A 144,179-nucleotide genomic window follows, 5' to 3' on the forward strand; every position below is an offset into this window, starting at 1 on the left:
ATGTTGTAAAGTACTTGTATGATATTAGCCAAATTTTTTGAAAATCACAATCATTTAGTAATACAGCTTGTGGTATTGGGATAAGTAAGGAGACTCCACAATCTCTAAGATGTGTGAAGGCACACACTTTTGCACTAGTAATTGTACTCTCAGCTCAACTTCAAAACTTCCTATCATATATTTAATTTGAAATAGAAGCTAGGAGTTAGATTCTCCATTAACATTTTGATTTTTTGATGCATTATGTTCAAGGGCAAATCATTCTTCATCTATAACCCTCGAGGCTCAGGACCTTCAAAAATGACAATAGCATCCATAGCAAAACTATCGCATGTATGTTGGTCAAGATACAACCGTTGGCCCTTGAACATCCTCTATTTGTGATACTTGAATACTAGCATAAAGCTTGTCACAAGACAAAGTACTTGTATTTGGAAAGAAAACTTAGCTAAGCAAAAGAAAGTAGAATTTTATGTGAAATCCATGTCCCTCTATTGTGAGTAAGAATGTCACTCTGTTGTTCTTGCTTGGAACTCTTAATGAGTCTTGGGATGTATTCTGCACTGCCTTATGTGCTTCTGCCACTACTCTGAAGCTATCTAATGTTGAGAGTTCTCTTATGCAAGAAGAGATAAACCGTAAGAATTTGGATCCCTCTCGTGTGTCTCATGCTTTGACAGCTAGAGGTTAACATGATGGAAATGCAAAGAATGACCGTGGTAATGGCCGTGGATGGGATTCATAGAAATCTCAGTCCAAGTCGCACAATAAGTTTCGTGGGAGAAATGCAAATCTGATTTGTCATCATTGTGGGAAGAAAGGCCACGTAAAGCCACAATATTATGAATTGCGCAATGAAAGGTGCAAAGACAAGGGGAAAGAGAAAGTGCAGGAAAATTCTTCTGATCGTAGCATAGTACCTACTAAGTCAAATGTTAAAATTGACGAGATCAATGTCATGCAGCCCGAGGGTAGTTATGGGGATTATATCATTGCAGCAGCTTCATCTAGTGCTTCGCAGATGACAAAGATACACTCTTATGTATGCACAGTGTTGGCCCTTGGACTCAGGTGCGTCCTTTCAAGTGACACCTTGTCGAGAGTGGTTCCATTCATACCATTTTGTTTCGGGTTCTGTGCGCTTGGGTGATGACAGGTCTCTTCAGATTGTAAGCTTTGGTGATGTTAGGCTACAATTTTCTTTTGGCAACAATTTTGTTACGCATGATGTACGTCATGTACATGGATTGACATGCAGTCTCATGTCCCCTGACAACTTGATGACGCAGGATATCATGTATCTTTTGGAGACTCTGCATGGAAAATTACTCGTGGTAAGCTTGTGCTTGCGAGAGGTGGCAAGGCTAGCAGCCTCTACCCCTTAGTTGTTTCTTGATCTACAATTGATCATGCTTTGTCTATGGGGTCTTTACCTCATGTATCTCTTTGACATGCCCGTTTGAGGCACATGTGAGTTAAGGAAATGAAAATGCTTTCTAGTTTGCAATACTTACCGCCCCTTGACTATTCTCATTTTGATTCTTGTGATCATTGTCTTTATGGCTAGTAGACTAGGTCTATGCATAAGAAGTCTGGTATGTCACGCATGAGTGAACCCTTGGTCTTGGTCCATTCTGATGTCTGTTGGCCCATGCCTTGTCAGTCTGTGGGTGATGCGAAGTATTTTGTTACTTTTATAGATGATTTTTCACATAAATTATGGGATTATCCCATAAAGTAGAAGCCCGATATATTGTCAGTTTTTCAGAGATGGCTTGCTTTAGTAGAAAACCAGTCTGGCCATAGGCTGAAATGCCTAAGGACAGATAATGGGGGTGAGTATGTCTCATGTGCTTTTGAGTAGTTATATGATGAGAGGGATATCAAGCGTTAATTAACCGCCCCCTACACCCCTTCCTAGAATGGTAGGGCGGTTGAGTGGATGAATAGGACCATCCAAGAGAGGGTTCGTAGTATGCTTAGTTATGCAGGCCTACCCCAGCAATTCTGGAGTGAGGCAGTTACAACTTCCATGCATATCATTAATAGATGGCCTTGTAGTGGTGCCATTGATTTCCATGTTGCAAAGGAGGTATGGATAGGAAAACCTCCCTCTTATGCACATTTACATGTCTTTCGATGTGAGGCATTTTGCCATGTTCCCAAGGAAAAGAGTAACAAGTTGGATCCTAAGAGTGTTAAATGCATATTCCTTGGCTATGGAGATGCAGGAGAGATGGATTACTGTCTATGGGATTCACAAGTGTAGAAAGTCATCCATAGTCATGATGTAGTCTTCCATGAAGATAAGATGCATAGGCAGCCTAAGAAGATAGTGGAGATACGTAGGGTTATATTTCAGAAGGAGCTACAAGCTCCCATGTAGTTAGCTGGACATCCTGCAGTAGCAATATATGCTTATGGCCAAGGTGTTAGTGAAAGGTGAGAAGGATCGAAGCTTGCACTCGAGAGCTATGGCGGGACAGCAAGACCAAGAAAGAGAGAGACAAGAAATGGGAACTCCAATAGTCTCAATGTGCGACCGTGCCTTCCTTTATTCAAACTGTCACTAAAAGAATAAAGATTAAAGCGACGCTGACGGGCACCCGCCACCTGTAGTGTGCAGTGGCAGTGACTGTCAGTGTAGTAATACGCGGGCGGCTAGGCGGAGGCGCCTTTACCCCCAACAACCTCCCACTTAAAGGTGAATCTTTCCGTGTGAGGAGTGAAAAGAAAAAGAAAAAGACAGTACAACATGTACACATGTACAACATGATGAGGAAAGACATCATCTCATCCCACTCCCATCAACCTCCTGAGGAAGGCAAAGCGCTCTATAAAGAGGCTTTTCTTGAGCAGATTTGTAGGATTCTGGTCGGTCGAGATCTTGACAAGGTCAACAGACTTGTCCTCAACGACCCCACGTATAAAGTGATACCTCACCTCAATGTGTTTCATCTTCGCATGGAAGACTAGATTCTTGGCTAACTGAATAGCACTCATAGAATCCGAATGCAGTGTAGGGATAGCATCAATACCAAGGTCAGTAACCAAACGACCCAACCAAATGGCGTCCTTGCAAGCCTCAATGGCTGTAACATACTCGGCCTCTGTAGTAGAAAGGACCGTGCATTTCTGCACCCTGGACATCCAAGAAACAACACCTCCAGCATAGATGAATATATAGCCGGAAGTGGACTTCCTACTATCTACATGTCCTGCATAATCAGAGTCACTGTACCCCACGACTCCTGTATCTTGGCTCCCTTAGCATATGCACATATCTACAGTGCCCTTCAAGTACATCATGATACCCTTCACGGCATCCCAATGCTTCTTGCCAGATGTAGCCATACAGCATGCCACAATGCTAACTACAAAGGCAATATCTGGACGAGTGGCAATCATGGCATACATAAGACTGCCCACTACGGATGCATAGGGAATCTTAGCCATCTTGGCCCTCTGCTCATCTGTCTACGGACAATCAGCCTGTGATACCTTCACATAAGAAGGCAATGGATAGCCAATAGGCTTTACGTCATCCTGCATGCGGAAGCGCTCAAGGACTTTATGAATGTACTCCCTCTGTGACAAGTAGAGGAGTCCTTGATGCCTGTCGCATCTAATACGCATACCAAGTATGTGAGAGGCCTGTGCCAGATCTTTCATCTCAAAGCTCTTCTTGAGCTGAGCCTTTAGAGCATCTAGCTCATCATGAGTTTTCCCTGCTATCAGCATATCATCCACATAGAGTACCAAAATCAATAAAGAACCATCATGGGCTTTCTTCGTGTAAAGACACGGATCCATAGCACTCCTGCTGTAGCCCTCTGACTGCATAAAGACATCAAACTTATGATACCACTCCCTAGGTGCCTGCTTCAAGCCATAAAGACTTTTCTTCAATTTGCACACTAGGTGCTCCCTGCCAGGTTCTGCAAAGCCCTTAGGCTACTCCATATAAATCTCATCATGCAAGTCCCCATGTAAGAAAGCCATCTTGACATCCATCTCGTATAAATCCAAGTCAAGCTGAGCAACCAAAGCCAAGACTAAGCGTAGGGTGGTCATCTTAACCACAGGAGAAAAGTCCTCATCAAAGTCCACACCATGCTCCTACTTAAAATCCTTTGCTACTAGTCTAGCCTTGTATGCCAGCTTGGGGTGTCTAGGGGTACTTTTCAGCTTGTACACCCACTTGCATGGCAAAGCCTTCCTGCCCGTAAACAAGGAAACCAAATCCCAAGTGTCATTCTTATGCAAGAAGTCTATCTTAGACTACATAGCCCTATCCCAAGAGTGACTGTCACCCCTGTGCATAGTCTCATCATAAGTGAAAGGCTCTCCTGCATCTATAACCAAGACATAATGCATCAAGGGCTGAAATCTATCAGGTGGATGTCTGTATCTAGTAGACTGTCTCACAGCAGGCTCTGCTGCCTGCCCAGCTGCCTATCCAACACCCTGACCATGAGCATCGGTTGGCTGTAGGCTGTCCAACTGGCTATGCGGGAGCTCTCGGCTCCTCCTGAAATATGACCCTGCGGATCTCAACAACTCTATCAGGCTGCCGATGCATCTTATCTTCATGGAAGACTACATCATGACTGCGGATGACTTTCCGCGCATGCGGATCCCAGAGACAGTAACCCATCTCGCCTGCATCCCCATAACCAAGGAAAATGCATTTGACACTCTTGGGATCTTCATAACAATCACTATTGGTGATACCCAATCCGTGTGCTCCATTTCGTAAATGAATCTTGCTCTCATGAGTTATCAATCTCCTCTTTTACTGCATGGGCATGCTTTGGATTCATGGGGTAAGGGCGTTGTTTTACAAGAACAACGTCAGGGACCATAAGGATGTTGTGGGTCACAACCCTGGGGTCAACCCCCTTAAGTTCACCCAGAGATCAAGCAAAAACGTCCACATACTCTCATAGGAGAGTAACAAGGTTAGCCTCCTCATCCTTGGTCAAGTCGTTTGCTATGAATACAGGTTGAGGCTTCTCACCTTCCCCTGCCAAGTTGACTTCCTTGACTTTGGCGGGTCCTTCGATAGGCTCACTGGTCTGGCCCTGCCTCTTTGCTCCTAGTAGGACCACCACTCTGTCTCCCTTCTTGAACTTAGTGAAGCGCTTGGGTAGGTCCTACGGTTTCTTCTGTTGTTCTACGTCTAGCTCTTTTGTTCATTTCTTTCTTTTCTCCTTTAGCTGGTTGCATCTTAGGTGGACCGGCAAGTCCCCCTTGGTGGGTTTGGTTTTGGATGGCATGGGTATTTCAGGGTCACTCTCCGTACTGACTTCAGACTCTGAGTTGAACTCACAGCCCTCATTGGAGGAAGGAGATCTCCTTGGGTGGTCATAGTTCAATAGGTGCATCTGTCCTAAACACAGGTACCACTGATGGTTGGGCAGTTCCAGCCTGCTCATAATCCACTGCCCCTATGTGTTCCAACCAAGTTCTAACCAAGAGCAATCGCAATCCAATCTCATAACTCCTCTCTTGATCTCATATGCATTCCTTTCTTGGGGCCTAGAGTCTGCTCTTATCTGCTTTATCACCCTTCCATCAGTATCATACTCCACGGTACCCATTTCCTCCTCACTCTCCTCACTCATGGAGGAACAATCCTCATATTCATTGTCAGAACCATCACTTCTTGACTGCTCGTCGTCTCCTAGGTTCTCCTTTCTAGCCTCTTTCTCATCAGTGAGACCAGAGCCCAATTGTATAGCAAGTTTAGGTTGTGAACTTTGGTCCACTTCCAATTGTGCTTACCCAGGAGGTCTCCAAGGAACAAGAGATTAGTGGAAGGATTGCCGTCCAATCTTCCTATCAAATACTCTCCTCAAGTTCTAGCTTATTATTTGGGACATGGAAAGTGACAGGTCTAGGCCGACCACACGCATTCCTTGCCATCATGCAGAGTGGTACAGAGTGTTTCTCATTTGGCGTGCACATGGCCTGTGCAGCTTGCTTATACTCCTCCTCATCATTTGAGAATGGGAGATCAATGGTTGCAAGGACATGCATCCAATCTCGCTCATCCTCATGGCAAGGGATATACTTGGTTAGCGGCCCATATGACGTGGTTGGTTGCATGTCACCCCTCAATGTGGCTGAGATGGCATCTAGATCAACAGGTGTTGTCTTCTAGGTGTCCATCTCCACCCTTATTTCTTCCTTCCGATTCCCTAAGAAGATTAGACCGTTGCCCCAGTCCTCGATGACTTGTGCATTCCTCATCCAGGGTAGGCCTAACAGGATGTCGTAGTCCACTCCCTTCATAACAATGAAGTGTACAGAGAACTGGACACCTGCAATCTTCACTAGCCAATTCTTTAAAGCTCCGAACGACCTTACCTTCATTCCATTTGCTAGTGTGACATTGAATCCAATCGCCTCGACGGGAGGGTTTCCCTAGGCCTGCAATACGGTGTGGCTCAAGACACTAACCCCTGCGCCTCTATCTATGATTCCTTTCCGTGTCATGTCTTCTAGGGCCAAGATAGGTAGCATCGCATGCATCTCGGTGCCCTCCCAAAAAGCATTTACATGCAGAGATTTAGGCACTGAGTGCAGCGTCAAGCTCGATATCTATGTGAATACATCGTGCTCATGTAGGTTAGCAGCAATTTGCTTAGTTGGTTCCTCCACCCAGTGCTTCAGTTCCAGCCAAAGCGTTGGATGCTGCCTAAGCAAGTCTCCTAGGCTCAGGGTTACTAGAATGGTTACTAATGTCGTGAGGAGGTTACTCGTCATTTGTCTCTCCTCCATTCCCGCACCTCTAGGCCATTGGCTTTGGGTGTTTTGCAAGCCCGTGGCTCCTAAGCTTCTCTTGGGTGGTGCTACTCGTGGCATAGAAGCATCTCTTGACCTTGGTCAAGAGGGTGAGACTGGGGTGCTCACACTAGAGAAATCCTTAGTTCCATCTTCTATGATGGCCTCAATATCCTTCAGGTTCTCTTGGGCTTCCTTAATCCACTCCTTGACCTTTTCAATCGCTTCTAATTAACGCTTTGGGTGGGGGTACTCCCCTACCTTAGCACTCCCTTTCTTTGCTATTTTTGAAGCAGTGGTCTTAGCCTCAACATCAGTTACCTTCCTACCACTCACTAGCGTCGTCTCTCCGTCAGTTTTGAGAGTGATCTTAGCGTTGGTTTTCTTCTTTCTTCGCCTACAACTCTTTTTCCCTATTGAGGCAACATCTAGGTTGCTAGGCCCAGGTAGTCATATGTTGGCCTGCCACGTTTGTGCACATGTCATGACATGTAGCGGGATGGGTGTATCCTCACCGTCGAATGTCTCAATACCAAACATCCCCAAAGGTACAGATGGTGCATTGCCTAAGCTCGAGGGATGGCTTTTGTCTAGGGCATTTCCTTGAAGAGATGGGTGATGCCACACTCGGCACACCTGAGATCAGCTCTCTCCCTATTAGCCCACTCTTTTTTTGGACATCGTGTTGATATGTGACCAGGGTGACCACAAGTCCAACACGTGATTGGGTCTTGGGTTGGCCCTGAAAAACCTCTATCCCTTCCCCTTCCTAATGCCATCACTGGTACTAATCGATAGTCCATGAGGACCGGATTACCCTCTTCATCATACGAGATGTAAGGGTTCACATATGACTCCTCGTCATTGCCCTCTTCCACGTAGTGGATGGGAGCGTCACTCGGTGGATGTGTCACGAAGGGTCCAGATAGTCTGGGTATGCCAATGGGATTGATCTCTAATCTAGGAATGGTCGGTTTTGCATCATTAGGTGCTGGAAGGGCCAATGGGGCTCCTCTTTCGAAGAAGTTAGGCAACCTATTCTCGTAGTATGGTGAGTTGTACTGCTGTGCGTAGGGAAACCTTCTTGGCAATCACTTGACTTCGCACGACATCACTTTTGCAGAGGATGTCACTCCTCTTTTCTTGCTTGGTACTCTTAATGAGTCATGGGATGTATTCCACATTGCATTATGTGCCTCTACTGCTACCTTGAAATTGTCTAATGTTGAGAGTGCTCTTTTGCAGGAAGAGGTTAACCGTAAGAATTTGGATGTCTCTCATGTGTCGCATGCTATGACAGTTAAAGGCAGCAATAATGGATATGGAAAGCATGGTAGTGGCAGTGGCCGTGGATGGGATTCTTAGAAATCTCGGTCCAAGTCTCGTGGGAAGTCACGTAGCAAATCCCGTGGCAGGAATGCAGATGTTACTTGTCACCATTGTGGGAAAAAGTGCCATATTAGGCCACAATGCCATGAATTGCACAATGAAAGGTGCAAAGATAAGGGAAAAGACAAAGTGCAGGATAAGTCTTTTGATCGCAGCATAGTGCGTGCAAAGTCCAGTGTTAAAATTGAAGAAATCAATGTTATGCAGCCTAAGGATGTTGATGATGATGATTATATCCTTGCTGCTTCTTCTAGTGCTTCGCAGATGATAGAGATACACTCTATGTATGCACAGTGTTGGCTCTTGGACTCAGGTGCATCCTTTCATGTGACACCTTGCTGAGAGTGGTTTCATTCATATCGTACTGTTTCGGGTTCTGTGTGCTTGGGTGATGACATCTCTCTTGATATTGTGGGCATTGGTGATGTTAGGCTGCAATTTCCTTCTAGCAGCAGTTTTGTTATGCAGGATGTACGTCATGTACCTTCTTTGACAGCGAGAGGTGCCAAGGCTTGCAACCTCTATCCCTTGATTGTATCCACTTCTTCCCTTGATCATGTTTTGTCTGTGGGTTCTATCCCACGTGTATCTCTTTGGCATGCCCCTTTGGGCCATATGTCTTTGAAGGGAATGAAAATGCTTTCTGGTTTGCAGTACTTACCACCCCTTGATTATGCATATTTTGATTCATGTGAGCATTGTCTTTATGGCAAGCAGACTAGGTCTACACATAAGAAGTCTGGTAGGCCACGCATGAGTGAGCCCTTGGCATTGGTACATTCGGATGTCTGTGGGCCCATGCCTTGTTAGTCTATGGGTGGTGCAAAGTATTTTATTACTTTCATAGATGATTTTTCACAGAAAGTTTGGGCTTATCCCACTAAGCTGAAATCCGATGTCTTGGCTGTGTTTTAGAGATAGCTTGCATTGGTTGAGAACCAGTCTGGATATCGGCTAAAATGCCTAAGGATAGATAATGGGGATGAGTATGTCTCACCTGCTTTTGAGCAGTTATATGATGAGAGGGGTATTAAGCGTCAGTTGACTGCCCCCTACACGCCCCCCAAGAATGGTTTGGCTGAGCAGATGAATTGAACTATCCAGGAGGGTGTACGCAGTATGCTTAGCCATGCAAGCCTACCACAAGGCTTTTGGGCTGAGGTAGTTAGTACAGTTCTGCATGTCATAAACAGATCACCTTCTAGTTGTTTGGATTTCCAGGTTGTAGAGGAGGTATGGACTGGAAAACCTCCCTCTTATGCGCATCTCCGTGTCTTTGGATGTGAGGCATTTTGCCATGTGCCTAGGGACAAGAGAAGTAAATGGAAAGATTCGAGTGTGCATATACTACAAGAAATTCAATGCCGCTACGAAAAAAGATAGCTACCCATTGCCATACACCAAGCACATGCTTGAGAGGGTGGCAAGTAAATAAGCCTACAGTTTCCTAGATGGCTTCTCGGGTTACAATCAAGTGCAAGTACACCCCGACGACAAGCACAAGACTGCCTTCACTACAGAGTGGGGGGTATTCGACTACATCATTATACCCTTTGGGCTAATAAATGCACCCGCAACCTTCCAATGCCTGATGTGCACGATCTTCAAAGACATGCTCAGACCCGAGCTAGAGGTGTTTGTGGATGATCTATGCATACACTCTAGCTGGGTGGAACACTTAGAGAAACTACAGGCAGTCTTTGAGCGGTGTTGACTTTATAATCTCTTGTTGAACCCCTTGAAATGCCAATTTTGGGTGAAACACTGATGCATCCTAGGGCACGTGGTGTCCAAGAATGGCATCACCACACTGATTTCTCAAAGATCAGGCCTATTGTCGACTTGCCACCACCCAGCAATTATAAGGGTGTTCAGTGCTTCTTAGGTCACACAGGGTACTATCGGCACTTTGTACTGAATTGTGCACTAATTGCAAGACCATTGTACAAGCTACTAATTGTGTTCGAGTGGACCAAGGAATGACAACGTGCTTATGAAGAATTGAAAAATGCTCTTACCACCACACCCATCTTACGAGCCCCAGATTGGACCAGAACATTCCATGTGCATATAGATGCATCTAAGTTTACCATTGGAGCTGTTCTGTGCCAACCTGGCGAACAGAACCTAGATTACCTAGTGAGCTTTGCTAGCAGGCAACTCACTAACACGGAGATGAACTATTCTACTATGGAAAGGGAGGGGCTAGCCATGGTGTTTTCCATTAAGAAATTTAGACATTATCTTTTGGCCACACCCTCCACCTTTCTTGTTGACCATTAAGCATTGCTCTATCTAGTGAACAAACCTTGCATTACAGGATGCATTGCATGATGGTTATTACTTCTTCTAGAGTTTGACTTCCATGTGGTCGTATGCAAAGGGAAACAGCATTACATGGCAGATCACATGTCCCGTATACCCATAGGTGAAGCCGCTGGAACAAGGCATAATGAACGACCTTCCAAATGCGCATCTCTTTGGCCTGGTCCAGTGACAAGGAATTATTCAAGGCTGATTTAACGCCATACTAGGCTGACAATGTCATCCACGTGCTCGAACACGGTCTACCCGAGAGACCTATCGAGAAGTCCAAGATTAGGAAGCTTATTGTGAAGATCCAATCCTATTAGCTAATTGCCGATCAACTCTATAGGTTGGGGCAAGATGGGTTGCTACGCAGGTGTGTGTGCGAACATGAGATGCACGACACGTTGAGAGAGGCAAGCACCGGAATCGTTGGGGGGACATTTCAGTGGAGACACGACAGCCTGCAAGGTGCTGCAGTCTCAACTGTGGTGGCCCACACTATTCCATGACATAGCTAGATTTGTCAAGCACTGTGATGAGTGACAAAGGACCAAGGTCCCCATGCGGAAGGACAAAATGGAATTGACCCCTATAATAGCACGATAAGCTTTCGAGAAATGGGGCATTGACTTCATCGAACCCATTAGTCTTGAGGTTCAATATTGAAGGAAGAATGACGCAAGAACCACAACGAAGTTCTTATGGGAGCATGTCATCTCGAGATTTGGTTGCGCTATTGAAATAGTGAGTGACCAGGGCACCCACTTCATTAATGAGATGATTGCCCACCTGCTCTCAACCTCCTTGATCATCCATAGGAAGTCTTCACCATACTATCCCCAAGCCAATGGCCAAGCAGAATCAATGAATAAGATCCTGGTCAACGTGCTCACAAAGGTGGTTTCCACTTCTCAGAGCGACTGGGATAACAAGCTCATGGCAGCTTTATGGGCCTATCGAACAGCCTATAAAACGGCTATGGGACAAATGCCCTTTAGGCTGACATACGGAACTGAGGCTATCCTGCCTTTAGAATTTTTTATCCCTAGCTTAAGAATAGCACTGCAGGAGCATTGGGAAGGGAAAGAGGCTTGGGCTAACCATCTTATCGAGTTGGAACGCCTCACTGAAACTAGACTCATCGCCACCCATGCTCTAATCTGTGAAAAGGCGTGAAGAAAGATATGGTTTGACAAGCATGTCAAACAATGTGATTTTGACCAGGGTGACCTTGTGTTGTTGTACTTTGTGAAGGGCCATAAGCAAAAAATGAAGTTTCGAGGGTTAGGACCTTTTAGAGTGTGTGCCATCAGTAGGACGGGCAATGTCGAACTTGAAACACTGGAAGGCGAGGGCATAGGCTTTTTCAATGGTAGTTGCATGAAGAAGTACTACCCTCCCACACATCCTTTACATGAGCCCCCTATGAAAGAGGCCCATGTCCATGTCTACGTCGCAACCATCACCGAGATAGAGGATGATGAAGATGCTATTGCTCTAGCTTATTCACGAATCATGGCCACAGCCCAAAAGACACATTCTTTTGATGCTTTGATCGATGAGGGAACTGACTTCAATATCCTAACCCATGCTCATTGGACCCTCCTTGGTCAACCACAGTTGCATCCAACTGACTCCAAACTTAGCCCATTTGGGGGCGAATCCTATGCACTCCTTGGGAAGTGCCAAGTCGTTGTCTCTATTGAGTCTGAAAGTTTGCCAATCATCTTCTATGTGTTGCCCAACATGAAGGGGGCAGGCAAGGCATCGCTGCTAGGGCACACTTTCAAAAAACAAACCCATTATTACATCGATTATGGCCTGCAGTGTATCCACCTCGCCATAGGAAATGTGCACATCGTGACAACTTTCAACAAGGGTAGTGTAAGTCCCTCCAAGACCACCACTCCACCAATAGAGATGACCATGCCAAAGGCTAAGGAGGGGGGTCGTGATGTGTCACACCCCACTCAGCTCACCAAACACCACCCCACCAAACCCACCCCTAAGGTTAAGCAACCTACAATTCAATGGGTACTTAAACATCAAGGCAAGCCTTCCCACAATAAGCAAACGTGACCCCGCAGACCTTGGAACTCCCATGCAAAGCCTAGAAACCAACTTAGACGCCGAAGCCGTAAACGCACCTTTAAGCCGCAATGGGTCCCCATAACCCTATTACATGCTCAAGGATACTATGAGGGCAATAGCTGGATCTGGGTGCCCAAGACATCAGTCCTTAAGAACAAACCCCTTAGATAGCTTGTGGCCACACCTGCTTCAAGCAGCGCATTCACTACACAACTAGCCATACCTAAGACCCAAGCCGTCAAATCTATGACAACCACAAAGGCCGAAGCCCCAAAGCCTAAGCCCATCTATCGGCAACAACCGCAACCCGCTAGCTCTAAACCAGCCACTACTGATGCCAGAGCAAAGGCTCTAGAGACTATCTCTAGAGACTCAACAAATCAGTCACGTGCAGCCGGAATCCACTATGTCTCTTGAGATCTCACAAACCCATCAACTTATGCAGCAGCTAGATGTCCCACAATCATCTAACACAACCGACTCTTGCATGCTCAAAGCAGCTCATGATGAAGGTTGCACGTCTTCTGAGCTGCAGGACACACAACTAACCTTCCAGGCGAATGCTTCTCCCAAGGAGCAATCTAGCGGAACACCATCGCTAATGCATCCATCTAGTTCTATTCCATCGCAGCCACCAACAACTCTTAGGCCTTCATATGAGCGATGCTCATTTCTTGCTATGGCCAAGGACCTTGCTGCCAATTCAGGTAATGACTTGGTTACTTGCATTAAAATGCTAGACATCACATTCAGACCTTCGCCTGAAGTTATGAGCGGCTAGACCTTGGCCTTCTTGATGAGCCACTTGCTTCACAAGTTTGTACCTTACCGTGCACATGGGAAGAGTACGAGCTCGTGACATCAAATTCCCTCAGGTTGTAGCTCAGCTTATTGCTAGCGGTGAAGTCTCAAAGGAGCAAGCAATCATCGGCAGGTTGCTGACCTCATACCGAAAGCTTGCCAGTTCTATGTCAATCCAAGAGCTTGAAGAGCTCTCGAGTCTTGCAAACTCTACCTCTTCATTCTTACAGCAATGGTATGCCTTACGCCTGCAATGGGAATGAAAAGGTTGCCAAATCATGATGAATGCTGAGCAAAGACATGCAATCAAGGCTGCGGAATATGACCCCACATATGTAGCTCCTACTTCTTTTAGGGTTATGACCATCCTGCGTAACAAACTGCTTGACGACCATTTATTGGCCCATCCTTACATTGACCAAGTCCTTATAGAAGAAGAGCTACATGTTGCTAGCCGCCTCAAATCTCACGATGCGCTACACGATGTCCTAACATATATCATGCAAGCATCTATTAGAATGCATGAACTTGACCGTCAAATTAAACACACCACGCTGTGCTTTAACGCCCTTGCCTCATCCTATTCAATCCTAGGAAGGATTTTAATCTTCTCACGAGGAGGAGGGGTAAGGTGATCAGGAAAACATAACACAAAGGAAAAACATAATGAAGAGTTGAACTATGCACAGAAACTTAAGAACAAAGCGCACTTGGAAAATTCATGTATTTTCTTTCAATCTGTTATTTCTCAAAATTCACGTTCTCGTGCAACTTTTCTAATTGTTCAATTCTTTCATAATGCCATAATTCAGTCTTGTCTACCCCATCAATACTAATTATGGGTATTGTTGCATGGCAGGTACCCACAATGGCAGGACACGAAAAAGGCAGTAAGTTTCCATTCACGGAAGAAGAACAAGCCAAGTATGGGATAGGTGTGGAGACACGAGAATTTAATCAGTTCACCTACCTGGACGAAGCCATCCTAGAGGAGCCAATGGTAAAGCAGCTAGTGGACAAGTGTGCTTTTCGGAAGTATGTGGAGAAAGTGGGACAAGCAGTGGATTACAATGCTTGCACAGAGTTCCTAAGGAGTTTTGATGCTCCTAGGAACTGTGGCACGGTGACAGTAAGGGGAGGGGATGTTGCCCACTAGGTGGAGGTACCGCTTAACACTGAAGTGGTGGAAAAGGCCCTTAGCTTGGCCCCCAAGGCTGCAAAGCATCATAGAAGAGACGTGTATGCCATGTTGGGGATGAACAGGAGTGAGATGTGCACAGTGGATGGAGTAATTTTGGCAGACATCCCAAACCCGGAAGTAAAGATGCAAGCAAAGATGGTCCACGCCCTCTTCTCAGGACAGAAATACAATGCTTTGATGAACAGAATCAGTGTCCCAGTGTTGGCAAGCATAACGGCAAGGTCCCCTAAAGAAGTGGATTGGAACGGGTTCGTCATAAAGACCATCAAGACAATAGCAAAGGCCCTTGCTACGGGTGCAGCAGCAACTGAGGAGAGTCCCCAGCCTCTACAGTGAGATCAGCCCGCAAGAAGTTCTCTATCAAGGCTTCTACCATCAGATACTGTGGTGTGCTAATGGCCATTATTCACGAGGCCACCAAGGAAGCAGGGGGAATTGAAGAGATAGTAGCATCCTCCGAGCCACTACACCATGAGGAAGATAGATCCAGTGAATGCACCATGAGTGACAGAGAAGTGCCTGAAGCACCATCCACTCAAGCTGAAGCTAGGGCACAAGGAGAGGCGAAGACTGCCAAGATCCAAAAATAGAGGAAGGAAAAGATAAGAAAGGAAGAGAAAGCTGAGTTGAAAAGAGCACGAGAAGAGTCCTAGAGAATGGAGGAGAAACGAAGGAGAAAGGAAGAGGAAGAATTTGAAACAATCAGAGAAGAGTCAAGAAGAGCTGAGGAGGAGAGGAAGAGGAGAACTGAAGATGAAGCTGAAGAAATGAGGAGGAAGGAAGCTGCGAACTTGGCAAAGGCAACTCATAGGTCTGTAAGAGACCCATGGAGGGGGAGAGATGAGCCCACTGAGCCTGCACCATGAGGCTAGAGTTAGTGGCAATGTAGAAATAGCCCCAATGGTTGCAGGAAAGGGCAAGGCCCCACTGCACCCCCTCCCCACTTCCCTTGTGCCACTCCCAGCTGAAACCACACCCACCACGACACAGGAGTCGGTGCCAGCTCTGGATACGGCTCAATTAATGGCAATGATACAACTCCTGGCTAACAAAGTGGTAGAGATTTCCCCTGAAGCAGGAATGAAGAGGCCAGCCGTAGCAAATGCAAAATCATTGCGAGACCCTAAGCGGCAAAAGCTAGAAGCATCAACCACTATGGCCCCTTTTATAGTGCCACCAGCAGAGCAGACTATGACATATACATGGCTAAACTCCTCACTCAATTGAGCAAGGCCAAAGAGGAGAATAAAGCGGCCTTGATAGAGCTAGACGTTGAAAATGAAACCTCGGCAGCTTTGAGACTCAACATGTCCAAGCAAGCTGCAGATCACCAAAAAGAGCTTAAGTCCCTAAAAGAGCAGCTGGATGGCAAGATCAAGGAGGCTCAAGAGAGTGAGGATCATTTGAGGCAAAGATTGGAGGAAGAATAGGATGCACTAGCTCTTCTGAATAGTCAAAAAATGTTAATTCAATAGTATAATGAGCTAATGGAAAGGATCACTCGCTTGGAGAAGCACTGGCAGGAAGAAAGCCAGGAGCCGAAAGGGCAACGTCAAGAGCAAGAGGATGCCCTAGCGTTCCAGCTGTCGTATGAAATAAAGGAGCAAGGAAGACTGGAAAGAGAGATCCAAGTCCTAGAGCAAGAAAGGCAAGATGCCACAGGAAGCACACAGGAGCTGAAAGATGACTTGGAAAACACAAAAAGTGATGTGGAAGCCCTCATGGCTATGGCAATAACAGAAAGAAGACTGCATTTTGCAATGTTAGAAAGCCGTGAGCAGATTCGGCATAAGTTGTTAGAGAGATTTGCAAAGGCAAAACTGCAGTTTAGCATTGCAGAACAAGGAAGGAAAATAGCAAAAGAGCAACTGAACCGTCGCAATAAGGAGAAGATGCAGATGCTAGACTTAGTGAATGAGCAACAACATGTGGTGATGATGTTATCTTGCGAACTGGAGGGGAGGAAAAAGATGGAAGAAAAGGCACAGCAATGGGAGGAGCACAACTTCGAAAGAGTATGTGGACTAATAGAACACCTAGCGGCGAGTGAATGCAAAAGAATGTTCAAGGAATCAAGAGCAGAGGCTACCGAAGTGTGCTCAGACACTCAGAGACAAGCCTTCTTGAGCACGGTGTTGAATGTCACTCAAGTTGAAGGCGAGGACTCAATGGAAAGGATGAAGAGGAAGTTAGAATTGACATCTCATGCCTTGAGATATGGCCTTCAAGAGCACATCCTTCCAATCGGCACATGTATTATTGCAGCACAACAACATAGTTACCTGCGACAAGCCGACCATTCTATTGACGAGCTCAGCGAACTAGGGTTTGAAGGACAAATGCAACAGCCACCACCTGAAGACCAACCGATGGTGGAGCAAGCCACGGAAGAGGGACCGGACTTTGAGCAAGAATTTGAGGAAGAACAGCACAAAGAGCCCAGTCCGCCCCTTCCTGAATTGCCACCAGAAGAGCTAGAAGGGGCAAAAATTCTTGAACACGTAATAGCAGCCCGAAGAAGAAGGCAAGAGCTTGCGAAGAAAGCCCAGAGGAGAGAAAGAGTATGGCCACAGCAACTCCCTGAAGAGCCTATGCTGATATGCGAGGATCCCCATCCCGTCAACTAGTCTTTGGAGTTGGTTATATGGCGACAGCTGGAGTTTTGAGACACAACCCTTTGAGCTATCCTTTTCCTATCCATGAGCTTTGGATTGTGTCCTATCCTAGAGATGGTGGCAAGAATCAACAGAATGGCCAATGACCTCGCTAACAGATGGATAGAGGAGAGAAACATTGTGGTTACTAGATGGAGGCAGGAACCAACAAATTATTGGCAGGACAAAGTGAATCGGGTTCCCAAGACCGTCCAAGGCTACGAGGCGCAACCGAAGTGGAGGAGGAGGATTTGGGATACCAACTCTGATGCCTAGACTGCTTTCTGTAGCTCATTGCCTGAAGAGTAGAACGACCCCATCTACATGCCTTATCCCCGCAGACATGGAGTCACAAAACATCAAGATAGGAACCCTCACAAAATCAATTGATTCAAGCTTCGTATAACAAAGTTTGTTAGATACAATCACTCCCTGTACTCAAGTACGAGGACATAACCCAAGCTCTAAGATATTGACTCAAAGAGAAGCATGTTCACTGACATAACCTTGCATTACATAGGCTTACTCAAATGACTATGCCTCCAAAAGTATGCATAAACCATCAAATAATGTCATATATGGAAGCTCCTATGAATTAGGCATACTGTTAAGCTTTAGCATACATTAGACCTCATTAAAACCATATATGAGGACCAAATTAGTGTTCAAAACTGTTATGACAGTTTTATTACAACAAAGAAAAAAAATCCCTATGCTTTCCCAAATCTTCATAAAACCATGTATTTTTATTCTAATAGTGTTATGTCATCCCCAAAGTATCATATGCATGAAGGAGATGCCTCTAAAGGCCCTAGAACACCCTAAGAAACTTTTGTTATAGTAGATACCCTATTGGCTGTTGTTATTACAACAATGAAAATGCAAGCCTTTGCTCCTCCAATCCTTCATAAAACCATGGATTCTTATTCTATCAATGATCTCACTGTAGTAGAGCATCATATACAGCAAGGAGATGCCCTGGAAGACTTAGAATCACCTTGTGAATGCTTATGGCAGTAGATACCCTACTGATTACTATTATTATAGTAGAATACACTGTCCAAGTTCTAATTTCTAAGCATGTCATTGGGTCCACTCCCATTGAGTTTCTCTCTTGTTTCAAATTTTTCATGAGCTATGGAGGCCTCTCCAAGAGCTCCAAAACTCAATCACCTTTTTTTCTATTACTACCCTTGTTTTCTTTTCCTCGCTTTTTTCTCTTTGTCTAGCCTCATGTTCCCCTCCCTAAAGTTCTGGCATGAGAAGCCTGAAAACAAGTTACTCACTTCATAACCTTAGGCCATACGCATACAAACTTCCTCTTCCCAACTTGTCTAACTTGACTCGAAGATTACACCTAATCTTGACCTTGGCATGCTCACTACTTGTCTTTTCATGCATTGGCAAGTAATTACAATGAGGAAATAATTGGCAAATCCTACCTTTTACTATCCCGCATGTAAACCATGGAAGAATTTAATATATGACTTGTCATATGCTTTCACAATATAGACAAAAAATCCTAAGACAATGTTAATACAATACATCTATATACTATATATATAATGCATGTGTGTGTGTATATAATGTATTACATAAAATCTCTCTCTCTCTCTCTCTCTCTCTCTCTCTCTCTCTCTCTCTCTCTCTCTCTCTCTCTCTCTCTCTCTCTCTCTCTCTCTCTCTCTCTCTCTCTCTCTCTCTCTCTCTCTCTCTCTCTCTCTCTCTCGGGGTGAAAGTGTACGAACACCTAAGGGCATCTCACATACAGTCAATAGCACCATTGGGGTGAAACAAGGCTGTCCACTTTCATCGACACTTTTTGGGCTGTATATAGATGAAATTTCAGAATATGTGGATAGGACTAGTGGGGTCGGAGCCAGCCTAGCTGGAGTGCTGATACCATTATTGCTTTATGCCGATGATATTGTACTTATATCTGACTCACCTGAGGGACTAAATAGACACTTGGATGCATTATCAGCTTTTTGCAGAGATAGAGATCTTAAGGTGAACCTTGGGAAAACTAAAGTTATGGTATTTAACACTTCAGCTGCTTGGGTGACAAGAGCTGAGCACCAGTTTACTTTTGAAGGAGAGCCAGTGGAGATGGTTAGGCAGTATGTTTATTTGGGGGTCACATTGAAGGGACCACAGTTCCCTTGGAGAAAGACATCAGAGGCTCGTTTGGCAAAAGCATATGCAGCCTTAGGTGCATTGGAGAGGCAATGTGCTCACATACAATTTCATGAGCCACGCACCAAACTGTGGCTTTTTGACACCCTGGTTACACCCACACTCCTACATGGGGTAGCTATTTGGGGTCTAAGTCTCTTTCACACGAGGAGACATCCTTTGGGAGACCAGGATAGACCAGAGAAGGAATACTATGACGGATGGGAGCATATGGAAAAACCACTGGTCATGAGGATCTCACGCATGATACGAGCAAAGAGCTGGACCCCACATGAGATTATCAAAGCTGAGTTGGGAGCATCACCCATGGTGGCTGAGGCCTTGGTCCAGGTAGTGACTTTCATACATAAACTATGGGAGCTCCCCCAAGATAGATACCCACGGCTAGCCCTGGCCTCTTCTAGACAACTAACAGCAGATGGTGACAGACACTGTTGGTATGCTCAGATGAGTACATGGATGAGTCTACATGGGCTGCAGATTGACAGACTACCCCCCTTTGACTATAGCCTGGATTGCCCTACACTTAACCTAAGCCGATCAGAGCTAAACCATGTGATCAGAGCAGACATACTGAAGTTAGATACGGAGAAGACCTGGATCTGACCCCCCTCCCCCCATGGCACGAGGATGGCACACTACTAGACCCACTTCCTTCAGGTATCTGAGGATGGTTTCATCACTCGACCCAATTACATGGACACACAGCTGCTTCATAGACTACGCACAGTTATTGGTCAGATCCGCACCTCATCCCACCACCTGAGGATTGAGACAAGCAGATGGGAGGGTATACAGATAGAAGAACACATATGCCCACTATGCGACAGAGAGCCAGAGATAGAGGAACACTACATCTGCCAATGCACTGTATATTATGACATACGAGGTAGATACCACTGTCTGTTTCGAGAGGGTTTTGGACCCCTGAGACGGATCATGCAATTTGAGGATCAGAGATGCTTGGGATTTTTCCTCTTGGAGCTCCACAGGCACAGAGCAACAATTCTATGGAGTAGGAGGCCCCCACAGCTCGGCTCACATAGACAGAGAGCAGTCACTGACTTTCTCACTGATACACGACAGAGTATGGCAGATACCACTACTACTGCCACACAGCCTACAGGAGTACATCATCATTGGACCTCATCTTCTGTAGGTGTCCCTTTGGATAGAGCAGTGGCACTTAGCCGGTCTAGGCGCCCACGTCCACCAGGACGAAGGCCTAGATATCCACACCATAGACAAATTAAAGCCATCATTGAGCGCCACAGGAGATAGATGCTGAGATGCCTCAGCCATGCAGAGATACACCTCCCTAAAGAACAGACATATCATTGATGGAGAGTTTTCCTTTCTCTACTCTCACTTTCAGACCACTGACATGTTTCCCTTTTATAGGACACTATTTCATTTCTTTTTTAGTCTTATAGGCATGTTTTTCATCTTTTTTCTCGTTTCAGATGAGAAACACACCATCATTGTATGTACTGCTTTGGTCTCATAGGCCACATTGGCCTTTTAGAGACGTTAATACACACACACACACACACACACACTCTCTCTCTCTCTCTCTCTCTCTCTCTCTCTCTCTCTCTCTCTCTCTCTCTCTCTCTCTCTCTCTCTCTCTCTCTACATGTGGCGAATAATGGGCGGCGAGGTGGTGTTGGGTGCTAAACTCTCCGAGGGTATCTTCGCATTTGATGGGGTAAATCTACACATACGAAGTGGTGCCTCCCGACTCTTTGCTTAATATATGTAATAGATATATGTAAATTTTAATTTATACAAACACACTGTTTGAATTGTCTATGAAAGTGAACCAAACTTTTTTATAATGCAAGTGATCCATATTATCATTTAGTAAAACCAAGATTAGTGATCCTTTAAACTAGCTTCATAAGAAGTACAAACTATTGGGGGTAAAAGTGGATGTACCTACACCACTCTATATTCACTTCACAAATCATGACTACACAACAATATACTACATGTGGCAAGTGCCCATCACTGTCGTTTTATTCTTTATTCTTTTAGTGACTATTGAAGGGTAAGTTGGTCACACATTGTGATTGTTGGAATTCCCACATACATGTCTCTTTCTCTTACTCTCATGCTTCCACTCAGGCTCTACCTTACAACTAACATCAAAGTAGCCGTTTGAGGAGCTTCTTCATCCTTCGCTTCAACTCAGATTCAAAGCTTTTGGTTAAGGTTTCATGGAAGCCATGTTTTCTTCCTCCCAAGGTATGCATTGAATCTTCCCTTCTCTCGGCTTATTCCGACGTATTTCAAAGCTTCCCAAGGCTTAACTGAGCTTTGTTGAGTTCTTATTAAGCCAAGAAGCAAACATTCTATCCATTTTGAGTGGATATAGAGCATGTTGCAAAAGTTTTGTGGACAACTATGGTAGCTTAACAACACTTTTGTATTTTGGCTATAACATTTGCACATGATATCGAATTCAATTGTTTTATAGCTAGAAACAAAGAGCTTGACAAGAGATACAGATTTGAGCACTCATAAAGTTGATTCTATGTAGTTTTTAGTTCTTTATTTTACATAGAATAGAATTATTCTAGTTTTGGACAACAATCAGTAAATTTCATAATGCGTGTTTGATGCTATTTTGGTGCCCTAATTGTATGGTTATACTTTGGGATGCTATTTGTATTCTTTAGAGCTTGACTAGCTTAGTTTTGCAAAGGTTATTGTTGTCGTAATAGTTTGGACAACAAGCATACAACAATGGGCTTCATACTTTGAATGTCTATTGTGCCTACATGGTATTTCAATATACTACTTATGTACGATGATGTCTAGCATTGATGTATGAGCCCAGATATAGTTATGTCATACTTTGTCACCTTAGGTTTAAGCTACATTTGATGTACTTGGGCTTTGGTCGATTGTTTTGAGCTTTCGTGCTTACTCACATATGGATATTGAAGCTTCACTAGACATGTACTCCCATATATATTTGTAATGTGCTTGGGCTTCCTAGATGTTGTGATGTATATGTCTTAAGATTTACTTGCTCATTTTGCATTTTGGATTTGCTTCTAGTGGGAGACACTTGTACCTACTTGGCAGAGCTTGGTCCTTTGAGATAGGGACTCTTGGTTCATGTATATGCTCTCTTGTATATTATTGAATGCAGACTCCTACTTGTGGGTTGATTTGATTTTGTATGCTTTGGATATCGACACTTACCGCGATGAGTAGTTTTTCACTAATGTATATACTTATGGGATGTATGGTTTAACACTTTGAGTTTGTGATAGTCTTTGGTATCGGTGGTCTATGCTTAGTCACTACTAGTTGCATTCTTTGTATTTGGGTTGCTATTCCGATATTCCTAGTAGTGGGAGCCTTCTTTCTTGGCTATTTGTCCATAGTTGGATTGACATATACTACTACCTTTATTTCAGCATTGATATAATTACAGTTTCTAACATTGTCTTAGAGAGTAGACATTGTACTTTGGCAACTTATTTTGCTGATAGTTGGTGGACAACTCTATACTTTGGTATTCCCTCTTATTTTGTCTTTGTTTTGAGGACTAATTTGTAGTAAGTTACAACATCCCATTTGGATTTTTCATTAGTATACTATCATTATGGTTGATTCTTCTAATGATATTGCTATTTTCAATATCAAAAAGCTTGATGACATAAATTTTACCTATTGGAAGATGTAGATACTAGTTCAAAAGAAGCATGTTAGGCTTTTGAAAACCAAGACTATAAAGACCAAAGGCATTAATCTAGATGCTTGGCATGAATTGGATGAGCTATCTAAATCCACTCTTATATTGTCATTGTCAAAATAGGTTTATTTCAATGTCTTGGCACTTGAGGATAATGCTTGGTAGTTATAGGAAAAGATATGCAATCTTTATGACAAGCAAAGTCATGCTTCATAATAGCCATTGGCATCGGCACACTTTCCGCCATCACATAAATTATTCCAACTCTAGGTCTTACTTCAACATGCAAGACTATGGACACAGGTCTTCCCAATACTCAAAAAATACACACCAATACCAAAAAGGAAAATCTTATCACACGTTCGATCAGAATAGAGAATATGACAAAAAATCTAAAAAGAAGGATTTGAAATGTTTTATTTGTGGCAGCTCATCATATCTGGCTAACAAATCTCCCAAAAAGGGCAAAGATCAAGCCAATTCTGCCAAAGTGAATATGCATCACTATGGTTCCGACTCATCTGAAGACTATTCCGATTACTCTTCTGACACTGACAATTGTTATTCATATGATAGTTATGACAATGAAAATGCTTTTGATAGCGCAAAAGAAACTACATGATCTACTTCATCTACAGCTAGCAAAACTTCTTGGCATACTGCAGATGAATCTACGGATGAAGATACAACTCCAGATATTACTAAAGATTCAAATGATGATACCATTCATCCTGCCCATTTCCAACTGGTAAATGCTCATGAGGCACACTTCCCAGGAAAAAGAGATAAATTTATGGCTTCTGCTTCCACTTCTTATTTCAACTCTAAAAATGATTTTTCAAGAAAATCAAAAGGGAAACAGATAAGGGAGAGTTCATCAGAATCATCTGATTCTGATACTTCAACAACTTCTTCATTTTTTAAAAAAGCATAAAAACAAAACCAGGCAAGAATTCTTCTCCAACCCCTATGATTTACCAAAGCCTGGTACACTTACATCAGAGACGAAGGGTCAAGCAAATATGTTTGTGCCCCACAAACTAGAAAAGCTTCATCAGCTATACGGACTACATCCCAACTATTACAGTCACTCTCTTCAATAACTACAGGAACACAACAAGCATGTAATGACATGACAAATGATTTTCTTATGATGCAGCAAGAACTACATTCTCTATGTAAAATAAATAGGAGAATTTTGATAAGTCAAAAAGAGTTAGCTCAAGGTACTATAGCTATTCTTCAAGAGCTAAATTTTCTTCCACAAATATCCTAGCAACTCCTGTTAACCAAGTGAGACTTGCACAATCAAGAGTTCAAAGAGTCAATGCTCTCAACACTAGTGGATCAATCCCCATTGTTTGTGTGCAATTGAAAAATATGACTCAATTCTCACTTTTTGTTGATGCTTTACTGTGGATACAAGATCCAGTTTGGCAATAGCTCCATTCAAACTCTTTCCCAAGAGTTGTATAAAGGCTACTACTCCAATTATAGTGGAGTTATCCAATAATAAGAAGATTACACTCATTCATGTTACTTAGGCATATCTTCAACTCGGTGCAGTGAAAGTTCCTATAGAGATTCAGTTGATGCGACAAATGAGGTACAACCTCCTAATTGGAACTGACATCCTCCAGCACCTAGTGCCTGACACATTTTGGTCCGATTACTTCTCTATTTTCTACAAACGAACGAAGGCGGACATGCCCCTTTTGCCTAAGATTGAAAGGACTATCTATTCCAACTCTAAAGCAACCCCTCCATCAAAGGAAGTTGCTAGAACTCAATGGATTAAACAAGAGATGGAGAAATACGACAAGGAAATCCAAAAGGTTCAAGATCATCTCAAGTCATTCATGCATGATGATCCTTTGGTATATAGAGAAAAGCAGGATAGGTATGCTATTTCTCTTCCAATCCAGCCAAATGCAATCCTGACCAAAGTAGTATACTCGGGAATGAAAGATGAAGATTTGGTACTGTGCAAAGAAGAGATAAAAACTCTTCTGGAAAAAGGACTGACTGAGCCAACAAACTCTCCATGGGCTTGTCAGGCATTTTACATCAACAAACACTCAGAGCAGAAGAGAGGTAAAAAGAGAATGGTTATTAATTATAAACGATTAAACAAGTTTCTGATTGGGCATGGTCACCCAATCCCTCTCAAGGACTTGCTTTTGAAGAGATTGAAGAAGGCAAATGTTTTTAGTAAATTTGATTTGAAGTCTGGTTTTTGGCAACTTCCCATTAAAGCCGAAGACCGATACAAAACAACATGATCGGTTTGAGCCCTCCATAAACTATGTTATGGTGATAGATTCTAGAGAGCCCCTTACTTATGAGGATGCCATGCACAAAGGTGATCGTAATTCTGAGGAGAGGGCCATGTAGTTTGAGTTTGATTCACTACAGAAAAACCATACATGGGATTTGATTCCTTTGACGAGTGGAAAACATGCATTATTATACAAGTCGGTGTACAAGTTGAAGAGTATCGCTAGAGGCTCCAAGCTAGAATATAAGAGTATCGCTAGAGGCTCCAAGCTAGAATATAAGGCTAGATTGATTGCTAAGGAATTTAAGTAGAAGCATGGTGTTGACTTTGATGAAGTCTTTTCTCCTATAGTCAAGGTGTCTACCCTACGATTGGTTTTGGCCTTGGTTGCACAATTAGATCTGCATCTTTATCAAATGGATACGAAAATTGTTTTTTTACATGGGGACTTGCATGAGGATATCTATATGCAAAAAGTTAAGGGCTTTATGGAAAAGGGCTGGGAACACCTAGTGTGCAAGTTCAGAAAGGGCCTTTATCGTCTTAACTAGATACATAGGAAATGATATTATAAGTTTGATGCATTTATGTGGTCTCGCAGTCTCTCTCCCTTAGTGATATGGGTCCATGTTTGTACACGAAGAAGGCTTGTTATGGCAACCTTATTATCTTGGTACTTTAATATGGATGATATGTTGATTGCTAGGAGAGCTCGTGAGATGAGTTGGATGCTTTGAAAACTTATCTCAAGAAGAGCTTTGAGATGAAAAACATGGGGCAAGTCTCACATATTCTTGGGATGTGCATCACGCGTACTTATCACAAGAGGAGTGCATACAAAAGGTCTTTGAGCACTTCCATATGTAGGATGTTAAGCCTATTGACTATCCTTTACCTTCCCATGTCAAGGTCAATCACAAAGATTGTCCCCATAGTTAGATTAAAAAAACCAGTCTATTAAGCTTGTTAAGATCTTATATATTTGCTCACTAAAAGTTTCGCAGCAGAATGTTTTGCCTTCTTTAGGAAGATGATGGGCATAGGATGAGATAATGTCTATTCCTCATCTTATTGTGCTTTATGTGCATTTGTACTTTGTCACTTTTTTTCTATTTTCTCTTCACTAGATGCAGATTCACCTTTAAGTGGAAGGTTGCAAGGGTAAAGGCACCTGTGCCTATGCCACCCTATATTTACTTCACAAACTGTGATCTCACACCTTTTACATTGCAGGTGGCGAGCACCCATCATTGTCACTTTATTCTTTATTCTTTACTCTTTCAATGACTATTGAATAAGGGAAGGTTGATCACACATTGTGACGGTTAGAGTTTTCACATACAGTGTCTCTCTTGCTCTCTTGCTCCATCTACCATAGCTCACATCTCTCTTACTTCCACTTACTCATGCTTCCACTACTTAGGCTCTACCTTTCACAAACTACATTTAAAGCCTCACCTTTAGTAAAAAAAAATTTAAAGCAAAGCTTGAGCTAACACAAAAACCTCCCTTTAATGGGCATTTAAACTGTAGAGCTCTTCCATGAATAGCTTCAATTTTGAAGCACCAAATTGTCACAATCAACTTGGCACTATATTGTGAACTCGACATAGAGGTGTCATTTTGGTTGTGACATCCTCCATTTCTCCCTTGGCATGGATGGGCACTTGGTCAGGAATTTGGCAAGATAGTGTCCTAACAAGCTATGCATGAATAGATAAGTGATGAGCATTTGGTCGTGAATTTAGGTAGACAAATATTTTGATATGCTAATTGTTTTTTATTGTCCAATAAGATGGGTATTTCGGAAATATATTCAACCAAAAAGTGTCCTCACTTATGTGTAGTTTTTTCAAAAAGTTGCAACAATTTATTTTCAAACTTTGTGACCAACAACTTAATTCAATTTATGTACATTTTTCAATTACTCTCATGCCATGCAATTGTGTTTTTTATTAAAGATTATATAAGACAACAATCTAACTTAAAATTGATATCATGCAATTGTGTTTTAATTGAGATTATATTCAACACCAACTTAGCTTAATATTAATATTATGCAATTAATTTTTTATGAAAATTATGAGCAACACCAATTTAATTAAAGATAGATTTAGGACTCTCTCTCTCTCTCTCTCTCTCTCTCTCTCTCTCTCTCTCTCTCTCTCTCTCTCTCTCTCTCTCTCTCTCTCTCTCTCTCTCTAACTTAATGAACATTGAGTTAATGCGACTTAAGTTATACTTTCAATGTCTTTTATATCATGCAAATCTATATCTTAATTGGACATTATGTGCAACCAATATAGGGTAAACTCTATATCATATAATTGTATTTTCTAGTTGAAGATTATATGTACCATGAATATAACTTAAAATTGATATCATTCAATTGCAATTTTAATTGAAAACTCTATCTGACACTCATGTTTTTGTTGATTGTAATATTATGAGTTTTGACAAATTGGTTTTGTAAGGTATAGTCTAATGCTTCGATACTACAAGTTTATATCCAAGTGACTAACCTAACTTATTAGGTTAAACCTATCATGCTTATACACTTGTTTTTCTTTCTTAAAGAGAGTTTACAATTCACAAAGATGGCCCTCAACCCTTCCAGAGTGCTCTACATAGGCTTGATAAAAACCATTTTGTCTAGCATAGATGAGAGAATATCACACATCAATGACACCAAGGTCTCCCTTTTCCAACTTCTATAATTGGGTGTATGAAGTTATGTGTACCATGCTAAAACAACAAGCATATCTAAACTAGTCATCATTGATAGGACCCTTTAAAAAATTTGCATATTTGTTGCTATTGCTTAGAACTACCCTTAAGATGCTTAAAGACCTTAGAGGCCTACTAGTAGTGATTGCATCAAAAAAAAAGTTGGCCCTATGGAACACAAAGTGGAGAGAGGAGATAGCACACTCAAAGAGAGCAAAGCACTTTTCAGGCACAACCTTTGTACCAAAGTGTTTGAAGATGGCTGTAGATGCAAGCCCTAGTCCTTGTGCCACTAGGCAACAAGATGATGTTGGGCGCAAGAATCATGTTGCACACAAATTGCCAATGCGCACCAACAATTGGGATTCCCTTTGGTGCAATAAAGCCAAGTGATGTCATTGGTCAAGGTGTCTTCAAAGTAAGCATATATAAAATTAGTTATTCTCCCTCAAACTTGAGATACTATGCAAAGATGTATAGGTTCTTCAACAATACCAAGTTGCAGTAATTCTAGGTGGAGCATGGAATGCAAAAAGTCAATCTCACGTCAATGCATCAATTTTACAATGCATCACCTTCACTTATGAGCCCCTCTGGGTAACTATCTTTCCCCTCTTCAATGATATCATTCTTAATAATATCTTAATGTGGAGTCTATTTTATGCAGTAAATGTGGGCATAATGAATACTTCTTTCACTATACAAGTGATATCTAACATTGCAAATTAATTTAGTACAAGTCAATCCTTTGTAATGGTTAAAGTTTTTTGCATCCTTGCTAGTATAGAGGTGAATCTTGAAAGCTAATCCATTGTTGCGTTATACTATTGCAACTTGATGAATATTGATTGGGACCAAATCATCCTACTAGTAAGATGCTCCTCACTCTCTACATTTGCTACCTTGAGATTCATCTAAATCTCAATATTTGTTGTAATGATATGGCTTGCACCCTCAAAATGGTCAACCTCATCATAGATTGACACCTCTTATCTTGACATAATCACAATTCTATGTCTACAAGGGCATACACTCCTGATAGTCATTGCTCTTGGGAATTTGCAAGATCTTGTCATTGTAATAGCTAGAGTTTCTATTGCATTGCACTAGCACACAAGCTGCAAGGGTTTCTAAATGTGAACAAGTATCCCCTATATTCATGGCCCACTAGTTCCACATTGGTTGCTCCTTGGCCAACTCTAGAGAATGAAACTTCTCATAGTCTGAATCTAGATATCTCCTCAACACATTATTTGTGTATTGCCTCATCTTCTGCAAAGAACTTATTGATCATAGTGTAGAAATCAACAACCATCTTAGTGTTGCTTCACAAATCTAGGCCCTAGTACTCAAGATTCAATAGCTATACAACATTATGCAATGTTGTGTGGGTGGCATCCCACCTTTTCTCTAAACATATTTTAGCAATATCTTCATGTAAGATGCCTTGAAAGGCTTTTGCCATGGCTTTGCAATGGAGTCTTTAATCTCCTTAAGAAACTCTAAACTATGTTGCACAATCTACCATGTCATCTATACTTTTCCCATGTTTTACACCCTTGCATCGATGCTACGTATGGCGTATATGACTAGCATCATTGCATGGTATGCATCAACCAGATTGCCACTATCTATCTTTGTTTAAATAATTAGAACACAACTAAGAAGCCTTATCCCCAACTCACATACTTTGCTCTTCAGCCTCCCAATCACATACATGTCCATGCATGAGAGCATCTTTATCACAACACCCTTGTTTTGAAGCAATGACTCCAAATTGTAAAAATCAATGCAAAATCATATATATGTAGAAAGTTTTAGCATGCATATCATAGCCCACTATTTGACCTCTCTCTAAAGAGGAAACTTGACAATATTCTTAAAATTGTTGATAATATTAGTAAACCAAGCTATATTCTCCTTTCCACACCAATCTTTCAACCCTTGAATGAGTGGGTGTTGCAACTGTTGTTGTAGGTAATTTGTGGATAATGATTGTATATAAGTGTGAAGGCATTTTTGCAATTATTTGGAGTATCCATAACCACTTGGACCACATGGAGATGCCCTAACTTTTCAATGGTTTTGCATAAAATCTTTGCAATGTACTCCCTTGGAATCCATTTATGAAACATGAGTCAGTCTCATACAGCAATGTGCCATTGCTTGTGTGGGGAGTGATAATACACATGCATTGATATATAAGTCTAAAGGCATTTTTGCAATTCTTTGGAGTATCCATAACCATTTGGACCACGTGGAGATGCCCTAACTCTTCAATGTTTTTGCATAGAATCTTTGCAATGTACTCCCTTGGAATCCATTTATGAAACATGAGACAGTCTCATACAACAATGTTCCATTGGCTATGTGGGTAGTGATAATACCCATGCATAAACTCACTCATGAAATAACTAATCTCCCAACACCTTCTTGCCATGATGATAGCATTGTGCCTTTGCCTTCATCTTCCTATCACCCCTATTTGAAGTAGAACAAGCCTTTTGAGGGCCATCATATTGAGATGGAAGCTTGTAAACACAAATAAGCCTCAAGCTCAAGTAGCGTGGAGAGCATATGCTCAAAACTAATGGGTGCTCCCAATGTCAGAGCTCTTATAGCATTTGCCACACCATCATATTTCAGATGAAGCTTATAGAAGACAGTCCCCACAAGATGAGCTTCTAGAAGGTGGGCTATATGTATCAAAGTTGAGCCTATATCTAAGTCACCTAAAGAAGAAAGGACTAAATTGTATCAGTTGCCTCAAATTTAATAGTGTATAGGTGACCATAGAGGGTAATAACTCACATGGTTGTTGAAGCCTCATACATAAGCTAAAGCTTCTCCCATGCTTATTATGAAGCAAGAGGTAACCACTAGAAGGACCTCTTTAGAGATGCATTTGAGAAGAGTGCAGTAGGCACGAGCATAATCTATCCCCTAGGTAAGAATTGCCTCTTTGTTTGGTCCCAGTGGGTTGGAATAGGATTTGACATTTGATGACGCAAGAGTATGCTGTACTTTTGGGGGAGGGACATCATTCCAAGGGGCAATGAGAGTGCAGCTATTGATTGAATGACTGAGAGTATAAAGCTAAATTTGAAACTCTCTAACTCACATTTGAAGAGTGTCCCATGACCAAGGGATTGAGAAGAGAAACCGATAAGGTGACAATTTTAGCATCAACAAACCTTAAGTCCCAAGTATTACATAATGTGTTGGTACTATGTTACACATCCACACATACACTCTCTCCCCTCCTCTTCATAGGTTGCAAATTCAAAAGGGGGGGAGCTAGCAAGCGAGCGAAGCAGGAGGAAGTGTGTGTGTGTAGATAAGTCTACCCATATGCATGCACACATACACACACACATATACTATATGTACACATAAATATAGACTTATGTATGCATATATTATACATCTACGTACACACACACACACACACACGCTCTCTCTCTCTCTCATGGATGTATCTATGTTTATATGCATGCATGCATATGTGTTTGTATATAGATGTATATGGGTGTGTATGAATGGTACATCGATGCATTGCATTGACATGGTCTAATTCCCAACCCATTATTGAAGAGCTTGTCAATTATGTAGGAGCCCTTGATGACAATGGTGTTCCAATATATTGAAGAGGTGCATGAAGGAGACCTCATATCTATGATGTTCTCATATAAGGAGGATTGAGGCAAGAGGAAGAGGGAGACCTAGATGGATAGTGCTAGAGGTTTGCATAGCTACAAACCTTACATGTTGCACCTCTTAAACCCTAAGCACTAGTTTATCATTTGTCTATTTGAAATATGGATTGTTTGATTCTGCTTGCTTTTCTTGATTCAACCAAATTGTGATGTATCATGGCTACGAATCATGGAAGCCAATGATCCACAGAGACATAAAAATCATCACCAAGGGGAAGTCACTTGGAAATGGAAAAGGAAGAAAAGCACATGTGATTGCAAGGTGTCTTTATTTCCTTGGTACAATAACCGTCTATACATGTTACAATTTTGATTTTACAATATTTCCATAACAATAATATGTGCATCATCTAATCCTACTTGCTTTTGGTGAACTGAAGCCAAGTTGTGGAAACCAAAGAACCAAAGAAGCACAAAAATGATAAGCAATTGTAGGTCACTTGGAAATGGAAAAAAGGGAGAAGCACGTGCTATTACAAGGCGTCTTAAAAGAAAACACGGCATACTAATGACAACCATGAATATAAGCATGAGAGATAATAAAGTTTTTTGTTGTACTAATATAATATAATTGATGGTTGAAGGCCATGCTTGGACACACCTATCAGCTTTGACAATGATCCAAACAAGTGCTTGATGGAGGGTTATGTGTAGACACTATGAGTATTCAATAGCTATGATTTGCTAAGGATAGCATTTTCCATATAAGTACTGATAGTGATTGACTAGTCCAGATGCATGTGGATGGTTTGATTCGACTAATGGCCTTTACATGATCGAGTCACTATAATAGACGGTGGGGATATCAACTAGAGTTTTTGAAAAAATGCGAAAAAAAAAGGTTCGATATAGTTGTCAATATTTCCTTTGTTATGATTGCTGGAATAATTGACGATATGTGCATCAATATTATATTGTTGAATGTTTGGACACACATTAAGACATAGTTTGTGCAAAGTTAATGGCAATATTTGAATTTACACTATGGTCGAAATTTTGCTTTTCTCTACACATTTTGCTAGAAGGAGCATATCGAGAGTGAGCAAGAGTGAAGATGGCAAAAACACTATGGTAAGAGCTCATTCCCTCTATATTTTTTAGTATCTTTGCTTGCTTCTCTCCTAAAAATTCCCTCCCCTCCACATTGACAAGGGTGTGTGTTGGCGGGCTTTAGAGAATTTTACAAAATAGCATTGTACTTTGTTGTTGTCAATTTTTAGTTCTTTAATCATGAAATTTTTATGCAAGAATGAGATAGAAAGAGAAAGAGATGAGAAATTATGGTTTGATTGCTTTAGGGAAAGAGAGAAAGATAGGAAGGATTATAGTTTGGTTTCTTTGTTTGGCTTATTTGTTGACGTCAATATCTTCATGGAGCATTCGTCGATTGAGTACATTAATCAATGTTGTTGACTAGAGAAAATATTATTTAGTACAATTACTAGTTTGTTATAGAGAATATGACAAGTTAATGTGTTGAGCTTGAGGAGTTGCTAAGAAGCCATCTTAGGTCCTGAAAGAATATGAATATGAGTACAAATAAGTGGTTACTGGAGATGTTCTTAAATAGGGAAGTCCTTGAACAGAGTGCAACAAGCCCTTACAAACATGATATAGGATTACCAATAATTTGCTCCCTAAGTTTTTTAGTCTATAGATTTGTGTGTATGTTGGGTTTGTCTCTAATCAAGTTCAGAAACTTTTCATCTTTGAGTTTATTACAGTGTCAAAACACCTATAGTTTAGATCTAGTAAGTTACTAGACAAGCATGCTCCATAAACCTGTTTTCTTTGCAAAAGAAGCACTTATTGAACCTTCAAGAGCTGGAAAGGACCGTGCCAAACTATTCTGCAAATGAAAATCTATGGATACACCATGGGCATGCACTCTTATTTATCTTCTATGCAAAAAAAAATTCTATGCCTCATAGAGGCTCTCAAGCTCAGATATTCTTCAAACACATGCCATAACAAAGGTTAAGGCCTTAGATTTAACAAGTCATTTAATAAATGTGTGGGCTATACTACTAAGCAAGGCCAAAAATTTTGAGCCTCCCCTGGCAATAACTCTTGGCAAGAAAGGAATGAATCTAGCCAAAGTTGGCTTCTACTAATTTGAACATTGGATTAAGCTGATCATCCTCAAGGGGCTCACTCCATATATATCCTCTATATCATGTGCATTCAAACTCGATTTATAAATACCCTTATTTGTGGAATTTCCCTAAATAAAACACAACTCTTTTCTATTCAATCTATAAATAACCCCTTTATATGACACCCTTTTGCATGTAAAAAATGTATAAAAATAGTATTCTAAAATTGTCTTATTTTGAACTCACATGGTACACACATATATATTAATGAGTGACCTCCCCGAGTGCTCACTTTAACAATCAAAATGCACAAATAATATGGTGCTAGGTGGCACAAAAGTGTGCATGTGTCAAAGCCTAATAAATGGCTATCAACACTTGGTAGTAAGGACCTGCTTCACATTCTAGACACTAAGGCCATCAACATTGCTCTGTTTGGTAAAACGATTTAATTTCAATCATCCCAAGGCATTGGGAGGCGAGTCTCCAAACAAGGAAAATAGTTTCTTGCTTGGAGCTGAATTGGATCCCTTCAACTTCCTCATAAGGACATGAATTTTCTCTGGAGATTTATGATTGGAGCTTTATTCTATGGGACCAAGCTAAAGAAACATGGAATCACAAATGGGCTTTGTGGTAGTTATGAACAAGAGGAGACTCTTAAACGCCTCTTCTGGGATAGATGCATGGCTTATGTATGGTGTATGGGAGTAGGTCCAACAACATTTTGCAGTTCTTCTGGGCGATGATAACTAGTGCTTAGTAGCTTGAATTTTTGGTGATCTCAATGTAGGCACTAAATACAATTGTTTTGCCTTTCATTGAGTGAGATTGTTCACTTCATAGCTTGGATTGGATAGCAAGAAGGATAAAGCGTTCTCGGGGATCAGCCATAGAGAGAGATGGCTTGATATGGTTTTGGTTGGTGGAAATGTCCTTTGAACATGGCAAATTAAGTCCCGGGGGGGGGGTGTAGCCAAAGTTGCTCCTTTGATTAACCGGCTTTAGGTCTTTTTGTGTCTCACTAAAAAGAAATTTCTCGTCCAATAAAAAGGAACCGTGCCTTTGACTTAAAGCAGCGGTGATAAGGCTCGGTCAAAAAGTCGCGATTATTGCCTTGTCACCGAAGTGGAGGTGCATGGATATCACCATCATCGATTCACGGGCCTTCCAAGGGTAATCGGCTGATGCGCTCGGAATTAAGCAAGGGAGTGCAGGGAATCGGACAATTTTCTGCATGTATGTTACGTCCCTGATTCTGCAGGCCATCAGTTTCAGCTCAGCTCTGATCGCTTATGGCTTCCTCCGATCTTATTAGGACAACATTTGCCCTCGCAGCCTTGTTCCTGGGGCTGGCCATTGCCCCTGCACCTGCAGACGCTCGACGGCAGCGAGCTGAGCTTCGCGAAGAGGTGCGGCACATGTATGTTTTTCTACCTCAGATCTGCCATCACTTGTCTCCCATTAAAGCAGCGAAAGGGTAGCAGCATCTGGAAGTCAAATCTGAATCTATTGATGATCTTTTTTCATAGCATCATTTACGATTGCACTGCACACAATTGCCTGGTTCTTATTGCCACTTGTGTCTCTTTTGATGATTTTCTTATCTGTGCTTTTTGGAAACATTCTGGTCAGGTTTTATCATGCTTATGATAATTACATGCGATATGCATTCCCTGTAAGTGGCATCTGTTTTCAAAATTTCTTCCTTTTCAATGACATGGTTTGCTAGCTCAAATTCAATTCTGTTTTAATGATACTGTTGCTTTTTCTTGTTTGATTATGTGCCAGCACGATGAATTAAAGCCTCTCTCTAGATCATATACGGACTCCCTTGCAGAGTTGGGAAATTTGAAGGCAAGTAACGACATACCCTATCCTTGCATACTTGCAATTGGACAAAAGTCTAATATTGCTCCATTAATATTGATGCAGCTTGAGCATTTGCCTGAAAGTTACAGTGGTACAGCTCTCACTCTTGTCGAATCACTGTCCAGGTAATTTTCAGGTTTTTGCTATGAAGATGATGACTCATTAAGTGTGTTACTGCTGGATGGGTCATGTAAAAATAACATCAAATCAGGCAGACTGTAGAATCTGGGAGATTGTGTACTGAGTCTCTAGGTGTTGATTATATAATTCACTTGCACGATATTCAGCTTATGCAAAGTTAGAAAGAGAAAGTAACTTAATGAAGTAGTGGATACTAGGGGGCTTGGGAGGGGCATGCTTGCCATTAGGAGTCTTGCATGAATGTAATGAAAACCTACTTGTGACGTTAGTATACAAACATGCCACTGCTAATTAGCAATCAAAGGAATATTTTTGATGAGGATAGTTTTGAGGATGATGCTAAGAAGATGGTATGATATGAAAATATGTATTTCAAGATAATAAAAATAATGTGTAGTTTATCGAAAAAGTCAAAAAGAGCACTAGTCAACTTGCCAATTGCTTCAGGGGTTACAGCTAAGGCATATGCACTATTATTTGGAAGATTACATTGTGTGGGTGGGGGTTCTACACTATTTTGTATTCTATTGCATGAGTTGCCAATATTGCTAGATATTTCAAGTGCAGGAGATGATTTATTAACACACATACATCGTTTAGGAGATATCCAGGGTTGCCAACCAGTACACAAATGTAAATGGAACGCAACTTCTGTATAGAAGAGCATTTTGATAGGTAATCCCCTCCATAATATATGAGGAGTAAGTGAGTCTAAGATAAGTGTTTGATATTCCCCGACTTTAGTTGCTTTTTTGATTATAAATAAAACTTGTATCACAGATGGGCGAGAATCACAAAGAGATCAGATTCTCTTTGAATTTCCGAAATTGGCTGATATCTAAACTCACATTTTCATCTTCAAATTTCTCTTAGCACAATAAACAAATAAAAGAGGACTTTTTGATCAAGTAAGCTAGCTGTGCCTCAAATTTTTGCATTCAAAATCTTACAGATAATTTAAAGAGTAGCATCATTTTCAGCGATTATAGGTTGAAGTCATTGATTAGCATACTGATGGTTTGATTGCTCTATCAACACTTGATAGTCTTTACCACCTGAAGTCATTGATTAGCCATTGCAGACACTTTGATGGTGGCTAAGATAGAAACCGGTCTCCTTTGTCTTCTTTCTTGGATAGGGTGGTAATACTTGATTAAGCACTTAATTATGGCAATGAAGCATAAATTGAAATGTATACTTCACCTTAATAATCTTGGATAGTAGATACCTTGTTGGCCCCAAAATTGGTACCCCTTTCGTTATTCTTTAACTTTAATTGCTAATGGATTGAGTAGAAAGTGAGATTCCACAATCTCCTTTGCTGATCCAAAAGCTCCTTGTTGTACAAAAAATTAGCAAACACTTTAGGTCAATTGCCCCTTGATTTTCACCCAAGACTTGCTCTAATGGAAACCCAACTGGCCAAATGTTGCCTCAAATTCACAGTGGATGAGTTGGCATTTGGAATCCCTAACAATGCCTTGAATTTCAATTTGCTGATTTCAATGTATGATACCCTTGATTGATGGCACGGGCCCCGAGGTGGTTGCTAAACCCTAATTACTGTTGTAAATTAGATTACTATTGTAAATTAGGGTTTACAACAGAATTTCTCTTGCTTTCCACCAAATCTGGCTATGATCTTCTCCAAATGGCCGAGAAATGTTGAGATAACCTAAGAATGGGCTAGAGAAGGTGAGAGAATGTAGAAGAGAGAGAATTCCCTGATTTTCCATGCGGGAAAGAGCTCAAATCTGGTCACTGCCTGTAGCAGACTGCATTTAATGTAGTTGCTTGCTGCTAGGAGGGCAATAAATGCTGTTGCCTGTACCTAGAAGGGTTGAAACTGCTGTCACTTGCTTCTGGATGGTCTTCTCTTGCTGTTGGCTGTCCCAGAAGGTCCTCCAACAGCTGCAAATCAAACAAGCTGCTGGCCCTTTCTCTCTCTCACAGGTTGAATAGACTGAATGGCTCAAACCAGCTTGCATGGGTATTTGTGCCATGTGGCAGCCTTCTAAACCCATTTTTTAGTATTATCTAGCTATTAAATTAAATTTCAAAACTAGTTAATTCTGAAAAATAATTTCAGCCCTTCTGACCTTGCCCAAAATTAAATGTGCCCATCCATAATTAAATTGGCTAGGCCATTTGCAACGGAAGTGGTCTCCAACCTCTGTTGGCCATTAGATGCTAGTCCCTAGTGTCATCACTGACAACTCATGGCTAAACACCTGTCCTAGGATTAAAATTGACACAAACTAACAACCAAAACTCACTCGCATAACTTCTCATAATTTTTGACTTGGATATCCATTGCATCCTCGAGGTCCTTGGCTTGCTACCGTGAAAGAACTACCATGTACAACACATATGCTTAACAACCTTGCACATTTGATTATTAACTTAATCAAAATTTTGCTAGCAAGATTAAAGCATCTAAAATTTTTTATGTCCCTATGACAGATTTCCCCCTTGAAATCCTTGCAATTGTTCCCTCGATTGCACTACATTACACCAAAACAAAATTATATTACATTGGAATTTCCATAAGGCATCATAGTTACAACTTTGACTTTGGCCACTGTTGTCTAACCATGCCATATGACCAAAACTTGCATAAAATTTCCAGCTAGCAAAAACATGACATAAAATTGAGATTAGTCTAGAATTGTTGCTAGAAATCCATTGGATGCATCCGTAGCTCTTGTTTCTAAATTTTTCTGAAGTCACAACCTCAATAAAGCATATAGTCAGCATAAACCATGACTAAACTATCAACGGCATTCACTAACATGCTGTTGTCCATGGAACTAGCGGTAAACCATTGAAAACTGAGCATAAACAACTCGTTTGCTGATCCGAGAATTGATCACAAATTACTGTAAATGTGACCCCAAACTGATTGCAAAAATTGATGATCAAGTGATACAAAACTGATCATAAACTTGTGAGAGTGCACAATGGAAGAAGGAACTCGAACACAGAAGAAGAGAGAGAGAGAGAGAGAGACGATCTACAAGAGAAGAAGAAAAGAAACGTGTACGGAACAAGGAACACATGCTGAATATAGAAGGACTAATCAGTCCTTGTACGAAGCCCACAGTGTCCGTGATGGCACCAGGTCAAGCTGATAATGATAGTAGCACCGAAGATGGACGAAGATGATGAAGTTGGAGAGTGTACTTGCCAAGGAAGGAGGGAAGATGATGATATATCTGATTACCAAGTGGAAAATGGCTATAATAGCTAAATATCCCAAAAACTAACCGACTTGAAATCTAGGGCAAAAAATATGGCATACTAGCATTTAATGCTAGTTGACCAACCTTTAATGCTCGTAAAAATGTCCGAAATGCTAAAAAAATTGTTAGAAATGTTAATAAAAATCTGGGAAGGGTGGACAATGTTCAGCAAGTGAGGTAGGCTGAAGAATGCAGATACTACTTGGGAAATGCACATAAAATCCCGATTGTGTTGAACTACAAATGCATAAAACATGCTTTCTTAATGAAGCAAACCTTTTATTTTAAAAAGTAACGCGATCCTAGAGAGTTATTGTGTCCCACATGCAAAACCCTAATTTGGGTGCCCCAAACTTTCTATAAGTAGGCATGCAGCCCACCACTCTCTCTAATGTCATTTTTGCAGATTTTAGGTCTTTTTGCTTGCTGTCTATATCCTAGATGAGGACATCGCATCCAAGTTGGCAATTGCTGTCTACAACAGTTTGGTGCTTGTTTTCAACCTACCACACGCTATTCGGAGTTGATTTCAGCCTGCTGACTGCTACTGCTACTGCTGGTCTCGTCACCTGCGTTTTTTAGTCTTTCTCTCTCTTCAACTGCGTTTTTAGTCCTCTCTCCTGCACTGTTGTCTACATCAAATCGAGCCTTCCTTGGCTTTGTTTGCTGGTGTTCGACATCTGAAGGCTGCCTTGTTGCGTTTCGGGATCCTTTTGGAGTATGACACACTCTCCAGCTCATTACCCCTACCTTAATCCTCGAGATACAGGAGTTTGTAGTATAGTATTCACTCTCTGCATAGTGTGTTTGCTGCATGAGCATTGTATATTCAGCAGTCATTCATTTCATTATTATTTGTGTTCATTGTCACGGAGTTACCCTAACCCTAACTGTGTTCAGTGTTATTAGTTTGTGCTTTGTCGTACAATTGGTATTGTGTTTTTGTGTTTAGAGCATCTTGTCACATGGTATTAGAGGCAAGTTTGAGAAATCTTGGACTTGATTAGAGAGCTCATCCGTAGAAGTGAGAACAACAGAATGTTTAGATGACTTCGAACAACGACATATCGTTCCAGACTCCACAGCCAAGTATGTCAAGAAATGAGCAAGAATGGGTCTCCCAGCTTGCCCTTTGCTAGATTTGGCATGGGTGGAGAAACTTGGGACTACCATAGAGTCCATTATCGTATGAGATTTCAGTTGCTGAGTACGATTTCATCCTTATGCATAGGGCTCTGCAGTAGATTGAAGATAAGCTTGAGTTTCCTTCTTTAGTTTTGGTGCACAGAATTATTGATCATTCAAGTACAACGGAATCTCCACTTTGGATTGGCCATCCTTAAGTGGAAACTAGCACGGATTTCATACCACTTCCATCTTACTTCTTTTCTCAAGTGCCAAGTATGCATAATCTTGTTTCTAATTCTATGCTATCTAATTTTCCTATTCCTCATGGTTTGGGAGATCCTCTTGAAGAATGGGTAATACATAACATCTTTTGGTTTGGAAGTAATGAGAAAGAACGGTATTTCTTTGAAAACTCCAGACAAGGTAAGAAAAAGAAGCAAGAACTTGTAAGTATTCCTTCTCTTCCTTTTCCTTCAAATAATTTTGTTTCTCATGGTCATACTGGAGTAGGTACATCTCATTTTGCTGCATTTAACGAACAAAAGGAAGCAATGATGTTTCCCACATCTTCACCCATTACAAATCCATTTGGGCTCCTACCCATCCCTCCCTCAACTTCCGCTGCATATTTCTTTCAGGCTCCATTAAGTGCATCTATGTTTCCACCACACACCACATTGGGGGGTCCTCCATTAGGCACCACCTTTAGGACTCCTCCTTTCTCCTATTTGGGTCGTGTACCAGTGATGGGAGATCACCTCTCTATCTTCTGCCCTGTTGCACGACAGATTTTGGAATTTCATTTCCTGTGTGGGGGCCTCAGTGACTCAGCACCGCCTATTAGTTCATTCTTGGATTATGGGAAATATGTCCTCTATGCCCTCTTTGTGTTTAGATAGTTCCTACCTATTTCATTTCCTTAGATGGACAGCCGTGTGGCATATATGGCATACTTGCAATGTCTTTATTTTTGATTCAGCATCGGGCATCCATGGGCATGTGGCCCTAGTGCGTGGAATAGTGTTCTGGCAAATCTCCTCTATGATGTTAGTGGACCTGGTTCTTCCAGATATTGTTGCTCCTTGGTTGGCGATTGCTCGCTCTACTCTTGCTGTTCGTTCGGTGTGATCTATTAGTACTGTTCATGTAATAGGTTGTTCTGGTTGTTCTGAGAGCTTGCAGGCCTCATGTAAATATTAGTTACACAGAGAGTGAGAGAGACAGAGTATGCTGACCTGATGGTATGATGTAATAGAAAGTAGGAGATACAGAGAGAATGTTGACCTGATGGTCTGATGTAAACATTCACTATCTAATTCAAGTATCTTCACGAGAGAGAGAGAGAGAGAGAGAGAGAGAGAGAGAGAGAGAGAGAGAGAGAGAGATGCATGATGTGTGGGTACAATGAGTTGTACCACTTAAAGGTTTTTTAGATAGATATATGTAAAGTATGAGTGCTAAGGGTGTGTTCACACCCGAGCACGTATAAAAGGCACCGTGGCCTTTATTCCCAACATTCACAACCATAGTAAAACGTATTCTCAGCATAAACCATGGCTGAAATTGTCAATGGTATTTACTAACATGCTGCTGTCCATGGAACCAGATGCAAACCATTGAAAACTGATTGTAAACTGATTACTTGCTGATGTGAGAACTGATCACAAACTAGTGCAAAAACCGATGCAAAATTGATCCCAAAAGTGACGATAAATGGTTCTCAAACTGATCTAAAACTAAGCTGAAATTGATCAGAATTTGATCTCAAAGTTGAGGCAAAAGCTCATGCCCAAGGGATCATGAATTGATCCCAAACTAATGTAAAAGTATAGTCTTAGAGCTGCGGTAACAACCAATAATTGGCCTCTGCAAATGGCAAAGCGCGTCTATGGGAATTAACTATCCTCTTTTGCTTTTCATGTGATCTTTGAAGTGCATATGCCACACTTTATCTTTGCATAGGATGCATTCAAGTTTTCTACATAATGATCAGCCTTAAAGATCATATCCTTAGTTTACAAGATAGGTGGTACCTTCTTGCCACTCTCAACCACCTCAAATGGAGCTTTGCTAGTGGAACTATGCACTGTATTGTTGTAACAAAAATTGCAACCGATGCAAATACTGCTCCCACTGTGCGTTGTGGTCTAAAACATACCCCCTCAAAAGATCCAACACTCTGGAATTTGCTTCCTTAGACTCTGACCATCTATGTGTGGATGGAAGGAGGATGAGAATTTGAGCGTGGTACCCATCAAACAACCCTTTCCAAAATAAACTGGTCATCCAAGGGTTCGATTGACTTTAAAGATGTGTTGCAAAAATAATTGTGCCATATGATCAACCTTTATTTTTTTCCTCATTGTGATGAGATGGGCTTGTTTGCTAAACTTGCAAATGATAGTCCATATTCCATAATTCGTTGTAGGTGTCCTAGGAAGTTTAAGAATAAAATCGATTGCAATGCTTTGCCAAGATCTATATGAAATAGGCAAGAGCTGCAACAAGCTTGGCATCTTTTGCCTATCATGCTTTACCTTTTGACATATCATGCATGTCTTGACAAACTGCTGTATATTATGTCTCAAAGCTGACCAATAAAAGAAATGCTCCGTTGCCTTGATTATGACATTAATACCTTTGTGTGTTGCATACGGAGGAGCATGACTTTTAGTGATAACTCTAGGCCTCAATTGCTTTGTGACATAGTCGTCCATGCATCATCAGAAATCCATCCCTAAGCACAAAGTGCTCATGTCTCTGGTCATTGCAATGCTGATCATAAACATTAGCAAAGTCTGAATCAACAGAATATTGGTCTTTGATGGCATCCACCTCAGCGTAGTAAACCATGTTGATGGCTAAAATTTGTGGCTGATGTGACAATGCAGCCATAACATTTTTTTTACCATGAATATGTATAATCTGAAAATAAAACACAGAGAGAAAATTTGCGAATGTCATATGCTTCTCTGACAACTTTGTTTGCATCAGAAAGCACCTCAAAGTTTGATGGTTTATTTACACTATAAAGTTAGTCTCCAACAAATGATGTTTCCACGTAGATAGTGCATGAATTATAGCCAAGAGTTTTTTCTCATGGACCTGCAAATTCTCACTTCTATTGTGGAGAATATAGCTCTTATATGCCACAACTCGGCCATCCTGCATAAGGATAGCCCCAATATTGTTACTACATGTATCACACCGGACCATGAATGACTTCCTTAGATCGGGGAACACAAGCATAGGGTCTGAGGTCATCTTTTCCTTTAACTTTTCAAATGCTGAAATTTCCACAATTGTGTAGGGAAAGGTTAGGCACGTAGATCGAGGCAGACAGACCTGACGCGCAGTGAGAGAGACAGAGAGTGTGCGAGTGAGCAAAGTAGAGAGTGAACATGTTTTTTGGTACAATGATGAGTGTACCACTTTAGGTTTTTAGATAGATATATGTATGAAAGTACAACGTGCTAAGGGTGTGTTCACACCCGTGCACATATAAAAGGCACGATGGCCCTTTATTCCCAACAACCTCCCACCTAAAGGCAATGTGCCTTAAGAGGAGAAAAGAATTAGCTAAGTCTAAGTATGTACAAAGCTGAAACAAATATATCTATCCAACTCCCATCATCCGCCGGCAATGAGCAAACCGCTCTACTGGAAGACCCTTTGTGAGAAGGTCTGCAGGGTTATCATCTGTATGCACTTTGACAAGCTCAATGCTCTTGCTGTCAAGTACATCTCTAATGAAGTGGTACTTCACCTGTATGTGCTTTGTCTTTGCATGAAAGACATGATTTCGTGCTAGCATGATAGCACTCTGACTATCACAATGGAGAACAGTTAACTCTGTGATGCCAAGCTCTCTCACCAAACGTGAAAGCCATAAAGCCTCCTTGCATGCCTCAGTGGCAGCTACATACTTTGCCTCTGTAGTAGACAATGCAACACACTTTTGTAGCCTAGAGATTTAAGAGACTGCTCCTCCTGTGAAAGTAAACACATATCCAGAAGTGGGCTTCTTGCAGTCCGCATGACTAGCATAGTTTGCATCTGTAAAGCCAACAACAGATACCTTCTGCTTTCCAAAGCAGATGCACAACTCCTTTGTGCCTTTGAGGTATCTCATAATACCTTTCACTGTATCTCAATGCTTCTTCCTAGGGGTTGCCATGTATCTGCTAACCACTCCCACTCCAAAAGCAATGTCAGGACGTGTAGCAACCATAGCATACATCCAACTGCCAACAGCTGAAGCATATGGTATCTTGGCCATTTCAGCCTTCTCATTATCAGATGTAGGGTTGTCCTCTGCACTGAGTTTCACATATGGAGGCAATGGAACCCCAATTGTTTTCCCCCCTTCCATATTGAAACGCTGCAAAACTTTGGAGATATACTCCTGCTGAGATAGATAGAGTAAGCCTTTAGATCTATCTTTGAGTATTCGCATGCGAAGAATGTGATTGGCATCACCCAGATCCTTCATGTCAAAACTGCCATGAAGACTTTGCTTCAGTGAATCCAAGGCATGAGTATGCCTGCCAGCAATCAGCATGTCATCTATATACAAAACCAAGATAATCAGGCTACCATTTGCTGCCTTCTTGGTGTACAAGCAGTGATCCACTTGACTTCTATGAAAGCCTTGGGACTGCATGAATGTATCAAACTTATGATACCATTCTCTTGGTGCTTGTTTCAGCCCATACAAACTCCTTTTGAGTGCTGCATATATATGTCTTCATGCAGATCACCATGTAAAAACGCAGTCTTTACATCTATTTGTATGAGCTCCATATCCTCAACTGCAACCAAACCCAAAATGGTTCTCAATATAGTCATCTTGACTATAGGAGAGAAAATCTCATCAAAGTCGATTCCATGCTTCTGCTTGTATCCCTTTGCAACCAATCTTGCTTTGTACATGGGTGAGGAACCAGAAGTGACCTTCATCTTGTAAACCCATTTGCATGGAAGGGTTTTTTGCGCTTTAGGCAACTGCACTAAGTCCCAAGTGCCATTTTTTTCAAGAGATTCCATCTCTGACGGCATGGCTTTATACCATTTCTTGCTGTCCTGTCTATCCATTGCTTCCTTGAAGCAAGACGGTTCACCACAGTCTGTCAACATGACATACTCAGTCACATTAATTGCACTAGGAACAAATCTGTCAGGTTGTCTAGTAGCCCTAGACAATCTCCTATCCCAATGGTCATTGTTTGTTGGCTGTCCTGGCATTTCGGCCTGCAAATCAGCATTAACAGCTTACTGTCCTGGCTGTTCCTGCACATGTAATGGCTCATTGTCATGGGCAATAGCTAGCTGATCATTTCCAGCATCATTTCCTGCATTTACAGGTTCATTTATAGCAGGTATTTGCTGTTGTACAACGGGCACATTTTGCTGTCCAAAAGGTATTTCTTCCCGGAATACAACCCTATGGACCTCCTCAGTCTTTTCGGGCTGTTTGTGCATGCGATCTTTCCGGAAGATAACGTCATTGCTGCGCACTATTTTCCTTTTCTCGAGATTCCACAATTTATACCCCATTTCACACTCGTCACCATATCCTAGGAAAATGCATTTACAGGACTTTGGCTCAAGTTTGTTGCGTTTTTCTTTACGAATGTGCACAAAAGCCTTGCAGCCAAACACTTTCAGATGAGCATATGAAGGTGGCTTGTCCGACCACGCTTCTTGGGGAACTCCCCCCTTCCAAAGACCTGTTTGGTGACCGATTAATCAAGTGAACGGCTGTCATAACAGCCTTTGTCCAAAAACCATGGGGTAATGCAGCATGAGACAGCATCGTGCGGACCTTATCATGTATGGTCCGATTCATACGCTCTGCAACTCCAGTTTGGGGTGGATTATGAGGGGCAGTGAGCTCCCTCTTTATCCCTTTGCTGTCACAAAATGCCTTAAAGGCTTTGGACACATATTTCCCACCATTGTTAGAGCGAAGACACTTAAGTGTCTTATCTGTCTGATTTTCAGGCAATGCTAGGAATTTTTTAAACTTGTCAAGCACTTCATCCTTGCTACGAATAGGGTAAACCCATACTTTCCGTGTAGCATCATCAACAAAGGTGACAAAATATTTCTTTTTCCCTAAAGATAATCCTGGCATTTGACATACATTCGAGTATACTAACTTTAGAGGAGAAGATTTCAAAGAAAGACTTTTTCTGAGACGTTTGTGCATGTTTGCCATAAATGCAATGATCACAATGCTCAAAATCAGCATAACGAAGACAAGCCAAGTAACCCAAACGAGAAAGCACTTTCATTCCTATTTGACTCATGTGTCCCAACCGGCCATGCTACAAAGAAACACTTAGTTGCTCGGTCACGGCAACAACATGGTCACGCATACTAGATACATGAAGTGGATACAATGTATCACTCTTGCAACCTCTGGCAATAACCCTAGATCCCTTACAGATCTTCCATTTTCCATCACCAAAGGTGGTATGAAAACCATTATCTTCTAGCTGCCCTGTGCTAATCAAGCACTTCGTAAGCTGAGGTACACGCCGTACATGCTGAAGTGTAAAGACAGAGCCATGCCGAAACTGTAACTGCACACTGCCAATACTTGCAATCTCACATGCATAGTTGTCCCTAAGAAGGACAACACCATGTCGATCCCCTGTATAGGCGGAAAACCACTCACGATGAGGGGTGACATGAAAGGAAGCCCCTGAATCAAGAATCCAGGTATGCATGTCATCATCTGTATCTACAAGTAGAGCATGTGTACGAAAATGTGAAGAGACAAAGAGTACATCACTCCCACTGTCACTGTCATGGGTGACTACATTCACCTCTTCAATTTTTACATTGCTCTTCTTAGGCTGATTGTCCTTCTTCTCTTCCTTGCAGTCATCTGTCTTCTTGTCTTTTCCTTTCTCTTTCTTCCATTTGTAGTAGTCACGTTTAAAGTGACCTTTCTTGCCACAATGATGGCATTCAGCATCATGCCACGTGATTTACTGCGTCCCTTGCCATCATGTTTGCCCTTTTGCTGTGATCTGCCCCTAGTATGCAAAGCACTGGAAGACTTATTGGATGCATTGTTTTGCCAATTCATCTCTTCCATAAGTAGAGCACTCACTACATCAGCATACAAAAGGATCACATTAGAATTGCTCATAGCAGTCGTGAATGTATCCCAACTCTCTAATAGAGTGCAAAGCAAGAAAGTAGCCTTAAATTCCTCATCAATCATGAACTTCAAGGCAACTAGCTGGCTGAAAGTGGAGTTAAACTCACTTAAGTGAGTAGACATTGCTGTATCTTCTTTATACGCAAATCCATAAGCTTTTTCAGCCAATACACTTTGCTTGCAGCACTCTTCTGTGCATACAGTTCTTCCAGTCTAGTCCATATAGCATATGCAGAATCCAAACCTTCAATGTTGAAGAGCAAGGCATCGAAAACCGATAGCTCTATGGTTGAGCATGCAAGCTCATTCAACTCATCCCAATCGTTCTGATCCATGTCCGCAGGCTTTGCCCCTTTAGTTTTGATCGGCTTTGCCTTCTTCTTTTGCAACAGGATATTGTAGCACTGTTTTTGCCACACTGCAAAATTATGTGCGCCTTCAAGCTTCTTTATATGCATCAAATTACTGTTGTCATTGCTGCCAGCCATGGTTTTCAGCCCAAATGTGACAAAAAAACCAGTAAATGCAAGCCCAAACTGTCACCCAAGTGACCAAGGTACAAACAAGTACCAATCAGCAATAAATGACCACGCAGAAGTATAGATTTCAGATCTGTAATTAAGTTTTCAGAAGCACCAAACCAAGTGCTACAGCATTATCCAACTGATTACAGCTGTTCCAAAAGGCATGTGCATCACATTACATGAGAAATCCCAAAATTTAAGTTGCAATTTCTGTTGTACATGTACCCACGGGCATAAAATTCGACACGAATGGTCAAAAGCCCCAAAATTTTGTGCTTAAAGCGTCAAACACACATCTGCATTTCCTTTGTCATGCATAGGATTGTCCAGTTTTGCCAAAATAAAGCAATTTCAGCAAAACCCCCAAATTTTACCAAGTGTTGATGTCCAAATTGTGCGGAATTCAACCTGCATGTACATAAAATGACCAAGTGCTACACAAATTTTGCCCAAATCACAAAAGCCCCAAATTGCACGGGGTCCAATGTGCCTCAATGTCGAGAAATTGGGTCAATTTCAGCCCAATTTGTGCATGTACATGAAAAGCCCTAAATGTCGGGGACAAAATGTCACAAATTCCTGCAATTTCTGAGACAAATATCACTGTTGCATCTTGCTCGCACCAAATCTGGACAAATCCCCAAATTTCCAAAGTCATGCGTGCACTAACTTCAGTGAAATTGAAAGAATTTCACTAAAATGTGAAAGCCCCAAAATTCCTGGGCAAATGTGCACCGACTTTGCAATTTTTGAGTCAGATTGTCCAATTCTGTGTTGGGATCCCCAGATTCGAGAAAAGCCCCAAATTTCTGAGCGGATTTTGCACAGATCTGAGATCTTGTGCTTGCGCGTGTGAAACCCAATCAGTGGGTGAAAGAAATTTCAAAAAAAGATTGAATTTTTGGGAAACAAAAAATCAGACGGGTCAATGGACCCGTCAATTGTGCGCTGTGACGCCCGCCTGTTCGCCGTTACGCGCTGGTCGCCGTGCCCGCCGTGTAGTCGTCCGTGCTTCATGCCTGCTGTCCCGTCGCGTGGTCGCCCGTCAGCGCATCCGTGCAGCCCACTGAAATCATCACGCGTTGAAGCCGTCACCCGCTGAAGGAACCGTCATGCGCTGAAGCTGTCAGCACCTGCTGAAGCCGACGACTGCTGTCCTTGTCGGACTCTTGCAACACACGAGCCTGCCTGCAACCTGCTCGTTGCTCCTGTCATCTGCCTCTCAACTGCTACTCGTCGAACTCCTGCAGCACCTTGGCTATCTCTTGCCAGCTCTGATACTGGTTTGTAGGGAAAGGTTAGGCATGGAGATTGAGGCAGACAAACCTTATGCGCAGTGAGAGAGACAGAGAGAGTGCGAGTGAGCAGAGTAGAGAGTGAATACGTTTTTTGGTACAATGACGAGTGTACCACTTTAGGTTTTTAGATAGATATATGTATGAAAGTACAATGTGCTAAGGGTGTGTTCACACCCGTGCACAAATAAAAGGCACGATAGCCCTTTATTCCCAACATATTGTTCATCTAAATGGCACATTCCTCTTCTGCAAAGCATGCAATGGAGATGCAATTTCAGCAAGCCCGCGTACATACTTCCTAGAGTAAGAACATAAACCCAAGAAGATGTGGATCATGCACATTTTTCAAAGGTGGCTTGAGAGAACGAGGAAAGAGAGATATACTTGGAGCTATTGAGGTCAAGAACCCACAAGATTACAAACAAACACTATGGAATGATGTGATGTTTCAATATGGAATGGAAAAATGTTTTACTTCAAGTAGTCCACACATTCCAAGCGTGAATTCCATAAAACATTTTCCCCAAGTACAAGTTCACTTTATCCATCCTTAACAACCAGTTGTTCAAAACACACACACACACACACACACACACACTCTCTCTCTCTCTCTCTGTGTCTCTCTCTCTGTGTCTCTCTCATGCATGTACGAAGAGAAATAGGCACAACAAAGTATGGAGTTAACTCTTAGTGAGAGAACAGTGAATTAAACACTGAAGAACCCTTTGTAATGACAAAGTAAAAACACAGAATGAAACAATGGAGAAGGTGAACGCAAGCAGCCAGCACTGAAACGTGAGGAGTGGTACAAACAGCACCAAACATCACAATGCAGCAGCAAACACAGGCAGTTAGCTTGGCGTACAGCCCACAAATGTCACCATGCTGTCCTAAGCACTCCAATAGGCTGCCTTTTCTAGGATCTAGCCAGAAAGGGCTTAAAATGCAGGCTGAACCCACTCTTAAGACCTGCACACTGAGCAAACACAGCAGAACAATACCAGGGTAGAGAGGTCTAATGTCAAATACCATGTGAGAATGCACAATGGGAATGGAGGTGTGAAAGAACAAAACCATAAACTCAGAAATTGGGAGCACTGAGACAATGACTATGGGAGATAAAAAAACGGGCAATGGAATCCATCACATAGGAGGAGAACAAAGTACAATAGGCATGCAACTTTGTGTGACCAGCAGTGCTAGCCCTCTCTCTCAATCTGCATGATAAAGTCCATGATGATAATGCAAAAGTCGTAGAGGGCTAATATAGCCAAAAGAAAGCAACAGAGAATAAACAAGTTGGAAGGTAAATAGTCTGTACTGCCTTACAAGTGTGCTGACTGCGACAAGAAAAGTGATGAGCGAACCATGAATAGCATGGGAGCTGCCTCATAAAGGCGTGAATGACCGGCCATCATAACCCATTATATGTGCATTGTTAATAGATTCAAGGACCCACTGAACCTGTAGGGTACCCTCATGATTGGCAGTGAACGAATACTAGGATGCTTGGGATGGCCTGAACTGCCCCTTGTAGAGCAGGTAAACCATATGAAGGACTAGGTGAGCACTCCTACTTTGTTCCTCCACACACACTATTAGAGAAACCCTCCTTAGCCATGCTATATGTGCTCTTGCCATTGGAAGGCCTTGAATATGGAGTCCCCAATTGCTTGAGGCAACCCCACCTGGGCACCACATGCCTCTGCAAGTTAGTGATCTCCCCCTGAAGCTGAGTGATTTTCAATTGGGAAGATTGAATTGTCTTTGAAGAAGAGTAAGCTCTTGGCAAAGCAACACTGCCTCAATGTATGTTGCCTCTACTATAGCACATGCTGCCTCAACTTGTATCATGAGTTCTTTGTATGAGACCTCCATGGTTGGGAACAAAATCTCTGTAGCTTGGCTGTAGGGAAGAACAAACTTTTTTGCAATCCTGGACTCTAAGTGCTCCTTGCCTGGTCATCAAAAGTTGGCTTTGATACCAAATGTAAGACATGAGGTCCTAAGTGCACAACTCACAAAAAAGTTAAGAGAAGCCAAAGGCGGAAAAGATCCTCAAATATCCTAAGTGATGGGAAGATCTAGAAGGAATGCATCCGAGAGCCCAAGCCATGTGGTATCCTAGCACACTCCTGTACTTTGTGGCCCAAGAGCATGTCCTTGCCCAATCTTGGACAGTCATGACCAGCCTCGGTCAGTTTTCAATGGATCTCATGCAGCCATGAACACTCTAGTCCGTGCTCTTTAATTACTCACTCTTGCTTACACAATCTTGAGCTTGCTCACATGATGCTGACCCAGATGACGGGGATCATGATCAACAAATCGCGATCCCTGATGATCCACATCTCCACAATGATGACGTTCTTGATGGTGATGCTATAACCTGCTGCCACCTGGAATGGGCCCTGAAATGCTTTAGCTAACAGCCTTTAATGTTTGGCTACATTAATCAAAACAGCTGGCTCATAGTTTAATCATTAATGCTTTGCCACATCAGCAACTTTAATGATTACATCTCCAACAGCACAAAACCTAATGATTTGCTGGGGACTGCCAACATTAACACACTGTTGCATTCTGCTTATTGACAATTGATTTGCACACCATTATATTGCCATTGTGATGCTCACATGTGCGATCTTGCTGTCCTGCCAGCAATCCACGTCACTAGGTGCACCAAACTTGCACAGGTGTTCGGAAGTAGGAGAAGAATGGTGCCATGTGGGGATCCATGTGGCCTGCCATGGGTCACTGCCAGAAAATAGTAATGCTCTCATGTATAGGAGTCTCAGGTTGACCAAATTGAGCAAGATTCAGCCCCTTATTTGAGATATTTGTGCTACTAGGGTGCAAGCTCTTGTACTATGGTGTGGTAGCGATGTTTTGCATTATGCCATCTTGAATAGCATCATGAATCACGACCTCTACTCCCTGTAATCTTTACTGCATCTTTTTCCTCAGATGTATTCCATAAGTGTGGGCATACAAGTACAGACTCATGGACAGGGGATAGTTTTCTGCCTCTGGTTGAAAATAATGTAGCCCTAAATGTTACCATGTTTTCAAGGAATAACATATAATAGTAAAATAGCATTTTCTGTGCGATTCCTTTTACATCTCAACTTTCTTTCCACTTTCACAAGAGTTACTTTCCCCAAAATATTACTCATTCCACTTTCATGGTAGTCACTTTCCCAAAATCTTTGGGTCATAGGTATGATAATAATGTACATATTATTTTCAGGCGTTTCAAAACATATTGGTTTTGAACGATGTACTTATGGAAAAGATGAAGTGGCAAATAGGTTTTTCTTATTTCTGCACACTCTTTTTTTATGGTTAAAATATTAAGCATGTGGGGGTAGAAAAAACTATGCATATTGCTCTAGCTCACCTATTTCAGGGCTGCAAAATGTAAGAGTCAAAGTGATGTGAAAGAAAACTCCGAACTGAAAGCATACTCTCTCTAGTACCCACTTGTTGTTGGTCTCATTACATTTCTAAGTTGTCAAGTAAGTTTTTCCACCACCTTCGGAGAGGACTAGGAGAAGGGAGGCATCTTTTTTGTTTAGAAGTGCTGAGTTTGGAGGGAGGGGAAGGGAAGAATCTTTTGCACTGGTTAATGCTGAGCATAGGAGCAGGAGTTTGAACAACTTTACTTGCACATATACTCTTCAACTTTGTTTTACTTGTTTCAAATGGCGGTATATTTTGGCTAGCCACTAACATGAAATTTTCACTTGTATGCAGCTTGGCAGTGCTAGGAAATGATACAGAGTTTGCAAAGGCAGTGCTGTGGCTAGGCAGCAACCTTTCCTTTGACAATGATGTTCGTGTCAATCTATTTGAGGTCATTGCCCAACTTTTTCATATAAATGGTTACATGATCTGCTGTTTATGTTATGGAGTAATGTTTTAGTGGCAGTGATTTTTGGTTACACCAGTGATTTTCGGTTACATGATCCACTGTTTATGTTATTAAATTTAGTGCTATCTCAGTGACAGAATTTCTATCCTCATTTAAAGAAAACACTACATTCAATTTTCTGTTTTTTTGTTCAGGAGCTTCAGTTAATCATATGTGAATGCCTTATTTTTGGCAGTGCAACATCAGATTGCTAGGAGGCCTTATATCTGCCCATTTACTTGCCCAAAAGTCTACCAGTAAAGTACTTGAAGGATACAATAATGAACTGCTTTTACTGGCAGAAGACCTTGGACAAAGATTACTGCCAGCTTTCAATTCTCCAACAGGGATACCTTATGCATGGATTAACTTAAAGGTTAGAGTTCTTGCTTGTTGCACATGGAGATTTGGATTTTCTGAATGAGATCATATATCTTTGAATATTGTTGTTTTCCAGCATGGAGTAATGGCAAATGAGACTTTGGAAACAAGTACTTCAGGATGTGGTAAGATTTCAGGAATCCATCGCCTGTTTTTGATCTCTCATATTCATTGTCTGTGTTTTTGATCTCTAAGTTTACGCTTTTGTTGTTTCACATTTTCACTCCCATTGTGCATTCTCACATGGGACCGGACACATGGAGCATATAAGGCCATTCATTGTGCATTATTGAACTCACTAGAAAATCTTAGTGTCTCTTGAACTCATTGGATCTTTTCAAAGGCTTAGAGCTCTGCCTTATTTAGTTATTAGGAGGTAGTGCCAATTGAACAAGTTAGGAGAGACTATCTTCATAGCTACACTACATAAAACACTACAACAACCATGATGTCATAGTGGATTGGCTCCTTATTTCATCATGATTCCGATGTGAAGGATAGCTTAGTAAGGAGATAAATGAATCGTGTTGTTGCAGACTTTTCCAACTCCACAAGAAAAAGCAAAGTGAAAGAGAGGGAGAACCCACTAAAATTATCAGGACTTGATGCATATGCCAACTGAAAGCCAATGCTCAAGGCTCAACCACCTTTGTTAAGATTGGTTACTCACTTTTATTGCAATCACTAACTAGGGGATTTATGTAGCCTGTAGGTGATTGATAAGCCAAGTCAACCAGCCAGCCTACCAGGTCCCTTGGACCCACTGATTGCCCAGCCTAATTGGCTCCATTGTAGATTAGACAGAGTTTAATTCTCCTTGCAGCTTGTTGAAAGATCAGGATGATCTTTTGTCAGGAGCTGTCCTAGATTTCTAGGTGTTTGAATGCTCACTCTGCTGCTCTTGATAAAAGCTAGATACAATCAATGCGTTGACTTCTGGAGCAGTGTTTGATTGCAATAACTAACTAGGGGATTTATGTAGCCTGTAGGTGATTGACAAGCCAAGTCAACCAGCCAGCCTACTAGGCCTTTGGACCCCCTGACTGCCCAGCTTAATTGGCACCATGGTAGAAAAAACAGAGCTTAAGTGTCCTTGCAGCTTGTTGAAAGATAAGGATGATCTAGGGTCAGGAGCTGTGGCCTAGATTTCTAGGTGTTTGAATGCTCAACATGCTGCTCTTGTTAAAGGGGATCGTACAAGTGGAGCAGATACCCGCTCAATAGAGATGGTATAATGGTGGGGTGGCTACTATATCTAACAAGTGCTTTTTAAAAATGAATGAAATCAAAGTCTTACACTTTACATGTCAATACACCTTGTAATCTGCATTCACATCAATTTGGTTTTTATTTCATACAAGCTAAGTTCTACTTTATATTTACCCATTACATTCTGAGGCTCACTGCTAATTGTCACACCAAGCAGAATTAACTTTTAGTAATCTGCAATTCTGATATATTAACAGGTTCTCTTATCCTTGAAATGGGTGCCCTATCACGTTTAACTGGGAATCCGGAGTTTGAAGCTGCAGCACTAAATGCTCTTCGCAAGCTCTGGAATCTAAGGAGCCATTTGGATTTAATGGGGACAACATTGAATGTGGCAACAGGGAATTGGATTGAGCACTCGTCTGGTATAGGTGCAGGTCAGAGAATCTTGTTTAAAATTACTGAAATGACCTCAGAAATCTGAATTTGACATTCAAGTCAGATAAATCTTGCCTTGCATCAGGTGTTGACTCGTTTTATGAGTACCTACTGAAAGCTCACATCCTCTTTGGTGGAGATGAGTATTGGGATATGTTTCAACGTGCATACATTGCTGTTCAGCAGCATTTTCGCCATGGACCTTGGTTTGTGCTGCTGCTTTTGGAGACCTCTTCCTTTTTCTTTAGAAGAATGATCATGCTAAAGGATGCAATACTATGATTGGTTCTGCTTTTTGAGTGAGTGTAAGTTTTGTAAGGAGTCATTTGATGAACGGCTTCAATGGCATGAATAATAGACTAAAACAATTTTAAACTCTGTGCTCTGAGAAGGTACCATGAAGCTGATATGAGAACGGGAAGGCCAACATATTGGCAGCTTACCAGTTTACAAGCCTTCTGGCCTGCTTTGCAAGTGAGAAAAACTTGTTATCCCCAGTGTTAACTTTGGGAGGAACTCAAATGTTGTGATGTACACATTTTCTTGATTTTTCTGGTTATTGTAATTATATACAGGTTCTTATTGGTGATGTTGCAGCTGCTAATGCGACCCACAGAGAGTTTTTTAGCGTATGGAAGAAGTATGGAGTGATGCCGGAGAGGTAATTACTCATCAACAATGATATTAAAAGAGGGTCATTCTACAGGAACATCTTGATGCCTTTCACATAGGGGTTTTTGTAAATTTCAGGTAGAAACGTTTTGGAAATCCATTGTGTCTTGTTGCATTGAATAAACTGTGATATACCAGGTACTTGCTAGACAGAGGAACAATCCATCCAACAGAGCGTTATTATCCCCTCCGGCCTGAGTTTGCAGAATCAACCTTTTTCCTGTATCAAGCTACAAAAGGTCTGTTGTGGTTTTCTGCACAAATTTGCGAACATCACTGGTTAATGGAAAGTTGATGTGTTTCCTCCAGAGTAGAGAAATCAAAGTAACACATCTGTTGATTGTAAACTGCCCTTCTATGTGGAAAAAATTCTTGCTGAATTATATATGTTTTGGCTAATTAAAACTCCATTCAGCTTATTCCACCGCAGAAATGGAAGGAAAAAATAGGAGGAACTACCCATATTATTGGGAACAAAGGAGCTTTAAATGTGACTTGCAGCTCCTCTACAAGTGGTGAGGTTACTTCTGGTTTCTTATCTCAGGTATAGCTTGAGGAGAGGCTCATCTTGAGGATGGAGAGGGTGATTCTACCTTTCGTCCAAGATTTTATTATCTTGGAAGACGTTGAAGTGTGGGTATTGTGGTGGCTCTTGGCATCACATTTGGCTTGTTTATGAGACCATGTTGCAGTCTCTCACAGCTCTGTATCTTTAGATATGGTGTGACATAGGCAGCTGCCACTTGATACTTTCTGGATTTCATGACACTAGATAAGCCTTTTCATATCCCTTGTTGCTGCAAGGGGTCCCATCTAGTTTCTAAACTGTGAGTGATGTGGCATGCACACTCGAGCTTTCTTGAAATTGGAAGATGTAGTTGGTTTTCCATGTCAACAGTTTGATAGAGTGCTATGATCTTGTCTCTTCTTTGACAATGGTGCAGGAAGAGCCAAATTTCATGGACGTTGATGACCTTCACGAGGCCTTGATTCGAAAGAGGTGGCTCTTCAATAGTTACATGGCATAAGCTTTAGTAATGGGATGAAGTTGTGTTGGTATTTAATTTAGGAGGTTCTATGCTTTGACAAGAACCAGTTTTTCCAGCTGGATGATGTTTTGAGAAACCTTTAGTGCAAAATAAATCAGGATTCTTATGTTCTAGGGATGTCTACTCCACGTTCCGATCAAGTCAAATCCAATCAATTGTTGCCTACATGTGGGGTCCATTCCACCCTTGTATTAAATTGGACCTAAATTTAGACCCAATCAAAAATTTATCCAAACTCAAAATGGAAAGCTATCAATGGGATAGACTTATCCTCACTTTTGTGAGGACTTTTGAATCAAAGAATAGAAATATTTACAAAGGGCTTTCTAACCAACTAGGTGTGTCAAAGATAGGTAGAAGACAACATGAGTAGTCAGAAGACTTCTATGACAAGAAAAGGAAGTCACAAAGTGGGTACAACTGGGGTGGGAATGGAGGGATACGATTATCCTTAAATTTCTTCAAAGGACTTAGTGAATTAGTGCCCCTACCTGATACTAAATTCAATGTGCATTGAGCTAGATAGGGTCTCATGTATAGAGCATAGATTGAGTTGGCATACGTTCTTTGCTTATTTTCACGAAAGAGGATCTATGCATATGATAATGGTTAGAATTCCTTATGCTCTATGGAAGATATCTTGTGAATTGGCATAGGTTTTTGCTTCTTTTCACGAAAGAGAACCTATGTATATGACCATGGTTGGGATTCTCTATTCTCCAAGGGAGATATCTTGAAGGAAGAGTGTTTTGTCTTGCTTTTTTTTTTGTTTTGGTTTTTGTTAGTTAGTTAGTTATTTGTTTGCAGGGGGGCGGGTGGGTGGCTGGGGGGGGGGGGGGGGGGGGGGGGGGGGTTTCCCCTACCTACTGCTGATATTCATGTCATGACTCTTTATCTTTTGCTCTAATTATGTGATTAAACTCAATGTACATTAACACATATAAGGCCTTATGTATAGGCCCAGGTTTTAAATTGAGTTGGCTGCCAGTAGTTGATATAGTCCATCTTCAAAAGGAACAATTCAACCATTGGTTCTTTGCTTGTTTTTATGCTTATGAGCCTAGTCGGAATTCTCTATTCTCTATGGATGAGTTCCTGAAAGAAGAGAGCAGGGGAGTCCCTACATATTGCTGATATTCAAGTCATGACTCTATCTGTTGCTCTTTGTTATTTACCTCATGGTTTAAGTTATTTGCCTTCTCTGATTTTAAAGTTGCACACTTGCATGTGTACACTCAGGCACACAAGAAGAGATCCATGCATGTAAAACATTTTAGAATGGAAGTGAAGTGGGAGCATGTTGTACAATGTATGGGCTACTTTGTACTCGCAACAGATTCAAGTTCAAAATCACTTACCCCTGAATTAATCACTTGATGAAGCAACTGCTTGCAGACCCCTGGTACCTGGAAGTTGGAGAGAGGATTATCAGTTCATTGAATGACTTAACTCGTGTTGATGGAGGCTATGCAAGTGTTCGTGATGTAACAACTATGGAGTTAGAAGATCATCAACACAGCTTCTTCCTTTCTGAGACGTAATCATCATCACTTATCTTGAAAAATATGTACCAGAGCTGAACAATTTAATGTATCAAACTATGATTTTAAATGTTTTACTTTGAAATGTCAAATATCATGGAAGCGATAAATTTCTGGTTGATCTGGACCATACTTTTAGCACGCTTGTTAGTTGCTAGAGTGTATTGCTTCATTTTCTGATCATGCCTCCTCTCTTTTCTGATTTTCCCTCTTCTTTCTTTAATACTTGCTTGCATCACCATCTACATATATTTTTTCTTGCTAGTTGATCAAGTTTTGGCTCATGAATGATGCTGCCTTCAAGGGTTTCATCAAGTGGGTGTCACAATTATCATTTTAATTAAGGATATATATTTTTCCTTGCTAGTTGATCAAGTTTTGGCTCATGGATGATGTTGCCTTCAAGGGTTTCATCAAATGGGTGGCACAATTATCATTTTAATTAAGGGAGAATGTTGCTTCATGAAATAAGATTCTCACGTTTCAAAGAAGTGATATGGGAGATTAATGATATAGAAAATGTATGTGTTTTATAGGGTATCTTACAATTCTTACGGTCTCAAGTTTAGGTGTCAGATGGGGGTGTCTCACTATTCTCATTGTTCTGAGTTGGGATATGAGAACTACCTTTTCTGTACTCAATCTATGAAGGATGCCTTCCATTTTGACTTAATAATAGCAGTCCCTTTTGACTCTTCACCTCATATGGGTATGAAAGCCTGCAAATCGGATGTTTCAGATCTGGTGCCCAACCTTGAGAATTCTCAAGTGCACAGCAAATTTTATGCCAAGATTGTTCTAACTAGCTTTTAACAATGGCAAGCTGCACGACATGCAATAGGAAACCCTAGCCCTAATTGTGGTAGGTGTACTAATTGTCTTAATTATCCTAAGTTAATGTAGTTAGGAAGCCCAAACCAAGGGACAAAGGGCATCAATGGCCAACAACAGCTTAAGTGAAAGGTGGGGGCCATGAATGTTGCAGTCAAAAGGTGGTAGAACATCTAGACTCTAGCTTGATCCTATACAAGCTCAGCCATGTGCTCCTTTGGGCATGCGCACTAGCAGCAAGTGTCACTCTCTGCCGCCAACCATTTGGAGGGTATAAGCGGCAGATATGGATACTTCTGGTATGAGAGATCCCATAATATATGAAGGAAGGTTACTGCTTGTCAAAAAGCCTAGCTCTGCTCTAATGATCTCATGAGGAACTGATGGCTTGCTACAAAGTCTTCCAGGTTATCATCACCAATGCTCTCCATATACTGCTGGACATTGTAGTGCTCTCTCTCTGGTCCATCATGTCCCACAAGTAGCTCTCTCATAGTGTGATGGATGCTAGGTCACCAGACCTTAGCATCATAGAGAAGTGTCTGTGTGACTAGTGTGTCCAATAGCAATATCTTAGTCCTAGGTTCCTGGAACTGCATATGTCCACTCTGGCATTCTGCAAATGCTCATCAGTCTAGCATCTGCCACTTCTTTCATGGAAAACTGTGGACCTTTAAACGTAACACCAAGGCAAGATCTGATGATCTCAATGCTCCACCAAAGGCATACTAACGCTTTGATCTAGTCACCTAGGCCTCTGTTGTATTAAACACCATCACTTTGTTCTTCCCTAGATTTACCAAGAGATCTCCATCATGACAAAAAGTGTGCAATACATCAAGTTGCTGTTGTAGACCCTCTGATGAGTCTAAGAGGAGGACTGTGTCATCTACATATAGTAGGATTGGAATCAGGACCCCAGCCACACCTGGTCCTCCACTTTTATGAAGGTAATTGGCCACCTCATATATATAGAGTTGAAAGAGTGTAGGTGAAAGTTGGCAACCCTGTTTAATCCCAATGGTGCAGGTTACTCTCTGACAACCCTTTCTGTGTCCATACCCTACTTGTTATTGTCTCATATAAAGCATACATCCCCCTTTGTAGAGGTCATCAGGGATTCCGGGGTCCTGTAACCTTCTCATGGGTCTGGCCCGTGACACTGAAAAGCTTTTTTGAAGTCCATGAAGTAGCATTATATTCTTTGCTTTTTTGTAATGAGTATATTAATCACATGAGAAATACAAAAGTCACGCAGAGTAGCAGAAGAAATTGCTGTAGGCCAAGAAACTAAATCCTCTCTAGGGAGATGGCCAGCATGCTGAATAAGATCCAATTGCTGAGGGAGAAGACCCTTGAGCCTAGCAGTATGACTTTGAACTCTAGAGGTGGAAGCAAAGATGAAGGCATTCCGGGTGACCCAGTTGTGTCGACAGCTCTAGAATCTAAGAAAACGAAATAAGGTCTTCATAACATTATTACTCAACTTCTTATTTCATGTTCAAGGACTGACACAGATTTTTCCTAGGCAGTAACCAGATTCATAGGGTCTCCACTTTTGAAGAGCAGTGCAGTCGTGTTGTCAGACCAGCTGGTTAGGAAGCCTCACAAACGGCTCTATTACACACGTGAACTAAGAGAGGAGACAATGTATTGCGGGCATGTGAAAATGCTCAGCCAGTAGACCATCCTCATCTGAGCAGTGCATGTCGACTGTTGGGAGTTGTAATAGGGTGGGTGGCCTTTGTCCTGTCCGAATCCAAATTTAGCTTATATAACTCTAACTCAAATCTAGCAAGAAAACTATGCTTTTTCCTTCACATGTGACATCGGAAGAGTGTTTCTGCTTGATTCTGTGGTGTGACAAGTGCCTCTTGCTGTAATCCATTTCACATGTTGTGGCAATCATCATCATACAAACTATTTTGGGGAGTTGACTGGCGGGGGTTTCTCTCTGCTTAGTGTTTGTATGTGGAGTGCATAGGCTGCTGCATCATGTAGAATGTTTTCTAAATCTCTAGTGAGTTCCTCTAATGATGAATTGGATCAAGAGTGGGCAGTCTTGCAAAACCACCGTACATCCTGGATATATCTCTTTTGAAGTGATATTTTTGGGAGAGAGAGAGAGAGAGATTTTTACAAAAAAAAAAAGAGAGAGAGATTCACAATATTTACGAAAAAAAAAAAAGAGATTCACAATATGCTTGTCTAACAGGTGTAAATACTTATACCTGTTGTTTGATGATAGCTTTCTTTCAAATTGCAATTATGTCTTCAGCACTGAGGGCCATCCTTTACCAGTTTTAAGGTCATGGCAGCAATGGGTCCCCTCAGAGTGTACTTCTGCATCACCCAAGGTAAAAGTTTCATTACAAAGCCGTAATTAATGCTTACAAGTCATTGCATAATCATTTCATTATATGAAAGTAAGAGATATTAGAGTTGATGGCTATTGTCTTTTAAGCATGCAAGTTCTTTGTTTTATGTGAGAGATTTCACAACCATTATGGATTGCTAGAGCCCCTGCATGTCATTGCATTGCAATCTTCCATGTGTTTGTTTAGTCCTTGTAAAGGATAGTTAAACTACATTGAGTAGTCTCTGGAAAAGGAGGCATGACTAATTCAGCTGTTCCCACTCTAGATCCCTGCTGCACCTTATGCAGATCCATCCAGACTTGTTGAAGAGGTTCATCCATTCTTGCTTCAACATTCCCTTCTACGTTAAACCAATATGTACACAGAGTAGAAATAGTTGTCAAAGATACCAGCTTCATTCTGGTTGTTGTGTGCCAGCTGTGTAGCATCCACTATAGCTTAATGTCCTCGAGTTATTTTAGAAAAGAATTCATCACTGCTTTGAGACACAACCTTAGGGTTAATTTTAGATTTTGAACAATATGCATGAGAATGCTGAATCAAATCATGGCTTAATGTAAAATAAGAATGAAACACAAGCACATGATGGAATAGGAGAGAGAAATTCTCACAAAATTAGATTCAATGCAGAACTGATGGCTGCTGCAATGCAGTTGCAAGGACTTAGACTGTGATGTCCAAAAGTTCTTTCACATGTGAGATAACCCAATAAAGAAACATTGTTTGAGTCATTAGGTGATCCATTAATATTAGAAAGACAGTTGATAGTGGTTCCAAATTCCTACATGAGAAGCCCATTGATGAGCTACTTTCCCTCACTTTGTTGTTGTCACCGCCCTCGAGCTGTGCGCCGCCTTCCTCTTCTTCCTACACCCTTTCCCCAGCCTTCACCTACCTCTCACTGTTGCTGCTCTTGTCACCCCTTGCTTTGGACATTGTTTTAGCTGGCCACATGACTGTTTCACTGCTGCACTCAGATCACCACCCCCTTTTGACCCTTGCATGGCCTCTGCTGCCCCTCAGGCTGTGCCTTCCCCCTCGCCTATTAAGTCGATACTACCTACACATCGTCCACACATGGTAACCAAAAAGCCCGTTTTTCCTTGATAAAATGTGAAATGATGGAACCCACGGAACTTTTCATTGCATTTTGTGGAACATAATCATGAAACAATTTGAAAATTTTTCTTTTCAGGATTTTGTCAAAAAGAGAATGTATGGACAGTTTTTTCTTTCAGCTCTTGTTTTTCCCACACCCTCCTTGTGCATGCCATCACCTTCTCATTCTCATGCATCATCTCCTCCTCTTCCATCTCTTCTTACTCTACCTCTTCTTCCTCCATCTCTACCTCATCTCGTCCTCTTCCTTCGTCTCCTTCTCCTCTGCTTCCACACACTCCTCCACCTACTCCTCTGCCTTGGATCTCCACCTCCTTGAGTGACAAATGCCTACCCACAAGGATTCCACTCTTGAACATCCATTTTCACATTTACTTTGCATTAAGTATTATCCATATGTTGTAGCCTATACATTGTGATTTGTAAATCATAAATGCTAATTTCTAAACGAGTAGGTGAAATGCATGCTTTTGTTTTAGGTTTTGGACTTTTGACTCTATGAACTAGATGGAATGTAGATTTTTGTTTGATGGATTTGGATCTATTTCTTCCGCTAATATAATTATTATATAGCAATTCTAGTTATAGTAAATAATTTTTGAACCTCAAAACCCCAAGGTAGCCACTCAAATGAAACATAAAGCAAAACCTCAAAATGCAAAGTAGGATGAAATGTTTCAGGTGACTATGAGTTCATACCGCCCTCTTTCTCCTTTCACATATCCATGCCGCCTCCTCTCCCTTCTCCTCACCCCACCTCCATGACAACTTTTACCCAATACTTGCTTGCTCTCCATTTGCCTTCTTTTCCTCCAAGGCTTCCATTTTTGCCTTCCTTTGTTGTAGCCTTCTTGCTCTTTGCTCAGCTCACAATGTGCCGAGGAGGTGCTAGAGCAATGTCCGCAATGAAACCCTTGGTAAGAGCGACCCTTGATTGCACCCAAATCTCACACCTTGCAGATTTTCCTTCCTAAGGAATATCTCCAAATGGTTTGGGCCATGGAAAAGGAATGTGAGGAGATCACGGTCTTTGGATAGGTCGCGGGACACTTGCCTTTCAAGCTCAACTCCATGTCTAGCTTCATTCCACCCTATATATTTGCACCTTGCTCATTGCTGAGGTAGTGCTGATGGGACAAGGTATCTTCATTATTCTCACCTCAATGGAGGCTGCGGAAGAGCTAGTTAACAATTTACATCTGATCTACATGAAAGGTATAATCTACATGATTCTGTGGTACAATGGTTTCATGGTCTCTAGTTTTAGTTTGCACCATAGGTTTCCTTAACACCTTGCTATTCTCCTCTTTCCAAGCCTCATTGTGGGTATCTTTGGCTGGTGGAGGAGTTTAGATGCCTCTTTGGCATTGTGCTACCAACATCCTTCATAGATACTATTGTTGAGTTAAGAAATGCATTACATGCTGATTAGCCTCTTAAACAGCCCCCAAAACATGCTTATTTAATGAAAAACGCAAAAAGGTGTTAGAAGTGGAGCAGCGGTGGAAGCATAAACATGTGCTGAAATAAACTGCTGAAACACAAGACAAAAAGAGAAAAGAAAAGAATACGATACAGATGAGAACTCAGATGTATGCACGGGAAATGGAATCCATATATCTGAACACGAGATAGTCGCATACAACAGTAAGTCACTGGCTGTGTGGGCACTGGCACTGGCACTGGCTCCTCTCTCCACAGAGTCTGCAGATGGTGAAGATGATGATGATGATCGAGGAGGAGCACTGAGTATAAATAGGCTGAAAAAGTGGGGAGCAATAATGCTGGCCGACTGGTGCATAAAATGCCACACCAGAAAATACCTAAAATACCTAATAAAAATGCCCAGCCCAGATCAAGCTCAGACTCACACATGAGTTGACAAATACTCTGCTAACACCCTCTCTCAGATCATGGGTGATCTGATACAATACAATAGTACAAGGAAAAGGGATCATAAACTATACAACATAGAACCACCAAGTAGAACCATGGATACCCAAGCAGTGGGTGATCAAGCCACCACCAAGGTGCCTCGGAGAGAACCTGATGTCGATGTCGATCATACCAAACACTTGAAAATAGAGAAGATCATAGCATGTCTCTGTGTCCATCACCAATGTCTCGTAGTAGCATACAAGACCATCCTGTCAAAAATGCCCCTGAACATAGGTGACCATGGATTCCCTGCCTTTGGTCAGACCGCCAAAGTGTCCCCTCATGTGAGCTCCAGACGAAAGCCTCCCGCTCTCTGTCAGATAACCAGCTCATCATGAACGTGGATGTCAATCCCAGCTCCAGGATTTGATTCCGCCAGACTGAAGTTGATGCGTCAGGGACGTCCCTCGCTGGAACCTGTGCACCTGTATAAAAGTATAGATGAGGCGCGGCTGCCCCATCTGAACACCCGCTCACACTCCCTCTCTGGCACAAGAGAGTCGTGAGGGATGACCTCATCACCACCACTAGAAAGCAGCCGAGGAAGGGGCCACCAAGCCCTTCCCGTGATCCAAAGAAGAGGATCCCTTCCGCGTCTTGGACTTCACATTGGGCGGAGGATTTGAGTCGGAGTCTGATGAAGGAGAGGACTCATCGGTAGAGTCAACAGCCCACTTCTTCTTCTGCTCCTTCTTCTTGGAAGCCGCGAACTTCTTGCAGTCCTTCCGCAAATGTCCCTGCTTGCCACAGTGGTAACACTGGGCCTTCGACTTCTTCTTCCCGTCACCCCTCTCTAAAGCTACATAAGCTTCGTCTCCATAATGTGCCAGAAGCTGCCTTTGTAATCTCAAGGATGTCTCATGCTCAAGAAGCATCGAGGTCTTATGTGTAAAACTGACAGGAGTCGATGATGTCTGCGCCCGCAAAGCATTGGCCACTCCATCAAACTCCGGGGGGAGCTTGTAGAGGACCGTCCCGACGAGATGCGCCTCGGGAAGAGCAGATTGCATGTGCCGAAGCTGGTCCTGTACCTGCGTAACACGAAGAAGAAAAGACTGAATAGTATCTTTCGGCTCAAACTTCATCTGCTGGAGCTAGCCATAAAGTGTGACTGCCCGCATGGTGGAAGGTGCCTCGTACATTTGTTGCAACTTCTGCCATACTTCAGGAGATGTCCTACAGGAGGTAACCGCTGGTAAGACCACTTTAGAAATACACCGAAGCAACGCCGAGTAAGCACGGGCATCGTCCGAGTCCCATGTGAGCACCGCTTCCTCATGGTTGTCCTCATCAAAGTCTTCAGGAAGAGGAAAAGGATGGAGAGGTCGAGGAAGAGCTCCACAGACGATGTACCATAACCGCTTCTGCACAAACCAAGCTTTCATGACTACACTCCATGTGAGATAATCAGGTCCATGTAACTTATCATCAGTGGAAGTGCACGGAGGAGCCATATGGAGAGGATAAGAAGAGAAGTAGAGAAGAGATGGAATTGAGAGAGGAAACACAGCCAAAACACAAGCACAGACTGCAGAAAATGAGAGTTCACAGGCAATATAACCCAAAATCTGATAGTAGAAGACAAAATCTGCGGCAGAAAGTCAAAAAATCAGTCAAAAACTGCCAAAAACAGCAAAAACGGCCTGAAGTAACAGTCACCCAGTCACGAGAGACACTGAATCAGCAAAACGCAGGCTGTAAACTGGAGAAAAGCAGGTAGAAAACTGTCGCCAGCAGCTGCAGATGAAAAACGCAGGCAGCAGAGGGTGCGTAGGCAGCAGACGATGGCAAAACTGCAAAAAACGCAGGCTGAAAACAGCCCCAAAACAGGTCGCCTGGCTGTGACAGCAGTCGTCTAATCAGCAGGAAAGGGGAAAACAGTCTTGAAATCAGCAATAAAACATAGCAGAAACACGCATCCTGAAAACTGATACCATGTCAGAAGTGGAGCAGCGGTGGAAGCATAAACATGTGCTGAAATAAACTGCTGAAACACAAGACAAAAAGAGAAAAGAAAAGAACAAGATATAGATGAGAACTCAGATGTATGCACGGGAAATGGAATCCATATATCTGAACACGAGATAGTCGCATACAACAGTGAGTCACTGGCTGTGTGGGCACTGGCACTGGCTCCTCTCTCCACAGAGTCTGTAGATGGTGAAGATGATGATGATGATCGAGGAGGAGCACTGAGTATAAATAGGCTGAAAAAGTGGGGAGCAATAATGCTGGTCGGACAGCATTAATGCTGGCCGACTGGTGCATAAAATGCCCCAATGGCATAAAATGCCACACCAGAAAATGCCTAAAATACCTAATAAAAATGCCTAGCCCAGATCAAGCTGAGACTCACACATGAGCTGACAAATACTTTGCTAACAAAAGGTGCGTGGTTTGAGAGAGCTTCTGTGAAACTCTAATTAGGGAGGGTCCATCCACATCCATAAATAGGCAAGTGACCCCCATATAGTCTTCATCCTTTTGTGTAGGTTTCTCACTCTACTCTGTAGATTTCAACCATCAGCCACCTAGCATCTATTATCCAGTCATCACTGATTGTAGCCCATCACTATCCACCCCTAGGCGGCTTGTTTCCAGCCATCATGTTGTTGTTTGGAGGTTTGCGTCTGTTGCGTCATCATAGCACTTGATCAACCCACGTTTTTAGCATCTGGTGCCAGAGGCTGTTGCCATCTCTCCCACGAGGCGACTGCTGCAATACCTGTGTTTTTGTTATCCAACAGGCGGTTTACATCAGCAAACACCTCTCCTATTATCACCTGATAGTTCTTTGCTACCTCGGGCGATCAATTTTCGGCCTTCTCTGGTGGTACACTGCTGCATTTACTAGATTTCAGCCTCCAATTGCTGTGTTTTGGTGACTAGCTTGCTACCTATCATTATTCAGCACTCTCTCAACTCCGACTAGTGGAGACAGTACTTGGGATTTGTCTCTCATGGAACTCACTCGCAGACACTATTGCTTTGGTGGACACTCTGTACACTCTTCATTCATGTACAGTTTTCATTCACTACAGAGTTGTGTTCTTTCTCTCTCCTTTTGCTTGTGTTCATTTTTGTGTTTGAGTTTTAAATTTTTCTTTTAGGGTTTTTTGTCTATATCATTGTGTTTCTGTTGTAGTCGTACATTGTATTTCTTTAGTGCAAACCCTAGCAGCCGCTCCACAATTTTCTACACATGGTATTAAAGCTGGTGCTCTTGTAAAGAGTATCTTGCGGATATTGTAGTGCTAGATTTTATGTGAGGCACATTAATGACTCATAATCGAATCACAATGTCTTAGGCACCTTCTTCTTGGGATCCCATGATGTCTTATCAGGCTTCTTCATCACTGGAGGCCCTGAGGAGGGATTATGGACTCAATGAGGAAGACAACACCCCACCTTCACCTTCACCTTCTTTGTTTTCTCCCAGTTCAGATTTTAGTTTCATGATGATAGAGGAGTTTGAAGAGTACTTGCACATCACGTGTAGTCGAACTTACACCCTTCCTATCAACTTTGCTACTCCATTTGGACTGGTTGGTAAGGCTGGCCACCTCTCTGATCATGGAGGACATACGACATTTGGGATGATTGGCAACCCATCTTCTTCATCTTAGCTAGGCCCAGTGTCAAGTTCCTACAACCCCTTTGAGTCATATAAATCAAAACCCCCTCCCGTTTCTCCTTTTGGTGCGCAGGATCCGGATGATTTTTTGTATGTAAACTTCAATAGAGGGTGCTCTTGAAAGAGACATCCTTCATTAGGTATATCTACATCTTCTGTTTCATTTGAGCATGTAAGCCACTCTTCTCAAATCCCTCCCATTTCATCGTCCTCTAGCCCACACCTTGATTTCCTCTCTTCTTCATTTCAAAACCTTAGATTATACCCCACATCGGCATCCCCTACACTGGGCGTTGGAACCTCTGTTTTTGCTCCTAGCACATTTTTATTCTCCATTCCATACTCACACTTTTCTACTACCACTTCACATCACCGTGCATCGTTACATGGAATGCCACCCTTTAACACTGTACCATCCACTCACCCTCAAGCCACTTTGCACCATGGGGCTTCATTACAGGGAATCCCACCCTTTAACACAAATCCCTCTATCTTTCCATAAGTGAGCACATCATTTCCCACTGAGATGGCTGTGATGGGCATCCCCCTTACTACCTCGAGTTGTGACTCACACACCTCCTTTAATCTCTCAAACATAGAGATTTTCATCTTTTGCTTATGGTGTGTCATCACACTTTCCATGGGTCACTCCTACATAAGGATTCCCATAATTAGGTTCACGTGTCTCTATCTCTCCACCATGGGCTCCTCATGCAGTTACCATTCCCATGCCTAGTCAACCTATGCCCACTTTTAGATGCACTATGCATACTTCTCATATGCATGGTGGGCACTTTGGGACCCAGTCCCAAGGGTACTCCATTCTCCCATTCTACTTGTTGAGAAACCCTTCACTTGCAGTTTGTGTTTTGCGTTTTGCATTTAGGGTTTCACAATGGAGAGCCCCAAAAAGGGGCTAGGTGTCCATAGTGGGGCACCATTCTAGACAATTGGTGCCCTTCCTCCGGCGCCATCCTAGATAGTCTCTTGCCTATTTATAGGCTGCCTTTGTCACTCATTCTTCACCGTTGATTCATTCAGTCCGTCACCTCTTCTCTCCAGCCTCTCCACTACCCTCACACCCCTTCAAGAGGATATTGTGGTTCGTAGTTTGTGGCTATCTTCATCATCTTCCTTGTGCTACGACACCCTTGTTCCCTTGTATCACATTCACTCCATGATTCAGATCTTCATTATTCCATTCATCAGAGTTTCTTCTCTCTTATCTTCTCTTCTCAGTGTTTGCTGAATTCACTATGAGTTCCTCCTTGTAAATCCTACTGTCTTGCTCGTACGTCGCCTTTTGACATTGTATCAGAGCTGAATCTACTCAAACAATGGCAAAGATCCTCGACTCTAGTGAAGGCAAAGACCGATGGCGGGTTCGACATCTACTTCTCTTCTTCTTCCATTGCATCAACACCTTACCTGGCGGCTACTCTCCCCTATATCTATTGTTTTTTTGCCTGTGTTTCAGTCTGCTGATAGCTGGCAGCTTCTCCGAGTTAGTCAATAGCTCCTCCCTATTGTTGGCAGCTCAGCCAGTCTACTTGCGGTCGTTCTCCGCAACCCCGACAGCTCTTTCTAATATGTTGGAACTTGCGTTTCTAGTTGACAGCTCCTCCTCCTTAGCCGTTGGCTCCTCCCTTGAGTTGGCGGCTCCACCATATTGCTGTACCCTACGTTTTTCTGCTGGCCTGGCGGCTCAACCTGGTCTGCTGGTGGCACTTCTTGACTATTGACGACATTCCAATATGTACTTCTGTTGTTGCTGAAAGTCGTGTTTGCAAAGCTGGCGGCTCTTCCGAGTCAGCCGACGGCTACTCCTGACTGCTGGTGGTTGCAACCTCTTACTGCTGGAAGCATTCTCCTCCCATTGGCAGTTCACTTCCAGCCCTTCCACTACCCTCCCACTCCTTGAGGTGGACATTGCGGTTTGTGCTTTGTACTGCTCTCACACCCCTTGAGGTGGACATTGTGGTTCATGGCTCATGGCTGACCTCTTTCACCTCTTCCTTCTTCAGCAAGGCACATTGGTATCCATGGATTATTTACCAATAGATGACCGGTCTACTAGTGGGTGCTCCTATTGTGGCATCATTGGACACACCACAGATGCTTGCCGACTTCGACCTTTGCTTCCCCTCCCTCCCCCCCTCCCCCTCCCCCTCCCCCGGAGTATATGTGTCTCCTCTCCCACCCGACACTACCTGTGCCACCTCTCCTTTCTAGGCCACAGTGATCGTTTTGGATTAGCTATCAGAGTACTATGCTCAAGGCAATCAGACGCATCCGATGCGCACTAAATCCTTTCGAGCACATGGAGGGTTAATTGGTACTACGACCTCTCGGAGATCATCGCAATGCCAACAACAGTCTTCTCCCACCTATTTGCGGGTGCAGTGGCTACCACGGCTCGCAGTTGTGCAGTCTGTTCCATCGAGAGACAATGATTTTTTGATATTTTCTCCTTGTTAGTCCGCTCCTTCGAGAGATAGTGGCTACTTGACTCCTTCCTTTTCTTCAGGTTTCTAGTCCGCTCCATTGAGAAGCAATGATTATTGCCCACTCATTGCCAGTCTAAGCCCCACCCTTCTCCACCCTCGCCTACTCAGGTTTGAGAGGCCACCTCTGGGAGTTTTTAACCATCCCAAATACCTTCTTTGGCACGACTGATGGCACTTCCTTCATCCTCAGACATTTTGGATCCTGTTATCCATGAGTTTTTGGATTCCCTATCTACCTCAGAGAGGGATTCAAAGGGGGATGATCTTTATTTGCCCTCTGAGGGGGCATCTACATCTATTGTGACTTCAGAGGGGGACTCCTATTCCTCCAGTTTCAAAGGGGGTCCCCACCCACCACTTAGTTCTTCTCGCATACCCTGGTGGAGGCCTTTTACCTTCTTCTTCTACCCTTGGATGGGGTGGCTTCCTTCCAACGGTCATCTCACCTATTGATACCCAGGATCTCAAGGATCTACCTAGATTAGGGCCTTGGAGGTTCAACTGTGATTTGGTAACAAGGCCTTCATATTCCTTCCCGCATGGATACATGGAGCTAGTGGCTTCTCTCTTGAGGTTGAGTTTCGGGTTCTCCAGTTCACACTATCTATTGTTCTTTACTGCAGGTTACCTTTCAGGTGGAAATCTTGGATCTTAGGGATCCTCTACATCTTGTTTCTCCTCTTCTTCTTGCCTTGGTCACTTGGTCAACACCACGGAGCCTACTCCTGAGATCCAGTATGGGCATATCCTTATGATTCTCGGCACCACACGAAGTCTAACATTCCTCCTATGCATTGCATGATTTCCACATCTTTGTACTAGGGCGCCTGGGCAAGTGAATAATGTCCCCACAAGGGACACTGTCCAAGTGGCACCTGGTGCATAAGCATTCTTCAACCTGAAGCATTGCATCTCCACCTCACTCTTCTCTTGTTCCCCTTTTTGGGCCTGAGAGGGGGTGTTGAGAAATCCTTCACCTGCAGTTTATGTTTTGCGTTTTACATTTAGGGCTTCACAGTGGACAGCCCCAAAAAGGGGTTGGGCATCCACAATGGGGCACCACCCTAGATAGCTGGCACCCTCCCTCCAGGCGCCATCCTAGACAGTCTCTTGCCTATTTATAGGGTGCCTCTATCACTCATTGAGACTCAAAGAGTTTTTTGAAAAAGAAATATTGACATTATTTGATATGCCAAAAAGATCACCTATCTGAAAAAGCAATCAAATTTCATCTACCTATATGCAAGACAGGTCTTGGCTAAGAATAGCCAATGATCAAGCAGGAGGGTTGATAGGCATAAGGGAGACAAAGAGTAGTGCAATAAGGGCACTGAGGGTGAAGAGGGGCAGCCATCTAGGGACTGTTCTGACTAGCAATTGCCTGGAGACAAACCAATTCAATCATCATCAACTCGCCTCATTGCATTGCAACATATGTAGACTTGATTGGTGCAGTGTAGGACCTTGTTGCCACTGCAAAGGATCACAATCACATAGCAACTATTGCTAAATTACCAAAAAGAAATGGCTTGTTTCTAACAGTAGGACAAATGTACCCCCAATCCTCTATAATTCTAAAATGGGCCCTTAACCTGCTCAAAATGAGCTGAAAACAGCTCATTAGGAAGCCCATCCTAGCCAGGGCTTTTCCTTCGTGGTAAATGGGCAGCACATCCTTCATTTTATCCTCTGAGATATCAGCCTCCATCAAATCAACCCATTCAGGCTTAACATGATTACTAACCGAATCACAAATGTATTGACGAGTAGAGAGAACAACATTAGAAAGAATCTCCTGTGGACCTGACAGAGATTTATAAAAGTCAATGCACATTTGAATGATGGAAGCAAGATTAGTCACCATAACACCTTGCTCATCCAACAAACGCACAATATTTTCCCGAGTGTATTTTTGGCGCAAATGAGCAAAAAACTGATGCGATTGGTAGTTATTATCATGCAAAGCTTCCGCTCGGGCCAGCAACTCTTTCTCTCTCTCTTTCTCTCTCTCTCTCTGTCTCTAACTTGTGGTACATTTAGCTATCTGGATTTCTTGACTCTTTCATCTAGTTTGATCTTATATTATCATTTATTTTGGGTCTTATGTTCAATTTCAATGTAGTTGATGTATCATCTACAGAGTAGACTATCATGTTAGACAAATTGTACATGTTTCTTTTGAAGAGCTTATGTAAGATATATATGAATAAATAAATTTAGGCATATATGTATTATGTATACAGTAGAAGTCATTCCCTTCACGTTCCTGTTGCCAAGACCTCTCGTTCCCATTCCCTTGCTACTATGGATTGGATAGGCCAACTAGACGACTTTCTCGAGATATAAAAGGAAGATCCCTCCAAAACCATTGTCAATCCATCTTTCACTTAGTTAGAGTTCTTCTAGCTAGCCTTAAGCTCTTTGCCTATCATTTGTCTTACCATTTAAGCTTCACAGTGAAAGCACATAGGTGGATAGAGCCATCTTTGTATCAATTCATTTGAAATTAAAGCAGTTTCTATTCTTCTCATATTTACTGTGTATTCTCTACTCCTTGCTCAGATTCTGTCTATTGTGTTGAGTAACTTTTACATTAGTTTTCTCTTTTCAGCATTCTCTCTCATCCTCTAGCCATCTCTCAAATTATCCCAGCCAAATCTAGCCATTTGAGTCATCAAAGGTGGAGATTTTGGTGAATCTTTGTTGTAAACCCTAATTTTTGCATTTGCGTGCTTAGAATTGATGACCTAGGATTTGAATTCCAGCAGCTGAAATTGAAGGATCTTAGGGAGATTTAAGAGGCTAGCTAGCCAAGATCTGATTTGGGGCTAAATTTGTCTAGTAAGAAACAAGGTGAAGGCTAATTTCCGAGCAAACTAAGGAACAAATTGGTTTGAAGGCTTGTTGGTTATTTACGGCAGCAAGAAGCACTTGGATTAGTGAAGGAGATTGATGAACCTTAGTTTTACTTCACCCTTTTGCAATTGAAGGTAAAGAAGTACCACAATGGGGCCATTTTAGGGCCAGTAGGCTATCCATTGTCCAAGATTAAAGTGTTAAAGTGTATAGTTCAATTTATATGATTTATTTACTTACTATATTTTTTGCTAAATCAGGTTATTGCTACCCTTTCTGAGATGGAAGGTTGGTTTTAACTCTTGTTGCTTTGTGGTGCATGAAGAATGACCACTTCTCAGCACACCATGCCTCTAAGCTATTACGTCCTGCTCTAAGCTGCCATGGCTCACCTACGCTCTTCTTTTCTCTCTGTTCCCTTGTTTCTCTCTCCTCTTTCTCCTCTCTTTTCTTCTCTTCCCTCTCATCTTTCTACTCTCTCTTCTTTCCTCTCCTACTTCCATCTCCTTTGCTCTGTTTTCTTCCCTATCTTTTACCCTCTTCTTTGCTCTCTTCTTCTCTTTCTTCTTGATTCTTTCCTTGTCCTTTTCTCTATCAAATCACAATGGGACAATCTACATTTGTTGGATGGCGAGAGGTGGACTATGTAACATATCTATTTCAGTTTTCTTTGTTTGATATGTATGAATCATGGTATGTGAAATCTAAATCATAGCACAACTTTTCTAAAAACTAAACTTTAACTTGAGTCAATTATGGATGTGTAATATGTTAATCTCAATTGACTCCCATGTATTATCACTTATGCTCAATTGGTCCTTTTTTGTTTGAGAGAGAGTTTCATAGGGATGTAAAATCTCTCTCCCTAGTTTAAAATTATAAACTTTTATTTATGAAAAAACCTACATTTCTTAGTTTATTCCCCTTTTGAAAGAAACTTACGAAACACGTTCTTGACATTTTATTTCTAAACATTTATGATGTTTTTGGTTGCTATAACACCAAGCATTGGTAGGCAGTGAAGCATATCTTTCCCTACTTGGGTGATGCTCGGTACCTTGGACTATTTTATCTTAGGGAGAATCTTTACTGCCAAATTTACATACTCTTTTGGATTCTGATTGGGCTAGTTGTTACAACACTTGTGTATCCAGAAGTAGTTTTTGCTTTGTGTTTGATAACTCAATGCTCATGCATATTGTGGTTGAGCAAAAAGTAGCCCATTGTGGCCACCTCTAGTGGTGAAGCTAAGTATAGGGAATTTTTCACAACCATAGTTGAGTGTGTTTGTCTCATATACCTTTTGGTTGATGTGGGTGTTCGACAGTCATCTGCCACTATCATCTTCATTGACAGTCAAAATGCATTGGTAACTACAAAGAATCTAGTGTTCTATGTGTTCAAAATGCAATCCATTCTTGCTAGAGAAAACTAGCTCACTATTGGTGTAGTGATGATGTGTTGAGACTAGGCTTGAATCCTAGGCCAACGGTAAGTATTACTTGGTGACACTAGAGAATTGGTGTTTAATGGTACCTAACGCTAATCTGATGGTCAAAGATGGTGCTGCAGAGACACTCAGGAATGGAAGTTGCCTAGCCAATTTAATTATTGACCAACTAGATTATTTTTCAGGGCACCAAAATAATTATTAGATTAATTTTCAGTATTTAAAGACTGAAAATTAATATTTAATTATAGATAATGCTGGAAAAACCATTTGGGAAGGCTGCCACTTGTAAAACATGCCCATACAAGACTAAAAAACGTCTTTAGAGGCTAGAGAGAGACATTTTTAGTGTATTCAACATGCAAGAGAGAGGGAGAAGATGCTGCTAGTCTGATTTGCAGCCATTGGAGGACCTTTTGAGGCAGCCAGGGGCTGGAGAAGGCCAATCAATAGTAGGTGACAACATCTATAGGCTGTTGAGACAGGGCAGCAAACAGTAAATGAGTGATCACGAAGAAAGTCTGAATTTTCTCTCTCCTTAGCATTCTCTCTCATCTCCTAGCCTCTCTACAGCCTTGCTCCAAAGATTGCAGCATTGAAATAACCAGAGGCTGAGAAATTTCAGATTTCTCTGTTGTAAATCCTAATCTGTAGTAGAAATTAGGGTTTACCAGTAGCCTCGGGAAGTGTGCGAGAAATTGGAAGTTCCAAGACTTGGATTCAATAGTGCTAAAGCTGATTTTAGCCTATTCAAGTGGAGGGACCAACAAATAATTGAATTTGGGACATTTTTCATCTCCATCAAAGCGGGCGAAGGCCAATCGATTGCTCGAATCAAGGTGCAAATGAGATTAAAGACTTGTTGGTCATTTTGAATAGCGAGGGGAGTTGGAATACCGAAAGGGATTGGGAGAATCCCATTGTACATAAACTTCTTATTCAATTAAGTTAAATAAATACTGAAAGGGGTGCTAGTTTTGGGGCCAATAGGGTGTCCAATGTCCAAGATTATATGGTAAAGTGTACTTTTCAGTGTAAAAAATTACACGGCACAACGAACAGAATCTGAGAAAGAGATAGAGAGTACACAACAGATAAGAGGAGAATAACAAAATTTCTTTATCTCCAAACAACTAATACAAAGATGGCTCTGTCCACCCATGCGCATCCACTGTGAAGCTTAGATGGCGATTTAGACAGAAGATAGGTGAAGAGCAACTCTGGCTGGGTGAAAGATGGATAATAGATGGCTGTGAAGGGGTTTAGCTTTTATAGCTTGTGAAGGGGTCATGATGGATGACCTTCCATATGGATGTGTGTCTGTTGACCTTTCATATGCCCATGTGTTTGTTGACCTTCCATGTGCACCTCCACTAGTTGGCCAGGGAATATTTCCTTTACCATTGGCTAGGGCCCGTGATAACTCTCTTACCCCGCAATTGGATGCAGTGTGCCTCGAGTTGCTACCAACTTAACTACTCTGTCTAACCCAAATATTAGATCCACAACGGTCACCTTTTTGCCATCCGGTCACATAGACCTCATCTGACATACAAGTTAGGACTCAACCAATGTCTAGGCTCACATATGGCTTCTCCTCATAATGGGGGTCTTACAACTTTAAGCACCATAGATAATTGGTGGCATCTTATGAGGGTGGGGCATTGAGCATATCTAACACCCCCCCTCAATGTCCACCTGCAGGTGAACTATATCCTCGGCCCAATGCCAAGTCTCTGAAGATGAACTTGAAGCAAATCATTTGTAAGTGCTTTGGTGAAGATACCTGCTTCATTCTCCTCTATTGGACAGTAGACCAGTTCCACTATTCCATCCTCGATCAAATCACGCACATAATGATACTGAATCTCTATATGTTTGGTGCGTGCATGAAACACTGGATTTTTGGCAATGGCGATGCAACTCTGATTGTCACATCTCAGCATAGTTGGTTCTTCATCTTGCACTTCCATATGCCATAGGATCCTTCTCAACCATACTGATTCACATGCAGCAATACACGCTGCCTTGTACTCTGCTTCGGTAGAAGACAATGCCACTGTTGGCTGCTTCTTACTAATCCAAGAGAAAATTCTTGAACCTAAAGAGAAACAATAACCAGAAACAGACTTCATGGAATCACTGTCTCCTGCCCAATCTGAGTCATAATTCCCCACAAGAGAAGTTCCGGAACTGTATGTGATACCATAGTCAAGAGTTTCCTTCAAGTATCTGAGCATCCGTATCCCGGCTTTCCAATGACTCTCATGAGGTTTGTTTGAGAACCTGCTCAAAACACCAATAGCAAAACTGATATCTGGTTTGGTGTTACACAAGTAGATCAGACTGTTGACCAACCTTCTGTACCTCCCAATGTCTACTAGTGCTGATGTATCCTCAATGGATAACTTTGCATTCACCTCCATAGGTGTAGCTATCTCCTTGCACTCGGTCATGCCAAACGCCTTCAAGATCTCCCATGCATACTTCTTTTGAGAGATGAAGATCCTTCCTGGCTCTTCCCAGACTTCAATCCCCAAACAATAGTGCAGCAAGCCTAAGTTTGTCATTTCAAACTCAGAACTCAAAGCCTTTCGAGTTTGGTTGATCATATCTTCATAGTCACCTGTAATAAGAAGGTTGTCCACATATAGGACAATCACTACAGACTTTTACCATCCCTGTAAACATAGAAGTTAGCATCTGAGGCACATCTTTTGAAGTTTAAGCTTAAAAAGGACTTATCTATCCACTGGTACCATGCTCTGGGGGCTTGTTTTAGCCCATACAATGCCTTCTTCAGCTTACACACTTTGTTCTCAGAATGGGGGGTCTCAAACCCTGGTGGCTGAGCCACGTACACCTCCTTCTTGAGGTCACCATTTAAGAACGCAGATTTAACATTCATTTGGTAAACTGGCCATTGCTTGTGGGCGGCCACTGCAAGTACTATGCGAATAGTGGTCATTCTGGCAATTGGGGGAAATGACTCTTGAAAATTAAACCCTTCAACCTGTGAAAATCCCTAGGCAACCAATCTGGCTTTGTACTTTTCTAAGGTACCATCAGCCTTGTACTTTATATTCGAGATCCACTTGGTGCCAATAACCTTCCGCTTTGCTGGCCGATCCACTAGCTCCCAAGTGTCATTCTTCATTATGCTGTCATACTCGGCTTGCATAGTTGCCTTCCATGCTGGATTTATAAGTGCTTCTTCCAAGTTAGTTGGCTCCTTTACTTCTCTCATAATCTCAGCCATCAAGGCAATATTGACTATGTGAGCAGAAGCCCTCCTTTGCTCCTCTATTCTCTGAGACCTCATTGGTCCTTCTGCCTTCTCCTCAACAGATGCAGGCATAGGATTATTGTGGTCATAGAGCTGCTTCACCCAGCGCGGCAATGGCTTTTCCGATGGGGTGATGTCAGGTTGGTGAACTTTTTCCTCATCATCTGAAGATGATGCTTCCTCCTCCTTAAGGATAGGGATAGCTCTCGGGATAGGTTTATAGTGGACTACTTCGCTTGATGATAAAGTGGATGAACTTGTCTTCTCCTTCTTCACTATATGCGGCTCCTCCTTGAACACCACATCACGGCTCGCGATGATCTTCTTTGCCCCTTGGTCATATAATTTGTAAGCCTTCTGCTCATCACTATAACCCAGGAAGATACATTTTCTGCTTTTTGGTTTTAACTTGTTTTTCTTATCATTTGGAACATGTGTATAGCATTCACATCCAAAAATTGTGAAATGTGAGACATAGGGTTTCTTACCAGTGTAAGCCTCATGAGGTGTTTTTTCCTTGAGAGCCATTGTGTAGCTCCGATTTAGAATATAGACTGCAGTATTAACAGCTTCAGCCCAAAAATGGTTAGGCAATCCCTTGCCCCTTAGCATGCATCTTGCCATCTCCACAATGGTGCGATTTCTACGTTCCACAACACCATTCTGCTGAGGTGTGTGAGGAGTCGTCAATTGACGCTTGATCCCTTTGCTCTTGTAAAAGTCTTCAAACTCCTTTGAGTTGAACTCACCACCACCATCTGTTCTAAATTTCTTCACACTTTTCCCTGTTTCATTCTCAACAAGTTTTAGCCATTCTTTAAACTTACCAAAAGCTTGAGCCTTATCACGAAGGAAGTACACCCATATCTTCCTATTGTAGTCGTCGACAATCAACATAAAATAAGAAGATCCCCCCAAGGCCTGTGTAGGCATCTTATTGCACAAGTCAGCATGCACCAACTCTAGAGGAGCCTGTGCTCTATTCTTGCTTTCCTGTGGAAATGCCTTTCTCTGTTGCTTGCCCATCATACAAGCTTCCCATGGTTCCTTCAATTCAGTCACTGTAGCTAGGTGAGCAACCATACCTTGCTTTTGCATCTCCCTCAACACTGCAAATCCGATGTGTCCAAACCTTTCATGCCAAAGCTTACTTGTGCCCACTCCAGCGGTGGCTGTAAGAGCACTTAGCTCATACAGGTTATTCTTTCTTTCTCCTTTGCCAATAATTTTGCCAGCACTGTCAAGAATTTTTTCACCTGTCTTCTTGAACCTCACTTCATGACCAAGATCAGTTATGGCAGCAATTGATAATAGATTTCTTCTAATTTCAGGAACATATAACACATCTGAAAGCTTTTTGACTTTACCACTTGCAGCAACAAAAGAAATAGTACCTGTGCCCGCAGTAGGGCATTTTGCATCATTTCCAACCGTCACAGTGATGGATTCTTGTAGAGGCTGCATAGAACTAAATAGACCTTTCTTGTTGGTCATGTGACGGGAGGCCTCACTATCCAACACCCATGAGTCAGTGGTAGATTCTTCTTGCGTCGAGGAGCACACTTCCTCAATGGTCGGCATGAATAACTCCAACTCTACTTCAGCCGTATTGGCTGTCTCTTTCCCTTTACTTTTAAGGGTACCATTCTTTTCATCTGCCTTCTTGACATGACAATTTGCGATTGCATATCCTTTCTTCTTGTAGTAGAAGCACTCTCCTTGAAACTTATTCTTACCGCCCTTCTTCTTTTTGTTTCCATCATTTTTGGCGGAGGAACCACCTTTGCCTTTTGCATTGGTAGAGAATGCAGCATCTCCATTGTTGCTTCCTTCTCGGGCTTTCAGCCTCAACTTCTCCTCCATCAATAGTGCACAAAACTCCTCAAAAGTCAGAGCTTGAGGTCTCACTTGAGTATTAAGGGTAGTTACTAGTCCATCAAACTTTTGTGGACAAATCCAAAGACACCTCCAAGCTAGCTCCTCGCTAGTCACTAGAATTTGATGGGTCGGGGGTAGGCTGTGATTCTGCGTCAGTCCCCAGCACAGTCTCCAAAAGCTCATAAGAATCAAGGATAGTTGTAATTTTGAACTTCCACAAGTTGTAGTTTGTACCATCTAATTTGCCTTCGTTGAAGGTTGGTGGACGAATCCTCAGTGTTTGAATAGCTGGTACAGCAGCACCACCTCCTGCACCACTTCCTGATGCGCCAGAACCGCTTTCGGAAGACGACATCGTTCCTCTTTGCTGTTGAAGGCTTTGCCTCCTGCGCACTCTTCGATTCCTAGAGCCCCCTGGACTCTGATACCATGTAAAAAATTACACGGCGCAGCGAACAGAATTTGAGAAAGAGAGAGAAAGTACACAACAGATAAGAGGAGAATAACAAAATTTCTTTATCTCCAAACATCTGATACAAAGATGGCTCTGTCCACCTGTGCGCTTCCATCGTGAAGCTTAGATGGCGATCTAGACAGAAGATAGGTGAAGAGCAACTTTGACTGGGTGAAAGATGGGTAATAGATGGCTGTGAAGGGATTTAGCTTTTATAGCTTGTGAAGGGGGGTCATGATGGATGACCTTCCATATGCACCTATGTTTGTTGACCTTCCATGTGCCCATGTGTTTGTTGACCTTCCATATGCACATGTGTCTGTTGACCTTCCATGTGTACCTCCACTAGTTGGCCAGGGGAATATTCCCTTTACCATTGGCTAGTGCCCCTGATAACTCTCTTACCCCGCAACTCGATGCAATGTGCCTCGAGTTGCTACCAGCTTAATTACTCTGTCTAACCCAAAGATTAGACCCACAACGGTCATCTTTTTGCCATCCGGTCACATAGACCTCATCTGACATACAAGTCAGGACTCAACCAATGTCCGGGCTCACATATGGCTTCTCCTCATAATGGGGGCCTTACAACTTTGAGTACCATGGATCATTGGTGGCACCTTATGAGGGTGGGGCATTGAGCATATCTAACATTCAGTTTTGTGAATTTGTTAATTACTGTAAATAGTGCTTAATCAGGTTATTTACCACCCTATCTGAGGAGGAGGGCTGGTTACAAGTCATCCATCACCTTAAGGTTTTAGGGGCTAGATGGCTAGCCCAACCATGGGAAACTTCCGATTAAGCGTGCACTACCGTGAGCAATGCTAGGATGGATGACCTCTCGGGAAGGGGAGATACAAGGGCCCCCACCCAGTTTTTAACTTGGTATCAGCGCTCAAGTTGCTGAGTTTGGGTGACACTAGGACCTCAACCAAGGTGTGGTTTGAGGGGGGGTGTTAGAAATGCAATGCACATTTGCTAGAGAAAAATAGCTCACTATTGGTGTAGCAACGATGTATTGAGACTAGGTTTGAATCCTAGGCCAAATGGAGGAAGATTTCTATATTCACAAAGGCTTTGCCTCGTAAGAAGTTCAAAGCTTTTTGCAAAGCTTTAGGCTTACTTTCCTTTGTCAGTTGATCTACTTTGCTGGGCTTGGCATTTCGTGATACATGAGTGCTGTTTCTTCTTCATTGCATCACTGCCATAGGGGATTTGATGAGGTCACATTCTTCTTGAACAGGTTGCTTGACAAATATTTCCATTTTATTTGGCACATTATCTCACTTCCTAGATTCCAACCTTCTACAAGTTTGAGTGCTAGTTTTTGCGTTACCTAAGGTTGCACAATCAAGTCTATAAGAAGTCCTCTGCATACATCCATTTAGAGGTACGAGGATTGGTTGTCTCTTCGAGAGAGAGAAAAAACCACTAGTGGCAAGAACTCTCAATATGCGAAGGCAAACCAAAACAAGGGTGGTACCACTTCCTTTGATGGAATCAAAGAAACATGACCCCTTTGGTAGCAAATTCCTAAGAAAAATATATTTTGCACACACTACCAAAGGTTGGCCATGTGGACAAGGAGTGCTATACTAAGGCCCAGAGTCTTCCTCCTAGAAGACCACCGTAGACTGTTGCAATTACCTCTACTCACTAGCTGGCCAATTGAGTGGAGCTACACCTCCCGCTGCTACATCATTTGCTCCATTTGTCCCAACAGCTCTAATGGATATGTGGCACACATACAATCTCAGCAGCTTATCTCCTTCACTACTCTTGAAGAATTGGCTGATTGATTTACTAGTGGCTCGTCTATTGCACTTTATGCATCCATCCCTAGCATCCACTGCACCTTCTAGGACCCCTTTCCCACCTTGCCGTATGCGATGGTGGCCACACACTTAGCCTTTCCCTTGTCAGGCTTCCATTGTATACTTACCTACTCATTGCATTGCACTTAGCGTTGCTTTCTTTTATTTTCAGTTTTGTTTTTTGGAGCATCTTACTACTCATCTCTTTGCTTGCAAATTTTGCTCTCTTTTGCGGGGTTTTGTATTTCAGTGTAGGGCTAACATACAACCTTGTCCCAATTCTTCTTGAGTTGAAGATAGGAGCTGCACGCTGTTCCTTTCATGGTTTTATCTACTTGGAGTTTTGCTCTTCTATAAGCATGGAGGTTTCCCCTCTCGAGGCAGATCATGCAACATCTCTCTTAATGCTATCATAGAGGCGTCTTCTATCCTTGCTTTTCCAGTAGGGATGCTTCATCATTTTCATCCACATGGTTCTTGGTACCACACGAAGGCTGACATCCTTAGGCTCCTCTTTCTTTTTGGGCATTGACATCTAGGTTGAGAGGGGGTTCCTATGTCAAAAGACAACGTACCAGCGAGACAGTAGGGTTTGCGAGGAGGAACACAAAGTGAACTTAGTAAACACCGAGAAGAGAAGAGAAGAGAGAAGAAACTCTGATGAATGGAATGATGAAGATCTGAATCATGGAGTGAATATGATACAAGGGAACGAGGGTGCCGTAGCACAAGGAAGATGATAAAGACAGTCATGAACCACGAACTGCAATGTCCTCCTGAGGGGGTGGGAGGGTAGTGGAGAGACTGGAGAGAAGAGGTGACGGATTGAATGAATTAGCCGTAAAGAATGAGTGATAGAGCCAGCCTATAAATAGGCAAGAGATTGTCTAGGGTGGCACCTAGAGGGAGGGCGTGAGCTGCCTTGGGTATGTTAGAGATCAGCGCCTGTACGGAGTGCAGTCGGATTGCCACGTGGCAGTCCGACTGCCTGCAGTGCTGCATTTAATGCAGCCGACCTGCCCTGATTTTCGCCCTGTTTTCTGGCTATAAATAGCCGAGGACTTTACTAGTCTCCTACACCTCTCTGCTCGCAGATTACAGACTGGTGGCACTCGCAGATTCCGTCTCTGTTCGCAGATTTCAGACAGGAGACAGTGCAGACTGCAGTGGACTTCGAGGTGAACAGTAGGTTGCATCGTTGAGGTGGAGACATGCAGTCCAGCACACTGCGCCTGTGTATATATCTGCAGATCTTTGTATTCAGCACACTTTATACAGCAGATCTTCATCTTCCACTGTCTCTTTCTCTCTCTTCTCTCTCTGCGTTCTCTCTCTCAGTCCTACGCTTCCGCACCGTTGCACTCTGACATGGTATCAGAGCAGTCTTAGAGGGCTGACTGAGCGCAGAACCAACCTGAAGAGGAGTTTCTATCGCGACACAAGGTTGCGTTTTCAGCGTTTGAGGGCAGGTAGGAGGGCTGCGCCTCGGAACAAGGCTGAAGCGAGCGTGGGCGCGCAGGAAAGGAGTCCAGGTGGTGGATTTGCTGCTGTTTACTGCTGTTTGACGAGGAGAAAGTTTGAGTTTTCAGCTTTCAAGTGCAGGTTTTGTTTTTTCATCGCCTCCGACGGGTGAAGAAGTTTCAGGACGCGGAAGAGCCTTAGCAGGCTGAGTTTTCACAGTCAGAGGGGGCTGCTTTTGCGTTTGTGAAGGCATTACAGGTGAAGATGTCTACAGAGATTGACTTGGAGTTCTAGACGATTATGGACCGGAAGGTGCCTGTCTTACCGGCTCTTCCCGCAGATTAGAAGCTCGATGGCGACAACTACCGCATTTGGCGCGTCATGATGTTGGCCATCCTTGAGTCCTATGATTTGGCGGAGCTTGTACAGGAGGAGATCGACCGGCCCTCGGTAAGAGATGAGTCCAAACTCTCTTTCGAGGCTCGTGCGGAGTTGGCCAAGGCTCAATCTCACTGGGACAAACTGAATGCCAGGATTCGTTCCTTTCTTTTTCTATCTTGTACTACAGCCGTGATAGCTCACATCGAGCACTTGACGGTGGCTCGGGAGATATGGCTGGAGCTTGATCAGATGTATAACCGGATGACGCTTATGAAGCGGGTTTCTCTGGAGGTTCAGATGCGGACCTTGTCCGTAAACAAGTCTTCTTCGCTACGGGAGCACATCAATAAGCTAAGACAGCTTCAGATGCAAGTTCAGAATGCGGGGAAGCCAATTTCCTCCGAAGACATGGCGATCACACTCTTGTCCCAGTTGCCGCCACGATTCGGTACATTCTACTCTGCCCTTATTGCTTCGGGGCGAGAGTCTACTCTTCGGTGGGAAGAGTTGGTTCCTATGGTCTTGGACCAAGAGGAACAGCTCAAGGGACAGAATGCTTCTAAGTCAGAGGCGCTGACAGGTCAAGCCTCTCAGAAGAAGGGGAAGGACTAAAAGAAGAAGAAGGGGAATAACAAGTCAAAGAACGACAAGGACAAGGACAAGGACAAAGAATCCACATGTCATATTTGTGGAAAGACTGGCCATTGGAAGAAGGATTGCCCTGACAAAGACAATAAGGACACCAACAAGAAGGACACAAAGGATTCTGGAGCGGTGGTTGCGCCCTCATGAGTTGCATTTCTTCATCTAGCTGTCATTGAGGACTCTTCACCGAATGCTTTTGATGCTACGATGACGGCTCCCCAGGCTCGAGAGTGGATCGTTGATAGTGGTGCCTCCCGGCACACGACTCCTTCATCAGATGGTGTTGCCCAGTTGCGACCCTCGTGTGGGTAGATTCTCATTGGAGATAGCTCTTCCATGTCTATCGCAGGACAGGATAAGATGCAGCTTATTCCGGATGGACGTGGTGGTACCCATACCTCCGAGGTCTTGCATGTACCGGGTTTAGGGTATCATCTCCTATCAGTTCATAAGATTTGCTCCCTTGGACTTTTGGTGGAGTTTGACAGTAACTTGGTGCGAGTCCTTGATCGTGCGTCAAGGAAGGTTCTATCATCCGGATATGAGGAGAACGGCATCTATAAATTGAAGTCTTCCATCGCCCTCTCTACTCTTCTTCTTACCTCTCAGACACAGTCAGAGTTATGGCATGCTCGGTTTGGTCACCTCAACTATGATTATCTTTGGAGGGCGTCACGTGGACAACTTGTTCGAGGGTTGCCGGATATAGTGGTGAGCCAGCAGCCATGTGTCTCCTGCATTCGTGGAAAGCAGCATAGGGATGCCATTCCCCACACAGCTTCCCGACGGTCTACTTCACCGATGGAGCTTGTATCTACGGATCTATGTGGCCCTATGAGGAACGAGTCCTTGCGTGGGAGCTCGTACTTCATGCTAATCGTAGATGACTACAGCAGGATGACATGGGCCTATTTCTTAGCATTGAAGTCAGAAGCTTTCTCCCACTTCAAGGATTGGCTTCTCTTTGAGGAGAACCGATCAGGCCGGAAATTGAAGACTTTGCGATCCAACAAGGGTGGTGAATTTGTTTCTAATGAGTTTGCTCGTTTTTGTGCAGATAAAGGTATTCACCAGGAGTTTGCTAATACCAACACTCCTCAAGAAAATGGCATTCTTGAACGGAAAAACCGCAGTGTGATCGAGATGGCGCGCACCATGATGGAGCACCGACAGACCCCTCAGGTTCTGTGGGCCGAGGCTGTGGCTACTGTAGTCCACATCCTTAATCGATCCCCCACTTCGGCCGTTGATGGGATGACACCTTTTGAGGCTTACTTTGGGACTAAGCTCGATGTTTCTTACTTTAGGGTCTTTGGGTGTGATGTCTATGTTCACATTCCCAAGGCTCACCGTGATAAATTTGAAGCAGCTTCCCGAAGACAGGTATTTGTTGGCTACAGCTCCCAGTCCCAAGGCTATCGATTGTATGATCCCGTCAAGCGGGATGTGTACACTAGTCGCGATGTGCGGTTTGTGGGGGTTCCGGCCATATCAACGGGTGTGGAGCATCCCGTTCTTGGAGATCCAGGGGAGAGTTGGGCTCCTGCTACAGTTCCACTGGAGCTCGTGCCTTTTGATTATGAATCTGTTTCTGACACAAAGTCTACTGTTCCACCGGTCACCCCTGAGGAGTTACCACCGGTGGATATGCCAGAGTCTTCAGCTGATGGAGAGAGACAAGGGTAGGTTCCCGGCCTCCTCCTCGATGGGCCCGTGACACACTCCGTGATTCAGGGATCGAGGGGGTTCCTGAGGAGTGGGGACCGCAGGATGGTCCGCGGCGGTCACGGAGGCACCAGGCACATTCTACGGAGCTTGTTTGCTCTAACTATTGTTTGATGACCCATGTTATGCAGGATCGAGAGCCCATCTCCGTGAAGGAGGCTTTACCGTCCGCACCATGGAAGAAAGCTATGGAAGTCGAGTTGGAGGCTATTGAGAGGAATGGCACTTGGTCACTTGTGCCCCGCCCCCCGAATAAGAAGGTGATTGGCGTCAAATGGGTCTTCAAGACCAAATACCTTAGCGATGGTTCTTTGGATAAGCACAAGGCTCCCCTTGTTGCTAAAGGTTTTGCACAGCGCCCAGGGATTGATTGTCATGATACTTTTGCCCCCACTGCTCGTATGGCGACCATTAGAGCTGTTCTTGCCTTGGCTGGCCATAGGAGATGGCCTGTTTACCAGTTGGATGTGAAGTCGGCCTTCCTCAATGGTGATTTGAAGGAGGAGATCTATGTTGAGCAGCCTCCTGGCTTTGGATCTTCAGATGGGAAAGTCTACAGGGTTGAAGAAGGCCTTGTATGGCCTCAAGCAGGCTCCGCGTGCATGGAACGAGAAGATTGATTCGTTGCTTCAGTCGTAGTTGGGATATCGGCGTTCTAAGGCCGATCCGCAGCTTTATGTTCACACTTCCGAGGATGGTTGTGTGCTTTTTGTCTTGTATGTTGATGATTTGATTGTCACAGGTGATCATGCACAGCAGGTCCAAGAGACGAAGTTAGCTTTACATCGGATGTTCGAGATGACGGACTTGGGTCTACTCCATTTCTTTTTGGGCCATGAGATTTATCAGTCTCGGAGGGGGATCTTTATCTCTCAGCAGAGATATGTACAGGAGCTCTTGGTTTCTTTTGCGATGGAGGATTGTCGGCGCCTTTCTACTCCTATGGATCTGAACTGGAAGGCCACTTCCCATTCAGCTTCTCCTATGGCGGATGCTTCCCGCTATCGTCAGTTGATTGGATCATTGATTTAGCTCCTCAACACTTGTGTTGATCTTTGTTTTGCTGTTGGGCTCTTGGCAGGGTTTATGAGTAAACCTAAGACGGTGCATTGGCAGGCTGCTCAGAGGATACTTCGGTATTTGAGGGGGACGTCTGATTTAGGGATTCATTATCCCGTAGGGATAGATGGTTCAGATCTTGTACTTGCAGGTTGGAGCGACTCGGATTGGGCCGGTGATGTGGACCACATGCGGTCTACTACAGGTTACTGTTTTACCTTGGGTGCAGGTGTTATCTCATGGAGTATCAAGAAGCAGCCCACGGTAGCCCTTTCGTCTATTGAGGCGGAGTATCGGGCCGCGTCTTCCACCACATGTGAGGCTGTGTGGCTTCAGCGATTGTTGGAGGAGCTTGGCTGCTCCCAGACTCGTCCTACCTTGCTACAATGTGACAATGAGAGTTGCATTGCCCTGGCACGGAACCCTGTTTTTCATGCCCGGACGAAGCACATAGAGATCCAGTAGCACTTCATTAGAGAAGCTTCTGGATGAGACCATCACTGTGGAGTACTGCAAGACGGAGGACAATCTTGCAGATTTGTTTACGAAGGCACTTCCCCAAGCTCTACTTCGGAGACATTCCAGATCCCTCAGGCTTCTGCCCCGCCCAGGCTTTGAGAGAGGGTGTTAGAGATCAGCGCCTGTACAGGACTGCACAGTCCAGCCGGACTGTGTAGTCGGACTGCCACGTGGCAGTCCGACTGCCTGCAGTCCAGTCGGCTGCATTTAATGCAGCCGACCTGCCCTGATTTTCGCCGTGTTTTCTGGCTATAAATAGCCAAGGACTTCAGCAGTCTCCTACACTTCTCTGCTCGCAGATTACAGACTGGTGGCACGCGCAGAGTCCGTCTCTGTTCGCAGATTTTAGACAGGAGACGGTGCAGACTGCAGCGGACTTCAAGGTGAACAGTAGGTTGCATCGTTGAGGTGGAGACACGCAGTCCAGCGCATTGCGCCCGTGTATATATCTGCATATCTTTGTATTCAGCACACTTTATACAGCAGATCTTCATCTTCCACTGTCTCTCTCTCTCTTCTCTCTCTGCGTTCTCTCTCTCTCAGTCCTACGCTTCCGCACCGCTGCACTCTGACAGGGTGGTGCTACACTGTGGGCGCCAAGTCCCTTTTTGGGGCTGTCCACTGTGAAACCCTAAACGCAAATCATAGAACACAAACTATATGTGAAGGGTTTCTCAACACTCTCTCAAGCCCAAAAAAGGGAACAAGAGAAGAGAGAGGTGGAGATGCAATGCTACATGTTGAAGAATACTCATGCAACAGGTGCCACTTGGACAGTGTCCCTGGTGGGGAAATTGTTCACTTGCCCAAGTACCCTAGTATAAAGATGATGAAAACATGCAATGCATAGGAGGAATGTCGGACTTTGTGTGGTGTCGAGAACCATAATGATACGCTCGTACTCGATCTCGGGAGTTGGCTCCATGCTGACCAAGGGACAAAGAAGATCCACCTTGTAATTTGAGAATACCACTTGAAAGGAGACCTTTGAAGATATTCAGGATACTGGATGAGTTGCAGAACCTGAAACTCAATCTCGGGAGAGAAGCCACTAGCTCCGTGACTCCACGCTGGAAGGAATACGAAGGCCTAGCCACCAAGTCGCTGCTAAAGATCCAAGGGCCTCGATCTACATAGATCCTCTAGATCCTGGGTATGAGTAGAGGAAATGATTGCTCAAAGAAGAGCCACTCCTTGAAAGTGAAAGGTGGTGGTGTGTGAAGAACTTCATGGCACATAGGGTCTCTCTCTGAATCGGAAGGAGTAGAAGTATGAGCCCCCTTTGAAGCCAAAGAAAAACTAGAAGCCCCCTCTCAAGGAGAAGTAAGAAAATCCCCCTCTGAATCCTAGTCTGAGAGAGAAAGGGAATCCAACCACTCATGGCTCACGGATTGTGAAGCATCTCATGACGAAGGAAGTGCTGCCGGTCATGCCGAAGAAGGTATTTGGGGCTCAGAAGAAGAAGCTTAGTGCACGTTGGTTGCGGCTTATTGCCTTGAGCATAATACTCCGATAGCCGATGCAGAACGATCTTTGTGGCCCAAAAAGGAGAGGTGGTACAAGGAGTGTTTGGTGGAGGACGCAGATACTTCGAAGGGGTGGGGAGCAAATGTCGATATCGATAGTCATCGGTGGAATGACTGTTCTTGCCGCAGTAGGGACACCCAGTAGACCGGTCATCTGTTGGGGAAGAAGCCATGGGTACTAGTGTGCCTTGCACAATGTGTGCCAAAAGGGGTATGAGGGTAGTGGAAGGGTTTGAAATGAGTTGCCTGCTGGCAGAATATCACCGCCAGCAGTCTGACTGAGCTGCTAGCAGCAGAGGGAGGAGCCACCAGTAGCAGGGAGGAGCTGCCAGCAGTCTAACTGAGCCGCTAGTAGTCAGGGAACAGCCGCCAGCAAACTGGCTAAGCCATCAACAGTCTAGCTGAGCCGCCAGCAGCAAGGAGGAGCCGCTAGCAGTCTGGCTGAGCTGCCAGCAGCAGAAAACAGCCATAGCAGCAAGGAGGATCCGGTAGCAGCAGAAAACAACCGCCAGCAGTCTGGCTGAGCCACCAGCAGCAGAGATTAGGTGCTGAAATACCGCCGGGTGCAGCAGAAGAGCTGCCAGCAGGAAATGCAGCAAAGGGGAAGTGGAGGCGGCAGCAGCAGCCTTGAACGTAGGCTTGAAAACAGCAAACACAGGAGGGAGCAGCCGTTAGTTAGAGTGTTGATGCAGCGGAAGAAGGAGAGAAGTGGATGCCGAACCTGCCACCGGTCTTTGCCTTCACTAGAGCGGAGGATCTTTGCGACTATTTGAGCAGATCTAGCTTTGATACCATGTCAAAAGAGACGACATACTAGCGAGACAGTAGGGTTTGCGGAGTGGAATACAGAGTGAACTCAGCAAACATTGAGAAGTGAAGAGAAGAGAAGAGAGAAGAAACTCTAATGAATGGAATGATGAAGATTTGAATCATGGAGTGAATGTGATACAAGGGAACAAGGGTGCTGCAGCACAAGGAAGATGATGAAGGCAGCCACGAACCACGAACCGCAATGTCCTCCTGAAGGGGTGTGAGGGTAGTGGAGAGGCTGGAGAGGAGGTGACAGACTGAATGAATCAACCATAAAGAATGAGTGACAGAGGAAGTCTATAAATAGGCAAGAGACTGTCTAGGGTGGTTCGCGGAGGGAGGGCATCAGCTATCTAGGGTGGTGCCACACACTGTGGGCGTCCAGTCCCTTTTTGGGGCTGTCTACTGTGAAACCCTAAAGGCAAAACATGAAACCCTAAACGCAAAACACAAAACGCAAACTGCATGTGAAGGGTTTCTCAACATTCTACCCTTCTTGGCATTCTACAAGTTTCGGCACTTGTCTTCAACATTGGCCTTCCCTCCCCTATTGTATCTTCCGCTATGCATTGCATGATTTCATTATCTTTATACTAGGGCACTTGGGCAAGTGAACAATTTACCCACGAGGAACATTGTCCAAGTGGAAACTGATGCATGAGCATTCTTTAGCATGTAGGATACTATGCATCCCATTGTGCAGAGCATCCTTGGATGGATCCTAAGTTGTTTCTGTTGGAGGATTACACCACTCTCCGTTCCATGATACTTCATCACATTTCCCTCTTCATCGACATCCTCAAGTGGTTGGGTAAGCCTGCACTTTTTTGTGATGTGTCGGATGTACCATCCCTACTCCTATCTTGTTGGTCACTGTTACTTAATTGGCGGCCACCCCTAAGATTATATTTCCACCCATAAAAAAAGAAAGAAAAAATTCAAGGTGGTTCCATCCGCCTTTGTAGGGCTTGAAAGGCCATTGGGTGGGCAGCTGACATGCATCCTTAGTCCGATGCCCTGTCCTTGTTGGGATGACTACTTGGACTTCCTTGGTAAGATAACCATTGCCTCTGTAGTCTTGGCAGGCCATTGGGAAATTGACATACACCCTTTGTCCGATGGCCTGGCTGCTTTGGGGTGGGACGCCTTGGAGTAAACATTGTCAACCTTTCCATTTAGGCTCAGTTTTTGGCTTGAGAGGGGATGTTGAGCTAAAATATGCTTTATAACTGATTAGCATTTTTTAAACAACCCCAACACATGCTTAATTAATAAAAAATGCAAGTTTTTTGTGCTGTTCGAGAGAGTTTCAAGGGTCTCCCAAAACCCTAATTTTTGGGGAACCCTTCAATATCTATAAATAGACAGGTTGCCCACCATTCAGCCTCATTCTTTCAATGCAGATTTCAGCCATCAGCCTTCACCCATGTGGCGGTCTACCCTTCATGACTACTGTTACTTCTCCCATCAGCCCTTGTAGTGTGTGGCACCTTCTTCTAGAGCTATCGCCCAACCACTGTCTTCTAGCTCCCTTCCTCCTACTGCGTTTGGTCTCATCAGCCATCGTTAGTGATCAAATTGCCTCCTCCAATTTGTGTTTAGCCCTCAACATCTAGGTGACAGTTGGCAGTTCTCATCCACGGCATTAGGTGACCTTCTGTACCCTGCATTTGGTCCTCTTGCGTGTAGGCGACGGTTGGTTGTGCTCTTCCTCCTCAGGTGGCCCTTCTATTGCTGTGTTTACAGCCTTCTGCTGCTGCCCTCATCATCAGGTATCATCCTATGCAGTTGCCTCAAATCCCTGACACTGGTGATTAGTGTTTAGTGTTTCCCGCACTTTGCACTCCAACTGGTAGTCACAACACTTGGAATCCATCTCTAGTGGACGTCACTCTCCGACGCTGCATTGCTCTACCCTTGGGTATTTTGTACACTATTACATTCATTTGCAACATTCATTCACTTCAAAGTTTCTTCTCTCTGTGTTAGAGTTTTGAGTTTTTGCATTTTAGGGTTTGAGTTTTGCTTGTCTCTATCTGAGTTTTTGTGTTTCAGTCTTGGTCATACATGCTGTGTTTCCTTAGTGCAAACCCTAGCATATCTTCATAGGTGGGCCCCTTGAATGTGGTGCGAGTTGTTATGGACAATGCATCAAATTGTCGGTGCATGGGTCGTTTGCTTAAGGATGGGTTCCCTATGATTGTGTGGACCTCATATGCAAGTCATTGTTTAAACTTGCTCATGGAGGACATTGGGAAGCTCAAGTGGGTGAATCTACAAAGCCACATTAGTTGTCACCTTCTTCACGGTAAAGGTAAAGGTGCTTGCAATGTGTCGCGAGCATAGCACACTCGAGTTAAAGAAGCCTTCTTGCTTTGCTTGTATGTGGTTATTACTTGAGCATCTTTATGAGGTGCGGTCTTTGCCTTGCGCCAAACAATGGTGTCCACTCTATGAAATGAGTGGGTTGAGCATGAGACAAAGGAGGCCAAAGCCATATAGCACTTGTGCCTCAATGAGTAGTTTGGGTAGAAAGTCCATATGATTGTCATTGTTGTGGCTTCCTTTTATAGGGTGTCACGTATGAGTGATTGTAAGGGGTCTGCCATGGGCCTTCTCATTCACTTCTTTAGAGTGGCATTGGTGAATGGTGATCACAGAGACATAGCCTGTATATGTTCTAGAGATAGTAGAGAGGAGATGGGCATGGATGCATAAGCCCATCCATGGTTTTGTAACATTGGCACATCCGGTCTCAAGTCGCTGACGGTCATGGATGATAGAGAGCTCTGTTCAGACCAGCTTGTTTATTTGACTCATGTGGTCCCTGTGGATGACCACAATGCAGTGCTGGAGGAGCTAGAATGTCGTGTGGATCAGAGAGGGCATGTGGCTTTTGCTTATTCCACTTATTGGAGGAGAAAATCACTTGTGAAGCCTCTATCTTGGTAGCAAAACTTTGGATACGTGTTGGAGACCCTTCAGTCTTTAGCCATGAGAGTCCTTACTCAAGATTGCACTTCGAGTGCATGTGAGAGAAATTAGAGTACCTATTCTCTCATTCACATGAAGATTTGCAATTGGCTTGGCACATGACAGTTAGAGCAGCTAGCCTATTGCCGCACTAACTTAAGCATGATGAGGGCTATGACGAGCATGGGTAGTCCAAAGTAGATAAAAACTTAACCATAAAATTAGAAAATTTTAAAGTTTATACTTACAATTTAGACTTAAGCATTTAGAATCTTATATGCATTGTGTAGGTGAATGTTGATGCATTCAAGTTGACAAGTGGTACTCTTTCGAGTATACATTAGTGTTGGGATAAAGGCCCGGTTTAAACCCCCCCGTGTATAGTACACGTACACTGTACATGTGAATGCACCCTTTACGCGCCCTAAGTATAAATGCATTTTATTCTTTGTGTCGGTACACTCTTATTGAATCATACTTTTACTCTACTCACTCTCTCTCTAGCCGTCACACTCTCTCTTGCTCACTCCTGCTCGACTTCCATCTCTCTCAGCTGTGCTCTTCTCATAACAATTGGTATAAGAGCCAGATTGTGTGTGCTTTCCGAGACCACTGACTAATAGGCAACAGTCAGCTCGAGAATAGGTAGACGTACAGCTGCTGAGCGAGTGACTGCCAGTCGAGTAGGTTGCGTGGTGACAGGCAACAGAGTAGGTCGATGAGCAGGAAAAGGCAGTAGTCGGGTGTGAGGCAGTCAGAGGCGACAAGGCAAGCGCAGGCGTAACAGTCATGCGACGTTCGACAGGCGTTGGTGAGATTCAACAAGGCAGCAACGCGACATAGGCACATGCGGGGGGGGGACGAGGGAGAAATCGATGGGTCCATCGGGTAGACGCAGCGATCGCATGACGGGCGACGCCAGTGGGCAAGCGACGTGACGTGACAGGGTAGGGTCAACGAATCCCTCCCCCGGGGTTAGTTCCTTTTTTTTTTCAAATCAAAATTTTTCTTTAATCTCTTAATTACCAATTGTCTTGGCGGGGGCTCATGCGTTGGAGGCACAAATTTCAAATTTATGCAAATTCAAGCTTGGAAATTTGGGGCTTTTCTCGGATTTGATCTTGTCTATGCTTGGTAGTGACATTTAGGTCAGAATTTGCAATGCAAGGCACAGAAATAGAAGCAAGAGCAAAGGAAAGGAAAAGAGTGACATTACTTGCTATCACTGTGGTCAAAAGGGCCACAAGAAACCTGATTGCAGGTATTACAAGAAGGAACAAGAGAGAAAGAAGAATGCAGGAGATAAAAAGAAGAAGAAAGAAAAGACAGATGCATCGGAGACAACCAAATGCAAAGAAAAAATAGCCTCTAGTGTGGTCATAAAAGAGCTTTCAGATACAGAGGTTGCTGTATTATGTGCAGTTGATTATGATGCCCTTGTATGTAACATGCAGGATATGCAGATTACCAAGGCTGATGTGATTGATGTAGTTTTGTCAATTGATGATAGTGTCACTCAGACTTGGATTGTAGACTCTGGTGCCTCTTTCCATGTAACTCTTTGCTTGGAGTGTTTTTCTATGTTCAATGCAGGCAGTTATGGGAAGGTGTATCGTGGAAATAACCATGCCTGGAACATTGATGGGATTGGCACAGTATACTTGTTTTTAAACAATGGTCAAGAGCTTGTGCTGAAAGATGTCAGATATGTGCCTGGCATTAAAAAGAGTTTACTATCTATTGGTCAGCTTGACTTGCATGGCTACACCACAGTGTTTGGTGGTGGTTTGTGGAAAGTGAAAAAGGGTTCCATGCTGATTGCAAAAGGAACCAAGAAGGGCACTTTGTATTGTTTGCACTGTAAAGCCTTGAATGGCAAGTTTCTTGTAGTTGCTGAAATTTGCAGCCACTTGGAGTTATGGCATAAGAGATTAGGCCATATGAGCCAAAAAGGACTTGATGTCCTTACCTCTTTGAAGAGAGTTGATGGAAAAGGCTTGATTTTTGTTACGAGTGGTAGTTTGAAAAGCAAAAAAAAAATTCCTTTTACTCTGGTGTCTCTTGTAAGTCCAATGTCTTGGACTCACTGCATTCTGATATATGTAGTATGTCCGTGAAATGGTTGGGTGGTGCTGCATATTTATCTCCTTTATTGATGACTGTTCCAAGAAGATTTGGGTGTACTTACTGAAAAAGAAAAGTGAAGTGTTTGCTGTTTTTAAAACTTTTCATGCATTTGTGACCGCTTAGATATGTAGAAAGTTGAAATGCTTGAGAACTGATAATGGGGGTAAGTTCACATCGACTGAATTCAAGTCCTTTTGTGACTTACATGGTATTAAGAGGGAGCTTACAGCCCCTTATAGCCCTTTCTCAAATGGGATGGGTGAAAGATATAATAAAGTCCGTGAAAGAAAGCGGTGCATGCTGTCCACTGCTAATCTCCCTCATGAATTTTGGGAAGAGGCACTCAAAACCACTGTTCACATTTGCAACTACTCTATAAACAGGTCCTTAAATAATAGCATCCCTGAGAAGGTTTGGTCTGGCAAATCGGCCTCATATGACCATTTACACATATTTGGCTATGATGCTTTTGTGCATGCTAGGGATGAGCTGAGGAACAAACTTGACCCAAAATCCACCAAAGGTATTTTCATGGGCTATGGTGATGAGGGTGAATTTGGCTACAGAGTGTGGTTACCTCAGTCCAAGAAAATTATTTGCAGCCGTAATGTTGTGTTTAATGAGGCAAAATTGTTAAAAGGTACTTTAGCCTCTAATGAAGATACGAAAAAATTGAAATTTCAGAGTTTGCAGCCACCTATTACTTCAAAAAATGAGCCTCATGGTGCTGTACCACAGGCTGAAACTGATAATCAGCTGGTTATTTTTGAGCCAGATGATGATGGACAACAAATAGAAGCACAAGGAGGTCATGAACAGCAAGATAGGCTTGCTGATTATGAAAATGCAGGTGCTAGAAATGAAAATGAAGGTGTTGCACATCATGAACAACATGCTGAAAATAACTTACAGCAGCCAATAAATGCTGAAAATAATATACCTCTAGATGTGGACCCAATTCGCAAAAATGTTGATCATTGGGTATGCAGGTCTACATGCGTAAGAAGGCAACCACATAGGTTTGACCCCTCCTTGCATTATGTGATGCTTATAGATGAGGGTGAGCCTCTTACATACAAAGAGGCCAAGTCATGTGAGTTCAGTAGTAAGTGGGAGCTTGCTATGCAGGAAGAGATTAAATCTCTATATGCAAATGATACTTGGGATCTTGTGTCATTGCCCAAGGGAAGGAAGCCACTTCCACAAAAGATTAGAGAGAGCTCTCCTACTTGTCATGTCGCGCGAGCTAACCCACCCGCCCCGTCTGATTGTCGTGCCCCGCCGGAACAGCGCCATCGCCAGCGTCACCTCCCCTCGCCATCGACAGGACCATCACCACTCCCCTCATCATCGCGTGCGCCCCACCCCCCTACCTTTGCTAGGGGCCCCATCACCAGCTCCTTGTGCCACCGCCTATGCCCTCCCCCACCCCCCCCCCCCCCCCCCTTCCCTATCTTTTCCTCCCCTCCAACCCCCCGCCCCCCACGTGCTGTCCTGCCGGGAGGCCTGGCCCTTTGGCCCTTTGTCAGACTGCCACACCACTGCCATCGAAAACAGAAATCTCCCCCTTCGCCATCGACACCCCCCCACCCCCCCCCCCCCCCCCCCCCCAAGTTGCTCCCTCCCTGTGTAGCAACTCCACATCCAGTAGCACCGCAACGTGATAGGTAGGTTCTTCCAAAAGGGACGCGCAACGGAAATCTATGGTCAAACGCCGGCGCACTTAGCGAGTGCCCCCCAGTCAAACACCTTGCGCGTAGTCCTCTTTGAGGAGTAGCTCTTAGCCGTCCGAGCTAAAGAGCTGGAGCTAATGGAAACAACGATTTATGGTCAGGTAGTAGGACATTCCCAAGCCAGGGCCCAGCTTCAGGACTGGGTTCACTCCACGCTGCGCATCGGCACAGTGCAGATCATGGAGGCGGTCCTATTGGGCCAAGGGATCTTCATAATCCGGCTCAGCTCGGCAGATGCAGCTCGCGAGCTACTCGCCAGTTCACCATATGCGTCCACGAAGGGGATCATATACATGGTCCCTTGGTATAGTGGCTTTACTGTGGAGGCGTTTGCACTCCACAACATGTTTCTTCGGCACCTGGTCAACCTTCTTTTCCCCGGCCTGGCAATTGAGTATTGCCAGTTGGTGGAAGACTTTGGACGGCTCTTCGGCACTATCCTCCCTGTGCCTTTCGCGGATGCAGTGACAACAGCAGGAGTCCCAAAGGTACGGGTGGCAGTGAAAGAGGTCAAGAATATCCCACAATTCCTAGAGACTAAGACAGGCGGGCACTTCTTTAGATAGCAGGTCATTGTGACTTGGCAACCAGGGCAGTGCCTGCACTGCCACGACTTTGGGCATCAGGCAACAGTTTGTACACGTTTCGGAGCCAAGGCGGCTCCGCCCACAGGTCCGTAGGTGGACGCTGACGGTTTCACACGGGTCCAGAGACAATAGAGAGGGAGATGGCAAGAGGGGACGCAGCCAGCTCCTCAAACCTAGCCTCGTCAGCAGGGTGTTGGCGTGCAAGCGACCCCCTCTCGGCAGAGCACTCCACAACCCCCCCTGTCCGCCCCACTCGACAAGACCGCAACCCCCCACATTCTCCACCCGCGCCACAGACTGCCTCGCCTAAGTTCCCACAGGCCCCTCAACCACCCCCCTCCACCCCACCCCCCCCACCCCCCCCCCCCCCCCCCCTCCCCCTCCCCACTGACCTTGGCCCACAGCCCCTCCTTGCCAGGGCCACCCCTCCCCCCCCCCCCTCCCACATCCGCCATGTATCTCCAGCCATCCCTCGATCCTCTTCCCCCCCATCACCCCACCTACCAAGTACTCCCCCTAATCCGCACCCAGGTGAGCCCCCCCTAGACCCACCCCCCCTCCTCCCACAAGAGGTGATGAGCCACATGCACCTACCTCCTCTGCGCACCAGCAGTCTTCCCCCTCCCACACAGCCACCAGCTTCTCCGCCCCTGCCACCCGCCACACCTTCCCGAGACAGGCAGAGTTGTTGCCACGAGTTCTTCCGCAGTGGCCCATGGTCCTACCTGCGAGTTGCGGAGTGCGGAGAGTTCCCAGTACCTCTAGAGGTGAAGGGATCTTCGTGGTTCGTAAGTCAAGGAGGGGAAAGGTCCACCTACTAGCACCATCGGATGGACCAAACTACGCCTTTTTTCTTTGGTCATCTTACTTAGAGGAGTGGACGACTACACAGATTGAGGAGTTGAAGAGTCAGGTGGCGGATCACATCTCCCAGTGGATGGGAGATGAAGGATTAGCACTGTTTGCACAACAGTGGCCAGGTTGCATGATGGACATTAACTGGTGGGCTAGCGCCGAGGTCCCACACTTGAGCATTATCTTTCGAGCCCCTCCATAGTGGAGAGCTCCGAGGGACGTGATCGAGTGGCCCCCGACACAGGCAGCCCGCTTTCACCAGTGTACAAAGCCGCGATTTTCAGCATGGCTGATAGATGTATTGATAGTACCACCTGGAGTATCTATCACCCCTATGGTCCGGCCGAGGGCCACCATGGGGGATTGGAGTTTACCATCCAGACCGGCGGCAAAGCGTACTTGCATGCCTCACAGTCTCTCCTCCTCATGTGCAGCATCCACACCAAACAGATGCTTGTTCGGTCAGTCACAAGTTTCCCCATGAGCTTACATCTTGCATCCTAGAATGTGAACAATCTCCACTACAAAGGGGCACGTGGCTCTAGGAAGTTGATTGTTTGGCAGGAGTTGCATCCTGCCCTTGTCGGACGGATCGATATCTTGCTTCTGCAGGAACACAAGCTCACCCTCGCCCAGGCTCAGCGGGTTGGGAAGGTACTTTCGGGCAGCTCGCACACTTACTGGGAGCACGCCATAGGTGCCCACAGCAGGAGTGGAGGCGTATGCACCTCTATTGGCCTGAGTCTCACCACTTGTGTATGAGACCACGGGACGATAGTGGTAGGAAGGGTTCTATGGATCAGACTGGATATTGGGGACTCCTGTATTGGAGTCCTCAATGTCTATGCCCCTACGGAGGTTAGGGCATGCAGCAGGTTCTGGGTGGAGATTGCAGCTGTACTCCCAGAGGTCGACTCCTGGATTGTTGGAGGAGACTTCAACAACTTGGAGGCTTTGGAGGACCAGCAGGGCAGAGGAAGAAACTACCAGGGTATGGCTGGGGAGGAGCAGGAGGCATGGGAGGTCTTTTTGCTTGCAATCGGAGCACGTTATGCCTGGAAAGACCCTGCCTTCCATAGGAGGGAGAGGTCGTTGGACTTCTCTTGGGGATACAGGCGGCTAGGTGGAGCCCTGTTGGAGCGGTTGGACAGGTTTTATGTGGGAGAGTAGGGAGGCTCTCGTGGAGGCCAGATTGAGCAGTTGGCAGGCACCACGTTATCCAATCATTGCCCGATTATCCTAACACTTGACCCCCCAACGTCCGCCCTAGATACACGATCCTGTCGGATCCCTGACTCGATCTATAGGAGGGAGAAGGTGTCGAGACAGATAGAGCAGATTTGGACCAGAGAGTGGGACAGGAGGGACCAGATAGCAGAGGAGGTTGCAAAGGTCCTAGCCAAGTCAAGCAGAATCTGCCAAGAGGCAGCCAGACAAGCCAGGCAGCAGTGTTGGAAGGAGGAGAGAGCACTCCGGCGGGGCCTTGCAACCACGCAGAGATTATTGCAGGAGGCACCAGGGGATCCCACCCTCCACGCACAGGAGGTGCGCACGTGTGTAGCCATTGTTGGCCTAGAGGACAAGCGCTCGGAGTTCTCCTTCCACACCTCAACAGCCTTTTGGGCATAGAAGGGGGACACGATGTGCAGGAAATTCTTCCAGGTGTGCCAGCCCCGCACCGCGGGAGAGCAAATACGCAGCTTGCGGGATCAATATGGGAGGACCCGTTCTAACCCAGATGAGGTGATGGAGATTGCCACCGACTACTACACGCGTCTTTTCCAGTAGGAGAGAGCTTCAACTAGAGGATAGAGATACAGACAGCAGTTATGGGATCACATCCCGTCCCTCATCACAGAGGAGATGGGACACTCCCTCCTAGCCCCCTTCATAGAGAAGGAACTAGAGGAGGCTTTCCATACACAGGATGGGCAGAAATGCTCGGGGGAGGATGGCCTCTCTAAGGCCTTCTTCACTACCTATTGGGAAGTGGTGAAGGATCCCCTACTGAGGGCTTTCCATGAGATCTTCACCTCAGGACAGATGCCAGGGAGTCTCTTGGCAGGCCTTATCAGTCTTCTCCCCAAAGGGGGAGACCGGTTGGAGCTATCCCAGTGGAGACCGATCACCTTACTGCCAGTGGCCTATAAGGCACTAGCAAAAATGATCGGTGGGCGACTACACCTCATGCTTCCAGATATCATTCATGACACACAGATAGGCTTTGTCTAGGATAGGAGCATCCTAGACAATGTATTTATCTTCTTTGAGGCGATAGAGTGGGCTCAGCACAGTGGGCAGAAACTGGCAGTGCTACTCTTGGATTTCAAGAAAGCTTATGACAGGGTGGACTGGGATTTCCTAGAGGGCACCATGGTGAAATTGGGATTCCCCGACGCTTGGATTCGTGGGGTCTCCGGCCTGTACAAATCGGCCACCAGCAGGATTCTCATAGGCGGAAGGCAAGGAGAGGAGTTTCGGCTGGAGAGATCGGCTCGACAGGGTTGCCCCCTGGCCCCATACCTGTTCCTTCTCTTCACAGAGGCGATGTCTTAGTTCCTCAGGTCATGTATGAGCAGATTACGTGGCCTCCGACTTCCAGTGAGAGAGGAGATTGAGTGTTAGACTTAGAGTACGCAGATGATACTGGTCTCTATATAGAGGACGATGAGTTGATGCTGGAAAGAGTGAGGCTGGCTCTTGACATTTTCTGCTTTGCAACGGGAGCGAAAATCAACTGGCAAAAGTCGGTTGGTTTCCTCACAGACCCAGACTCTAGCACGGAGTGGCCTTCTACCTGGGATTTAGATGGGTGAGCAGAGGGCAGACCGTCTGATACCTAGGGTTCCAGGTGGGACTCAACATCACTCCTGCTCAGCAGTTTCTTCCTGTCCTTGATTCTATTCTGAGGAAACTGACCTACTGGAGCACGGTTCGCCTCTCACTAGCCGGTCGAGCCCTGGTGGTAAACCAGGTCCTCCTAGCGATGGCTTGGTACATCGCCTCGCGTTGGTACTTCTCCTCATCGTGTGTAGGGCAGCTTCGCCGCCTAGGGCGGAATTTCCTTTGGCCTGGGTCTGATGGCTCCAGGGACTCTAGGGCCAAGGTGGCGTGGGCAACCATCATACGACATCGATCAGAGGGAGGGCTTGGGATCATAGACCCAGAGTATTAGAGTATGGCTCTCTTGGGCAAGCTAGTTGTTCGTGGTCTTACACCAAGCGGGCAGACCTGGAAGGTCTTACTGCAGGAGGGCCTTTAGGATTGTAAACCGAGGCTTGGCGGTGAGTGGAGGCCGTCCTTGAGATGGATCTTTACGTTAGCCGAGATCAGCCCCTCCAGATCACCTTTCCTTCGCAGCCTACTCCGCGTGTGGCAGGGCCTCCGTAAGGGCCTAATCCAGAGCCCCCCAGGTTGCCAGGAGGAAATAGACCGTCAGCCAGTGATCTGGAACCTCCAGGTCAAAGATCAGGAAGGGGCACTGATAGGTGAGCGCCCCCACATCCAGTGGGCTGGGTGGGAGGCTAGCCCGGCTCGTTCCATCAGGACATGGCAGGAGGTGTACAGGATGGCGGACGAGGAGGTGCTGTAGCGAGTATCAGGTTGCCCGAGAGGAGTGGAGTTGAGGAGGAGAGATAGACGCAGCAATATCTCCGGAGTGGCTTGCCCCCCCAATACGAGAGCCGATAGAGCCCGGGGAGGTATGGGCAGCTAGGTTCTCACCAACAGGCATCCCCCTTTAGGTGACAGGTAGAGTGGGTGGCGCCCCGCAAGGGACCTTCTTCGCCGTTCAGGAGGGGGGACGTTTGGCCCTTGACAGAGGGCATCAGGATGAGGAGATTGCAACCCTTTTGTGGAGGAGGATTCGGGTGGTGGGTCTTTAGGGGAAGACTTGGCGACTGGACCCCTATGTTTACTGGAAGGAGCTCAAGGAGTGGCGCCTTCGGATTTGGGAGGGCAGACCATTTGATGAGCTGGAGTGGGATTTAGGAGAGTGGCTATGGTCGGCCTCTGCGGTCGCCAAAAAGCTACCCAGGTTCCTAGAGTACAATTCCAGGATTGGTAGACATGTACTGATGCAGGAGGATATGGATTGGGCGCCGTCATGCAGCAGGCTTGGGCGGAGCACAGCATTATGGAGCCCTTCCGACAGACCTTTTGGCGCCGCCTATGGGATAGCTGGAGACCAAGGAGAGTGTCGTATTTTTTATGGCTGGTGGCACATGGAGGCTTAGCGGTGGGAAGCTGGCTTGCCCAGATGCAGGAGGGAGGTTGTAAGCGTTGCACACAGCAGCCTTTGGAAACCCCAAAGCACTGCCTTTGATCTTGTGAGGAGGCACAGCTCGTGTGGAGAGGAGCATGCCGTATCCTTCGACGTATAGCGCCCAGCCTTGGGTGTATCTCATGGGGAGCTTTTTGTTGGCAAGCAGTCAGCTAGGGCCGTCAGCTTTTGTATGAGGCCGAGATGCAGGACACGATATTCATGATCGAGGCAGAGTCATGCGCAGTGGTCGGCCTAGAGGCTCTACCCATCCGCCAGGTATTGGAGCCCACAGTAGACCGCTCGGAGGTATGGGAGATCATAGGGAGTCTTACCGGATGGCGTATTTGGAAGGCGCGATGTCAGGTGGCCTTCGGCGGAGAGAGACTTTCAGCACATGTGACCTTAGCAGAGCTCTAGATCTCCATCATCCATTCCCTCCGCGGCCGATGGGATCAGGTGCAAGGCGATTCTAGGGCTCGTCAGGAGCTTCGTGGTCACTTAATGCGTACCTGGGGCGGCCAGGGTCTGTTCTTTGTGATGCAGGCAAACAGCCCCATTTGGCGATATATCCCCCCCACCCGGCTTCTTTCCCCCATCCCCCCTAGACCGCCTTGAGAGGCTTGTATACATGATGTACTGGTCACTTTGCTTCAGCTCCAGCTAGTCTGTTGAGCATGAGCACTTTGTTGTAATCAGCTTTTTGAGTAATATAATCAGCCACATTTTACTTGCAAAAAAAGGAAGCCACTTCCAAACAAATGGGTGTACAAAGTAAAGACAGTTGATGGGAAACCGAAGTACAAGGCAAGATTAGTTGCCAAAGGGTATGCACAAAAGGAAATGATTGACTTCCAAGAGGTCTTTTCACCTGTTGTGAAGATGACCACTCTACGTGTGCTTTTTTCTCTCACTGTTGTTTTAGATTTAGAGCTGTATCAAATGGATGTAAAAATAGATTTCTTGCATGGTGACGTTGATGAGGAAATCTACATGAAACAGCCCAAGGGCTTTGTAGTTCCTGGAAAAGAGCAAATGGTGTGTAAACTAAAATGCAGCCTGTATAGGCTGAAGCAAGCACCACGGCAGTGGTACAAAAAGTTTGACACCTTTATGCTATCTCATGAGTTTACACGCAGCCATGCAGATTGTTGCTTGTACATGAAAAAGGATATAGATGGCAGCCCCATCATACTTGTTTTGTATGTGGATAATATGTTACTAGCTAGGAAAAGGAAGACTAGCTTGGATGCTCTAAAAAATCAGCTGAAATCAGCCTTCTCCATGAAAGATTTAGGGAATGTAGAGCATATTTTGGGCATGAGGATTCGTAGAGATAGCAGAAATTGTTGTTTTTATCTGAAGAAAAGTACATTGGAAAGGTATTGGACAGATTTAATATGGCTGAAGCTAAGCCTTTTGGGGTACCCTTACCTCCTTATCTCAAGCTTAGCAAAGCCAACAGCCTGGAAGATGACGTGGAAGCAAATGCTATGAAGGGAGTTCCTTATGCATCCGCTTGTGGCTCTCTTATGTGTGCTATGGTTGCTACTCGTCCAGACATTGCTCATGCAGTGGGAGTTGTTAGCAGGTTTATGTCATCTTCTTGGTTTTCCATCACTATTGTAATTATTTCGGGGTACTAGGGGTCTACCTTGCGTTGGCAATCCTCTTGGCCTAAGAGGTTGATTAAGTGGTCCAATCGCATAAGTCATATTATTACGATCCATGTAATTGTAATTTGTTTGCATTGAACAAGCTTGTTATTGCTCTTGACCTATCTTATGTCAACAATTTGTATCTAGATGCCCTGTCTTAAGGCAAAAAGTGCAGAACGGTGGATGGTCAAGGCATTAACCTTGAAGGCATCAGACACTATCAAAAATGCATTTCTAAATGGAGATTTGATTGAGGAAGTGTATACTGAACAACTTAAGGGTTATGTATACCTTGATTATCTAAATCGTGTGTAGGTTGAAAAAGGCACTTTATACATTAAAATAAGCACCGAGAGTATAAAATGCTTGGATCAGCTCATATATATAGTAACTTGGATTTTAGATGGAAAATGCAAATCATAGTCTGTTCACTAAGCAGACAGAGATTTGTTATGTATTCTTGGTTATTTTCTGCAGGGTTATTGTGATGCAGACATGGCAAGTGACTTAGACACTCGTAGGTTCACCAGCGGGTATGGCTTTATAGTTGTTGGGGGGGCTGTTTCTTGGTGTTCCAGGTTGTAGAACATTATTGCACTGAGTACCATTGAAGCTGAATACATATCAGCTATTGAAGCTTCTAAGGAAGCTATATGGTTGAGCAGACTTGCAGAGAATCTTGGCATGTCTATGGGTACTACAGTTTTGGGATGTGATAGCCAGAGTGTTGTGTATCTGGCTAAGAATGCCATGTATCATTCACGCACAAAGCATATAGATGTGCGATATCATCAGACAGATTTTGGAAGATGGTCAACTCACATTGACCACGATTAAAACACAAGACAACCTTGTAGATGTTCTCACTAAAAGTCTAAGCAAAGCTCAGCACGAGCATTGCATATGACTAGTGGGAGTTGGTTAGCTAGAGGTTCACATCGGACCTTTAAGTGAGAGGTTGTTGGGATAAAGGCCCGGTTTAAACCCCTCGTGTATAGTACACGCACATTGTACATGTGAATGCACCCTTTTCATGCCCTAAGTATAAATACATTTTATTCTTTGTGTACCAACACATTGTTGGTATACTCTTATTGAATCGTACTTTCACTCTGCTTTGTCTCCAGCCATCACACTCTCTCGCTCACTCCTGCTCGACTTCCATCTCTCTCAACTATGCTCTTCTCACAACAATTAGGAGGTGAGGAGGAGGCGATGATCTTTGCAGAGCTCTATAGAGAGTTTGTAGCAGTAGATACTCGTGACACTCGCAGTCGGTGTGCTCGTGGGGCAAGGAGTTTGAGTAGGTGGTAGCAAGGGCATAGTCATTCGGCGCCCTCCGACATCAAGGAGGAGTGGTTCAAGTGGCTTGTAGACATATGTAAGGCGGGGCTCTAGTAGCTCCCATCCCATGTCTCATGATGATATCCCCCCCTTGCCTATACAAGTAGCACCTACGGACCCATCATTTGATGATGATGGTAACCTCATTAGTGAGGATGAGTATGAGCGTGTGTCAACATCCGATGCCGAGGAGTCATCTTCTGACTCTCTTGATAAGCACTTAGATGGTTCTGATGATCATGATGATAGTGATGCCTCATCATAGGTTCATAGGTCTCTCTCTTTCTTGTATCTACTATCATTGTATCTACGTGCCACTATGATCCATCATCCATGTATGTACTAGACTCTAGTTGTATTGCATGTTGCACACAGCGCATACGACCGCGAGGGCCACCCTCATGTATTCCGCTTATTTTGTAATGAAATGACTTCTTTCATTTTAAACATGTGTTCTATCATTTAATGATTTATGATTTTTTTTAAAAATCAAGTTAATTTTTTCCGTACTAATATCGTACTGTACCTTATAAAATCATAAAGTACCGTACCGTATCGTACCTTTCCTACTTGACAACTATGCTCTGAAGCTGTAGCTTAATAATTGCAGTTCATCCTTCAAGTGTATCCGCATGTCATCTAATTAAGCCTCCTTAGCCTGAGTATCCTCTTGTCCAAGCTGAGCAAAAGCTGGGCAATGCAACTATGAGACAGCGCCACAAAAACAGCACCTGGTTTGACCACCAGTGTGCTTTTGACCAAAGTGAGATGGGAGCACCAAAAGATTATATCCATCTTGATAAAATCCAGGACAGTAATAGACATTGTGCTTCATTAATTTCTTCAAAGCTCAAGTACTGAACAGCTAGACCTCTGCCAACCTATCTGAAATACCAAGTGAGTGGTTCAATTATCTGGCCATAGTAACATGGAATGGGGAACGGGATCGGAGACGGGGACAGCTAAAAGCAAGGAACGGGGATGGGGGGTGGGACGCGGGAGGGAACGGCATACATAAATAGCATTTGAATATGTATGCATGTGATGTGGTGGATGGATGTGTGGGCATAGTAATAGGGGATGCCCATTTTGTAGCTTCCCGTCCCAGTCCCATCCCCATGTTAGAGCCCCCTCTCATGGTAACAAGGGATGGCAATTTATTATTCTTGTCCCAATGGGCCTGTCCCTATTCCCATCCCTATCCCCAAAACCGGTCCCATGTTACTGTGTGTGTGGACGAATGTATACTACCAAAGAACATACAAAAAAACCACCCCCTAAAAGACACCCAGTCCACCAAAAAAAAAAAGGGGGACGGGGGGACGGCTGTTGGGGACGGGACAAGGGACGTCCCTGTCCAATTTTGGCATCCCCATTCGGCCCATCCGTTCGGGACAGTGTTCCCGCGTTCCGGGGCCTCGGGACGGCCCCTGTTACTATGCATCTGGCTCTCAGATGAGTGAGAAAATCTATTTATTTTTGCCAGCTGATCCCCAACCCTTGCAACTCTGCATTCTGCAGAATGCCCTAAAGTTAGGACCTCAAGGTAAGGCTGGGTTCCTAAAGCCTATGTATGTATGCCATTGTCTGGAAATGGTCCTAGCACTTCGTGTGGTGAGCTGTGCACACATCATTCTGATAGCAACAAGATTTGTATCCTTCTTTAGCTGTTCCTCTGCTCTATAATATGTGGATGTTGTTAATAAACGGAGCAAGATTGGCAGAGTCTACCAGCAATTGCATGATATGGTATTCATTTACAGGCAGCTGTTGTTTAGTATCACCAAATTCTATGCAGTCTATTAACATTTCTCAGTGCTATATCTATAAAGCACCAACAATATTTGTTGTATCATTCGTCTTAAATTTTCTTGAGTTTGTTCCTAGAAACTCTCTTTGCATTGGCATTCTTTAATGCTCAGGCAACCTTGCTACTTGTTAGTCTTTATTTGTAGAGTTTACGGATAAGAATTACAATGATGGTTCCTGCACACCTGAAACGTTTCCTTTCTAGGACTTCAGAAACATGTGGCCCATGGAGTAGTGTGACTGATTCTAAGAAGAATGTGAGTTAACCATATAATTAAGGGGCTATTTTGTGACATATGCAGTTGTGCTGCAGAGGAGTTGGCTTCTAGGAGGTCAAATTTGTCAAATCAAAAAGCTATATGACTAGTACAAACCAGTCCCCCATATTGTAGAAAATTTATGTTTTGTTGATAGAGCATTCAGGATTAGGAGCACAGTAGAGCCCAACTAATCAGCTGCATACACATTTAAGTTTCTCACTATAAAGATGTTCACACAGAAAACCCAGTGGGGGACTGTACAGAAATTGCTTCTCAGTGTGCAGATCAGAATTAGTCTTTGAAATTGCTTCACAATTAGATGTTAAAAGGTATGCCATGGGATCTAGATATGGCATGTTTTTCATCTTCTTGGTAGTTCATTTGTGGCAATTCGACTTGTCTATCTTCTGATGTACAGGATGAGCTTGGAAAAAGGAATGTTAGTTGGCACAGTGCAATGGAATCACAAGTTTGTCCAAACTTCCAGAGAACATATTCAGACAATGTGGCACAGCAAGTGGAAAGTGCTTGCCATGTTTTGGATAAATCTCCAGATCACAGATGTAAATCCAATGAGAATTGTGGTGTAGATGCAGCAACTTGCAGAAAGAGAACTTGCAGCAAAGCTGGATATTGTGGATTATGGGAGAATGTAATTTAAGCCTTGTTGTATATAAGTTTCTTGGTGAGAGTTAATCATTTTTCTTTATCTGTACATAGTTCTGTCAAACTGGAGCATACCATGAGCCACCCACAAAATCAAGGTAGCATGATGGCATACTATCTTACTATGTATCTGCATTGCTTCAGATCGTGATAGAATGGCATGCATTTTTTCTTATAAATGTGAACACATGGTGTGATTTCTATTAGTGGGGTAAAAGGATATATACAGTGCCCATTGGCTAAACCCTCGCAGAGCTCTTACAAGCAACTTTTCAGGTCCAATCAGTCCCTTTTAGCAACCTAAACGAAGCTTTTAATCTCAGCCAAGCATTTCCTATGAGCATTATCGATGTCATCAGCACAAAAAGAGGAGCTCCATGAACCCTTTTATAACTAATTGCCTAAACTTTTTTAATCACAACTGCTCTGATAATGGCCCACATTCCAGGTGGCATCAGCCAGCCCAGTTACCAAAAAGCATTTGTTTGTAACAAACCAAAGCATGAAAGCTAGCCTGGAACATTGTCTTCTTAAAATTTCTCCACAGGGTCTTGACATGAGGACAGCTCCAAAATAGGTATGGACATCCTTGGTCTTCTTGCCACAAGACATACACATTGGGTTGCACCTACTAAACCTTTGTATCTTGATTTTAGTGAGCAACTTGTAAAACTGAAGTTTACTGAACCCTCCATAACATCAAATTTAATTGGCCTAATAGAGAGACTCTCCAGACTCTTGAGCTTATGTGCTTCCATGCATTGACAGAGTCATTTGGAAACATTTTACCCCAAGAGTCTTGAGCATATGTGCTTCCATCCATTGACAGAGTCATTCGGAAACATTTTACCCCAAGATTCTTGTAGTTTGAGGAATGCCTTGTTATCCAGTGTCTTAAAACACCCGTTAACCTGTTTCAATTTGTGCCCCAAAGAAGACCAGATCAGCAAGGGCGCACAACATGAGACAGGCCAATTTTCCCCCTTTTCAAAATCTTCTGGATCCATTTAACTTCTTTAGCCTTAAGGTTAAACTCTCTGCAGATCTGTATCCAAGGCTTCCACTCGAGAGTTTTGCACCCCAATGCAGAACCCCTTTGGTAGCAATTTGTGAGGCTTGCATAGGGGCTTCAGCAGCAGGAAGGATATTCTCGTTGTATGCTCAATGCTGGCAAAATTGATTAGTGCAGAGAAGTGTGTCCCCTGCTGTAACTTCCCCAATCAGCTTGAGGAATAACTTCATGCCAAGAAGAAACAATTGTATGTATCATATCCGATTGGTGTATGGTGAAGCGAAGTTTAGTGCTCATGAGCACATCAGGCCACTGTAAATCAATGCTAAGCATCGTCCCAACCTTAGCATGCACTTGAAGAATTGGACAATACGAGTCCAAGGTTGATCAACCTCCATCCTTACCCAAAGGATTCTTCAGTCCGAAGACCCTGTCATCCCTGCAAGCAATGATTTGATCCTAGTTCACTGCAACCTATTGCTTCTTGTTATCATGACTACACAAATACATGAAAGGAAAGATGAAGCCCACGAAGACACTATATGAAGCCAACACATTTGTAGTGCTGCAATATGGCCAGCCAGCAGGCCACAACATCTTCTTAGCCAGCACTACAGTTTTAGCTTTAACTTAAGAGTATAAGCACTCCAACCTCTGGGCTAAAGGAATGCCCACCCTTAATGGGCAACCAAGATAGTGCACCATTGTCCCAAGCTTAATTATTTTAATCCTTTGCTTAGCAACCAGTCAGGTGGGTCTTCCCATGATAAAAACATCACCTCCATTTATGAGCACTGACAAGAGCAGTCAAGTTATAATCATATGCACTAAGCAGTGTTCTCCATCAAACCATGATCATCTTGAATCAGATTGGTGATGTTGTTCACAAACATCTGCGTGACAAAGCATTTCCCAATTGGAAGACAGCCTAGAAATGAGTCCATTCTCAATCTTGCCATAGAGTGTCCTGAGTAGTGGCTCCATTGCAACAGCAAAGAGCAAAAGAACGAGCAGACAATGTTGTCTCATTGAGCACTTGAGGGAAAATCCTTTAGAAAGGACGCCATTAATAGAGATCTTTGCAGAAGCATTGTTAAAAAGGGTGCAAACCATGTCACAAAAGCCCAATCCAAAACCTAAAGTTTGGAAAACCTTGAGAACAAATTTCCAAAGGCGCACAGTTTATATGCTTTATCAAAATCCATATTGATTAGGATATGACTGTTATTTGCATGACAAACTCAAGCATGCTCGCCAAGTTGAGGATTGGGACCTGGATTCACCTTTCTCCAGCAAAACCGTACTGGTCTTGGAATTTAGAGTGCCATCGTCTGCAACCTCATCAGTCAATACACTCCCACCGCCATCAATAATGCTGACCAAATTGTCACTCCTCTACGTGCCTTTAAGAGCATTGGTTATTTTATTTAGCTCGGTAGCATCAACCAGGGGCCTGATTGGACCCTAGCTGCCTCTACCTGGTTGTGCTCCTGTGACAGCAAGAAGTCCTCCACATCCTACGGAAACCTTACAAGTACTGGATCACTAGGACGATACTGTCTTTAAAATTGGCGGCTTGATCAACATTTTTCCTCCCTTGTGTACCCTTGTTACAATCGTAATCTTTGGATTACTTAATTACTTCGGCCATGCATTGCCACCACTTGTCTTCTGGATTGGCCAATTGGATAGAGCATTCCTACAATATCCTTTCCACTACGTTCCAGCAGGCTGTCGCTTCCAGGAAAGAGATTCAACTTGAAACGTGAAGGGCCACGATCGCTCGGAACCGTGCACACTGAACTGCAACACAACATAACGAGGCTATGATCAGGAAAAACAATGTCAGTCCCGGTCTGAACACTGCCACCTGGGCCCACCCACCATCCATTATCATTTACATAAGCCCTGTCCAACCTTGCAACCCTCCATGTGGACCTAGCATGTCTGTTATGCCATGTGCACAGAGCCGGGTCGTGATCCGCAATATCAGTTACGTGCTTGAGTTGGCAGCTTAGAGCAAGTGAATCCCACGCATCTTTCTCAGCATCAACCATATGGCTGCCTGAGTATGATCTATCACTGGACTGCAGAGTCATATTCCAATGACCGCTAAACTGGTAGGACATTGAGCAATGTTCTTCTGCAGGAACCGCCGAGCAGTGCCCCCGATCATCTGACCATGCCTGCACCGCCCTAAGCTCTGACTTAACAAATATTATTGTGCCTCCTCCTTTGCCTCAACAAAGGAGAATCGTCTCCTGTTAGTAGCAGGCGCTCATTACAATCGGGCCCGAGTTCACCTTTTAAACCACTAGAAATACTTGTGGCTTAAATCTCCTCATCATCGGTTGCATCCACTGCCGCTTGCGTTCATCGCTACACAATCCTCTTCTGGTATTCCATGTTAGCAATTTAATTAGAGATCAGTATCACCAACCTCCCCTAGACATGCATAGACATTTCTTTCTAGTAAAGGCTTTTCGCGAGTTTTTCGAGTAATTTGGACTCGCCATATATCTAAGTAGATCTTATGATGAAGAGGACTTGAGAAGGAGAAGAGAAGAGAGAGTACTCTACAGAGGAGAGAGAAAGACTTGAGAAAGAGAGTAAGGAAGCCATGAAAGCCAAAGAGAAAGGTGAAGAGCAATAACTCCCCCCTAACTTAGCCCTTACACCTTTTATACCCCTATTTGTCTAGTTAAGTATTTTCTTATGTTTTCCCCTATTTTTCCCATGCCATTCCATTCTTACATTCCATCTCCACTCAGATGTCTTTGTGCTCGAAAACAAAAGATAAGACTTATTATATGGTTTTCCCAAGTGGTGGAAAGGGACAAGGTACTACTATGTTTATAGACATTACAAAGAGTCCAAAATATTCAAGATAACACATGGACATGGATCTAAGGATAAAGTGCAATATCAGTGCATCTATATTGAACCACAAAATTAAGAACTTGGTTCAAAATGTCTCAGTTTTAGGAGCTCCTTTGCTCAACAGTCTCGCTGTGTGGCCTATATAGACTTGGTTGCATTAAAACTACCATAACTTTCCATAGGCTTATTTTAAGAATGTGTACTATAGCTTGAAAGTGTATTCCGCCTATGTAAGAGACACATCTCTGTAATTAAATGAGAATTTAAAGTAGTCTAGAATGGAGAGTTATCTGGCATGTAGTCTACCATGAAACAGTAGTATAAGATAGATCCCAACTAACATAAAGATCCTTTGAAGATTTTGCCATACGTGTTGATCTAAACAAAGCTTTACTTTTGAGATTCAATACTTAGCCCACCTCGATCAAAGGAAAATGTATGATCTATGCCATCCATTGGAACATCACCCATTAGGTTACAGTCAAGGTTACAGTCAAATGGAGCTGAAATGATGATTGTACCATATAGTAAATCCACAATGACCATCATAAGCTTATTGTAGGTCGTTCCAAAGATGCATTGAGGAGTAGGCTATGCTACATAAGGTAAAAAGATCATTGTAATGTCTAGAACATGCACTATATTATGTGTTGCCATAGACTCATAGGTATCTCCATGAGTTTGGGCAACTTGATTAGCAACCTGCTCATGAATGTCTTCATTGAATTCAAGGTCTTTTTCATCATGATCCGCATTAACATTTTCTTCAACAAGATCTTCTCCACTCTTTGCATCATAATATTTTAAGACCAATGGCATCATTGCATTCTTTGCTTTGCATTTATCTTGATGATCAGAAGATATAGGCTTGGCACATCTATAGCATAAGCCCTGAGCACGCATTTCCCTTATCACTACTTAAGTGTCTAATTCAAGCTTTAGATAGCATTTTACCCACAAGCTCATCATCACTATTTGGTTCAACAATATGTCTAACTTGATGTTGTCCATGGTGCTCATGTTGATTACATGGCTAAGGATAGAGTGGTTGTTGATCACAGTGATGCTTATACTACCCATGTACATCATGTTACTCATAAGAATGTGCATAACCATCAGATGTATGTTGTTAGTGATAATATGCACCATGATTGTATGCATGTTGACCATAAGTATGCACGTGCTGCCCAGAAGGATGATTAAAAACATGCCCAAAAGATGACAAATTATATGCATCATCATCATGTGTATGGTGCTACCTATAAGAAGATGCATGCTCCCAATATACATGTTGCTCATAAGACAGCGGTTGTCGATACTCACCACAACATAAATTTATCAATGGTTGCATTAGGTCTTCTTGAACTGCTGCATTAGGTCTTCTTGAACTGCTGCATTAGCCATGGCAATCGATCCAACCAACATTTTCTTGGCCTCCACATTACCTATGTATTCTTGCAAACAATGTTGGCGTAATGATTGATGAGAGCCTTTATAATGTATTGTTGTACCAAAAATTGAGGAATATGAGGGGTTAAGTGATGTGCAAGTACTTGCAGATTTTAGGATGCAAACAGTGACAATGTCTTGAAAATGCTTAGATATTTTATCTATCCATTGTGCATAAGTGCTTCCTTAGCATCATCACACTGATAAAAGGAAGTCACAACTAAGATCCCTAGAAATTTGAAAAACTAGAGACTTGTCTTATAACAAATCCTTTATCCAAAATGGTGTCTTGAATTGTGTTTGATACCCCCTATGAATATAGATTTGGAACATGATTGCTCATTTGTGTAGTAATTCAAGCAACAGAGATAGGTGGACCAAATTGAACAGATCCTATTGTTCAATTAGACCCATCAACATTTGTACTTATTCGTCTCTTGTGAGCTGTATTTGTACCCCATGACTCCTGTATCCTAGCTGCCATAGCAAATACACATATCTGCTATGTCCTTCAGGTACCTCATGATACCCTTCACGACAGCCCAATGTTTCTTGCCAGGTGTAGCCATATAACATGCCACAACCCCAACTGCAAAAGCACATCTGGACGGGTGGCTATCATAGCATACATAAGACTACCCATGGTTGATGCATAGGGAATCTTGGCCATCTCAGCCCTCTCCTCATCTGTCTGCAGACAATCGGCCTATGAAACCTTCACATGAGAAGGTAATGGACAACCAATAGGCTTAACATCCTGCATAGGGAAGCGCTCAAGGAATTTATGAATGTGCTCCCTCTGTGACAGATAGAATAGTCCCTGAGATCTGTCGCGCGTAATGCGCATACCAAGTATATGAGAGGCATGTCCCAAATCTTTCATCGCAAAGCTCTTCTTGAGCTAAGCCTTAAGAGCATCTAGCTCCTCATGATCTGTCCCTGCTAAAAGCATGCCATCCACATAGAGTACCAAAATCAGTAAAGAACCGTCATGGGCTTTCTTCATGTACAAGCACGGATCCATAGCACTGCGGCTGTAGCCCTATGACTGCATCAATGCATCAAACTTATGGTACCATTCCCTAGGTTCTTGCTTCAAGCCATATAGACTCTTCTTTAGCTTGCACACTAGGTGTTCCCTGCCAGGGTCTGCAAAGTCCTTAGGCTGCTCCATGTAAATCTCATCATGCAAGTCTCCATGTAAAAAAGCCGTCTTGACATCCATCTGGTACAAGTCCAAGTCAAGCTATGCAACTAAAGCCAAGACTAAGCATAGGGTGGTCATCTTGACCACAGGAGAAAAGACTTCATCAAAGTCAACACCATGCTCTTGCTTAAAGCCCTTAACAACCAATTGAGTCTTGTATACCGGCTTGGGGTGTCTAGGGGTAATTTTTAGCTTGTACACCCACTTGCATGGCAAATCCTTCTTACCTTGAGGCAAGGAAACCAAATCCCAAGTCTGATTCTTATGCAATGAGTCAAGCTCAGACTGCATAGCCCTCTTCCAAGAGTGACAATCACCCTTGTGCATAGCCTCATCATAAGTGAGAGGCTCTCCTGCATCTATAACCAGTACATAATCCATAGAGGGTGCAAAACGGTCAGGAGGTCGTCTATCTCCTGTAGAACACCTCAAGCTCTGTTGCTTGACCAACATCCTATCTAACATCAACATGTCTAACATCTGGGCCATGAGCATCAGGTGATGTTGTACACTGTCTAGCTACCCGTGGAGCGGCGGGCTATACGGGAGCAGGTGGCTCCTCCTGAAAGATAACTCTACGTACCTCAACCACTTTCTCAGGCTGCATATGCATTTTGTCCTCATAAAATATGACATCATGGCTGTGGATCACTTTCCGCTCCTGCGGATCCCATAGACGCTAACCCATCTCTCCTGCATTTCCATAGCCAATGAAAATGCATTTGACACTTTTAGGATCCAGCTTATTTTGTTTGTGCTTGGGCACATGGCAGAATGCCTCATATCCAAAGACACACAAATGATCATAAGAGGGGGGCTTGCGTGCCCATAACTCCTCTACAACTTGAAAGTCAATGCCACACTAGGTGACCTGTTAATGAGATGCACTACAGTAGTAACTGCCTCAGTCCAAAAGTGATGCAGTAAGCCAGCCTAGCTAAGCATGCTACGAACCCTTTCCTGAATGGTCCTATTCATGTGTTTAGCCATACCATTTTGGGGAGGGATGTAAGGGGCAGTCAACTGACACTTAATACCCCGCTCATCACAAAATTGCTCAAAAGCACGAGATACATACTCACCCCCATTATCTGACCTTAGGCATTTCAGCCTATTCCCAGACTAGTTTTCTGCTAATGCAAGCCAACGCTGAAGTGTGTCTAAGATATCGAATTTTCTCTTTATGGGATAAGCCCAAACCTTACGTGAGTAATCATCTATGAAAGTAACAAAATACTTTGCCCCACCTAGTGATTGACAAGGCATGGGCCCACATACATCTGAGTGCACAAGAGCCAAGGGCTCACCCATGCGTTCCTTACTAGACTTTTTATGCGTATTCCTAGTCTACCTGCCATACAAACAATGATCACAAGAATCAAAATACAAAGAGTCAAAAGGCAGAAGATACTGTAAAGCACGGAGCATTTTCATTCCTTTAAGGGACATATGCCCCAAACGAGCATGCCAAAGGGATACATGGGAGATAGAACCCACAGACAAAACATGATTCAAGGTAGCTCCAGATACAAGGGATAGAGGCTGCCAAACTTGTCACCTCTTGCAAGCACAAGCCTACTGCCACGAGTATTCTTCCATGCAGAGTCTCCAAAAGACACAAAATACCCTACATCATCAAGCTATCCAGTTGACATAAGGTTGCGAGTCAACGCAGGTACATGGCGTACATCATGCAAAACAAAGGAACTACTAGAAGGAAATTGCAACTTAATATCTCCAATGCCCATAATGTCAAGAGACCTGTCATCACCAAGACGCACAGAACCAGAGATGGTACGATAGGTGTGAAACCAATCTCTACATGGTGTCACATGAAATGACGAACCCGAATCCAAAAGCCAGTACTATGCATACATAGAATGTGTCTCAGAAGCCTATAAGGCAATGCATAAAGAAGCTGCAAGTGTGTAATCCTCATCTGAATGAGTGGCCTGCACGACATTAACCTCTTCTATCTTCACACAGGACTTTGCAGGTACAATACTACACTCTGAAGACTTTTCCTGCACTTTCTCTTTTCCCTTTTCCTTGCGCTTATCATCGTGCATCTTATGGCATTGTGGCCTAATATGTCCTTCTTTCCCAATAATGACAGGTAAGATTTGACTTCCGTCCACGGGACTTATTACAGCCACGTGACTTTAACGTGGACTTCTGAGAGTCCTTGCCCTTATCATTATCATGCCTGCCATGTCTGCCACCTCTAACGATCAATGCATGTGAAGAGCGGGAAGAAACATTGTTTTTCCTGTTGATTTCTCAGTCAATAAAGCACTCTCAACATCTTTGATTTTCAGCCCATCAAGCTTGTTTGTGCATATGGCAGTATGGAAGACATCCCATTATTCAGGCAAGGTGCCAAGCAAAAACAACAGGTGCATGTTGTCTTTGAACTCAATACCCTGTGACAACAGATTCTTTATGATAGCATGAAACTGGTTGAAATGAGATGATAGGGATGTCCCCTCCTTCATGTAAAGGTCCATTAACTGCTTCAGTCAACATCTATGATGCAGGACTCTGTTGCGCATAAAGCTCCTAAATCTTCTCCCTTAAGTCCCATGCACTTTGATTCTCATTTTCAATAACATTATGATGGACCTCTTCTAAGATTGACAAGATAATGGTAGACTTGCATAGCTCATCAACTTCCATCCAAACATCAACATCCATATCCTGGGTTTAGCACCCTTGAAACGCAATGGTTTAATCTTCAAGTTCTGCACCAAAACCTGCCATATCTGGGACTTCCAATACCCATAGTTGGTACCGTCCAACTTGGCAATGTTAAAGAGAGCTGTGTTTTTCAGATGACTAGCCATACTGTCCCAAATCAAAGCAAAAAATGTAAAATTGCAAGTTGTTGTAATTAGCAAAAAATGCACTAAAACCACTGCTAAAACTAGTTGAAAGAGTGGATATCACTAAGAGAACCACCTGTCCACCAAATATAACCAAGATAACATCAAACAGTAAGCATTACCCTCTTACAAGTGCTCAAAATCTGCAGATTTTAGCTTGCTGGAATAAATTACAGCAGTATGTAAAATTGTCCCAAAGTGAAGCAATCACTAATACATATATCACTGCAACTGCTAGGTAGCAAGATACATCCAATAGTGAGTGTCAAGGGGCAAGAAGGTACCAAGAACTGTCAAAGCAATAACCTGTCAGGCAAGATACATCTCATAGGTCTAGAAGTCATGCATGTAATGGGTCTCGGGGTAAGAGAAGAGACCAAGCACAAGCACAACTAATAGAGCAAGAAGCTCAATGCATAACTATCCAAGATGCATACAAAACTAACAAACCTGACAGAGATAGGTGCCTGCCCCAATAGGCGTATCAAATCAGCCCACTATAGACTAACTGCAAACATAAAGCTCTCAAGAGAGCAAATGTATGTAACTGTCCCACAAGCTCAATCTCAAGTGTAAGTAAAACTCTGTGTACATCCAAATATGCCAAGAGGCTCCCACTGGAAGTAAAGTCAGATGCAAATAGAGCAAGCAACACTCAGATATATCGAGTACATAGCATTAGACATTCCAAATCCCAGTAGGGTACATCCAGAGCATAAATCCCAAGCTATCTCAGACCCGTAAAGCATAAGCCTGAAAGCATTCAAATAGCATGTAATTGACAACCAAATGTAATGCCCAGTAGGTCCAAAATGCTCAAATACATCCAAAGACGAAGCTCCAAGTGGTTGTCATGCATGGGAAAACCAAGTGGCAACCATATCTGACCAAAACATAAATGCAAGAGGCCTAAATGTCAAGCAGTGACAATAGGCATAAACCAGTCCAAAGCATGCCAACTCAATCCAAATGCCAGTGAATGACGACCAAGACGGAGCCTAATCCAAGCTTAAAAGCATTCTGGAACAAAAAAAAAGCATTTGACAATCTCCAAATACATCAGTATGATCATTCAAATCACCGATAAGCACCCCATATCCAAAAACCAATGCATACACCAAGTCAATGAGCTTCAGTCCATTGTATTATAGCAGCATATTCACTGTCAAATGAAGCTCAATTGGTGTCCAAATCTACTCCAAATCAGTCCCAAAGCATAGACATAGCATCCCATAACATCCGAGCATCACCGAGCATTTATAGGCATCAAACGGGCAATGCCAAGAAGCATCAAACATCAAATGTCAAGTGTTGCCATGTTTTTGATAGTCCTGGGACTGTGTATACAACAATGGCTGAAGGTGGAAGCACTCGTATCTATCGCCGAGAGCCAAGAACCAATGCCGGGGAGTTCGAAGATGATCGGAAAGCTTGCAAACAATGCGGGGAAGCCGGGGAAGGAGCTGGAAATGCCAGAAGTGGATCAGCCCAGCCCCCTAAAAATGTGCCGCATTTTGTGCTAGCTACATTTGGCGGGCTGGGGAGTCTTCAATAGTGCTACTGAGCACTTGGCAATGATCAGGGCGCTCCAATACAGCCCTGCAAGGTGCCAAATGAAGGCCAGGAAGATCAAGGAGGAGGCGGGAGATCAAAACATACCTGCAAATGAAGGTGCCATGACTGCCATTGAAGCTTGAGTTGAAGCTCTTCAAATCTGAGCTGAAGAAAATGCCAGGCAAGCTCCAATGCCTTTGCTCTGATATCGGTTGAAAGGGAAGTAGAACCTAGGAGGAAGAAGCTTGGCGGTGAGAGCTATGGCGGATGGAGAGCAAGAGCAAGAGAGAGAGAAAAACTCAAAGTGGGAACTCCAACAACCACAATGTGTGGCCAGGCCTTCCTTTATTCAAACTGTCACTAAAAGAATAAATAATAAGTGACTGTTATGGGCACTCGCCACCTGCAGTGTGCAGTGGCGGGTACTGTCAATGTAGTAAAGTGTAGTAATACATGGGCGGCAAGGCGGAGGCACCTTTACCCCCAACAGTAGATGTGTGTCTTGCCAGTGCTTCATCTCTCAATCTTATTGCTAACAAGGAACTTGTGCTAACTAAAACCTTGAGAGAAAGACAAAGAGACTTGATTCTAGGCGAGTCCCTTATACCTTTTATACTGCTGCTTTTGTAGCCAAATATTTTCTTATATTTTTTGCATGCTATTCCATTCTTTACATATCCATTTGCTAGGCTGAAGTTTTCTTTACCTTTGCTTCTATCACTGCTACGTTGTGAAGATTTAGTTGGGTCAGGGTACCACCTCCATCTTCTCTTTCAAGCCACACGCGATCTTTGCCAAGGTTGGTTGGCCCTACACTTCTGGATTTTCCACCTCTTTCTTATGAAGATTTCACGTGGTAGTTATCAAAAAATATGTAAAAATCAACTTATGAGAAGTGACAATCAATATATGGAAGCAAAACCAAGCAACTCAAAATAGACCAACATACAATGACATCGGATATTACTCAAATGAGACAAGAATTTTGCATTTATGTAGTTGTTTATCGTTTACAAAAAGTACCTTAACTACACAAAAAGGTACTATGTGGCTACCTATAAAGATACTCAAAAACTATCTATGTAGGTACTTCTAGTTAGAGGAGTGAGATTAGCTTGATCTCTAGATTGCTCAGTTGTAGAGGGGCCCCTTAGGCGATGGAAATAATCTATCTTTCATGCTCTAAGCCTTGATCTCAGGTATATCTTCTCGATTCATGTAAGTAGTTTGTTGTTATCTTGCAATCGTGCACTCTTCACAGGAAGCTTTGTTGGGTAGAATAACTCTATATGTATATCAAATATCCATGATCCCTTTGGGTTGTTGTAGTTAATAGTAAGAATATCATTCTATGTTTTGAATCTTAGATAGTTGATGTATAGATTGAGAGAAATATGCTCTAGAAAACTGCCACTTGAAGGATAGCTCTTGAAATTTATGCATTGTTTAGTTGATGACTATCTATCATCCCTTTTACCATTTTTTTGCTTTGACCATAGCTTATTAAGCTTTTATATTATTTGTTCCTATGCAAATAGAGATGGTGTGAACTTGCATATTTTAACACCTTACCTCAAGTTCAACAATAGCTCAAATCAATACTAAATGAAAAAGAAAACGTCTAACTTATTTTGATGAGAAGACCATGAAGCTTTCCCTTGCTTCTAATGCATAGCAATTATAATGGGGCCTTCCCTTATTGCAGCAAGAGCAACTTGATGCTTATTGAAGAGTTCATTTCCAAGAGGTTTGGTTAAGATGTTAGCAACATTATTTTGTGTATTATAATGTTGTGAATAAATTTCACCATCTTAAAATTTCTCTCTTGAATGAAAAACTCTTTTACATTGATGTATTTGTTCCTATGATGTTGAATTGGATTCTTTGTCAATGCTCTATCTAGGTTTTATCACAATAGATGGGTGTTGGTTCACAAGCTCCATGCATTCTGGACTTTTGCAAACATATTGTTAACCATTTTTCTTCACATGCTGATGTAGTTAAGGCTTTGTATTTAGCCTTAGTTGATGAAAGACTGATGGTACTTTGCTTCTTAGAGCACCATGAAATGACTCCAAGTCTAAGGGAAAAAGCACTGTCACTTATTCTATCACCAAATCATATGTATAATTTGAGTCACATTAAGATTAACTCCTCCATAGAAGATATCCCAATGATGAGTACCCTTTAAGTACCTAAGGATCCACTTGGCCACTGTCTACTGGCAGATTTTTGGTGCCTACATAAACTAAGTAAGAGAATTTACAACAATAGAAATATCTAAGTAGGTGATTGTCAAGTAGATAAGGGATCCAATAAGCTGCCTATAAAGTGTAGCATCAAAATATGAAGCTCCTCTATCCTTTGTTATGTATTGTCCATCAAAGTGGATACATGCTTACAACTTGTTTTGCTATGAGATAAAGACACCACCATCTTTTGTTCTCACTATTGTAAATAGCTAAGGTTTTTGAGCTTACTCTCGACTGGGATTTGGATTTGGCTTCTTCCAATTATGCTTCATTCTTGCTTGTCAAAATCAGGTCAGGAGAATGGGCTTCATCTGTGATTACATTTGAGCATTTTAGAGATCTTGGACACTCTATTTGGTTGCCAACTACTCACCTTTGGAGGCTTTAGTGCTTTATGCTTTATGGGCTTGAGCTACTTTGGGATTTATGCTCCAGATGTATCCTACTTAGATGTCGAATGTTTGATGATATGTACTTAATTATTTGAGCAATGCTTGCATCGTTGCATCTAACTTTCCCTCCAGTGGGAGATTTTGGCCTATTTGGATGTACATAAAGCTTTGACTTTTCAGTTGAGCTTGAGATCGTGGGACATTGACATGTATTTGCTCTCTCTATGCTTCATGTATGCAATTCATGCTTAGTGGGTTGATCTGACACTAGTCTTGGGCATGCACCTATCTATGTCATGGTGTTGTCAAGTATGTATGCATCTTGAATGGCTCTGTATTGATCTTTACTTACATTGCTCTAACAGTTGTGCATGTGCTTGGTCTCTTTTGTTACCTTGAGACTTGTTACATGCATGACTTTTATGTCTATGAGATGTATCTTCCCTAACACCGTGCTTGATGACAGTTATTGGTTCCCATTGCTCTTTTTCACTCAGTGTTAGATGTATTTTCTTCCTGGCAGTTGTAGTTGGTCATCTATTAGTGATAGCTCCACTTTTGGCTTATTTTACCTAGTGCTATGATTTATTACAACAAGTTGTAAATTGTAGACTGTGAGTATATACTGAGGGCAATCATTATTGTGTAACACCCTTTTGGTCATATTTGGTGGACAGCTGGTCATTTTAGCAGTTTCTCTTATTTACAACTTATTTGGTAGTGGTTTTGGCCTGTTTACTGCTAATTACAACATCCTATTTTTTGCATAGTCTACCTCTGTTTGACTCATTATGGTTGGTCATCTCAAAGATACAACTTTATTTAACATTGTCAAGTTGGATGGCACCAACTATGGCTACTGGAAGTCTCAAATATGGCAAATTTTGGTGCAAAAATTATAGATTAAGCCACTAAGAAATAAGGGTATTAAACCTAAGAACATAGATGATGATGACTGGGCTGATTTAGATACACTATGCAAGTCCACTATCATTTTATCACTCTGAAGTGGCCCACAATATTGTTGTTGAAGATGAAAATTAGAGTACATGGAACCTATGGGAAAAGATTAAGGAAATTTATGCAAAGCAGAGCCCTGCTTTGCAAATATATTGGCTTAAACAATTGATGGATCTCCACATGGAGGGGATCCCATTGTCTGCTCACTTTAACTAGTTTCATTCTATCATGAAGAATATGCTTCGACAGGGTATTGAGTTTTAGATTAAGTATCTTCTACCTTTGCCTACTTGCATTTTGAGTCGTGTGATCATTGTTTATGTGGTAGGAAAACCAGGAATTCACATAAAAAATCTGGTATTTCATGTGCATGGGTGAGCCTTTGGCTCTTGTGCATTTAGATGTATGTGGACCCATGCCCTGTCAATGTCATTAGAGGGTGCAAAGTACTTTGTCACATTTATTGACAATTATTCACGTAAGGTTTGGGCTTATCCCATAAAGTAGAAATCTTATGTCTTGGTTGTCTTTCAGCATTGGCTTCGCAAAGAATCAGTCTGGGCATAAGCTAAAATGCCTAAGGACAAATAATGGGGGTGAGTATGTCTCATGTGCCTTTGAGCAATTTTGTGATGAGCGGGGTTTTAAGTGTTAGTTGACCACCCCTTACACCCCTCCCTAGAATGGTATGGTTGAGCGCATGAATAGGACTATCTAGGAGAGAGTCAACAGTATGCTTAGCCATGCAAGCTTACCACAAAATTTTTGGGCTGAGGCAGTCTCTATTGTCGTGCATCTCATTAATAGGTCACCTTGCAGTTGTATTGACTTCCAGGTTGCAAAGGAGATATGGACAGGAAAGCCTCCCTCATATGCTCATTTGTGTGGCTTTGGATGTGAGGCCTTCTACCATATGCCCAAGGACCAATGCAATAAGCTGGATTCGAAAAGTGTGAAATGCATTTTCCTTGGCTATGGAGATGTAGGTGAGATGGTTACCATCTTTGGGATCCGTAGGTGCAAAAAGTAATCCACAGCTGTGATGTAGTATTTCATGAAGGAAATATGCATAGAAAGCCTAAGAAAGTGGTTGAGATACGCATGGTTATCTTTTAGCAAGAGGAGCCCCCTGCTCCCACACAGCTAGCTAGATAGCCTGCACTAGCAGCCGATGCTCATGGCCAAGATGTTGGATAGGCACAACATAGCCTGCCTTGAGGTGTTCTACTAGAGATAGATAACCTCCTGACCGTTATACGCCCTCCATGGATTATGTCTTGGTTACAGATGTAGGAGAGCCTCTCACCTATAATGAGGCTATGTGTAGGGGTAACTGTCTCTCCTGGGAGAGGGATATACAGTCTTAGATTGACTCATTGAATAAGAATCATATGTGGGACCTAGTTTCCTTACCTATTGTGGCAAGAAGGCTTTGCCTTGCAAGTGGGTGTACAAGTTGAAAAGTACCCTTGGCCACCCCAAGATGGCATACAGGGCTAGATTGGTTACTAAGGGTTTTAAGTAGGAACATGGTATTGACTTTGATGAAGTCTTTTTTCCTGTGGTCAAGATAACTACCATGTGCTTAGTCCTGGCTTTAGTTTCTCAGCTTGACTTGGATCTTTATCAATCGGATGTCAAGACAACTTTCTTACATGGGAACTTGCATGTTGAGATATACCTGGAGTAGCTTAAGGGTTTTGCAAAGCTTGGTAAGGAACACCTAATGTGCAAACTGAGGAAGAGTCCTTATGGTCTAAAGCAGGCACCTAGAGAATAGTATTGCAAGTTCGATGCTTTTATGCTGTCACAGGGCTACAGTCATAGTGCTATGGATCCGTGCTTGTATATGAAGAAAACCCGTAATGGTTCATTATTGATTTTGGTACTCTATGTGGATGACAAGCTTTTGGCATGGAAAGCTCATGATGAGCTAGATGCTTTTAAGGCTCATCTCAAAAAGAACTTTGAGATGAAAGATTTGGGGGATGCCTCTCATATACTTGGTATGCACATTACACGTGGTGATAGGTCTCAGGGACTACTCTATCTCATAGAAGGAGTATATCCATAAATTCCTTGAGCACTTATGTATGCAAGATGTGAAGCCTATAAAACCAAAAACTCTCAGAGAATATTAGAATAAGCTATAGAACCAAAAACTCTCAAGTGATTTACATTTGGCTTGCATCAAAAGAAGGTTTTATATGGAGTAATTCTCCTCAATGGTTTAGTGGGGGACCTATTCAACAGGTAACAAGTTGTGTTGATTGCCTCTACCCATAAGGTATTGGGTAGTTGCTCGTCTTTGAGCATGCATATTGCTACCTCAAAGAGGACTCTATTATTTCTCTCAGCAATGCCATTTTGTTGAGATGTATAGTTGCAAGTTAGTTGCCTTCTGATGCCAATTCATTTGGCATGAACTCTCCTCCATTGTCTGACATGAGAACCTTGATTCTTCTTCTTGGTCATGTTCTCAACCATACCATGAAAGGACTTGAAGATAGAAAAGACTTTACATTTATATTTCATGAAAGAAACCCAAGTGTAACTTGAGTGATCATCAATGAAATTGACATTATAATAGATGTACTCACTTTAGGAGTGTGGTTTGACTGATAAAAATCTATATGAATATAGATCTAGTAATGCTTTAGCTCTACTAGTGATCCTTAGAAACTTGGCTCTTGATTGTTTTCCAAGAAGCATGCTTCACATATTTTGACATACTTTTGGAGTGTAGGAATACCTTGTACTATGTATTCAAACTTCAACATAGATAGAGAATTGAAGTTCAAATGGACATACCTTTTTCTGACATAGTTTTGAAGGAGTTAAGGCCCATGATCTTCTTCCCTCCATGGCTACAAGTGTTGCCACTAATCGGTTCAATTTTAAAATATTTTCTTGCCTTGTACCTCTTGTAATGACCTTGTCTCTTTCATCTTTGATCAAGCATTGTTAACTTTCAAACTCCACTTTCATGCTTGTCCACTATGCTTTCAAGTGAAACTAGATTGTTGAAGAAATGAAGAGTGCATCTTTAAGTTTTGACTTTTGCCAGTTTTTTGTCTTTCTTTAACAATGTGCTAAGTTTTTGGAATGTTTGTGACTAGGCTTCATCTCAATCTCTGCATCCTTGAGGATAAGGCCTTGGATAGCCACTCAATTGCAATATTTGAACTCTCAACCTACATTGCTCACATAGCTATCTTGCTAAGTGAGCTCTTACTCATTTTATGTATGGAGGTCTTATATGCCTAATGCCTTAAAATATATATAGGTTTTATTTAAGTCCATCAAATTCATTTTAATAATCTTTGTTGTTGTATTGTTATTGTTTGTATTGCTTCTTACAACATTTGAAAAGTCTCATAATCATGCTCATGATATTCTTATACTATTTGATTTCATCTCTTCACATATAGCAGGACGATAGCCAATTTGTGCCTCTTATGTTTGTTAGCATTGCCCCATTAGGGGTTATGCTTACATGAAGGTATGGTGGCATGTGAATCATGAGAAAAAAAATAGATCTTATAATCTTGATTAACCTTGATTATAATTGTAAGCAGTGCATGTTATCTCTATTCAACAATTACTTCTAGTTACTTTAAGCTACAAGGCTAAATTTGAAGAAAGTTCTTCAAAAAGTACTACGATGCTAAATTTGAAGAAAGTTATTCCAAAAATGCTCCTAGTTATCTCAACTTCAAAAGAAGGGACTTTTTTCTTGAGCATCCCTTGCTTCTAGGTCTAATGATATGGAGGCAAGTAGCATTGGGATCTCAATTAAGCTAGATGATAGATGTGTGATTCTTCAATATTATAGGCCTCAACCAAAAGTACAAAACATTCTTATCAAAATTGCAATAAATTCTAATTCAAGAATGTCTAGGGGCATCACACAAGGCTCCTATTTGTTTAGTTGATTTCTAGCCCTACCTATCCTTTTGTAATTATTGTTTTACATTGATTGGCACCATTTGATTGCAATGCTTGCTGCTAGTGTCTAACTAATATCTACATCAATTTAAGTGTTTTATGCCACTTACTAGATGCTCCTTACTAGTGTGCACATGTCTCCTAATTAATAATAGTTTCCATCTTCCAAGGTCACAAACCCTAGGAGGCTGAGGAGTGAAAGAAATAGAAAACAACCATGGAACTTGAAATCCAGCAAAAGAAAGAACTTGTTGCCATTAAGAGCAATAGGTGAGAGGAAGGTGAAATACAAGAAGACGGTCAATGTCATCAAAGGGGAGATTTCCGAGGAAATCACCAAAGATATTGATGTCAAGTGTGATACCACAAAGTGAGGATGGATGGAAGTTGTGAGAAAAATATCAACAAGGAAGTATAGAGAGACAACCATAAAGAGGAAAGCTGCACAAAAAAATGCACTACCATATTATGATTTTGGGATGAGATGGAGACAATAGCCTTCATGAGGAAGAAAAATATCCTATGAGGACTCCCAAAGACCCTTTCTATATAGATGATGAGCTTACTGAAACAAAAATGAAGCATTACATCTCTAATATGCCTACAGTACTCAAGGCTAGGAAAGAAAGCAAGAAAACATGTATAGGCATGGTCGAGTCACCACTGTGTCAAGATTGTGGGAGAGAAGGAAGGAGTCTCACTTGTAGCTTTCTTGCTTGCACAATGGGGGAATACACACAAGGGTGGAGGCTGAAAACAGTTTTCCTCTTCTTAGTTGTGGAAGCCAAAAAGGGAGACAAAGGACAAAGAAATAGAAGAACCCTATATATAGGTCTCAAACCAAACTCAACTAACTAAGGTGGCATACTAACTGAGCCACGAACTAGAGTAGATAAGGATAGCTATCATCTAGCTATTATTCATGGGCAGTGTACCAACCGCATCTACAACTGACAAGTCGGTGACGTAAATGCACAATGGTCACCCTGGCATATCACGAGTGGAGCTCGATATCTCAACACTCCCCCTCGAGCTCAATCCCAATTCCTGCACACCAAGCAGGTCTCTGAACTTGCGCAGCTTCTCTACGCCCAATGCCTTCGTAAATATGTCAGCTACCTGATCCTCTGTGCTGACATAAACTAGATCAATAAGACCTAGTAAAACCCTCTCTCGCACATAGTGATAATGCACCTCAATGTGCTTTGTTCTAGCATGATAGACTGGGTTATTTGCCAAGTGTATACTACTCATATTGTCATAATAAATGACAACTGGCCCATCTGTAGACTGATGCATATCATAAAGTAGCTTATGCAACCAAGCTACCTCACATGCAGCCATTGCTGCACCCCTGTACTCAGCCTCTGTGCTCGACAAGGCAACTGTAGGCTGTTTCTTGCTGCTCCAAGTGACTGCAGCACTCCCAAAAAAGAACACATATCCACTGGTAGATCGTCTATCAGAAATGCTGCCAGCCCAATCAGCATCAGTGTATCCATGCAACTGTATCTGAAGCCCAGTCTCATAAAATAGTCCATACTGCAATGTGGACTTCACATACCTGAGTATGCATCTAGCCGCATCCAAATGCGGTTTCCTTGGAGCCTTCATAAACTGACTTACCAATCCAACAGCATAGCTCAAATCTGACCTGGTAATAGTCATATAAATCAAGCTTCCTACTATGCGTCTATACATAGTAGGGTCTTCCAGAAGCTCACCTGCATCTACGCTCAGCTTCACATTCTGCTCCAAAGGAACTGAAATAGGCTTACAGCCTGTCATCCCATATTTGGACAGCATGTCCAATCCATACTGCCTCTGCAAGAGCTGTATCCCACTTGGTGATCTAATCACCTCAATACCCAAGAAATAACGCAGCTCTCCCAAATCCTTCATCTCAAACTTCTGCTTCAATAGCATTTTCACATGAAGGATATCTTCATCACTGTCACCTGTCATAATCAAATCATCAACATAAATGACAAGTAGCATAATATCTTTCTCTGTTTTTCTCACATAAAGTGAGAAATCTGCCTTGGAAATCTGAAAGCCAATAGTGACAAGATACTGTCCTATCTTGTCAGACCATGCTCTAGGTGCTTGCTTCAAGCCATACAAGGCTTTCTTCAACCTGCAAACAAACTCAGGATGAACAGCATGCACATAACCTGGTGGCTGCTCCATATAGACCTCTTCTTGCAAATCACCATGCAAGAAGGCATTCTTTACATCCATCTGATGTAAAGACCATCCCTTTGATGCAGCCATAGTAATGACTGCTCTTACGGTTGCCATCCTTGCAACCGGACTGAATGTTTCTTCATAATCAATGCCATATGTTTGTGCATACCCCTTGACTACTAATCTTGCCTTGTATCTATTCACAGAACCATCTGCATTGTGCTTCACCTTATAAACCCATTTACAGCCAATTGCATTCTTACCTTTAGGCAAAGGTACTAACTCCCATGTAGAATTTGCTTCCAAGGCATCCATTTCTTCATCCATGGCTTTCTCCCATTTTTCTTTTCCCATGGCTTGCTCAAAAGAAGTGGGTTCTGGTTCCTATATCACTTTGACCATATATGCATAGTGAATGGCTATAAATCCATCATATTTCAGCCTATCCACAGGATACCTAGCTCTCGTAGACCTGCGCAAAATAGGTTCACTCCCAGGTGCTCTCAAAACATCCCTGGTCTTCCTTACTCCAGGTGTAACAATAGAAGGAATACCCAACTCATCATCAATGCTCTGTTCTGAGCCACTGGATTCACCATCCACATAAGAGTGACCTACATTCACATCAAACATGGGCTAATCTACCTTCTCTTTTCCTTTTCGTGATACCTGCATACCACTATCTACATTGCTTTGAGAAGATTCTCCTGATCTCAATCTGCCTGTCCATGGCGAAGAATGTGAACCACTGCTAGAGGACGCTCCAGGTCCACTAATATTTTGTGACTGCTGCTGTGAATTCTGTGCAGCATTACCATTTTGTGCATCTACATCATCAATCACATTCACTGGTTTATACCAGCTACTCATCTCATCAAAAACAACATCTCTGCTCACTGTAAACTTACGAGTAGAAGGGTTATAGCATCTATACCCTTTTTGCTGCAGAGAGTAACCAATAAAGATGCACTTCTCAGCTTTTGGATCCAACTTGGATCTCAACTCATCTGGCACATGTACAACCAAAAATTTTCAAATGAGAAATATCTGGTTTCCTACCAGTATACCTCTCCTCTGGAGTCATCCAATGTATTGCTGCAGTGGGAGTCCTGTTCATTATGTAGACTGCTGTAGCAACTGCTTCAGCCCAATAAAAATCTGGCAGGTCTTTTTCATTGAGCATGGCACGAGATACCTCTCCAATATGCCTGTTTTTCCTTTCTGCAATTCCATTTTGTTGTGGGGTATGACTGCATGAATATTGCTGCTTTATGCAATGCTCCTGCAGGAACCTTGCAAACTTATTTGAGAGGTACTCTCCCCCTCCATCTAACCTTAGGCATTTTATTTGCAGACCTGCTTCTTTTTCAGCCATAGCTTTAAGAGTTTTGAAATGCCCAAAAACTTCACTTTTCTTTTTCATAATATACACCCAAACTTTTCTGCTATAGTCATCAATAAAAGAGACAAAATAATGACAACCTCCAAGAGATGCAGATTTAGTAGTCCACACATCAGAGTGGATTAATTCCAATGGCTTCTTACTCTCTTGAACATGTCTAGGAAATGGTTTCCTTGCCTGTTTTCCAAATTGACAGGCTTCACATACCTTATGCATTTCTACAACCTTGAATTTAGGCAATCCTGCAACAATATTTTGGGCCTGCATTGATTTAAGTCGCTGTACATTAACATGACCAATGCGTTTATGCCAGATATCAATATCTGCAACTACACTAGTCCCATGTGCAAACATTGCTGCACTCAATTCAGACATGTCTGCATCCAACGTAAACATTTTGCCCTTCTTCTTTTCTTTTGCTATCAAGCGACCCTTATTTTTCATATCCTCAACAAAGCATCCATGAGGATTAAATCTAATCTGCAAGCCCTGTTCAACCATTTGACCAACAGAAACTAGATTCTTGGTGATATTTGGGACATGAAATACATCAGACAGGTATTTCTTTTTCCCATCCTGCATAGACAAAGGAATTTTTCCAATCTGCACAATAGGATGTGCAGTATCATTACCAGTCTCCACAAATCCTGGTTTTTCCATTTTCCTTGCATCCTCCATCCATTCTGCATGACCTGTCATGTGGTTTGATGCACCTGAGCCAACATACCATACATCATTGCTTTCTTCTACACTTGTCACAGAATTGTTCATGTGCTGCACCATAAACAAATGCTCATTTCTGTCATCACCCTGTCTACTAGAAGATGCATAATTCCCTTGTTGCAGTTTTCCATTCATGATGTCATTCTGCTTTTTATAGCAGTCCTTAGCCATATGACCCATTTTACCACAGTAGTAGCATTCAACATTACTGTTTGCATTTTGGCCTCTTTGCCATCCACCACGACCTCTTTGGCTCCCCCTGCTTTTAGAGTTACCACGTCCTCCTCCATAGGACTGGTTTTCTTGAGTTTGCGGCATATTCTGATTTCTACCACGGCCTCCAGATCGGCCTCCTCTACCTCTGCCTCTACCTCTTCCAGCATTTGAGTAGAAAGCTTCTTTTGAAGTTCCTCCTGAAGAAGATGCACCACCATTTCTTTGCTCCTCAGAAATTAGAAGAGCAATCAACTCCTCAAATTCAGGAAATCTTTCACGAACTGAGATGGATGTCCGAAACTGTGCATAATCCTTTCCTAGACCATTCAAGGTCACAGAAACTAAATCATCATCTTCCATTGGCGACCCAATGGAAGCAAGTGCATCTGCAATCTTCTTCACCTTCATGTGGTAGTCATTGATACTCATACTTTCTCTTTGCACATTGTGCAACTCTTGCTTGAGCTGCATTTTCCTGGCTTGCATATTTGTGCTATACATTTTTGACAAAGTATCCCATGCCTCCTTTGGTGTACTTGCATCCTGAATATGCACAATCATAGAGTCGGAAATACTGATAGACAGCCAGTACATAACTTTCGTGGCTCTCTCATGCCATGCTTTGAATGCCTGCATTTGCTGTTGATTGGGAACATCAGGAAGAACTGGTTCTTCTTCATTTCCTGCAACAAATTCCCAATATCCTTTTCCCATAAGGAAATTCGTCATTCTAAACTTTCATGCTTGGAAGTTGTTCTTGTCAAGCTTTTTAGTGACAATCTGTGAGAGAGAATCAGACGCCATTACAGAACACTGCAAAAAGTTCTGTCACTGCAAAGAACACAGCTTCAGCCTCACAAGGGCTAATATGCAAAACTGACGAAAGTGGTATTTGACCACACAGTCACTTCCTAGTGACGATTTTGCATCAACAGGCAACAAGGATGATTCTGTAACTCCCAATGTCTCTGCGCACAGGGATATGATGTAATTTCTGTAGTAACTTTTCACCGACCTGTAGAACAGTGGCTGCATAGCATAAAACTGGGCCTTTTCTTGAGTACGTACAGAATACTTCCGCCTCCAAAACAGGCCCCGAAATGGCCTCAAATCAAAAAAACAAGGTCGCCAAGGGCTAAAGCCCTTATCCCGCAGCATATACTGCCCTCTTGCTTCACCGCGAAGGGCGTCTCAACCTGAGACGATGCACTCTTGCAATTTCTGGCTGTGCTACCTGCAGAGATCTGCTTCCAAAATAGAAAATGAAAGCAACACTGCTCCTCTTACCAAAACACCGCGAGCTTGGCTTGCTTTCTTGAGCTCCTTACCACGAACAAGGCTCTGATACCATGTCAAGATTGTGGGAGAGAAGGAAGGAGTCTCACTTGTAGCTTTCTTGCTTGCACAATGGGGGAATACACACAAGGGTGGAGGCTGAAAACAGTTTTCCTCTTCTTAGTTGTGGAAGCCAAAAAGGGAGACAAGTACAAAGAAATAGAAGAACCCTATATATGGGTCTCAAACCAAACTCAACTAACTAAGGTGGCATACTAACTGAGCCACGAACTAGAGTAGATAAGGATAGCTGTCATCTAGCTATTATTCATGGGCGGTGTACCAACCGCATCTACAACTGACAAGTCGGTGATGTAAATTCACAATGGTCACCCTGGCATATCACGAGTGGAGCTCGATATCTCAACACACTGATGCTAAGGTGTTATAATAGGAACTCATGGCCTATGAGATAAATACTTGAGGGTTGTTGATGATAGTGTGGATCTGTAATGGCTCAATGTGAACACACCCAAGGAGAATGAAGGAGGCGATGGGGAATTAGGACTTGATCATGATTATAGACATATGCTAGAGTCTAAATAGGGGCCTTTCTAAGTGTGAAGATGCAAGGGTATCACGCAGACATTAAAAGTAGTAATATTGATCAAGCAAGAACTATAAGATCCGGTATGCATCACGACATGTGATCTTGAAGCTTGGCATATATTGGTTAGGGTGGAGAGCTTACAAGGTTGGACGCTATGAAAAGCCCTATACTACATCCCTCCAACATGATCAAGGTATGGTAATGGGAAGACATACTAGTAGAAGAGAGAAGGAGATGGGAAAGCAGGTAGGGAGTCAACCTTCGTAAACATACCAAATGACATTATATACTGCTTGGACTAGGATATATTTTTCTTGTAGTATATCTTAACACCAAGACAAAGAGTAGACAGTGTAGCATGTATGACTTTTAGGATCTTGGGAAGCTACAAGTGATGGAGGTAGAGGATGCATATACAAGCACGGCATCATCAAACATGGGGGGAGATGGCACATATTATGGTTGGCACTTGTTACGGCTGGGGTCACAACATGGGATGCATATACAAGCATGATATCAATAGACATGGAGGGAGATAGCACATATTATGGTTAGCACTTGTTAGGCCTAGATTTAAAGATCTATTTCCTATCGAATGGATGAAGAAACTGCCAAGATTTAGAGCTTCCAATCCATAACATTTTGGGATCCATTGAGACATTGTAGCCAATTAGATCCCTTACCATCCCTTGGCTAATTGGCATAGATCAAACCTACTTACCACTCATCCATACTCACCATCACACATGCCGAGTACACCACCATTTACTTCACACACAAACTAACAAAGAAAGAGAAATATTGAGAGAAGAAAGAATGCAAAGAAGGAGTGTAATAATCAAATGTTTGTTTACTAGGACTTCTAAAACTACTAGAAATGCAAACATGATGAAAAAGTATACTCTTAATATTCCAAACAATACCTTAATGATTTGCTTGCTTCTTGAGATCCAAATGATACATTAGACGTTCTTTTAATGGCATATGAAAATAAAGGAGAAAGAGAAATAGTGAAAAGAGAAAAGAAAATGGCACACACGAGAGAAAAGAAAAATGGTAACTCAAGCATCTTTCAATGATGCAATAACAAAGAGAGGGAAATGGTGAGAGGAGAAGTGAGATGAAGAAAAAAGATGAAAATGGTATTGCCAAATGCATGGACAAGACGATTCAAGATAGAGTCCATAGTATGCTTAGCCAAGTAGACTTACCATAGCTCTTTTGGGCTGAGGTTGTTACCATTGCTATACACTTGATTAACCACTCCCATTATACTACTAATTAATGTAGAGGAGGTATGGATTAGAAAACCTCCATCATATGCTCATTTGTGTGTCTTTGGTTGTGAGGCATTCTAGCATGTCCCTAAGGACAAGTGCAATAAGTTAGATCCTAAGTCCATGAAATGAATCTTTCTTGGTTGTGGGAATGCAAGTGAGATGGGCTATCACCTCTATGGGATCTGTAGGCTCACAAGGTTATCCACTTAGTCAACTCAAGTTAGTATACACATGAATACCCTTCTCTATTAGATTCCATTCCCTTTGTTGAGCTCCCAACTCTATTAGCAATTTCTTTCTCCCTTTATTATGACATGGGCGTTTTTCTTCTCGTCGTTTTCTCTTCATATGATGCCCGCAAAGTTGTGGCCATGTCTTCTATTTCTTTTTGGAAAGCTTCCTTCATCAATTGTACTTCCTTCAAGGACCCCTTTATGGCTACATAGAGTTATTGCTAGTGTTTTCCCTTCTTGTTGCCCTTCTAAGTCTTTTTCTTATATGGTTGCTCATGATTGGGTTCACCTTTCTTTCTTGGTCTCTTGTCCATTTTTTAACTAGATTATTCCCCTTCTTGGGTTGATTGTGATGGTTTCCCCCTTGTGTTTTTACTGAGAGTCTATACCCATGATCAACTAGGGTTGGCTAGGTACACTACGTCTTCAATTGTAGCAATAGGTTGTTCTAAAAGTCCCAAAGCCAACATGATGACCCTAGATAGTGCACTACCATAATTGATGGTGCCCTACTTAGATTTGAAAAAATTAATCTTCTCTGTGAGTGCTTTCCAAGAGTATGGTATTGTTTGGAGGGTGACTCATGGACTGGAAAGCTTGTTCGAATCTTGCCAAACAATCTCACTAGAAAGTATGTATTCCATAAGAGTCTTGGTGATTCCAATTGCATAATTTTAAATTCATTATAAGTGAAGAGTTGATATAATACATGTGCAATGACTCTAAGGTCTTCATCCTAAATGGCAAAGGACAACAATTTGTCTTGAATAGCAATAGGCTTACCTTTTGTCAATAGAAAAGTTTTTAGGGGTTTACCATGTTTCCCTAATCCTTGCCTAAGACCTAAGGCCTGTTCTATTAATTTTAAGGTGAGTTTCACAACTTTCTACTCATTTCCTACCCAATACCCCATCACGCTTGTCCTACTTTGAGGATCATAGTTTCAGATAAAGTTGTAACAAATGACAAACTAGATTGGGCCATTGATAGCCTTAATACGATCTCCAAGCCCTCATTTGGTCACTCACTCCCTACTTTAAGGGTACCTATCAATAATATTCTCTAGGTTGGCAAGCAATCAGAACCTCAAGACTCCAAAATCCCACACACTAACTTCAAGACCAAACTCTTTGTGTTGCTCTATGGAGAACACAAGCTTAACTTCATCATAATAATCCTTGATGGAAACCAAAAGTAGGTAGTTCGATTGGTAAGAGTGATGAAATCTGTGTAGCAACCATCTGTACAGTAAGAAAATAACATCTTGACAATTTTCCACTCGATTAAAGGAAATAAAGCATTAAATACCTTCACCTATCTTAAAAAATGAGAGGCCTATTTTCCCCCTACATTCAATGAATGCTAGCGAGCTTCCCAGCTTGTTGAGCTTGTTCATAGTGTGTGAGAGTTTTTTTTTAACTTTAAAATAATATTCTATTAGTGTATACCAATATGGAGGGTGTTTATTTATGTACATTGTTTTCAGTTGTTCAAAGGAGCCACTAGTCCATAAAATTTAGGATTATATTCAAGCACAATGAGGGTGTCAAGATCAAAAGGTTGGACCATAAGCACACATAGGTAAGACGTGATATCATTGAGCACCGAGGGTCTATTAAAGCAACTAGTGGTGTACCTATTTAAAGAATGACACCTGTAAACTCATCCTCCACTGTCCTTACATCCTGTGTAAAGACCATGCAAGTACCAAGTCGTGTGAGACCATGAACATACAATAGGTTAAAATGTAAATTTGGTACATAGAGAACTTTGACTGAAGAAGACTACCTATTTGGCAATAAAGGAATTTTCCCCACTCCTCGAATGGGAATAGTAGAGTTTTCACCGATGATGGATGTGCCCCCTCCGGTGATAATCATGTCCTTGCTTGGAAGAGTGTATGGAAAGAAGCTCCTCCTTTGAGTCATCAAAGCTTGTGAATTGATAAAGCATCTTTGATCATGTAATCACCCAAAAAATAGCATTTGGATGAAGATAGTGTGAAAGATAGAAGATAGTTAGCTACACGAACGGTAGATGTATTGTCTATCAAGGAAAAGCTATCAGCTTCTACCATTAGGGGGTCACTTGTACTAGGAGGCTGTTATACTTATGCCAAAAAGTTGTTGCTTGCAAAACACAAATTTGCATTTGCTGCAAAATGTAGAAAATAGGGGCCACCTAATGCTTGGATGTTATCACCTAGTCTTCTAAAGAAGTCACCTGGCTCGGGAGGTCAAACGTGCAATGGGCCACCTTTACGGATTGTAAACACAATAAATGAAGGTTGAAAATCTACATTTACTCCTTCATGATGAAAACTTGCTCTTTTGCAATAAATCTCTAGATTGTGTCCTTACTTAGGCAATGATATCATGTGAAAGTGCACAATGGAAGGGAAGCACAAACACAAAGAGAACTGGATAGAGAGAGAAAGGGGAAGTAGAAGACGAAGAAAGAATACTACACTGGCTAAAGAAGAATGTTGTTATAACGATGATTGACTAATTAGTCCTTGCACACAACCCAAAGTGTCAGTGAGGGCACTAGATCACGATGATGACGATGGTAGCACCATGGAGAGTTGAAGGGTACACCTGTAAAGGATAGTATAAAGACTGAATAGTGTGTGTGTCTGCCAAGTGGGGGTGTGGTTATTACTAGCCAAAACACCAAAAAACTAGCTAACCTACTCCTATAGGGACCATAAATGTTGGTCAACTAGCAATAAATGTTGGTCATTGAAGAGAAAAATGCTAGAAATTTAGGAGAAGCCCCAAAAAAATCCCAGATTACAATGATAATGTTTGTGACAGGTATAGGTAGATTGTGGAAAGTAAAAGTTGGTCTAGGAATGCACACAAGAAGTTGACAAATAAAGAAAATGCACCTAACTACCAGAGTTTTTATGTATTTGTCAGACTCTGAGACGAGCTCACAACAAGGGGATGAAAGACTGACATAACTAACATAGGTAGTGTAGAGTCAAGCACAAGCTCAACTGCCAAGACCCATGGACCGCTTATTGTTCAAGTGTTTCATGCAAGCACTAATGGCTACTTCTCACATAGACGACGCGCCATACCTCTCTACAAGTGTAGTGAGCTTACCTTGATGCCCGATTGAGTTGCTTCCTCTCTCAAGCACTTCGATTGCTCCACGATTCTTGATACAAGCTCAAGCATCCTCAAATCTCCACCTCCAAGCTCCATCCTCCATAGCCACGCGCGAGATAAGAGAAGAGAAGAGAAGAAGAAGAGAGGAGATGGAGGAGGGATTTACCTCCAAGATCCCTCACCGCCACACACTCACTCCCTCACTCACTCTCACTCCCTCCCTCAAACACTCACAAGCAAGCAAGAGAAGAGAAGAGAATAAGAGAAGAAGAAGAGTCTGCTTTGCCATACACCAAAGAATGAGCTCTCATTCACTTTCGAACTTTATATACAAAACCCTCTTTCCCTTGGGCGGTCATCCCCTTTTTACATGGCTGGCCATAGCCTAGGTCCTTTTTCCATTGTTCTCTTATCTTCCTAGCTTCCTTCCTACTGCCTATCTACCTTTACAATTTGCACCGACGCTCTTAATATAAATCATGGTGCGCCTTGCACTCTTTTACAAAAGTTTTGACTTGCACTTTTTTTCTTGTGCGCCTCTTCTTGATTTAAGACTTTTTCACACTTCTTGTGTTTTCCGATTTTTCTTGGCGTGCCTTCGTCCTCTATTCCGCTTTTGCCTTGGTCATGTCTTCTGCTTTAGATTTTCTGGATTTTCCACCTTGTTCATTTAAGGGTTAACATTACCCCCCTCCTAGTTGAGTGCCAGTCCCATGGCACTCAATTGCTGGGTCGAATGGTGTTGTTGGGGTAGCTAAGTGGCTATTTGAGTTTGTATGCAAGCTGTGTTAGGGGGTGTGTTGGAGGGATTTATGGAACGGAAAGGCCCTTGAATTGGGAATGAACCTTGGTATTGGAGGGATTTATGGACATGTACGAGGGATTTATGGAACTGAAAGGCCCTTGCATTGGATATGATCCCTGGTGTTGGAGGGATTTATGGACATGTTGGAGGGATTTATTGAACTAAAATGCCCTTGCATTGGATATGATCCCTGGTCTTGGAGGGATTTATGGACTTGTTGGAGGGATTTATGAAACTAAAAGGCCCTTGCGTTGGATATGATCCCTAGTGTTTGAGGGATTTATGGACCTGAATTTGAAGATAAAGTTGGATGAATCCCTGGGTGGAGAGAGGCTAATGGGCGGATCCATCTTTAAAATTGAATATGGTGTTAGATGGATCCATCTCCTAACCCTTCGTGATTCCCTTTGCTGTTCCAAATGAGCTTCTTCATTCACTTTTTGATTGGGCTGCCTCAGTGTGCCCTTGCTTTATTTCGCATGCATGGTGACATTGTCGCATAAGATGGGGAGTGCATTGCATGGATGATGGGGTCTTCAAAGTTGGTGGTTGAGGCCTCTATTTGTACCTTAAAATAAAAGAAGGTGCACTATCTGGGGGTGTGCTCCGTTGTCGTGTGGTGCATTGTGCTCATGCTAGTAAAACTGGGAGCAAGCATGGGCATTGTCCCTCACTAGAGAACTTAGTTGGTGCATAAGGGAGGTGCGATGCATGTAGTTTAGGGTGATAGGTCTAACCATAGGTGAGTGCTACCTCCCTAGGTGTGTCCTGCCCTTGATGTGCCCTAAGCATGAAGTGGGGAATCAAAATGAGGCTAGGGGGTTAGGGACGGAGCCGGTCCACCAAAGCCACCGGGCGTACCTAGCTCGAGGACCCTAGGTGTAGTGACTGTGGTCGATGTGCAAGTTGCGATGGCTATATGTGATATGTTTTCATTTTTCTCTTTTTTTTAAATTAAAAATTTATAAAGTTACATAGTCCTGACAGAAGTTTAATCTTCATCATCGGAGTGAGGTGGAGAATGGGGCTTAATAGATTTATTAAGGAATCAGCAGCTTTGAAGATACCCCTTGAGGTTCAGGCAGACTTGAAGGGTGGTGGTGGAGAGGAATGGATGATTGTAGCGGGTGAAGCGGCTATCATTCATGTCCTCTAGTAGAGCTAAGCAAAATGAAGGCAATAGAGCAGCTCACATCATTAGTCGAGAACCATCGCACAACTATCTATAGCGTAGGATCAAAATGGAGTGCTAGGAGGCCACGCTCCTACGGGGTGGGATCTTGCCTAAGGAGCATCCTAAGCAATCTAAGGTAATTACAAGTAATAATAAAGGCAGGGTTAGGGCATGAAGAGAATTTGTTGGTGAATTGGATTAGGGTATTATACAAGTTTTCTGATGTGAAGACGAGGGCATCTTCATATGTAGTACAATGAGGATTAAAATCATAGGGATAGCGACCGTGGGCACTACAGCCAAAATCCACTCCTACCCTTCGAGGGTAGGGCATAAAGGTTGGGTCATTCCGCTCGAAGGGTTGAGTGTTGCAAAAGGCCATCCAAGTGTCCAAGTTGGTGTCGCAGACCCTTCTTCTCCATGTAGGTTGGCATTCGTAGCTGGGCACAGACCTTGGTACTTCAAAAACTTTATTTTGCCAAAATTTGGCATCTTCAGTGGCCCATAATGTGGGGTTCTGCCCTCTCTCCTCCAACCATTTTTGCTTGAGCCTGCTTCCAATGTTAATTACCTCCTCCACCACTTTGATGGGCAAGATCCTATGCAAGGTGGTGGGGGAATTGGAAATGAAATTCGAAGGGGCTTCTAAACATTTCTTGCCTCTCCCAAATTACAAGGTCGGCATTGAAGCTTGCTGGGGCATTGTCCTCGCATGATGGGATAGGTTCTTGGGGTGCCCTCACTCCCTTGGCATTCCATTTTCTTCTTGTCTCCACCACCATTTGTTTTCTTTTTTCCCTTAGTGTTGCCTTTCTTTATGTGGAAGTGTCTACGTATTGCTACTCTTTAGGCCGCGGGGAAGGAGGTGGTGGGACAAGCTCCTCTTCACATTGTTCCATTTCCAATTTCACATCCACCTCTCTTTCTTGGCTTGGCTCTTGTTGCTCTCCTTCGATGAACCTGAATGCATCCACTTCCTACGAGGTTAGGCTTGCCAATAAGAGATAATGGTGTTACTCTTCCAGGAGTGGGTTGACCCCACTAGGTTATGGCGACATCTGTAGTCTTGCTTTTAATGCTCTACGAGCCATTCCTAGTTTCCTTTTCATTGCCTCTATGGACTCTCCCTCTTCTGGTTGGGTGATGTCCAATAGGGTGTCCAAGAAGGTGCATTGTTGTTGGGTCTGAAAGCTCACTTGGGCAGTCTCTGCTCTACTTTCAGCAAGTATTTTTTCTTTTTCTACTTGAGCGAGATGATGTGCCAAGGCTTTAATTCTTTTTTCATTCTGATTAGCCCATTCTTCTGCCCTCCTGCTCATGTCTTCGAGACTTTCCCCCTACCTTTGAGCCAACACTGTTAGTCTGCGTTCTTGGTCTTCCATCTCTGTCTTTAGCTTTTGCTACTCTTCTTGTGTTGCGGTAGCCTCTTGGGTTAGTTTTTCCACCTCCCTTTCATACTTGCGAGCTCTTTCCTCCCTCAGCTCCTCCAACTCTTTTGTGGCTTTAGTGATTTTCTACATTTCAGCTTGTAGATATTCGCAGCGTGTCACAATCTCTTCATTGTGTTGTCGTAGGCATCATGTGGCCTTGATTTCTTCGTTCAAGTGCACCTGCCATTCAACTTCTGTCTCTTCTTTAGCTTGTATTTGCTCTTTTAGCTCGTTGACTTCCCTTTGGGCCATGGCCATTTGGCATGTTCTCTCCAACTGGATGCAGCCATGGCCTCCTTTTCCACTTTGAGCTCTGCTACTACTGTAGTCCTCTTCTTCTCCTTGGCTCTCTCTAATTGAGAGAGGAGCTCCTTGACATACTCATCGTATTCTCCAGTGGTTGCGAGGATGGAGGTTGTAAAGCCTGCCACCTTTTGTCTCTTAGGGTTTCCCCTTGACTCAGCATCTACCACAGTCTGCATTTTGGTTCTTACAAGGGGGGTTCCTTCTCTTGCTCCTTGGCCCATTTCTTTATTCACAAAGTATTGGACCCAAGCCATTAGGTTGCTGGTGTCCACCTAGGTCGTAGAGCTAGAAGTGGAGATGGCGGTGGTGCTGGTGGGATTTAGGAGAGTGGGAATGGAGGTGATTGGGGCTTTGCCCTTGCCTTCTTGCACTGCAGGTGGCACGATTTCTGGCACCTGGGCGCTTGAGCTTGGTCCTTTATTTCTGATTGGGCTCGCAGGTTCTAGCTTGTCATGCCTGAACTGTTGCTCAATGGACCTACGCGTGGCGAGGGCTATGTCTTCCTCCTCCTTTTTTCTCAACTTCTCTTCCTCCTCTTCCTGCTTTTGCTTTCTTTCCTCCTCAGCCTTTTTGGACTCCCTGTGGGCCTTTTGCAAATCTGTCTTTTCTTGTTTCCTCCTTTCCTTTTCCTACTATCCTTGTGCAGTTTTCTTCTTCATCTTCCTAGTCTTTCCTCGGCTAGTTTGCTCTTGTTTTTCCCTGTCTTCTTCTTCCTCACTCACTGTCCTTTCACCGGACTACGCCTCCTATTCTTGGTGAGGTGGTGACCTGCTTGGTGTTTCATCCACCCCTTCTCCTCCTTCTTCCTACCCTTGCCCTAAGGCTTCCCTGATGATTGCGGTGAGGACCCCCTGAATCCAATGGTTGCGGCCTTTGAAGACGAGGCTTTCCTTTTAGCTTTGGTGGCAGGAGATTCCCCTCCTGCAGTCTGTCCTCCCATAGCCAAGGCTTTTGCCAAGGTCTCAATGGTCTTCCTCACAAAACCATTGAGGCTCACATCATCCAGTGACCTTGCTGCAATGCTCTCTAGTAAGCAGAGGGACGTTGATGCGGCTTATGATGGTGTTGTATCTTTGACGAGAAAACAAGGTGTGCACCATTTTGGCTTGGATTTGGAATTCGAGGTCAAGGATATCTACCAGGTTGATGCCGTCGTTGGTGTGGACTTTCACCTTGTCCATTCCTAGCAAGGTATATACATCTCTTTTTGGCTTCCTCTCTACTTTGTTTGCTAAACCCAATACTTTTTCCACCAGCTCCGACATCAATTCAATTTGTACATGATGAGTTCCCTCTCCCTCATGTTACAGTGCCACAGTTCCTGTGGAAAGTCCTCAGGAACTTTGCACAGTGGAAGTAGTCCACCCCCTGGCTTACTCCTTCCATGTATTTCTACATATTGCAATGCTTGATGATTTGCCTCACGGCCCCCCTCTTCAATGACCACATCTTCTAGGTTGAAGATATGTCGGAACTTGAACTGGTTGAAGGCTCGTGCCTCCATCAAAGTCCATATTTTGCTTGTTCCTCTTCCGAAAAAGGCATTTTGTTAGCCTTTTCTTGGCTTGCCATGATGGGTGCCGATCATGAAACCATGTTTGCCATTAGTGTTATTCAGAATAATCATACACAAAAGGGAACAATTACATACTTGCTAATTGAAATTCTTGAGCACAAAAGTAGACTTTTTCCTTTAAGTAGTTTATTGATTTCAAATTTTATTGATATTTTCCCAATCACAAGTTGTTGCCTTCTACCCTTGCAATGTGTGCTTTTCCTTTATTGTTTTCCTTATATAAC

The 144,179-nt window shown here is 43.1% G+C and overlaps 1 protein-coding gene across 11 annotated transcripts; it reads left to right on the top strand.

Annotated features, from left to right (window-relative positions):
• The first annotated feature begins 35,028 nt into the window (after positions 1 to 35,028).
• Positions 35,029 to 109,289, top strand: LOC148040919 (Glycosyl hydrolase family 47 protein). Of its 11 annotated transcripts, none has more exons than XM_087674371.1 (16): positions 35,029 to 35,196; positions 35,296 to 35,380; positions 35,593 to 35,635; positions 35,749 to 35,814; positions 35,893 to 35,954; positions 53,093 to 53,192; positions 53,446 to 53,625; positions 53,707 to 53,755; positions 55,097 to 55,276; positions 55,363 to 55,483; positions 55,670 to 55,751; positions 55,853 to 55,938; positions 56,088 to 56,188; positions 58,394 to 58,535; positions 61,619 to 61,727; positions 108,463 to 108,825. In XM_087674371.1, exons 1-16 carry the CDS (start codon positions 35,145 to 35,147, stop codon positions 108,487 to 108,489), a joined length of 1,485 nt encoding a protein of 494 aa, XP_087530497.1. In that variant the 5' UTR covers positions 35,029 to 35,144; the 3' UTR covers positions 108,490 to 108,825. The 11 variants fall into 11 exon arrangements, with proteins under 11 accessions (XP_087530497.1, XP_087530581.1, XP_087530617.1 ...); XM_087674455.1 differs by having other exon boundaries at positions 61,649 to 61,727; positions 108,463 to 108,824; XM_087674228.1 differs by lacking the exon at positions 108,463 to 108,825 and adding an exon at positions 108,839 to 109,289 and having other exon boundaries at positions 35,031 to 35,196.
• Positions 109,290 to 144,179: the final 34,890 nt, after the last annotated feature.

This window comes from Lygodium microphyllum, chromosome 1, assembly GCF_053477565.2.
Source record: "Lygodium microphyllum isolate KBCC chromosome 1, Lygodium_microphyllum_v1.1.10, whole genome shotgun sequence".
Classification (NCBI taxonomy): Eukaryota; Viridiplantae; Streptophyta; class Polypodiopsida; order Schizaeales; family Lygodiaceae; genus Lygodium; species Lygodium microphyllum.

Bases quoted from the DNA above. Each gene is read 5' to 3' on its own strand.
- LOC148040919 (XM_087674127.1), top strand. From the start codon at position 35,145: ATGCGCTCGGAATTAAGCAAGGGAGTGCAGGGAATCGGACAATTTTCT. The intron at 35,381-35,592 runs GTATGTTTTTCT...CATTCTGGTCAG, and splicing joins CGCGAAGAGGTGCGGCACAT to GTTTTATCATGCTTATGATA. The intron at 55,484-55,669 runs GTTTGTGCTGCT...TGCTCTGAGAAG, and splicing joins CATTTTCGCCATGGACCTTG to GTACCATGAAGCTGATATGA.